A 144,179-nucleotide genomic window follows, 5' to 3' on the forward strand; every position below is an offset into this window, starting at 1 on the left:
CTATGAGGAGTTGCTTTTCTGCAAAAATTGGAATACCAAAAAGTAGGCTTGAAAACAGAGACAAGCTCTTCATGGGATAAATCCATTAACACAGCAAAGATTTATTCTAGATGCAGACTGCGAGGCAGGGTGTGTTGGTTAAACGGCCTTTACAAGCCAAAGTCACCACATGGGAAGGGTATTATAGTGATCAGTACAAATTTTATTAATAATAATTGTCAAATTTATTGTGTTTCCTATGTATGTGCCAATCACTGTACTTTGCTCTGATAGGTCGGACATAGTTCCTGTCCCTCATCAAACTCACAGTCTGAATAGGAGAGAGAACAGATATTTAATCCCCATTTTACAGATGAAGAGACTATACGTATCCCAGCAAAGGGTTTCACATTTTAAATCAATTTCCTCTTGTATGGGGCTGGGAAAACAACTGGCCTATGCTTTTTTCCTGGTCACTCTGCTAGATTTTTCAGGTCCTGGAGGGCAGGGATTAAGTCTACTTGCTCTTTGGTACTCTTCCAAGTGCTTAATATTAAGTGCTCTAGACACAGTAAGTGTTCAATAAATATCACTGATTGATTGCTGTGAAGCTGCCTTCCGTAAAAAGAGAAGTGATAAGAAAGGAAGCCAACAGAAATTACGTCGAAACATACTCCAAACTGCGCTCTAAGAACAGCAGAAAAAACAAACTGGAAACCAAGGACAAAGATTAATGAGATGAAAAGGTGACATTGAAGCAGAACAATAAACTGAACCATACCAAAAGAAGGAAGGCGGGTTTTTTTTGGGAGACACTGTTTTGAGATTCAAATGGATCCCACAAAGAGAAGCAAAACAAGGGTAATTTAAAGGACATCCATGATTGTGTAATTACTTCTGGAGCTGTTGAAATGTAAATACATGATGTTTACAAAGCAATTACAAGGCAATTATAAAGAGAAAGGCGGTTTATAGTTTGCTCTTAATTCAGGTACTATGGAAAGACTCTGGTTTGTCAGGCTACAAATTTAGATGAGTTAATGGCCCTGTGAAAGACTAAGAAATGCTGGCTCTTTAGCATTGGCCTCCAGTTCTTCACTATTTTCTTGGGTACGGAAGTTGCTGGTAACTCATGGAAATGTTTTGTTTTTAATTTTCCCCTCGTTTGGTGGGAAACAACACGGGCCTGTGAGGTAGAAGTCCTGGGTTCTCATCCTGACTCTGCCTCTTGCCTGAGCTCGGGCAAATCACTTAACATCTCTGTGCCTCAGTTTCCCTACCTATATAAGGAGGAGTCAATACTTGCTCTCTCTCCTACTTGGACTGTGAACCCGATGCGGGACAAGGATTGTCTCCCTGTTTATCTTGAATGTATCTCAGTGCTTAGCACATAGTAAACTCTTAAATACCACAATTATTTTGGGTGGTCCTATTAACCTCAATGTTCTTGACCAGGGCAGCTGAAAGCTAAGTAAAGGAAGGGAAAGCATGCTGCTTTGCTCAAACAAGTGGTGATAATTCATTCAATCGTATTTATTGAGTGCTTACTGTGTGCAGAGCACTGTACTAAGCGCTTGGGATGTACAAGTTGGCAACATATAGAGACGGTGCCTACCCAACAGTGGGCAATCAGGGTGGACTCCTGGTAGTCTGTAGCCACACTGCCCACTTCCTTAAATCAATTAAACAATGGTATTCATTAAGTGCTTACTGTATGTGGAGCCCTGTAGTAAACACCCAGGAGAGTACAGTATAATAGAATTGAAAATCTTGGTCCTGGCACTCAAGAAGTTTACAATTTAGTGGAAAATGATCAGGTTGGACACCATCCCTGTCCCACCTGGGGCTCCCAAACTAAATAGGAGGGACCATCTTTTACAGATTCATTCATTCAACAAATTTATTGAGCACTTTCTGTGTGCAAAGTCCCATACAAAGCACTTGGGAGGTTACAATATAACAATAAACAGATGCATTCCATGCCCACAACAAGCTTACACTCTAGAAGGGGAGACAGACATTAGTAGAAATGAGGAAATGGCATGGAGAAGTTAAGCGCTTAGTACAGCGCTCTGCACACAGTAAGCGCTCAATAATTACGACTGAATGAATTGAATGAAAGTGACTTCTCCAAGGTCTCAGAGCAGGCAAGTGGCGAAGTCAAGATTAGAACTCAGGTCCTCCATCTCCCAGGCTCTTTCTCTTTCACGCTGCTTAAAGGCTTCCTCTTCCCCTAGCTCCTTCACCAAACATGTTCACGCTCTCTAGAGTTGTTAACACAGTATTTTTAGAATGAGAAACAGCTGGAAGGTCAACTGATCAGGGGTTGACACCCTTCAGAATGATTTTTTCTCCACCAAAATGGTTTCACACAGGAATGTTTTAGACCATGATTCTTTAGCAAGACTCCTCTGCCCCAAATCATGGGAAATTTTTTTACAGAGCAGAACACTTCCATCTTGGGAACACTACATAAACATGATTTGTTGGGCAGCAAACCCAAAAGTATTCCCGATGACAGATTTAAGATGCTGGCCTTTATGTTTTTGTGTTTGCTTCCATATTTTCAGATATGGAAAGGGGACTTGTTATTCATTTATACTCTGCCCTCTGTGAATCTTACTTCAAGTGAAATTCAGATCAATTATTCTTTAACTGTTTAGAAGTAAATTTGAACTCCAGCCATTTAGAACCTCAACATTCACTGTGTAAAAGGGTTCTCTAAAATCCTATCATTTATATCTGAATTCTTATGGGGGTTTTTGTTCAAGATTATATTACACAAAGTCTCACTACCAATGATCAATAGATGTTTCTTCTCTAGAACTTTCTCTAATAATGTGCTTATCACCAGAGAGTGAAAAAGCATGTTTTTAATTTTTTGCTGTTTCAAGATAAACATCCCTCATTCAACATCTTCCGAGGTTTATTGATTAGAAATTTTTAAACTGGTAAAAATCCTTTCCACTAGTGCATCAGTGGAATTTTCTTGGAAGAATGTGAAATTGAATGTTTTCTTCATGCTTGGAAGATTTCTGGTGCTGATGACCTAGGCCAGACTAGATCTTGGCTGTTAAACATTGTGCTTTCTGTTCCCAAAGAAAGTGGTAGAAAACTACCACCTGATTGTGTTTGCCACTATAAACTGCAAAATAATGATTCCTCATTGATTCATGAAACCAAAAGGGAGGAGGTGGGCAGTCAATTATATTTGAGTGCTTCCCGAAAAATTAAGTGAACTATACTAAGCACTTGGGAGAGTAAAATATAACAGACACTCATTGACAACCTAAGGCAGAAAGAGATTCAAAGTGGAGTTGAGAGTGGGTTACGGAGATACTTAAGTTGTTCCCTGGACTGCTAAGTTACCCCATTTCCACTCCCAGTGGAATGAGCTGCTACTCATAACTACTAACATTAATGTGTCCAATGGAGATGACCATCGATTAATAAGGATGATGATAGTGATGATAAGAATGACAGTGAAGGCAACGATGGTGATGCTAAAAGTGAAACACTACCTGAATGAGCAACTAAAACCAATGAACTCCAACAATGTCTCAAGCACCTTCCTGTCCTTTTAAGAACCTAGAACCTTTAGAGTAAATACCTCAAAGTATAATAAGATGCTACAATCAAAACTCATTCCAAAACTGACGAGAAGGAGGGGCCAAGTGAAATTAGACAACCTCTTCAGAACCCCAGTAGTCTTTCTTGCCTGATTACCTTTTAAAAGCCTGATTCCCAAGTTCCCTTTGTTAGCTGAGTAAGCAACTCAGACCCTCTTTTTTCGTACACATTTCATAAATTTCAACTCACCTTCTAGATCCTTGTCATTAGGAATTTTCTCTTCCTTATTGCTCCAGCCAAGAGCATTGCCTCCATGTTCTGTTGTTTCATCATTACCTTCCCATCACTTTCACTACTACCATCCCCTCATCCCTCCCCAAAAGATGATTCAGCCGGCGGATCTCCAAGAATTTCTTCCTTCATCGTTAGGAAACTGTTCAGGTTGCTGTGCTTCCCACTGCAGATCTATCTGCTTGAAAATGTGTCCTGTGCTACATTCTACAGTGATATGACATCCCCAGTAAGCAACCACTTAAAAAAAAAATCAAGAGATAAAATGGATATCTGGGATAATATGTCAGTACATGGCTTAACGGACAGAGCATGGGCCTAACAGTCAGATGTCCTGGGTTCTAATCCTGACTCCACCACATGCCTGCTGTGTGACACTGGCAAATCGCTTACCTCATCTACCTCAGTTACCTCATCTGCAAAATGGGGATTAAGACTGTGAGCCCCCTGGGGCACAGGGATTGTGTCTAACCTGATTACCTTGTATCTACTCCAGTGCTTAGAACAGTGCTTGGTACATAGTAAGAACTTACTAAGTACCATTATTATTGCTATCATTATTAACAAAGATCATTCTTTTTAAGACCATATTTGCTTCACCAAATACAATTCCAATCTGGAGAAAATGTTTTTCAAGGCTTGCATCTCTTTCTTCCCCTTATTTCATGTTAATATAAAACACATGGGTTTGGTCCCATTGTTATCATGTTGCAATTAAGCTCCCTCAATGCCAAACTATTTGCCCACATTAATGGCCAGTTCATTATATGTGCCACCCACACATTCCAAAGTGGATGTGCTTTTATCTGCTGCATGAGTTTTAGAGAATCCCTAGCTGTGATAAGAGGCAAGTGAAATTTACTCTTCTAGACTGAACTGTTTGCACAAGTCCAGAGAAAACTTTCTCCCATTTCCAAATTAGCCACCCTGCTAATTACCCACTAATCCTGAATTGGGTGTTTATGGCTGAGAGGCAGCTAAGCAACACAGGTGGGAAATGTTTAGACAGACCAGACAACTGTTCTACATGCCAGAACAAACAGGTGCAGATTTTATTGATGCAACAAAAGTGAAATAAACAAAGCAAAATATAGTTCAGTTCGCTAAACACAGCTTTCCCAAGTGAAAACAACAATTCCTGTTCTGCTTGCACAAACCCAAAAAAAAAGCTGTATCATTCCCAAATTATTCTTGGTAAAAATTCCTAAGATGTTCCAGGAGAGGTGCCCCATGGTTCTACTCAAATTCCTGACATTGGGTCCTCCTGTTTAATTTCTATCCTCGTTAACTATTTCTAACTGAAGAACCAAGTATTGCAGGAGTATTCAATTATATTTATTGAGTGCTTGTGGTATGCAGAGCACTGTAATAATAATAATAATTATGATATTTGTTAAGCACCTACTATATGCCAGGCACTGTACAAACGCTGGGGTGGATACAATCAAATTGAACTGGGGCTTACAGTCTCAATTCCTATTTTACAGATGAGGTAACTGAGGAACAGAGAAGCAAAGTGACTTGCCCAAGGCCACACAACAGATAAGTGTGCAGAAGAGTCGGGATTAGAACCCATGACCTTCTGATTCCCAGGCCTGTGTTCTATCCATTATGCCTTGCTACTTGGAAGAGTAAAAAATAACAGTAAACAGACACATTCTCTGCCCACAATGAGCTTACAGTCATCAGCTGCTAAAGACATAATGCTTTGGACCAAGAAGTCAGAAGCCCCTTACGGGAATCTCCAGGTTCATTTCCACTGGGACGAATAGCATGTATCTTTGCTATCATTATTTCTATTGTATGGAAAGAGAGACATTAATAATGATAATAATAATAATGGCATTTATTAAGCACTTACTATGTGCAAAGCACTGTTCTAAGTGCTGGGGAGGTTACAAGGTGATCAGGTTGTCCCACAGGGGGCTCACAGTCTTAATCCCCATTTTACAGATGAGGTAACTGAGGCCCAGAGAAGTTAAGTGACTTGCCCAAAGTCACACAGCTGACAATTGGCAGAGCTGGGATTTGAACCCATGACCTCTGACTCCAAAGCCTGTGCTCTTTCCATGGAGCCATGCTGCTTCTCCAGGACACATAACTTTTTTTTTTTAATGCTTTTCCATTTAGGACACATAATTTGTTCACCCACACAACTAAGGGACTAAGGAATGTTCAAGCTTCTGACCTCTGGTATCCCGCGGTTGGGTAGGGACTGTCTCTATATGTTGCCAACTTGTACTTCCCAAGCGCTTAGTACAGTGCTTTGCACACAGTAAGCTCTCAATAAATATGATTGATTGATTGATTGATATTTGGTTAAGCAATACACTAGAGGTCAAAAGCCACACATTGGGCCACCTTGCCCTTGCTGAGACTAGGAGATAAAGCTTGTCTAGCCTTGAGAGGTTGGAGATAGTGTAATTGTTCAAAAGTTAACTTAATGACATGACAAATGCCATTACTGAGCCAAGCCAATGGTCCTTCCAGCCCATAATTCTGTTTCCACTAACAATAGCATACTTGAAAGAACAGTATTTCAGTTACCCTCCTTCTGCAATCTCTCATCTCCTCCTGCCTGCAGGATATCTCTATTCATTCATTCAATCATATTTATTGAGTGCTTACTGTATGCAGAGCATTATACTAAGTGAATGGAAAGTACAATTTGGCAACAGATAGAGACAATCCCTTCCCAACAATGGACTCGACTCACAGTCTAGAAGGGGGAGACAGACAACAAAACAAAACAAGTAGGCAACCAATACATCAAAATAGATAAAATAGAATTATAGATACATACACATCATTAATAAAACAAAGTAATAAATATGTACAAATATACACAAGTGCTGTGGGGTGGGGAGGGGGGTAGAGCAGAGGGAGGAAGTAGGGACGGTGGAGAGGGGAGAAAAAGCGGAGGAAAAGGGGGGCCCAGTCCGGGAATACAGACATCTATGTGGATGCCTTGCCGGCACTTCAGGCTCAACTTGTCCAAGACTGAACTCCTCATCTTCCTTTCCAAGTTCTCTCCTCCACCTATCTTTCCCGTCACAGATGGCAACACCATCATCCTACTCATCTCTGAAGCCCGTAGTCTTGTCATTTTCCTTGGCTCCTCTCTCTCTTTTAATCTCCACATACAACTGGTCACCAAACACTGTTGGTTCCTCCTCACAATATTTCCAGAATCTGCCTCTTCCTCTTCATCCGAACTGTCACTCTGCTCTTCCAGGTATTTGTCATAACCCCAACTGGATTGCTGATATGGCCTCATAGCAGACCTCTCTACCTCCAGTCTCTTCCGTTTCCAGCCAATACTTCACTTGTTCTCTGAATCATTTGCCTAAAACATTGGGCTGTGCGTGCCTCCCCACTCCTCAGAAACCTTCGATAGCTGTCCATTCTTCTCCATATCAAGCGCAAACTCCTGACCATTTCTTTTATGACACTCAATCACTTCTCTCCCTCCTACTTATCCTTGCTTAATTACCACGGCACTCCAGCTGCCATGCTTCTTTCCTTCATGTCAACCTACTCACTGGGCCTCCTCTTTGTCTTTCTCACCACCAATCTGTTGCTTTCACCTTTCTTCACTTCACATCCAGCAACCTATTGCTCTTTCCCCGCTTCAAGGTCCTTCTGCGGTCACATGTCCTCCAGGAGACCATGTCTAGTATCATCTTTATGTGTCATCTTAACATTCTAGCTATACTGAAGTATAGCTTCAGTCTATACTTCACTCTGCTGTCCGGATTATCTTTGTACAGAAACTCTCTGAGCATTTCACTCCCCTCCTCAAAGATCTCCAGTGGTTGCCTATCAACCTTCGAATCAAGGAAAAACTCCTCACTCTCGGCTTCAAGGCTCTCCATCACCTCGCCCCCTCCTACCTCACTTCCCTTCTCTCCTTCTCCAGCCCAGCCCGCACCCTCCGTTCCTCTGCCACCACTAACCTCCTCACTGTGCCTCATTCTCACCTGTCCTGCTGTCGACCCCTGGCCCACATCCTCCCCCTGACCTGGAATGCCCTCCCTCCGCACATCCACCAAGCAAGCTCTCTTCCTCCCTTCAAAGCCCTACTGAGAGCTCACCTCCTCCAGGAGGCCTTCCCGGACTGAACCCCCCTTTTCCTCTCCTCCTCCTCCTCCCCTCCCTATTGCCCCCCTCCCTCTGCCCTTACCCTCTTCCCCTCTCCACATCACCTGTGTATATTTGTACATATGCATTACTCTATTTTATTAATGACATGTATATAGCTATAATCCTATTTATTTTGATGGTATTGACACCTGTCTACTTGTTTTGTTTAGTTGTCTGTCTCCCCCTTCTAGACTGTGAGGCCCCCCCTTTTAGACTCCCCCCCGCCTTTAGATTGTGAGCCCACTGTTCGGTAGGGACTGTCTCTATATGTTGCCAACTTGTACTTCCCAAGCGCTTAGTACAGTGCTCTGCACACAGTAAGTGCTCAATAAATACGATTGATTGATTGATTGATTGATGATTTGTACTTCCCAAGTGCTTAGTACAGTACTCTGCACACAGTAAGCACCCAATAAATACGACTGAATGAATGAATGAATTCCATTCCTTCCCTCAACTGAGAAATGAGAAGCAGCATGGCCTAGTGGAAAAAACACGGGTCTAAGAGTCAGAGCACCTGAGTTCTAATCCTGGTTCAACCATTTGTCTACTGTGTGATCTTGAGGAAATCACTTAACTTGTCTGTGCCTTAGTTTTCTCATCTGTAAAATGGGGATTAAATCCTACTCCCTCCCACCTAGACTGTGAGCCCCATGTGGGATAGGGACTGTGCCCAACCTGATAAACTTGAATCTAACCCAGCAGATAGAACAGCGTTTGGCACATAGTAAGTGCCAATAATAATAATGATGATGATAAAAAAAACTGCCCCTTAAGCACTTCTCCATCATGCACATCCTTCCATTCCAGTTGAATTTATGTACATATACATTTTCACTGTATTACTTCCTTCTACCCAATATTTATTTTAGTATCTGTTTCCCATGCTAGATTGTAAACTTCCTGAAGCAGAGATTATGTCTACTAACCAAGTATTTAATTTAGCATGCTCTGCAAAGTGTGAGAGCTCTATAAATAATGTTAATCCTAGCCTGTAAACTTACTGTATGCAGGGAACGTGTCTACCAACTCTGTTGTATCGTACTCACAAGAGCTTAGTACAGTGCTCTGTGCAGAGCAAGTGCTCAATAAATACCACTGATTGAGCGGTATTGAATTGCATTGAGTGGTTTTGGCATGGTTAGAAATGTACTTTCCAGTATTCTTTCTTCCCTAGCAATTCTTCTAGATTCCAAATTGAATATTTCTTTTTCTCTATCCAACCCCCTCTTCAACCTACTGATATTTTCTGTCTGAAATAGTGTCCTCTGAGAACACATTACATATACTCACCACCTACAATGTGAAGTCATGTTTCCTTACGTTTGTTTTGAACCTTCCATGCTTGTTTTAATGGATGTTTCCTCATCTCGGAACTGTGAGATTTGGTGGACAACAATCACTTCTCTGCTTTTCCTGCTCACACCTTTCAGGAGTCTTTAAACATCAATTATACCCACTTGGCAATTTCCTCTTTTCTGTTGTGCCTCACACAAAACCTCTGTTATCCCACTGTTAATGTTGGTGTACTTTCTCCGTATCTTCTCCAGCTCTATGGTGCCTTCTTAAGATATGGTCAATAAAACACCATGCAGCATTCCAGGTGCAGATGTGGACAGAGCCCGGGACTGGGAATCAGAGAGTCTTGGGTTTTAATCCTAGATCTACCACTTGTCTGCTGTGTGACCTTAGGCAAGTCACTTCACTTCTCTGTACCTCAGTTTTCTCATCTGCAAAATGGGGATTAAGACTGTGAACTCCATATGGGACAGAGACCGTGTCCAAATCAATTTGCTTGTATCCACCCCAGCACTTAATAAAGTGCCTGGCACATAATAAGCACTTAACAAATACCATTATTATTTTTATTTAATAGCTGTATTCTGCCTTTTGTTTCATTTTCTATTTCCCTCTTAGATTTATATGGGGGCAACCAGAAACTTCTATAGTTGAAATAAGGACTTAGGTCTTTTCTTCTACTCTTAACAGGACGTCTTTTCTTCTACTCTTAACTGGAGTGCCCTAATCATCCCTGACATCTCTGAAGCCTCTGATATTGTGGACCACCATGAACTTCTCCTCCAAAGACTATCAGGCCTCAGTTTTACCATCCCATAGTAATTTAGTCTCCTCCTTCCTCTCTGACTGCACCTAGTCAATTTGGTTTACTGGCTCTCTTCATTTTCTCACCTTCAACCTGTGGGTGTCCAGCAAAATTATGCCCAAGGTCCCCTTCTCTTCTTTCTCTTTACCCACTCTTTCAGGGAGCTCCTATGACTCCAGCTACCACCTTTCTTCAGATAATTCCTTAATCTGCAACCCCACCCCCTTAATTTCTCATCTAACCTACAATCCCTCATCTTCTATTGCTTCCAGGATAAAGCACTTAGTACAGTGAAGTGTACCCAGTAAGCACTCAGTAAATATGATTGAAAGAATGCAGAGCATTAAAGCATTAACGTTTCCAAAGTTCAAAATGTTTTGGAAGGCTGCCAGTGGCAAAACTAGGGCTAGAGCTCTGTCCTCAGACTCCCAAACCCATACCGATTCCATTAGACCACAATAGCTTTCCTTGAAGAAGAAAATATCAGGATGCAAAATCAAGTGGCTACCCATTCCAAAGATACTCCTGGAGAATAAATGTTATCAGTCAGCGATAACTGGAATATTTGTGCTCTTCAATATTTATGATTTTGACATTGAAATAAACATTTTCATTTTAAAAAATTCAGTTCCATGTCTTACAAAGAACTAATAATGATAATAACTGTGGTATTCGTTAAGTGCTTACTACATGCCAAGCAGTGTACTAAACCCTGGAGTAGATCCAAAGGGAAGCAGTATGGTACAGTGAATAAAGCACAGGCCTCGGAGTCAGAAGGTCATGGATTTTAATCCCTGCTCCTCCGCCTGTCTGCTGTGTCACCTTGGGAAAGTCACTTCACTTCTCTGTGCCTCAGTTACCTCATCTGTAAAATGGGAATTGAGACTGTGAGCCCCATGTGGGACAAGGACTGTGTCCAACCCAATTTGCTTCTATATACCCCAGTACTTAGTACAGTGCCAGGCACATAGTAAGTGCTTAACAAATACCACAATTATTATTATTACAAGTTGAACAGGCCAGGCAGAGTCTCTATCCCACATGGGGCTCACAGCCGAGGAGGGAGAACAGGTATTTAAACTGAAAAACATGTAATTTTAGTTATATATGTCATTCATTATACTATTCTTTTTTACTTAAATCTTATTGTGATCATTAGCATTACTATCACTAGCACTGATTAAGTACTTTAACAGCACAGGGCTAAATCGATCAGTGGTACTTACTGAGCACTTACTCTGTGCAGAGCACTGTACTAAGCACTTGGGAGAGTACAAAACAACAGAGCTGGTAGGGAAGCAGTGTGGCATAGTGTACAGAGCACCAACCTGTGAGTAAGAAGGACCTGGGTTCTAATTCTGGCTCTGCCATTCATTAGCTGTGTGATGTTGGGCAAGTCACTTAACTTCTCTGTGACTCAGTTGTCTCATCTGTAAAATGGGGATTGTGACTGGGAGCCTCAAGTGGAACATAGACTGCATCCAAATATTAACTTGTATCTACCCCAGCACTCAGTACAGTGCCTGACACATAGTAGGTGCCTAACAAATATGATTAAAAAACCCAAAACAAAACAAAACAACAAAAAAGTTCCTTGCCCACAAGTAGATTACAGTTTAAACACCTCCATAATTGAAAGATCAAATTAAGACACAGTTCCTGTTCCCCATAAGGTTCCCAATCCAAGTGAAATAAGAAAAAGAGAAGAATAAGTAGGAGAAGGAGGAGAAGCAGGATGGGCTAGTGGTTAGAGTACAGACCTGGAGTCAGAAGGACCTTGTACTTCCCAAGCACTTAGTACAGTGCTCTGCACACAGTAAGCGCTCAATAAATACGATTGAATGAATGAATGAATGAATGACCTGGTTTCTAATCCCTGCTCTGCCGTTTGTCTGCTGTGTGACCTTAGCAAGTCACCTAACTTCTCTGTGCCTCAGTTGCTTCATCTATAAACGGTGAATTAAGACTGTGAGCCCCATGTGGGACTTGGACTATGCCCAGTCTGATTAGTTTGTATCTAACCCAGCACTTAGTACAGTGCCTGGCACATAGTAAGCACTTAAAAAATCCAATCAAAAAACAAACATGAAAACAGTCCTTCTTATTCACTGGGTAAGTTCCTTTTTGTAACTACAAACTATTAGGGGTTAAGGGCTGCATATTCTTTGTTTCAGCATGACCCTGTGTTTAATGCAATCTGCTCTGCATAGTATAGACTTAATGGCTGACCACACACACAGTCATGTGCTCTAAGCTTTGAGTTCATTTACAATTCTCCTTTTCTGCCCTCAATTACCTTCTCCACAATGCAGAAGTCTTAAGGCTCTTTGTCTATCAATTGCAATAGCCAGACTAACCTTTTTGACATACCAAGTGTCAAAGCTTGAAGATCATTTGATAATTCAGTATTTTACCTCAGACGATACTCACACAGGAAACCAGTAACTTTAAAATCACCTCCTGCAAATTTCTGTTTGCATAATTGAAGTGATAGAAGGCACTCATCTGTGCAGTTTGTTTTCCCATGGTGGGTAGTTACCATGACAATAGTTGTTATTTAGCAATGATCAGGATATTAGCATGACTCTCCTATTCAAGGCTAGAATTATCAGCAAATGATTCTTTTCGATAATAGACACTTCCAGAATATAATAATTTTGAAGAGTTCCTCAACATTACTTTTAAAATTGATTCTGGGAAAGATGAGAATGACTTTTTCCCCCAAAAGCACAGGGTGACTAATTATGTCAATTATTAAGAAATTCCTTCTTGAGATACATTCCCTTTATGAATAAATGGAACAATGGCTTGCTTTCGTAGTCATCCCTTGATAGTGTGTCCACTGAGAAGCAGCGTGGCCTAGTGCTTAGGGCGTGACCCTGGGAATTAGAAGGACCTGGGTTCTAATCCCGGCTCCACCACTTGTCTGCTGTTTGACCTTGGTCAAGTCACTTCATTTCTCTGTGCTTCAGTTACCTCATCTGTAAAATGGGGATTAAGACTGTGAGCCCCATGTGGAACAGGAACTGTGTCCAGCCGGATTACCTTGTATCCACCCCAGCGCTTAGTACTTAGTACTAAGAAGGTGCCTGGAACATAGTACATACATAACAAATACCATTACAAAAAAGTGATGTGTATTTTGCTGGAACTGTAGAGTTGCAACTAAGATGCTCTCCCTAGATGATAGTACGTACTTAACAAATACCATTAAAAAAAAAATGATGTGTATTTTGCTAGAACTGTAGGGCTACAATTAAGATGCTCTACTTAGTTCGGCCAGGGCTGGAGGAGAGACGTCTGAGGAGGAGTAGGGGCTGGATGAAGAGGCTGAGGCCTCTCTGGATTTTCAGGTTCCTGAAGCTGCGCTACTTCCATGCCCATACCATCCCAGAGGACCTCCAGCCCAGGTCCTAACACTCGTGGGGATCCAGGGAGGTACGTAACAAAGGTAGAAACCCAGTTTTGGGGTCTGAGTGGGTCTGTGGAGAAGATGGAGACACTGTAGCTCTTCCAGCCCCAGGACAGCGCTTTCTCCCGACTCTCAACCTCCTTATCCCCCACCCACTGCTCCAGAGTTTCTGTCCCTGCAAAGCGACACCATCACAGCTGTGACATCGTGGCTTCCTGATAACACCAACCCACCCGGGTTTGAGAAGCAGCGTGGCTCAGTGGAAAGAGCCCGAGCTTGGGCTATTATTATTATTATTATTATTATTATTATTATTATTATTATTATTATTATTACTGGGGTCAGGCCAGGTCTGAATGGGGCTTATTTTTAATAATAAAAATAATAATGATGGCATTTGTTAAGCACTTATTATGTGCAAAACACTGTTCTAAGTGCTGGGGAGGTTACAAGGTGATCAGGTTGCCCCACAGAGGGCTTACAGTCTTTATCCCCATTTACAGATGAGGTAACTGAGGCACAGAGAAGTTAAGTGACTTGCCCAAAGTCACACTTCTGATAGTTGGCGGAGCCAGGATTTGAACCCATGACCTCTGACTCCAAAGCCCATGCTCTTTCCACTGAACCAGGCTGCTTCTGTATTTTAAGAATACATCTTCTTGTATGTAAATACTGACACTGATCAGGGATAATGCACTGTGACCTCTAGGAGTTCTGGGGATATCTAGTAACAGAAAATGTATTAAGAATTAGAAATTCTGGATTTCTGATCCCTGCTGTGACACTGACCCTCTTTGTGACACGGGGTATGTCATTTGACCTCTCTTCTTCAATTTCCTCATCTGTAAACTGGAGAGAAAATACTTCCCTTCTTCACAAGGTTTTATGAGGATTTGTATGACGCTGCCAGCCATAAGTTTTCAAAGCAAATTTTGGTGAATGCATTCTGGTGCACTTATCTGACCTAATTTAGTATGCCTCCATCCCATTCCAAAGCATCCATATGGGTTGAAGAAACTAGCAGAGAAGAAAAAAATCTAATAATAAAATATTCTTGATCAATTACCTGATTGTGGGCTCCAGCAACAGTATCCTGCAGGCCATCATTAAATAATAAAAAGCCCTAGTTAAAAAATTAAAACAGGTGTCTGTCAGAGTTCAATCTATACTTAATGAATCTGGAAGTCATGTTGCAATGGAAGCGAAATATCAGCTTCATGTAGATCAGTCTTTATTAGTATTGGAAGATTTGGGATTTGGAGAGGAGTAGGGGGAAGAAAGGGTGAGAAGATGATTATTACGTTCTTCTCCCTGGGAAAGGATCACTTTTAGGTTAATAAGTCCCCAGGAGACAGGCATTAGTTAAATGCAAAATAATCAATGCAATGATAAGTCACAGAGATAGAGTACACTGGTAATGGAATTACTGGATAGTAAATTCCCTGAGAAAATTGGGTCTATTTTTCCATTCCCTTGATGTATTATTCTTATTATTAGTAATAATTTATTAAGCAGTTATTACGTGTCAAGCTCTGTTCTGAGCAGTGGGAAAAATACAAATTAATCAGGTCGGATACAGTCCCTGTCCCACATAGCGCTCAGTCTAACTAGGAGGGAGAACAGGTTCTGAATCCCCATTTTACAGTTGAGGAAACTGAGTCACAGAGGAGTTAAAGATGAGGAAACATTAGGGGTTCTTACCATGAAAACCCTCCATCTTGGAGTGTTTTCCATCCTCCTGAAAAATCAGTGATCGAGGGTTACAATGTACATAGGCCTGTCCTAGGGGGTACATTGCAGGGTTTAAACTAGTGGGATAGTGAGCCCACCGTAATTTCAGGGTTGCCCATCCTTCCAGTTTTCCTGTACCATAATGGTTACTCTGGATAAAAGTCAGTACCAAAGACCATTAGTAATAAAAATAATAATAATAACAATAATGGTATTTGTTAAGCACTTACTATGTGCCAGGCACTGTAATGAATGCTGGGGTGAAGACAAGCAAATTGGGAAGGATAGAGTCCCTGTCCCACGCGGGGCTCATAGTCTCAATCCCCATTTTACAGATGAGGTAATTGAGGCACAGAGAAGTGAAATGACTTGCCCGAAGTCACACAGCAGACACGTGGCAGAGCCGGGATTAGAACCCATGGCCTCCTGACTGCCAAGTCTGTGCTCTATCCATTACACCATGCTGCTCCTCCGTGCTTAGCCATGTCATTCCTAGGTCAGACTAACCACCCATCAGAGAAGCACTGTGGCTCAGTGGAAAGAGCCTGGGCTTGGGAGTCAGAGATCACGGGTTCGAATCCCGGCTCTGCCACTTGTCAGCTGTGTGACTTTGGGCAAGTCACTTCACTACTCTGGGCCTCAGTTCCCTCATCGGTAAAATGGGGATTAAGATCGTGAGCCCCACATGGGACAACTTGATCACTTTGTACCCCCCCAGCACTTAGAACAGTGCTTTGCACATAGTAAGCATTTAACAAATACCGTCATTATTATTATTATTATTATCAGCCTCTTATCAGAATTCTGCCACCAAGGATACTTGGAGAAGCCCTCTGAATATCAAACATGTGCCATTCAACATCAATACCTGTAACCTTGCCATTATCCTTGACTCATCTGTCTCATGCAACCCACATATTCAATCTGTCACCAAATCCTGGCAGTTCAACCTTCACAACATTGCTCAAATTCACATTTTCCTCTTCTTCCAAACTAGGTACCACGACAATCCAGGCACTTATCCTATCCCTTCTTGATTATTGGCCTCCTTGCTGACCTCCCAGCCTCCTGTTTCTCCTCACTCCAGTCCTTACTTCACTCTATTGCCCAAATCATTTTTCTACAAAAACATTCAGTCCGTGTTTTCCCACAGCTCAAGAATCTCTCTCGTGGTTGCCCATCCACCTCTTCATCAAATAGAACCTCCCTACTTTAAAGCACTTGATCTCCTTGTCCCCTCCTACCCTACCTTAATGATTTCCTGCTATAATCCAGCCCGCACACTCTGTTCCTCTACTATCAACCTATTCTTGTCCTGTCTTATGCCCTCGAGTTGGGTCTGACCCACAGCGAAGCCATGGACACATCTCTCCCAGAACGCCCTTCTCTCCATCTGCAATTGTTCCGGTACTCTATTTATAGAGTTTTCTTGGTAAAAATACGGAAGTGGTTTAGCATTGCCTTCTTCCGCACAGTAAGTTTGAGTCTCCACCCTCGACTCTCTCCTGTGCCGCTGCTGCCCAGCACAGGGGAGTTTTGACCTGTAGCAGATTGTCTTCCACTCACTAGCAACTGCCCAAGCTAGGAATCGAATGGATATGCCTCTGCTTGACTCTCTGTCCGGGAGTTGAGACTGGTAGAGGACTGGAAACTCTCCAGGTGCGACCCTGAGAAAGGCACCAACCTACTCACTGTACCTCAATCTCATCTATCTCACCACTGACCTCTCATCCACATCCTTCCTCTGGCCTGGATCTCCCTCCTTCTTCATACAAAACAGACAATCACTCTCCCGACCTTCAAAGCCTTATTACAAGCACATCTCTGAGCAGCCTTCCTCTACTAAGCCCTCATTTCCTCTTCTCCCACTCCCTTCTATGTTGCCTTTGGTTTTGTACCCTTTATTCTCCCCTCCCTGTTATTTTCCCAGCCTCCTGTTTCTCCTCAGTCCAGTCCTTACTTCACTCTGTTGCCCAAATCATTTTTCTACAAAAACATTCAGTCTGTGTTTTCCCACGGCTGCAGAACTTATGTACATATGTGCACTTTATTTATTTATATTACTGTTTGTCTCCCCCTCTAGACTGTAAGCTTGCTGTGTACCAAGTGCTTAGCAAAGTGCTCTGCACACAGTAAACACTCCATGCCTAGAGCTCGGGCCTGGGAGTCGGAAGGTTATGGGTTCTAATCCCGGCCCTGCCACTTTTCAACTGTGTGACTTTGGTCAAGTCACTTCACTTCTCTGTGCCTCGGTTCCATCATCTGTAAAATGGGGATTAAGATTGTGAGCCCCCCGTGAGACAACCTGATCACCTTGTATCAGCCCCCAGCACTTAGAACAATGCTTGGCACATAGTAAGCACTTAACAAATACCATTATTATTATTATTATGAATGATTGATACTGGTACCAAAGTTCCTGAGATAGGCTAAGAAATTATTAGGAATACCGAGATGGTTAGACCCTAGGAACACTAAACTCATTATTCTTGTCGAGATGCAAGGACAACATACCTTCTCCTACCTCTCAGCAACCATGAGAGTAGGCTGTAGGGAAAATATTGGATAAAGAACCTTCCAGCTTTCTGAAACATTTGTACTACAAGTCCCATAATCCGTATGGCATAAACTGAGCATGTTCCATCCTACATGTAGGAGTTCAAGTATTTAATATGGACAGGCTGGGGAGCAGTGCAAGATAATCTAACTCCTTAACTACGGCCAATTCTGAGACATTTGTACATTTTGCTTAACTTACTTTGGTTAACTATAAAAATCTGTTTTTTCCCCAGATACACAGGGATGTACGGCCAGACTTGTCATACATTTTTTTTTTTGTCCACCTGACTTTAGATTTTGTCATTTACAGTTTTCACACCATTTAGAAACATGACTCAAGCAATATTTTTGAGGAAAACTCATGTACCCACAGCCAACTTTGCTCACGCAGAGACGTTAAGCATTCCTGGATTCCTTATCAATTACAACTATATTTGACTGGAAATTCCATTAAAAGAAGAATAGCAATTCCTGCTTCCATTTTTTGGCCAATACTGCAAAAGCGAACTTTTAGCATTCGTGATAGCTGATTTTAAAATCCCATGGAAATTTGAATGGAAAAAAAGAATATCGGGATTGACAATTAGATTCTTCTGGCTCTCTTCGTTTTCTTGACCAAGGTACAGTTCTAAAAACGGGGGAACTCGGAAGTGTACTTTGTTTTCTTGATGACTTCAGCTCTCTCTCTACTAGGGTTCATGTAATATACATATGCATCAAGGCAAATATCTAAATCTGTTTGATGCCAATTTAATAAATTGAAGTTAGAAATATCATTTCAAGCACTGCCACCTATTGGAATGGTAGTCGCTTGTGCTGCAACTCTGCCTGCACAACATCTGGGTTTGTAGTAGAGTTAACCTTTCATTCCAAAATGAAACTTCTTATACTGGAGATGGCATCCAGGTTTGTGAGTTGAAGGTACACATGAGCTGTTTTTTTTTAATTTCCTAACCCAAAAGATGGAGGGAAACTCTGTGTTTTAAATCATTGATCTGGGAAGTGTTGCCCACTGAGAGTTTACGGAAGGAGGAAGTTATCTTTGCTATAAGGGGATCAGGGACCTCCCTGTTTTTATTTTGCGTAAAGCCAAATGTTCTGCCTGCTTAGCCCAAAGTGGTGCTGATTTGAAATGGTCCCTCTGTTTATGCACAAAATACACTCAAGTCTGCCAGCTTTCACTATGCATTATGGCTGGAACATCTTAGAGTATTCATTAACATCTACCCCCAAACTGAGGCCTCTTTAAATATGTCTCACTGTGATGTCAGAAGAAACAGTTGGGCTCATGCACACGATGTCTTAGCAAGTGAATATTGCAGCCCAAGTTGTCCTTATGCAGGGTTTTGCAAGAATGCACCTTCCATGTTATGTGAGAATCAGTGGTATGTTTCTTCATGATTTCTCTGCTTGTTTTCCTCATACTTTTTACCTTTGGATATCACATTACCAATATTTCAAATGATTCATTCTGTCTTTACCTGTTAATGTCCTGATTAGAGTGAGGATGTCTTGGAATGTGATTTTGCATGTAGCATTTCCTATCTTCCACTGCCTCCCCAGAAAGGAAAGGGCTGGCAGAGGCAGATTCTTTTAAGAACATTCCTTTGCAAAATCCAGTTATGAGGGCTTAGGTATGACTTATCCTTCAATTAGTCGATCAATCGATGGCAGTAATTGAGCACAATGTATGCCGAGCACTGTACATAATGCTTTAAAGAGTGTAATAGAGTAGAGAAGACATGATCCCTGCTCTCAAGGAGTTTACCAGGGGAGATAAGACACTAAAATAAATTTGAGGCCGAGAAGGCAACCAAGAATAGGGATATGAGAGTTCCCAGAGGGGTGTGGGAGTGAGTAATAATAATAACGACGGTATTTGTTAAGTGCTTACTATGTGCAAAGCACGATTCTAAGCACTGGAGCACTGTTCTAAGCTCTGGCCTAAGTAATTAAGGGGTATAGACGTTAGTGCATTGCCGACCCAGAAGACAGGGAAAAATAGGGAGGGAAAATGAGAAAACAGTCAGGGAAGTCTTCTTTCCAAGTTCCAGTTAACCTGCCCCATCAAGAAAGGGTTTTTCCTTGTTTTAAAAATGTGAGTGTTTGCTTTCCGACATTCCACCACATCTTGGTGAAAATGGATCTACAGCACATGATGCTATTGATGCCTATTTGCTTTGTTTTCTGTCTCCCCCTTCTAGACTGTAAGCCCGTTGTTGGATAGGGATTGTCTCTATCTGTTGCCCAGTTGTAGTTTCCAAGCGCTTAGTACAGTGGTCTGCACGCAGTAAGTGCTCAATAAATACAATTGAATGAATGAATGAATCCAACAAAAATTCCATAAAATTCAACATCTATGTCTCACTTCTAGTTTAGTTTTGCATGGGTACAGTTATGTTGGTTGTGCTCTGTAGTTTGTACCTTTGAGGGTTTTTTTTGGTTGCAAGTTACATTTTATAGAGTTCCATATCAAGGTTTTATAGAAAGTAGAGACAGAGATATAAAAAGAAAAAGCTCAAGTGAAAAAGTACAGCCTGTATCCAATCCCTGTGACCCTATTTATAGGAATGAGGGTTTCTTGAGAATCTCTGGGTGACAAGTGACTCATCATCCACGTATTCCAATATTCAGCAAGCCTTTTGAGAGATTCTATTGGATAATTAGAACCTGGCATTAAGAAAGTCATTGCAGTTAATAAAATATTTAACAGAATTTCATATGATTAGGAAATTAGTTACTAAAATACAGAGCAAAGAAAAAATCACAAAATTACTTCATGAGTCACTCAAACAGAAAGTCCAAGATTTTCGTGGTAAATGATTCTGTATCACAGATTACAAGTTTTGATTGAGTTGGATGAATAAGAAATGTGTAGTCAAACAGCTGACAGTGAAAGGAAAATGACTCTGGGACATCTCAGTGCATGGTTGAAAGCATAGACATGCAGTCTTCATCTGAATGTAGCAAAATGAGAGGTGTGGTCTATGGAAGAGAGTTACCTAGGATACAGTTTTACTACAATTTTTACAATACAAGTTCTGGATAATACTATGGAGTAGAGTTTCATACTTGCCTTCGTTTTTCTCTTCCTCATGATTTCTCTCCAGACCTCACTTTTCATAGTACACCAGCCTTTTATAATAAAAACTGAACCAGTAAAACGGATGCTTTTCCTGGCAATTTAAGCCCCAAACCCTTCAAGTAAACTCTAATAATCTCAAAATTTGATTCCCACACTCTTGGTTAAAGAACTACTGATCCTTTTTATTCCCTGCTTCCTTGCAAATGCAATCTTGACATTATTTTTTTCCATCTAAATATATTCTATACTCTGGCTAGCCCCTGAAAAAAAGGAGAAAATTGATGGAAGGTTAATATTTTCCTACTGTTTTTCTTTCCCAGTGAATTAATTTGTGAGAACACTATCATTTTCTTTAGAAACTTTCTAGTACAGCAATGCTGTATTTTGATTGCACATCACTTCTTGTTTAAATAAAAACTCATATTAAAATCCCGCTTTCAGGATCAGTGCGGGGTGGCTACATTTGAAGTCTAAAATTGCCAGATGACACCAAAGAATCGTATTTATTCCTAGATCTGCATCTCTGTCAACGTCAAAGCTACACAAAAGTACTTTAAAAGACTTGAGACTCTAAAATCCATGTCCCCTATGCCACCTCCAAAAGCATTATGCCTCTCAGAAATCTAAAATATATTCACCCTAAATTTTCCTCACACGTAGGAGGAGAGTGTTGTCAGGCATCCCCCAGGGATGTCTCTGTGGATATACTCTGTACTATGTATGTCTTGTGTGCATGGTGGAGGGGTAGGAAGGTGCCTGAAGCAGTTTGAAAGCAATTCTGTCATCAGAGAGACAGTCCCAGTTCTGCTTCCATCCAACTTCTTCTCATCAGGTCTCCACGAACTGTACTGGGTTGGTGTCACACAAGGAACAGTGTTTAAAGGGTAGCAATTCTGGGCTTGACACCAAATTTGGAGGAAGGCAGGGGGGCCATGCTCTCTGTCTTCATGGCCCCCAAGGATACAGTGTTAAACCTTCAGGAGACATGCACAAGAGGGCTGAGATCAACGTTGCATGCAAGTGGGTACAACGTGAAAAGACTAAGTCACTTGTCTTTTCAGTTCCTGATTCAGACTGGAGATGGTTGATTTAGACAACATGGAGGGTTGGGAACGAATGGGGGAAGGCTTGTTAGAGGAGGTGGGATTTTGGTAAGGTATTGAAAATGGAGAGCACTGTGGGCTGATGGTTTGGAGAGGGTAGGGGTTCCAGGTTAGGGGAACAATGTGAGCAAAGGAGACCAAGGCAAGCAAGATAAGAGCAGTTATAGAAGATCAGCTGAGAGAAGGAAAGAGAACAAGCCAGCTCATGGAGAAAGCATTCCCTCCCACTCCCATGCCCGCAGATCTCCATGTCCACATGTCTCCCCGGCACCCAGATTTTTTCCTCCTGCCTTACCACGATCAGACACCAAGATCTGGGATCTCAATAATGTTTAATGGTTTCTTAATTTTATAACAGTGAAAACAATCCTGGTTCAAACCACCTCTCTCTAGTTCTTATACCTCCCCCCAACTCAGGACCCTGTGGACTTAATAATAATAATAATAGCACTTGTTAAGCACTTACTATGTGCCAATCACTGTTCTAAGCACTAGGGTAGAGACAAGGTAATCATGTTGTCCCATGTGGGGCTCACAGTCGTAATCCCCATTTTACAGATGAGGTCAATGAGGCACAGAGAAATTAAGTGACTTGCCCAAAGTCACACAGCTAAGTGGTGGAGCGGGGATTAGAACCCATGACCTCTGAATTTGACTCTATAATAATAATAATGGCATTTATTAAGCACTTACTATGTGCAAAGCACTGTTCTAAGCACTGGGGAGGTTACAAGGTGATCAGGTTGTCCCACTGGGGGCTCACATTTAATCCCCATTTTCCAGATGAGGTAACTGAGGCACAGAGAAGTTAAGTGACTTGCCCGAAGTCACACAGCTAACAAGTGGCGGAGCCGGGATTTGAACCCATGACCTCTGACTCCAAAGCCCGGGCTCTTTCCACTGAGCTACGCTGCACTTCCCTATAGTTGTCCCATGATTTGCGGTCCTCTGGTCCTTCCTCCTCCTCTCTCAGAGCACCCCAGATTCCAATCTCACCCTCTCTAAGTCATTCAGAAGCAGGGTTTTTCAGTGTCCTTTCTCCCTCTCAGGGTCAGGAGTCTTGTTCCTCCAAGTCAGACTCTGAACCTCCAGGGCATCATACCTCTAACTCAGGTCACCTTTGATCCTTCCCAGCGACTTGGGTCCTCTCAGGGTTACATCATGAGCATATTGCTATATTGTACCCTCCCAAGGGCTTAGTATAGTTCTCTGCACACAGTAGTGCTCAATAAATATGATTGACCATCTGACTTTCCTGGGTCTTGCTCTCCAGATATATGGTTAACGACGCCTTGCCTCCAAAATGGTCAACAGACTTTTTCTCTAACTACCTGCCCCCTACTTCTTCCCCATCCTTCTCTCTGACTGACTCCATTATTTATCCTTCCATAAAGGAGGGCAATACCAGAGTGATTCTTCTGGTTTCCCTCTCCCTCTCCTAAGTGTGGGGACCAGTGGAACAAAGCCATTAGAGAGACCAATTAGGGGGCCAATATAATTGCCCAGTCGTGATTATGACGACTGCTGGAACTAGGGCTGTGGCTATTGTATATGGTGGGGAAATGGCAGATACACAAAATGTTTGGGAGGAAGAATTGGCAGGTTTTGGTAATAGATTAGATTTGAGGATAGAATAACAGTGAGAAGACAAGGATGACAACAAGATCGTGGGCTTCAAGATCATGCTGAGTTTGTAGACCATTCATTTGGAGGCCAGCAGAGATATGGGCTTGGATAGTGAGGGAGAGGTCAGTGCAAGAGGGGAAGATTTCTGAATCATCCACGTAGAGATAGCTGGTAGCTGAAGCCATGTGAGTGGGAGAGTGCAGTCTCAGTGCAGCATGCAAAAATCTGATTGTAGTCAGTCAGGAAAAGAGTTGGGGGAAGTGATGTCAGCAGCATTGCTGCTTAGTAGTTAGAGCATGGGCCTGGGAATCAAAAGGCCATGGGTTCTAATCCCAGCTCTGCCACATAATAATAATAACAATAATAATGATGGCATTTATTAAGGACTTACTGTGTGCAAAGTACTGTTCTAAGCGCTGGAACATGTTTGTACATATTTACTATTCATTTTGTTAATGATATTAATCTAGCTTTATTTCTATTTATTCCCATGACTTGACACCTGTCCACATGTTTTGTTTTGTTGTCCATCTCCCCCTTCTAGACTGTGAGCCCATTGTTGGGTAGGGACCATCTCTGTATGTTGTCAACTTGTACTTCCCAAGCACTTAGTACAGTGCTCTGCACACAGTAAGTGCTTAATAAATATGATTGAATGAGTGAATGAATGTTTGCTGGGTGACCTTGGACAAATCACTTAACTTCTCTGGGCCTCAGTTCCCTCATCTGTAAAATGGGGATGAAGAGCCTGAGTCCCACGTGGGATAGGGACTCTGTCCAACCTGATCAACTTGTATCTACCCCAGTGCTTAGAACAATGCTTGGCACTTAGTAAGCACTTAACAAGTACCAAATTATTATTATTAGAATTATTACTAAGTGAAGACAGTGGGTACATACAACCCTTTCAAGAAGTTTGGATGGGAAAGGGAGGAAGAAGATGGGGGTAATAGCTGGACAGGACTGGAGGGCATAATTTTATTCAACAAAGCCTTCTTTCCAAATGCAATGTCTCTTTGGCTGTGTGGAACTGCTCTCTCCAGCTCTCGGTTCTTTTACTTCTCCATTTCAAATGTCAGATGACTTCTATCTTCGAAGTCAGAGCAATCAATCAATCAACGAGTGGTGTTTATTCACCACTTACCATATGCAGAACACTGAGCTAAGCATTTGAGAGAATACAACACAACAGAGTGGGTAGAAATGTTCCTTGCCTACAGATCAGATGGAAATATTATACCATTTTCTTAATGTGACCATCAAAAGTATTCATTCACTCATTCATTCATTTATTGAGCGCTTACTGTGTGCAGAACACTGTATTAAGCACTTGGGAGAGTATAATAAATGACACTTTCCCTACCCACAATGAGCTTACAGTCTAGAGGGGGAGACAGACATTATTATGAATAAATCACAGATATGTACGTAAGTGCTGTGGGGCTGGGAAAACCAAGTCAAGAATGAATGGATGGTGGACATATTTTTTGCCTCAAGTCTCATAACAAGATTGCTGCCTTATGATGATTGCCTGCCCAGAGGAAGCCACTTCACAGCTTCCCTTGGAATTCCAGTGTTCTGCAGCTTTCTCCATCAGGAAATCCTTCCCTATAGCTAAACTATTTCCCTCCAAAAGCCCTTTAAACCTATTTCCCCTTGATCTGTCCTCAGTGGAGATGGAGAACAGCTGATCACTGAGCTCTGTAAAATATTTTGGAAAGAATCATAATTATTAAGCCGCCCTTAGCATCTTTTCCATCCATTCCAAACCTGCCTGTTCAATCAGGACTGAATAATAATAATAATGATAATAATAATAATAATGGCATTTGTTAAGCGCTTACTACGTGCAAAGCACTGTTCTAGTCAATCAATCAATCAATCAGTCGTATTTATTGAGTGCTTACTGTGTGCAGAGCACTGCACTAAGTGCTTGGGAAGTACAAGTTGGCAACATATAGAGACAGTCCCTACCCAATAGTGGGCTCACAGTCTAAAAGGGGGAGACAGACAACAAAACCAAACATACTAACAAAATAAAATAAATAGAATAGGTATGTACAAGTAAAATAAATAAATAAATAAATAGAGTAATAAATATGAACAAGCATGTGTGCATATATACAGGTGCTGTGGGGAAGGAAAGGAGGTAAGATGGGGGGATGGAGGGGGGGACGAGGGCTGGGGGGGATACAAGGTGATCAGGTTGTACCACGTGGGGCTCACAGTCTTAATCCCCATTTTACAGATGAGGTAACTGAGGCTCAGAGAAGTTAAGTGGCTTGCCCAAGGTCATACAGCAGACATGTGGCAGAGCAGGGATTTGAACCCATGACCTCTGACTCCAAAGCCCGTGCTCATTCCACTAAGCCATGCTGCTTCTCCTGAACACTTTGACTGCACACTCTGGTGCATGGCTCACTCTATAGTGTCTGGCACATAGCAGGCCCAGCATGGCTCAGTGAAAAGAGCCCGGGCTTTGGAGTCAGAGGTCATGGGTTCAAATCCCAGCTTCACCATTTGTCAGCTGTGTGACTTTGGGCAAGTCACTTCACTTCTCTGGGCCTCAGTTCCCTCATCTGGAAAATGGGGATGAAGACTGTGAGCCCCCCATGGGACAACCTGATCACCTTGTAACCTCCCCAGCGCTTAGAACAGTGCTTTGCACATAGTAAGCGCTTACTAAATGCCATAATCATTATTAGTAGTAGTAGTATGCACTTAACCAATACCATAATTATCATTATTATCATTATAACCTGACTCAGATCAATTCATTCGCTTTCATCATCAATCCCTTTAATCACAAAACCCCATGACACTGGTGGAAGTTGTTCAAGCCCTATTGATGGAATCAGGATAATAATAACGGTAATGATAATAATTCTGGTACTTGTTAAGCACTTACTATGTGCCAAGCACTGTTCTAAGCACTTGGATAGATACAAGTCAATCCAGTTGGACACAGTCCACGTGGGGCTCACACTCTTAATCCTCATTTTACAGATGAAGGAACTGAGTTCCAGAGAAGGTAAGTGACCTCCCCAGGGTCACACAGCAGATATGGGGCCAAGCCAAGATTAGAACCCAGGTCCTTCTGACTCGCAGGCCCATGCTCTATCCACTAAGCCACACTATTTTTGCAAATTCGACACCACTCACAACACACATCTTGTGGCTATGTTTACAGTTGACTATGGCTTAGCTGCTCATGGCAAACAAATGCATTCTTCATCAGAAAATACATTCAGCTCCAGAACCTTTGTCAGTGTGTAATGAAGCTAGTCCTCTTAGGTATCTAATCTAATCAAAGCCCACCAACTTGGCCTCTCTTGTCATTTTGCTCAGTGAGATATCATGCACTATCTGGGTATGAAAAGTAACTAGTTGCTGACAAGCCAGAGGTACATTTCAGTTGCCTAATTTCCATTTTTCTGATACCCAGATTACTAGAACTATATGTTTAAATCGGCACTTTATTCCCAAGATGGGGCCACCCATATTGCTGAGTCTTTTGCCTGAGAGTCTTGGCCAAATCTAGGTGAAAATGTTAAAAAAAAAAAAGCCTTGCAAATAAGACCAGAATGTATGAGTCAATCAGCCAGTAAAATGAATTTAATCATTCTCCTGGCATGTAATTTTCATTCATTCATTCAGTGGTATTTATTGAGACTTACTGTGTGCAAAGCTAAGAGCTTGGGAGAGTACAATGCAGTAACATTAAGTTTACATTGGATAAGTAGGGAAATGACTGAACAGGCAACAAAACTCCTTTCCATGAGATTTGCTCAGTGCAGCCTCACTCAATGCTTGTGATTCCACACCCACCATCTTTGAGCTTCAGTCTGGTGGTGTCAGATTAAGTAAACAAAATTCCATATTGGCCCTGTCCGTTCATGTCATAATCCTGAATACTTCAATCACGTCCCCTCATGTCCCCTCTCAGCCTTCATCTTTCAATGCTGTCTTAAACCTTCCCCCCAAATCTTAATCCTTTCAGTCTTTACTTAAACAGAACTGTTCCCTCTCCCCGATGATTCTAGTTGCCCGTCTATGCACCTTTTTAAATTCCATTGTCATTCCCAAAATGCAGCTGCTAGAACTGTATATAATATTTCAAGTGTGTAGATTCTGTGTTTTTCTAATAAGGATGTAAATACATAGTGGTACCTCAAGGAAATGCAGACTCACCTCGCTTTCAACAGGTGTGATTCCTTTATCAAAAACTCTATTGCTAATGAGCTCATTGTGGGAAAGGACCGTGTCTACCAACTCTGTTATATCGTACTCTCCCAGGTGCTTAGTAGAGTGCGTGGGACATCGTAAGCATTCAATAAGAACGATTGACTGATGATGGACTAAGCTCGTGGACAGGGAATGTGTCTGTTTATTGTTAAATCATACTCTCCCAAGTCCTTAGTACAGTGCTTTGCACACAGAACGCGCTCGATAAATACGATTGAATGAATGATGATGATGATTGATGATTATCATATTTGTTAAGTGCTTACCATTGCCAAGCACTGTTCTTAGCGCTGGTGTAGATATAAGGTAATCAGGTGGTCCCATCTGGGGCTCACATCTTCATCCCCATTTTCCAGATGAGGTAACTGAGGCACTGAGACGTTAAGTGGATTGCCCAAGGTCACACAGCAGACAAGTGGCGGAGTTGGGATTAGAACCCACGTCCTCTGACTCCAAAGCCCAAGTTCTTGCCACAGAACCATGCTGCTTCTTACGGTTGCTTTCAACAGTTGGAGAGCAAATACCCAAAGACTGGGGAAAGGGAAATGGAGGGAGAAAAGTTTTCACTGAGGTTCTCCACCCCTACCATCACCAGCTCTGGCCTGACGGACCAGTACTGTTGAGAACTTTAGCCCTTCTTCTGGGACTCACACCTGAGCCAGGTACAGAAATTCACAGATTCAGAATTTTATATTAGATTGACTCACCTGTAGGGATCAGAGGATGAGCCTCAGCCCTGAGACTTTGTGACCAAGAACAGGCACAGCAGAATTGATTTCCTCATCCCCACTTGTGCTTTCTGCTTCGAAAGTCATGTTTCTGCTGGGGCACAGTATGCAATGCCATTTTGATTCATATAACTTCCCTGATCTTATTAAATATCAAACCAGTAGATCCAATCAACCTTTTTAAGTCTCTCCAACTCATAGAAATCCAATTCTTCTAGCTTAGAAAGAGCATTATTCAGTAGCTTGGGCTCTAGAGAAACCATTTCTTCTGAAGCAGGCTTGGAATTCACGGTTTCCAAAAATGATTATTAAAGGTGCCTAAACAGCAGCAGTGTGCCATATGCAGATTCATTAGTGATAGCATCCAGTATGAAAAATAATCCCAATGCACTGTTAGTTGTCTCTTTCAAGTCCTTTATAAGCCAGAAGAACAATAGTCTGTGTTGGCGGCTTAAGAAGTCCAGGGAACTGGACAAATGACAACAAAGTGGGTATAATAAAAACATTTCTCAGTATTTGCTTCCAGGGTAGTAAAAATTAAATTTATTTCTTATCATCAACTTTAACTTTTATTGCTTTTGGGTCTAAAAGCCATATTCCCAGTGCAGTTCCCTGTGCCATTTTTATATTTAATTGTGGTACGCATTAGCTGAAACCCTCTGCAGTGTTTGGAAGTTGATGTCATGCTAGTTAGTCATCTGAATACTTTTTCATGCCAATCTTAGGACCATTAAATTTTGCCAAGTGTCGGCATTATTGTCATGTGTTATGAAATCTAGGAATGAAGCAAAAAGCTCCATTTGTTTGGAGTCCAAAGCCAAATGCCATGACTGGTCTTACTGACAGAAAAGTGTTTTTTTGTTTTGTTTTTTTCATTATCCCATCTCAGAAATGCCATTTGCATACGATTCACTGCTGGAGTCCATTTCTCTCAAGAAGGATCTGTGGGATGGGGCAGTTCACTCTCAGGCCCCTACAGAGGTGCTCAGGTCTTTCACCACTAGGTCCCTAGTTCTTCCATGATTGTATTCTCTCAAGTGCGAAGTATAGTGCTCTGCACAAAGTAAGCACTCAATAAGTACCACTGATGACGGTGAGGTTCAACGAAGATGGGGAAGCTGTCTGAGGAGCTGCCACCACTAGGATGGCCAAACCTGGGTGGTCTGCTCCTAGTTTGGGACTTCCCAGGCCTTACCAGCATCAGAAAACACCAAATCCACACATTTGAAGGTCCTTTTAGTCAGGATACTTTAAAGGAACCACCTGACAGAGGCTGTGTCACTGAGGCTGACAGATCACCAATAATAGCTGTGGTCCTGCTTCCAATAGCTCTGCATTCTACTTTGAGTGATCGAGGCAAGCAGGGGCAGGGAGACAAGGACAGAATGATCTTTCTCCATTAAAATAAACGTATCAGCTTGGGCCTGGTGACTTATATAATAATAATGGTACTTGTTAGGTGCTTACTATGTTCATTCATTCATTCAATCATATTTATTGAGCGCCTACTGTGTGCAGAGCACTGTACTAAGCACTTGGGAAGTACAAGTTGGCAACATATAGAGACGGTCCCTACCCAACAATGGGCTCACAGTCTAGAAGAGGGAGACAGACAAGAAAACAAACAAAACATGTGGACAGGTGTCAAGTCATCAGAATAAATAGAAGTAAAGCTAGATGCACATCATTAACAAAAGAAATAGAATAGTAAATATGTACAAGTAAAATAAATAGAGTAATTAATCTGTACAAACATATATACAGGTGCTGTGGGGAGGATAAAGAGGTAGGGCAGAGGGGATGGGGAGGAGGAGAGAAAAAAGGAGGCTCAGTCCGGGAAGGCCTCCTGGAGGAGGTGAACTCTCAGTAGGGCTTTGAAGGGAGGAAGAGAGCTAGCTTGGCGGATATGAGGAGGGAGGGCATTCCAGGCCAGGGGGAGGATGTGGGTTGGGGTCTACAGCGGGACAGGTGAAAACGAGGCACAGTGAGGAGGTTAGTGGCAGAGGAGTGGAGGGTGCAGGCTGGGCTGTAGAAGAAGAGAAGGGAGATGAGGTAGGAGGGGGTGAGGTGATGGAGAACCTTGAAGCCAAGAGTGAGGAGTTTTTGCTTGATGCGTAGGTTGACTGGTAGCCACTGGAGAGTTTTGAGGAGGGGAGTAACATGCTCAGAGCATTTCTGCACAAAGATGATCCGGGCAGCAGCGTGAAGTATAGACTGAAGTGGGGAGAGACAGGAGAATGGGAGATCAGAGAGGAGGCTGATGCAGTAATCCAGTCAGGATAGGATCAGAGATTGAACCAGCAAGGTAGCAGTTTGGATGGAGAGGAATCTACCTCAGTATGTACCTCAGTGCTCAGTACAATGCCTGGCACTCAGTAAGTGCTTAACAAATACCATAATTAATATGACTATATGATTCTCTGCCCCCTCTGATATTATTAGTAGTAGTAGCAGTTGTATTGTGGTATTTGTTAAGCACTTAGTATGTGTCAGGCACTGTTCTAAGCACTGGGGTAGTTACAAGTTAATCAGGTTGGACACAGTTCCTATCCCACTTGGAGTTCACAGACTAAGGAGGAGGGAGGAAAAGTATTTAATCCCCATTTTAGTGTTGAGGAAACTGAGGCTCAGAGAAGTTAAGTCACTTGCCCAAAGTCACACAGCATGTTGTACATTAGCATGTTGTACATCTACTGTGGTAATTTGGGGAAGGTCAAGTTTGGGTGCCATTTTGGTCATATCCAAAGCAGTGGCTATGTTGGTGAATAGTAGTAGTAGAATTAGTTGAGCACCCACTTGGTGTGATTGTCCTTTTATCTAACTTGCTCCCTTTATTCATCCCCCTCCCAGACCCACGGCACTTAGGTACATATGTGTAGTTTATTTACTTACATTAATGTCTGTCTCCCCCTCTAGACTGTAAGCTTGTTGCAGGCAGGGAATGTGTCTGTTATATTGTGCTCTTATTTATTCATTCAGTCGCATTTACTGATTGCTTACTGTGAGCAGAGCACTGTACTAAGCGCTTGGGAGAGTGCAACAAGCTTGCAGTCTAGAGGGGGAGACAGACTTTAATATAAATAAATTACAGAAATGTACATAAGTGCTATGGGACTGGGAGGGGGGTGGAATAAAGGAAGCAAGTCAGGGTTATGCCAAAGGGAATGGGAGAAGAGGAAAGCTTAATCAGGGAAGGCCTCTTGAAGGAGATGTTCCTTCAAAAAAGCTTTGAAGGGGGAGAGTAACTGTCCGGATGCTAAATGTGATTGATTGTTTGAACAAGTTTACTGTATTGTATATTCTCCCAAGCACTTAGTATAGTGTTTAGTATATAGTGTTCAGTGTATAGTATAGAGCTCACCTCCTCCAAGAGGCCTTCCCAGACTGAGCCCCCTCTTTCCTCTCCTCCTCCCCATAGCCCCCCGCCCTACCTCCTTCACCTCCCCACAGTACTTATATATTTATATATATAAGTATATATATAAATATATATATATATTTGTACAGATTTATTACTCTATTTTACTTGTACATATTTACTATTCTATTTATTTTGTTAATGATGTGCATATAGCTTTAATTCTATTTGTTCTGACGACTTTTACACCTGTCTACATGTTTTGTTTTGTTGTCTGTCTCCCCCTTCTAGACTGTGAGCCCGTTGTTGGTTAGGGACCATCTCTATATGTTGCCTACTTGTACTTCCCAAGCACTTAGTACAGTGCTCTGCACACAGTAAGAGCTCAATAAATACGATTGGATGAATGAATGAATGTTTTGCACACCATAAGCACTCACTAAATAGCACTTACTGACTTACAGGTTCTGTCTCTATCCTCTCCCACCTTGACCCCCCAAACCTGCTCTCCTTCCCTAACCCCACTCCAGGCCAGGCGTAGGAGCTAGGGAGGTGAGAGCCAGAGATGTCTACCAACTCTGTTAAATTGTTCTCTCCCAAGCGCTTAATACAGTGCTCTGCACACAGTAAGCACTCAATAAATACAATTGACTGACTGACTGCCTGTCTGGTGCACCAAATTAGAAGTACAAAATGATACCACAAGAATCTTATACAGAGACACACAATTTGTTGTCTGAAACAGTGGTAACTCTCGTGGGTAACTGAGATTCCTCCCGCACCTGCCTTAAGCCAAGTTCCGAGGCCCCTAAAGCCTGCATTAATCCTGTGTCGCTTCATCAGAAATTTGCAGAGATGCCTCATGATTAGTGCCTTTACTGTAGCCATTTGACACAGATGGGGTTGTGAAAGCCCCAGAGGACAGTCTCTGCAACTTTAAGGTGTTCAGTTTTCCTCCCTTTGCAGGGGACGAGTGGGGCTTAATGTAAATTTCCCTGGCCAAAGCATTACGATGAGCAAGCTGCCTCCGCTGAGCAAGAATCATAATAAACGGAAATTCAAACAACTTCCTCTCTTTTCCCAGAGCATTTTCAGAACGTTTCTGTGAAATGCTTGTAGCTCTTCTTTTTCCCTGCTTCTGATCCCAGCTTAATAGGAAAATGCTCCTAATAAGCCTTTGACAGAATGACTGTCCTAGCTTCCTTCTCAACCATGGTGCTCAGTAGGTGGTAAAATGCAGCTCTGTTGTGCGAGGAAAGGGCAGCCGTCTTCCAAACAATGGCAATCTACATAGGTGTGAGGAGTAGAAAATGTTTTGGGCCATAAATCTACTAAGCAGGGAGTCATTTCAGGAGGGCTGGGTGACGTCAAAAACGGTCTTTTGAAGGTCAGGAATTCAGAGATCTACATTATTAGAAATTTTGAGGAACACGTCGATCCTTTGATCCAAATAATTTGTCATGTAAATTATTGTGTTGACCTTTATGACTAATTAATTTTAAAATACGGTCCAGGACCATATTATCCCCCATCTCCGGAAGTTCCTGAATGGAAGTTTTCAGAATCTGGGGACGGGAATGCCTTGGGGAGAAACTGGGCAATACAGCTTTGGTTATTTTGGGCCTTCCTCTCGCTCTCTCTCTCAGGTTACATAAGGGAGGCAGTGTGGCATAGTAGGAAGGGCATGGACAGGGGTGTCCAAGTACCTAAATTTTACTTCCAGGTCTTCCCCTGGCTTCCTGTGTTACCTGGGGAAAGTCACTTAACCTACCAGGGTTTCGGTTGCATTAATCCCTTTCAGTGCTCATTCCCATTTGGAGTCTTTCTCCTGTTCTCCCAGCCTTCCTGAAGCCCCCTTACAAGGAGAGCAACTTTCCTGATTGCTGCTTGTCAGTCTAGTCTGTAACCAGTGGGATTTTCCAGCCTTCTACCATTAAGCCTCCTGATCAAGATTGGACTTCACTCAATCTTTAGAATGCTTCTTCTGACCAATTTGCTTAGGCTTATTTAGCTTCCCAAAAAGCAACCAATCAATCAGTGGCATTTATTGCATGCTTACTGTGTACTAAGCGCTTGGGAAAATACAACAGAGTTGGTTGGCACTTTCATTCACTCAACTGCATTTATTGAGCACTTACTGTGTGCAGAGCACTGTACTACTAAGTGCTTGGGAGAGCACAATATAACAATAAACAGACACATTCCCTGTCCAAAATGAGCTCCACTTGTCTGCTTTGTGACCTTGGGCAAGTCATTTCACTTCTCTGTGCCTCAGTTAACTCATCTGTAAAATGGAAGTTGAAACTGTGAGCACCAACTTGGGAAAGGGACTGTGTCCAACCCGATTTTACTTGTATCCACCCCAGTACTTAGTATAGTGCCTGGCACATAGTTAGGGCTTAAACAAATACCACAATTATTATTCTTAGAGGATGAGCTTGCAGGTACCTTGCTTTCAAGGAGCTTACGGTCTAGAAGGGAACAGACATTAATATAAAAAAAAAATTACGGATATGTACATAAGTGCTGTGGGGCTGATGATGGGGTGAGTACCAAATGCCAAAAGAGTTTAGATCCAAGTGCACAGACAACACAAACAGCAAGCAGCTGCTTAGGTATCTTCTTACCATTCATTCGCCTTCTATGTCCCACTCAGAGAAGCTGTTATTCTGAGAATTTCTTCAGTGCTGTTGGGTTGGCTGTGCTCTAGACCTCAACTTTGATAATCCTGTCTCACCATCAAATGGTGAATATGGTTTGAAGGTGGCACTGATAAAACAACCCAAGAAGCCAGATATCTGTGGGAGGGCAAATCTCACAGAAGCTTGGACATTATAACAGAGCTCTGAGGTCTAAATCTAATGGGGAAGTAATGATTCTCTAGGGTGTGATATAGGAGGCACGAGGGGTTGAATCACTGGGGGCTGGGGAGGGGTAAAAGAGAAAATGCTTCCACCACCAACACTCCAAATATTGAATTAATTTTTTGATTATCATTTCACTTGACTTTCTCTAGGCCTGATCTTCCATCTCCTTTTTCACACAGGACAGTGGCATTGGGAGATAAGAGGTCAATGTAAAATCTGTTTTTCCCTAGCAATTATGATATAGGTAACAGGCCAAAATTGTAATGGGATTTGCTTTTGCAGACAACATAATGTTAATGAGACTCCCACGCTGGGTTGACAGAGTTTTTAGGCTTTGTGGTGAAGGGGAGAGTTGAAGAAATAGTCTCTGTCACTGTGCATTGGTGCTAACTAGACAGAAACATACAGCTATTGAGAAAGAAGTCCATTTTGCAAGCTAGAATGATCCAAATGTTACGTCTACACAACCCAAGTTCCCAGGAAAATTTCTGACCCACAATTCCCTTTGTATGTCCATCTTTATCAGAACAAACATATTAGTTTTCTTTAGAGATACTATATTACAGAAATTATTTCACTGTGATTATGGAAAAAAATGAGCATACTTATGGCAGGACTTTCAAATCACTATTAGCCCATTTAACTTCCATTAATGTCCAAAAAATAGAGTCTCATTAGACAGTCTTCTAGGGCATAACAATGCTTTACCAGTGAAAAGGACCAACGGCAGATGCAACTCTAGAAGGTTGGATGGAAAGTCACATAGCTGAAATAAGGGGTGTCAAGTCTTCACCGAATATCCTCAGGGTTCCTGGCCCTGGGCAGAGATCTGCTCTCCTTGAGGAGCAGTTTTTTGTGCGTATCTCAAGTGTCCTAATCTAAGCCTCATCCACAGGAGTGGGCAGGATGCACACACAACGATTCCAAAAGCGCCCTTCCAAAGTTTCCTTCCAAAGCTTCCTTTCAAAGCTCAGATGAAGGAGCAGGCTAATTGGTTAGCCTAGGATTGCCAGCTGGCGGGCCAACAGCTGGCAAGCAAGAGGAAGAAGAAGGAGGATGAATGTGTCAGCGCAGAAATGGTGAGCAGCTGACATGTGTGGCCCCACCTGACAGAGATGTGGCCCCAGAGCTCATGTGGATCAGCCAGCTGCCTGATAGTTGTGGTGGAATAACAACTGGGCAAGCTGATGATGGAGCCCTGGGGACCAGGCTACAAGGAAGATGCTAACACAATCCTCTGGAGGGTTTTTTTTTTTTCCTTTCTGGTAATTTTATCTGTACTGCTCGCTGAGATAACCTCATGAAGGGTGTGTCTTTGGGAATGGGAGTGGTCACATCAGCATCAGCGCTCTCCTAATTCTCCCTGGCTGTGGAGCGTGGTCATCGGAGGTCAGAGGTCATCAGTTCAAATCCCGGCTCTGCCACTTGTCAGCTGTGTGACTTTGGGCAAGTCACTTCACTTCTCTGGGCCTCAGTTACCTCCTCTGTAAAATCGGAATTAAGACTGTGAGCCCCACGTGGGACAACCTGATCACCGTGTAAATTCCCCAGCGCTTAGAACAGTGCTTTGCACATAGTAAGCACTTAATAAATGCCATTATTATTATTGTTATAAGAGGGAGGCCTGAAAACCATCAGCAGTAATCAGTCAGTCAGTTGTACTTATTGAGCACTTACTGTGCGCAGAGCACTGTACTTAGCACTTGGGAGAGCACAATATAACAATAAGCAGACACGTTCCCCACTCACAGTGAGTTTACTCTTGTATCCAATACCTTCCCAGTTCAATGAGGATTAAGAGTGTGAGCCCCATGTGGGACAGGGATTGTGTCCAGCCTAATTAATTTGTATCTACCCCAGCACTTAAAACAGTGCTTTGCACAGTCTAAGTGTTTAACAATCAATCAATCAATCATATTTATTGAGCACTTACTGTGTGCAGAGCACTGTACTAAGCACTTGGGAAGTACAAGTTGGCAACATATAGAGACAGTCCCTACCCAACAGTGGGCTCATTTTAATCAGTTGGAATGTGAATTTAATCTACCACAAAATGCACAGGGAAGAGAGATCCTGTTTAATAATAATAATGGCATTTGTTAAGGACTTACTGTCTGTCAAGAACTGTGTGCCGAGGAGCTAAGGAGCATGATCAGATCGGACACAGTCCCTGCCCTTCTTGGGGCTATCACTCTAACTAGGAGGAAGGACAGTATCGAACCCTGGTCTTACAGATGAGGAAACTGAGGCAACAGAGAAGAGTAGTGGCTTTCTCAAGGTCCCACAGCATGCAAGTGGCAGAGATGGGACTAGTACGTAGGCCCTCCAGCTCACAGACCCGTACTGTTGTCATTAGACCACACTGCTTCTCTAGAGCTGTGTCTCAGCCAGCAGCAGAGGTGATACCACAGTGGGTGATTGGATCACTAACATCAGGACAGTCCCGCTGTTGCGCCATTGTCATCACTAGCTAATCTGGTGCTGGTCCACGTTCTCATCCAGATCACAAAATATACAAGTGATGGGATGAGATACCTGAAGCAGAATTGAACAGGAACTGGGGAAAGAGAAATATAAAGCAGGAAGGAGAGAAAGGATGGGGGATTAAGTGTGCTGAAATCGGTCAAAGATTAAGGAATAATGAAGAGAAACCTTTAGGCAGCAGGAAGGAGAAAGAGACCCAGTGGAAGATTAGTTAGGTGGTTGGGTCACAGTCAGTCTTTGGGGGCAGGCTGTGAGTTTCTGAACGCTCCACTGAGAGGCCTTCTTGAAAGCCGACAAGGGAATTGCAGCAAAGGAAAGGAGAACACTACATAAACCAGGAAGCAAACCAGGATTGCCTACATTCGCCAGCAGCCATTGGGACTTTCTGGGAGGAGTTTGCCTTCAGTGCTGAAGGTAGACAGTGCCCCACATCTCTGGGGCAGATCTAAGCCTTTATAAGCACTTGTGAAAAATCCAAAACTCTTTTTTTCTTTTTTTACTCTTGACCCTATGTTTCTGCTAGAAAAAGAGTCACCCCTAATTTGGTGAGCTTTCTCTCATCCTAATTAATTGGCATTGTGGGAAAATAGGTTTGGACGATCAAGTTTGAGGTATTTCAGTTTTAAACTTTTCCCTATCCTTTTCCAAACATGAGCTTTGAAGTAAATGTTGCCCATGTGCTTTGGGGCCAGGCCTGACCACATGGTAAGGAGGCTGTCTTATCCTTGAATCAATAGTTTTTAATCTCAGTGAGTGAAATTCCACTTTTTCCAACTGCATTCTTTTCCACTGTATCTCTGAATGACACATTTATTTGTTAGCAAACATGTTTAATCAGAGCCGTGCAACTCTCCAAGATTAATGGGGTTTTCCCTTCGGTCTTAGACAGGCTCCATTCTCCGTCATTTCTTTTGAATGTTTTGTTCAGGAGGGAGAGAAGCAGTGTAGCTCAGTGGAAAGAGCCCGGGCTTGGGAGTCAGAGGTCATGGGTTCTAATCCCCTCTCTACCACTTGTCAGCTGTGTGACTTTGGGCAAGTCACTTAACTTCTCTGGGCCTCAGTTACCTCATCTGTAAAATGGGAATTAAGACTGTGAGCCCCACACGGGACAACCTGATCATCTTGTATCCCCCCAGCACTTACAACAGTATTTTGCACATAGCAAGCACTTAACAAATACCATTATTATTATTATTATTATTATTATTATTATTATTATTATTATTATTATCTTTATACTAATCCAGGGAGAACAGGCCATATCTTTCACCCCATCTCACAAAGATTAGACATTTCAACAGATTGAAAGGCAAAGAACATGACCTACTTGGGGAAGAAGGAGAAGCATTGTTTCATGTCCAAGAGGGGGACAGCAGATGGGAAACTGGATTTTAATTATCAGGAGCAGTATTTATTGAACACCTACAGCGTGCAAAACTCTGTATGAGATTGCAGAAAGTAGTCTAAAAGAGTAGAAGAGACGATCCCTGTCCTTGAGGATGAGACAGATAAACACAAATTGTGTGCATACAGTAAGAACAAAAACAGAAGATGTCTAAAGATGAATAAATGTCCTTTCCACCTTTGGCATTGGCTTTGACTTTCTCAGCTGCCCCAGGTATAAATTACCGGTTGAGTGGCATAGGATTTAAAGCTTAAAGATTAGACCAGTGGCCTAAGGATCAGAGTGTGCAGGCATTCATTCATTCATTCAAACATATGAAGTGCTTACTGTGTGCAGAGCGCAGTACTTGGGAAAGTATAATACAGCAATAAAGAGTGACAATTCCTCCCACAGTGAGCTCACAGTCTACAGGTGGGGAGACAGACATCAATACTATTCATTTAATAGACATAAATAAATAACATTACAGATACGTACATAAATTCTGTGGGGCTGAAAGGGGGGGAAGAGCAAAGGGAGCAAGTCAGGGGAATGTAGAAGGAAGGGGGAGATGAGGGAAAGTGGGGCTTAGTCTGGGAAGGCTTCTTGGATGAAATGTGCCTTCAGTAAGGCTTTGAAAGAGGAGAAAGTAATTGTCTGGAGATCTGAGGAGGGAGGGTATTCCTGGCCAGAGGTGGGACATGGGCCAGGGGTTAGAAGCCAGAAAAGCAAGATTGAGGCACAGTGAGGTTAGCACCAGAGAAGCCACAGGGGCTGGGTTGTAGAAGGAGAGAAGCAAGGTGATATAAGAGGGGCAAGCTGATGGTGTCAAATAGAGGCAGGTCTGATAGCTTTTCCAGGTAGACAATAATAATAATGTTGGCATTTGTTAAGCGCTTTGTTAAGCCAAGCAATAATAAGGTTGATTTCCCTGTGATTCACTGAGAAGGTGTAAAACCAAGCAATAGGATTTAGCCAGAATTTTGCACAATTGCATTTATTTTGAATAATCATTGGAATTGCATCCAGATTCATATCACTGTTAGAACCCCAAAAGACTGTATTCAGTAACAGGATTCTATCCCAGGTAGCTTCTGATCAGGCCCAGCCATTCTGAGAGGCATTCATTTCTGCAGAAATGAAGAGGGTTACTTTGGTGACTAACACTGACCTTTTGGTCAATTCAGAATCAAGTGCAACCTATTTATACCTTTCAAAGTATTTTGCAAACACGTTTCTGAACCTCACGGACCAGATTTCCAGCTAATTTAGACCCAAGGGCGGGGATGAGATGACAGCAGCCAGCACACTGGTATGTATCTTGTACTTTCAGTTCTGTGAAATGCCATTCTCTTTTGTCTTGCTGACTTTTCACACTTGTGATTAGTCTTCAGGTCAACTTTAAATGCCGTAAACCTTTTTTATGGTTTTCATATGCCTAAACCATATTACCAGTCCCGGGAACAATCCAGGTCAAGTCTGCACTGAACAGACATGCTTTTCCTCTGAAAATATTCTTGTTTTTTTTTAACTGAATTTGCAAGTAATAAATCTAAGCCATAGTACCTACATGTCATTTGTGGGCCTGGAGCCAGTCTTGGCTCCCCTTCTAGACTGTGAGCCCATTGTTGGGTAGGGACCATCTCTGTATGTTGCCAACTTGTACTTTCCAAGCACTTAGGACAGTGCTCTGCACACAGTAAGCACTCAATAAATACGATTGGATGAATGAATGAAAAAAGTTTTTGGTATCACAAACTATTAGACTTATATTGTTCAATGCCTGGCACCTAGTAAGTGCTTAACAAATACTGCAGTTATTCTTTGACACCAACAAAGGTTTTCGTTGGGAGATCAAAGTTGGGGCCACTAACTATGTACCCTCAAACAGTTCCCCTAAGGATTACCATTATTATGAACTATGACTTGTCTGGCAAAGTCCTCTGAAATAAACTGCTGCAATATCTTGCCATCTCAATCCTTGCCTAAATGGTTTAAACTGTGTTAATCACTGGCCTAGTGACAAGGGGGCAGAGGTGGAGAAGACGGAGGTGGGCCATTCTGTTGAGCCCGGCTTCTACCCCTCTCACCTGTCTCCCACCTGCTTCTCTGTCCCCCTTCTCCCAACACTTTCTTGCGCCCCATTTCACCTCCACTCCATTTCCCATGGGGGTGATGACCACAGGGCCTGGGGGTTATGGAGGAGAATGTCCGAAGTGGGCACGACCCTTCCCAAGGGAACAGGTGACAGCAGACACCACCCCTTGACCCCTCCACCTAAGTTATAACTAGGAAGGATAACTCAGAGGGGTGTGGTGATGCTCACAGGGGCTAGTTTACATTTATGTTTGAGGCTAATGAATTTCTCCAGAATTCTCAGGAGGAAAGTAGGTTGATGTTTCACAGCAAAGAAAAATTGTTCCTCTGAATTTTTTTTCCACTAGTTGAAATTTTTTTCTGTCCCCTGTTTCTTCTCTTTTAGATGTTTGCAAGCAGCAACAGCAAAGAGAAATTTTGTGAGTGGCTGATGTTCCAATAAATCACATATCTACAAGGACCCATCAGAAATCACAGTTTATGAGCGTGCCATAAATCAAACCCAGCATCTAGATGGAGGGTGATCAGATACAGGTACACAGGATGTCCATAATCCAATCAGAGCACATTCATATCACATACCCCAAACAAACCAGATTCAATACCAATCATCGGTATATGGAACACCTACAGGAAAATTTGGGATTTTTAATTCCCTCTTGCATGCAACTGAGAATTCTTTGGAACCATTTCCTCCTGTTCCTCTTCTCTTCCCCTCCATTTCTTCCTCCTCTGTCCCCTCAAAGCCCTGTCTCCCATGCCCATTCACCTCACAGCTCCACGACCACGTTCACAAGCCATGCCCCAAATGAAAAGCTGGGGTCACTGGTGGACACTGTCAAAGCCCCCCGATCATCTCCCTGCTCCCTGCCAAAAGAGGTGTATGATTATTACAACTACTATTGCTGTCGCTCCATCAACCGCGCTTTGTACAGTGCTCTGCACATAGTAAGCGCTCAATAAATATGATTGATGATGATTTAAACAGGTTTTATTAAGCATTCACTCTGTGGAAAGCATTGAACTAAGCACAGGAAAAGAAATACGCGGTTGATACACACACATGGTTTCTGGCCCCCAAGAAGTTCACAATCTAAGAATAATCTGAGGGAGGAGGTTGGCAACGGACACGAAAGGGAAAAGTGAACAAAAATATTTAAAAATAGGGACAATAAACGTGAAGAGAGCAGCAAGGTTTCAGACGCCTCACTGCTCAGTTTGACAGTCACAGAAGTCACAGGAGCAGCCATGATGCAGACCATCTCAAGGTTTTAAAAGTTAAGGAAGCCTCAGGGGGCTGCTGTTTGAGTCCTTCTCAGGCCAGAGAGTGGGTTGAGGGGAGGCCAGGTGGACAGAGGGTGGGTAAGCCTTGTCTGGGAATTTATAGGGCTCCCAATCTCAGTGTAAAACACTCCCACTATCCCTGCCATTTCTGGAAAGTGGGGATTTAACCTTTAACAGAGGTTTGCAAATAATAAGAATGGCTTTTGGTCTTGTTTTTGTATGGTCTTTACGCCTAAACATGCAACTGATCAGTTTGGTCAATCAGACATACTAGTGGCTGAAGAGAAGAGGCTCTGCTCTGCCCTGGTGGAGGCCTCAAGTCGTTGGTGGTGGATTCATTCAATTGTATTTATTGAGCACTTACTGTGTGCTGAGCATAAAGCAGGTTATCATCACCCACTACTACTCATCTACTCTCCAATTTGTAGGGCTCTGTACCACTTCATTCCTACCCGGTACTGGAAATGAACCTACACCATTTGGGAACTATAACTCAGGCATCTCCTGAGTTCTTTGAAGGGTTGGCCTTCTGGAATGCTATTACCTCTTCTCGTCCCTCCAGAAATAGCCTGGAAACTAGAAAATTGTACCACCCTTATTTCTGAGCCTTGGTTGGGCCATAGGAACTTTAAGGCTTCCATAAATTCATCCCAAGGCCAGAAATGGGACCCAGGGGCACAGAGAAGTTAAGTGACTTGCCCAAGACCACACAGCAGGTGACTGAGATGGGACTAATGACATAAGTACAACGTTAAACAAACAGAGGTTGAGCTGCATTCTTAATTCTTTTTCATAAGACACTTTATCTTGATGAATAGCTATAGTTCCACAAAAGAAACAAATCCTGCTTACCAGAAATAGTTTTTATACACAGAGACAATAAATTGAATAACCTGGGAAATTCTGTATAAATGAAATATAGCCCCAGCGCTGCGATGGCCGAGTGGTTAAGGCGTTGGACTTGAAATCCAATGGGGTCTCCCCTTGCAGGTTTGAACCCTGCTCGCAGCGATGAGGCAAAGAATTTTTCCCTTATAGACTGTGAGCCCATTGTTGGGTAGGGACCGTCTCTATATGATGCCATCTCGTACTTCCCAAACGCTTAGTACAGTGCACACAGTAAGTGCTCAATAAATATGATTGAATGAATGAATGAATGAATGAATAGGGGCTGTGTCCAACCTGATTGTCTTGTATTTACTCCAGTACTTAGCTTGGCACTAAGCACATGCTTAGTATAATTATAATTATTATTATTAATAATAATAACAATGGTATTTGTTAAGCACTTACTATGTGCCAAGCACCGTTCTAAGCGCTGGGGTAGATACAAGGTATTCAGGTTGTCCTATTTGGGGCTCACAGTCTTGATCCACATTTTACGGATGAGGTAACTGAGGCACAGAGAAGTTAAATGGCTTGCCCAAGTCCACACAGCAGACATGTGGTGGAGGTGGGCTTAGAACCCACATCCTCTGACTCCCAAGACTGGGCTCTTTCCATCGAGTCACACTGCTTCTATAATCAACATCATTATCATCTTAAATGGGTGATGTTTTACTGAATCCTTTTCTTTTATCAAAACGTTTTCCTCAGAATAGGATTGTTTTATGCCACAAGACAAATAATAATAAATGCTTTATATAAGCTTCAGAAACAGATAGGCATAAAATCTGCAATTTCCAGGTAAATTCATCCTATAAAAACTATAAAATGGGATAACATTTTTCTTCACACACAAAGGCTTTGGAATTCAAAATAATTTAATAAAGATTTCAGATGAAGTTGAAATGGCGGGTGACTCATAGGTCAGCAGTGCATAGCAGGTGACAGGCAGAAGGGGAGGGCTGAAGCAGTAATGAGACTCCTCATCCTCCTTTCCATTCCGAATGTTACAAAGTAGTCTTCTTTTTATTATGTTAACCTATAGCCAATGGGGAAAAAAAAATCATCTCTGGTCTAGACTCCCATTCACCTAAGGCAGTCTGTTCTGAGAAGCACTGCAAAGGGAACCTGGCAGGCCATAAAAGCCAGCAAAACAAAAGGAAAGGTTAAACAATTAAGAAAAGACTCCTAAGGTTAAGTCTAAAACTTGTGAGAACTTTTTTCCACTAAACTGTACCTGCAGTTTATTGAAATGTTGCATGCTTCCTAGAATGTAAATTCAGCGTTCTTATAATCTATGGACTCCTTTAATTGGAACTCCACATAATATAGAAAGGATTATGTCAGGAGAAGTCTGTATTTACTAAAATTGCAAGGTTTATTTCATTTTCCCAATATCTCAGTATAATAACAGAAACAAGTCCTGTATGCTGTACCTTCAACTCTGATTTTTTTTTTTTCACCTGAGGTTTCTGGCGCTTGATACATTTACTTCTTGTAGAACCTAATTCCTTTGGGCTGAATTTCAACCCTTCTTCTCCCTTGAGAGTCTGAGTTATAAACCTTTGTTTAAAAGACAGAAAATCATTTATTCAATTTAGATCTCTGAGTCATGTCCCCCATCCTGAAGAACTTAAGGCCCGGGAGGTGCAAAGGTAGCCACATCCTCCTATATTATTTGATTTCTTCTGGTGATCCTAAGGTCCATTGATCCCAAGACATTAAATGTTAAATTGACCGTGTGAAAACTAAGTTGTATTACAGCTCAACTACATAGGATTGTTTGTAACTCTCAATGGCAAATGGTTTTGCTGTTGCTTTGGTTATTACAGATGCTCAAACTGAGAGAAAAATCTTTATCGCTTCATAAAAACAGGCCTTGTCCATTCATTCTCCAGTTGTTGTGCCTGCCACTGACAGGGTATTACCTATTTTTATTGACTGGTCTGTAGTGGCTCAGTGGAAAGAGCGTGGGCTTTGGAGTCAGAGGTCATGGGTTCAAATCCCGGCTCTGCCAACTGTCAGCTGTGTGACTTTGGGCAGGTCACTTAACTTCTCTGTGCCTCAGTTAACTCATCTGTAAAATGGGGAATAAAACTGTGAGCCCCCCGTGGGACAACATGATTACCTTGTAACCTCCCCAACACTTAGAACAGTGTGTTGCACATAGTAAGCACCTAACAAATACCATTATTATTATTATTATTATTCTCTGTGCCTCAGTTACCTCATCTGTAGAATGGGAATGAAGACTGTGAGCCCCCCGTGGGGCATCCTGATCACCTTGTAACCTCCCCAGCACTTAGAACAGTGCTTTGCACATAGTAAGCACTTAATAAATGCCATTATTATTATTATTATTATTATTAAATAGTGCCCTTATACGGTGGAGTTGTTAAAGCCACCAAAAAATAATTGTGGTATTTGTTAAGCACTTACTAGATAGCAAATACTGTACTAAGTGCTGGGGTAGATATAAGAAAATCATATTAGATGTTGTCCCTGTCCCTCATTGGGCTCATAGTCTAAGAAGGAGGGAGAACAGGTATTTCATCTCCAATTTACAGATGAGGAAAATGAGACCTAGAGCATTTAAGTTACTTGTCCAAGGACACACAGAAGGCAAGTGACAAAGCTGGGATTAGAATCTGGGTCCATACTCTTTCAACTAGGCCATGCTGCTTCCCTCAGGCCCAATAACCTCTTTGCAGTACACTAATAAATGGTGTTCCAGAAACAAGTTGCTTTTCCACTAATTTCTTTAAGCCAACTCATAAAAGTAGTCGGTTTAGCTTCTTGTCATAGATCAGTATGACAAGGAATATGGGTGCAGCTTCGTATTAAAGAGAAGTAGCATGGCTTAGTGGAAACAGCACAGGCCTAGGTGTCAGAAGGACCTGGGTTCTAATCCCAGTTCTGTTAATTGCTTGCTGTGTGACCTTGGGCAAATCACTTAAGTTCTCTGTGCCGCCATTTTCTCAGCAGTGAAATGGGGTAACAGTTCTCCCTGCTACTTAGACTGTGAGCCGCAAGTGGGACAGTCTGACCTAATTAATTTGTACCTACCCCAGTTCTCAGAACAATGTTTGACATATAGTAAGTGCTTAACAAATACCATGAAATTAAAAAAAAGAGTTCACAGGCTACCCATTTCATAAAATTCTACATTGGGCAGCAGTAGGACATGGGGCTCTCTGAAGGGTCTGATGAGCTCAGGGAACAGTTTTGGGGGAACTGCTGATTCTAACCTCCTCTTGGGTCTTGACCCAGAAAAATCTAATTTTAGCTTTAATTCTGTTTGTTCTGTTGACACCTGTCCACATGCTTTGTTTTGTTGTCTGCCACTTGTAGGCTGTGAGTCTGTTGTTAACTTGTACTTCCCAAGTGCTTAGTACAGTGCTATGCACACAGTGAGCGCTCAATAAATATAATTGAATGAATGAATGAATGAATGAATGAGAGGCAGAGTCACTAGTGAGGAGAATTTGGAAGGAAGTTTTTGGTTGCGTCCAAGAGGAGGAGTTGATTGGAGCTGTTAGGTGCTTTTTTCCACTTCTCTCTCCCCTCTGCTGGGTCTCCCTACTCCAAGGCCCTGCTGGGGAAGTCTCCAAGCAAGCCATAGAATCCCAGGCAGATGGTTGTGATAGGGCAGCGGGAGCATTGACCGCCCAACATCCCTAAGTAGCAGTTATCAGTAGGGTAGACACCTAGGCCCACTCAAGGGAACGCAGCCAGATTTGCTCCCCAAATCATCTGCTTGAGATAGAGTTAATGCTTTTTGGTTGTAAGAAGCTAAATTGCAGACAGAACCCAATTTGCTTGCATCACATCCTCCTAATATCAATCAATCAATCGTATTTATTGAGCAGTTACGATGTGCAGAGCACTGTAGTAAGCACCTGGGAGAGTACAACAGAATTAACTGACGTTCCCTCCCCATAATTAACTTAGAGTCTAGAGTGGGAGACAGTTATTAGCTGGTTCATTCAGTTAGTCAATGCATTTATGAGCGCTTACTTTGTGCAGATCACTGTACTATTCATTCATTCAGTCATATTTATTGAGCTCTTACTGTGTGCAGAGCACTGTACTAAGCGCTTGGGAAGTACAAGTCGGTAACATATAGAGACGATCCCTACCCAACAACAGGCTCACAGTCTAGAAGGGGGAGAGTACAGTGAGCTTACAGTCTGGATGGGGAGACAGACATTAATATAAATAACATGCCTAATATGGGCAGTGCCCTGCACTACCTAAAGCTATCGCTTGCATTTGATGTTGGTATTACTGATGATGAGAAATTTTATTGGGCGAGGGGGGGGGTGTATGTGTGTGTGGGGGGGGTTTGTGGGGGTATGTGTGGCTGATATATGATATATATCATATATATCATATATATGATATATTATTATTATGATAACAATAATAATGGCATTAAGCGCTTACTATGTGCAAAGCACTGTTCTAAGCGCTGGATGTCCAAGGCACAACTGACAGTCCTTTCTGCAATGTGCACATGTGAAGATTAATCCTTGCTGAACTATTACACATCACCCATAGCTCTGATGCTGTCTATATTTCTCCTTACTCGTGTCAGTTTTCCTAGAGACTGCTCCATTATTATTTGTTGCATAACAGGCTGATCTGTGTTCTGTTTATGCATCCCGACTGATAACCTACTTTCTCCCTCATTTGAGGTATGCTCATAAGGTAGGAAACCTGTCCAGTACATAACACAGTGCCATTATCTTCAAATCCTGGCTCTGCCACTTGTCAGCTGTGTGACTTTGGGCAAGTCACTTAACTTCTCTGTGCCTCAGTTACCTCATCTGTAAAATGGGGATAAGACTGTGAGCCCTACGTGGGACAACCTGATCACCTTGTATCTCCCCAGTGCTTAGAACAGTACTTTGCACAGGGTAAGCACTTAATAAATGCCATTATTGTTATTACTATTATTATTAACTCTAACCCTGCAAGGAAGAGAAACTGTTAGAATAGCCCTTATTGCAGCTATCAGCAATCCTCAACATTTAGGAAGTCCTGAGTTACAGCAGATGGCCATTTCTAAATCCATAAAATGTTTAAGCTTTACAATATATTAATTTCAACTTTACATTAGTCTGACTTATGGCACTAACACTGTGGTGGGAAAGGTGAAAAAAATATATAGCCATGATGGGGTAAAGAAGGAGGAAAAGTTTAAAGTAAGCAGGATGGGGTCACCTGGTGATGAAAGGGAGTGGGTGTGACATATGCTGAATATAGAACAGGCTAGCCTATCGTGAAACCCCCAGACTCAATATAACCCCGTGAATGTACTTATTATCTATATTTGTTTGTGTACACAATTTTGGGTTTTTCTTGTAGAAAGCAGGTATTCTGGAACCAATCCCCGATTTACAATATTGTTCCTAGTATAAAAATGGTCCTACTTTACTGTGTTTCAATTTAAGACTTGTGTTTGAGGAATCAATTGTGTCAAATTCAAGAACAGTTGGAACTACAGTGTGCGTGTGATTGGTAGTTCATTCATTCAACCGTATTTATTGAGTTCTTACTGTGTGCAGAACACGGAACTAAGCACTTGGGAAGTACAGTTCTATTGTGAGTGGAAATCATGTTCTTCAAAAGTCTGTACCAAGTTAAGTGGTACAGAGGCAGTTGCCAGGGTCTTTAGGGTCAAAACTGCCTAAACTTTGCTATGAATGCATTAAGAATGGTATCCGTTAATAATCCTACTTCATGGATGCAATTATCCTATACCTAATGAAATTTTACAAGACTGATAAATTACAACTGAAATATCAGTTTTATTCCAGCACAAACCTGTCTTTGAAAAACAACCTAAGCATGGAGACCAGGAAATTCCTTTATTACTAAATTACTAAATAAGTAGCCATCTTTTGATCATTAATTTAAATACTACAAAGCTGTAATATTTTTAATTTCAAAATTTCCAAGTGCAAGATACCAAGAAAGCCTACTGCTAAACTGAGTCTTTCGTTTAACATTTCAGTGGTCTCATTTTATGTAATATCACCTAGCTTCAGTGGAGAATTTCTATATATAAACAGAGAAGGTTATTTTAGAAATTTAATTAGTAATGTCTCCCACACCACTGATTAGATTTGGCTTCAGTTCACTGCTTTTCCCAAACTCTCAAACTTTCGTAAGCTAAAAGAGCATTCATTTACTATCACACCTGTCTCCTTTAAAATCAAAGATAACCGTGTTTTAATGGAAATCACAACTTGCTCTTCATCCATTTGCAAATATGTGTTTCTAAAAATTCAGTGAGGGCAGTGCTTACAAAATAAACTTTACAAAATTTAGGAACTTCCCTCAATTTCTCTAAAATATTTGAGTTTGCAATTATTGGGGATTATTTGCATACAGTTCTATTGCTGTTCTGAGTCATGCCTATGGAAATGTGATATTATATTTAGAAAAACATACCAAAGTTCACATTATGAACATTTTACCTTTATTTTAGCATCAAAATATGAAGAAAAACCCCTTTCTGTTTTGCCCTTTTCTATGCAGGAGTAGAATTATCAACCTGCTCCTGGATTTCCTAAAGCTACAAAGCAGGAAAGAACCTTGAAAACTGATCTGTATCAGTCCCAAGCCCAGGGCAAATCTGACTAAACCTCCCAGGGTAGGTGATTGTCCAATTGTTTCTTAAAGGTTTCAAGAACTGTGCTTCTACAACTTTGTTTTTTTGTAGGCCATCCTCCTGTACAATCAGTTTGATGGCCAAAGAGTTCTTTCCTAGATCCAATTGAAATCTCTCCTTCTTTGATTTAAGCCCATATCCTCATCCATTCTTTTCAGTAGAATAGGGGAAGCTGTTCCCTTTACAAACCATCCATAGGTTTGAAAGGCATTATAAAGCCACCCTTTCTCCTCTCTTTCCCTAGCTTAGTAATCGTAACTTTTTAAACTTTGCCTCCTAAGATCTTTTTTCCAGTGTTGTCACTGTAGGAAATGCAGAGCTCCAATTTCCCCAAATTCCAGTTGATTCTCCAGGCTGCCTGAGAAGAATGGGTGTGGTGAGGGGCTTGGAGTTCTCCTCCTCACAGGGCTTCTAGGTAGGGGTGACAACCACTCCTTGGCGCTCTGTGAAGACCAAAAAAGCAGTGGCAAAGAAGGAAGAGAAGGAGGAACAACCTTTTCTCTTCCTCATCTACCTCCTTTCTCTCCTCTTCGTTTCTGCCTTTCCCCTCCTCTATTCACCTCTTCCTATTTCCCATCCTTCTCATCATCTCTTCTTCATCTTTTCCTCCCCGCCCTCCTCTTTTCCGTCCTTCCCCTCCCTTTCTACCGTATCCCTTCAAGACCCCACTCACTCAATACTCCACTCCCAGTGTCCCACTTTTCAGTGCTCCATGGCGAAATTCATCTCCACAATCAAAATGAAAAGCTGTCACTCCTGATACGGTCTCTGAAAATGGCAACAAGGAATCTTGGAAGAAATGTTGTCATGGTGGCCCTCCCTGATGTTCATCCTCATAGATAGATATGACCTCATTTTTTCTTTCTAATAATAATAGCAATTATGGCATTAAGACATTAAATGATAGAGTAGGTGCAATGTTCTGAGATGAGGGATGGCCTCTGTCCCACAGGCGCTCACATTCTATTTTATCCCTGTTTTATAAATAAATGAATGAGGTCCAGGGAGGTTAAATGATTATCCCAAGGTCACCCAGTAGGCCAGTGCAGAGCCAGTTCCCTCACTCACTGCTCATCCCTTAACTGTGAGCTCATTGTAGGCAGGGACTGTATCAGTTGTTGCACTCTCCCAAGCGCTTAGTGCAGTGCTTTGCACAAAGTGCTCAATAAATAGAATTGAATTAATGAATGAATGAATATTAGATTTGCAATCTTTCCACCAGATCATACTGAAAGCAGCATGGCACAGTGGATAGAGCATCTGCCTGGAATTCAGAAGGTCATGGGTTCTAATCCTGGTTTTGCCGCTTGTCTGCTGTGTGGCCTTGAGCAAGTCACTTCACTTCTCTGTGCCTCGGTTACCTAATCTGTAAAATGGGGATTAAGATTGTGAGCTCTATGTAGGACAGGGACTGTGTCCAACCCAATTGGTTTTTGTATCCACCCCAGCACTTAGTACACATAATAAGTGCTTAACAAATACCACAATTATTATTATTATTATTGTTACTTTATAAAAATGGTCATTCAGGTCATGAAAACTCAAGATTAAAAGAAAAAAATCCATGCACGTTATTTACAGAAAAGAGCAATTATGGTATTTGTTAAGTGCTGATTATGTGTCAAGCACTGTTCTAAGTGCTGGGATAGATACCTGTTCATTCATTCAATTGTATTTATTGAGCACTTACTGTGTGCAGAGCACTGTACTAAGCGCTTGGGAAGTACAAGTTGGCAACATATAGAGACGGTCCCTACCCAACAGCGGGCTCACAGTCTAATTAGGAGGAAGAACTGACAAAATATCTTGAAGCACTAGGAATGAATGGCACAACTCTACAGAGGTTGGATTTTGATAGATGTTTGACAAAGAAGAATTGATTTGGGAAAGAGGAATGAAGCAGACGGTCCATAGAGTGTGATTGGTCATGGCAGTGGCTAAGAGTTGAGAGAGTCAAGGACAGAAATGGAGAAAAGCTTTGTAGAACAGAAAACAGTAGCTGTGCAAAAGGAGCCATTTATCTGGATAGTTTGGATCCACTATCAGCTTTGGAGTAGAAAAATGCTTTCAGGCTGACATTGGAAAATACTACTCTTACTACTATATGAAAAGCTGTAGTGGAGGCAGGGAAATTTACAAGACTGGTGCAGTAATTCGGGTTCAAGACTGTTGAGCTAGTTGTTAAGACAAAGGAGCAGTATTAGAGAAAATAAAATCCCTAATCCTCTAAACCTTAAAATTCTCACATTTATTAAGCCTGACTAGAACCTGGGACTGAAACCCAGGTTTCTTGATTCTCAGAGCAGTTTGTTTTCCACTGGACCAACAGCGGGGTTAATGTGATCTAACTGGGAAACATCAAAGCTTTTACTGCATCTTTTCTCGGCAATTCACTATCTGAATTGTTCTAAGATAAAGAATGACCAGTTGTCTTTTATTATAAAACAAATCTGAATGAATGGCTGTGCCTCAAAGTGGAGAGGTGAGCAACTAACTAGTAAATCTCAACAGGGTAAGCAACCACTCTTAGGTCATTCAAGTCTTGTCCTCAGTAACTGCTTTCTTGCCTGAATTATCCAGGTAATTGCCCTAAATCATCACTTTAGCATGCACCTATGCATCTTCAAAGGCTAGCCAAACAGTTTAGGCCTTGTGACTTAATGGGGAATATTCTCCTTTTTTTTGCATCTCAAAAAAATGCATCCTCATCCTCAGCATTACAGGGAACCATCCCTCTGTTTGTTTTATCATTACCTACACTTCCCTTTCCTCCCCAGTGGGAGCCCTATACAAAATCTCAGGAAGCAATAAACCTGTCAAACATCATTCCAGGTTCCTTTCCCTTTTCTCCTTCACAGCCCTCTTTCCTCTGTTTCGATTTCTTATCCAGAAGTACTGTAGAATGGAAATTAGGAGATCCCAAGCCTTATTTTAAGGACTTTCAGCTGTTTATGTGTTGATGCATTAGTAACTTTCATCTGTACACTTCAGAATAGCAAGAACGTGGCCAATCCAATTATCTCCCTTTCTTACATCACAGTGCCTTCAGTTAAAGATGCCTCCCACCTACTCCCACTGACAATGTCACCCCCAGTATGACAGCTGACAGCTTTATTATTTCTTCAATAGCCCGTGGGCTAGACATATCCAGCAAACTCTCGACTTCAGCAATTTCGGTTTAGAAATCTAAGAGGATACAACCATTTTGAGAAAAGGAGCCAATCCAGGTTCTAAAAGTTTTAGAGAATCTAAAATCAAGGGAGAAGAAAAAGTGAAGAATTGTAACTTTGGAAATCAGAGATCTTTTTTCTATTTTTTTTCCTCAGAAGCAAGTGACTGTGCATTTACATATCCCCCCAAAAAATGTTTTAATGAGAATAGGCAGTTATTTTTATAGTCTACAGCCTGAAAGTGGATATCTAACCTTTTAAGAGAGAAAACTGAAAAGTAGTAGTAGTGATGGTATTTGCTGTACATAGTATATTGTATTAACTTTTCGGGAAGAACAGCAAAAGCCCAAGGTATATATGTTCCTTGCCCACAAGGAGCTTACACTCTAATAGAGCAGCAGACAGAAAAATATTGACAAGCATGAAGAAAGTCTTCGACTCCAATAGTAGCTCATTTAAGTAGGCTTTTGGTAGAACAATGTACAATGAAAGTATGAATATGTCCCAATTCCTGGCCCAGAGCAAATTTGATCTTTCCCAAAAAAGCTTCTCTTGTCTCTGAGACTAATACTAATTTCTTGCTTTTCATTCCCATATGTGGAGATGCCCTTCTTAAGTGAAAATGATTAAGGTTGAAAAGACATAGTTGTAAGCTCCTTATGGTCAGAGAAGGAGTCTACCAACTCTGTTGTATTTACTCTCCTAAGCACTTAATACAGTGCTCTAAACACAATAAGCAAACACCATTCATTGGTCAACTGATTGACTGGGCTGTCAAGAACTTCACACATTTAATTTTTCACCAATTTGCCCTTTTTTTTTTTTTTTTTACAAGTTTTTGATTGTAAAAACTCCATGGAAGCTGATCAGCCTCATTTTCTGCCAGTGTAACCACAGCCCTGAGTAACAGTTTAAATCACTCTAAATTTCAATTATGTTCAGTTGTTATCATGGACTCATCATTTGAAAAGCAATGGAGGCCTCCAGAACAATAATGACGATGTTTATTAAGGGCTTACTATGTGCCATATAATAGGGTAAATGCAACCAGCTCAGACACACTCTCTGTACCACCTGGGGTCTGTGGTTTAAGGGGGAAACAATTAATCAATCAATGGTATTTATTCAGTTTAGGAGAGTGCAAAATAACAGAGTTGGTAGATGAATTCCCTGCCTACAGTGAGCTTACAGTCGAAGGAGATAATGAACAGATAATTAAGTCCCATTTTTCAGATGAGAAAACAGAGGCAAAAAGGAGTTCAGTGACCTACCCAAGGACACAGAGCAATCATGTGGCAGAAACAGGATTAGAACGCTGGTTTTCTGATTCCCAGTCCTGTGCTCATTCTACTATATCAGGCTGCTTCTCAGGCAGACACCATGTGTTCTCACAAGAACTTGTAGCAAAATTAAATTGGTGAGGTAGTTTTTTTGCTTTTTTCTTCTCCTGAAATACTCTCAGATTACTCTCTACAACAGCATTAAAACTTTCATTTTAATGAGTTGAATGGCACTTACCAGCTTTCCCACAATCAATCAGTTGTATTTATTGAGCACTTACTGTGCACAGTTCATTATACTAAACACTTGGGAGGCAATATTGGGAGACATGATCCCTGCCCACAGTAAGCTTACAGTCTAGAGGAGGAGATAAATATTAATACAAGTGGATTATAGATATGTACATAAGTGGAACTGTGGGGCCAAGGGAGGGTTTTTTAGGATAGGGGAGACATGAACATGTTTGAAAACAGTCGGGGGGAAAAGCCATTGGGGAGCGAAAAGTTGAAGAAGGGGGTCAGGGAGAGAAGAAGGGAGGGGGCAAGTCCTTTAATAAGGTGGGAAGGGAAGGAGTTGGAGGGGGAGGGGGTGAATTTTGAGAGAAAGCAGGAGATCTCCTCTTGAGGTACTGCTGGGAAAGATGGGAAAATTGAAGAAGGGACAGGAGGACTGGAGAAAGGCAGGGGAGATTTTAGGGAAATCATGTCCGATAGTTTCAATTTTCTCCATAAAGGACATGGCCAGGTCATTAGGGGCAGGAAATCGGGACAGCTGAGCAGACAGGGGTTTTGAGGAAGGAGTTAAACATCTGAAGCAACTGGTGAGGGCATTGGGCATGGGAGTAAATAAGAATGGAGAAATAATGTTGCCAGGCAGAGTTAAAGCAGGTAAGAATGTGCCATTCTTTTTTTGTGAATTCTACTGTCACTAATCTGCTGTTGGTGGTTCATGACCATGTCAGCATGCCCCACAATGACAGTAGGTGACCGAGATTTGTGTTATTACAGATAGACAAGGTATCTGGATTAATTTCTAAGAAGGGAAGGGACAGGGGTATGCATGAAAGACCCAAGTAAGGTTCTCTTGCTCTTCTTCCTTCTTCTTACACAAAATTTGGGATTCTGAGAGACACATCATTTGTAATATTCGATTTCGAAAAGCTGTGCCTCTGTGTACGTGTGTGTGTGTGAGTGTGCATGTTGTGTTTCAACTAATATTTTCACATTTTAAGTGTTCAAGGACCTTGGGAAAATGAAAAAAAAGCAGTTACCTCAACATGTTAAAATTAAAGACCTATATTCTCCATGCTCAAAGTTGAACCACTTTTTCCCTCCAAGTTCAGCTTTGCATAAGCGAGGTCCCATCGTGCTGCTCTCCTAATTTGGCTTTTTAGTCACTGCCAGGGGACAATCAACAATTTAGCGCAAAGTGATCCTATTTTAAGTTATTTGAATAGTACGGTATTTTGTTTGAAAATTCCATTCTTAGGAGCAGTCAGAATACTTTTGCCTCCAATGTTAATTTAAGAAAAGTCTTAAAACAGTTGCAATGCCAAGAAAAAAATTCTAGTTGCAAAGCTACAAACTAAGCCTTCATCTTCAGCACAATTCTGACTCCCAGGGAACGCCCATACAAACCCCAATCAGTACCTGCTCAATTTAACCCAAAGCAGAGAGAGATAGGTTGTGTTATTTTAGTACACTGATCTCCAGAAATTTCTCCCTCACTTGCTATTATGTCACTATCTACAGATTCCCCCTTTTCTTCTAAAATCAACCCTTGCAGATTATGAGATTGTTTTATATCACCAATATAGTCTTTGCCGATGTACTTACATCTTCCAATTTTTTTTTTATCATTATGAACTGCCCTTCCCGAATTGGTGGATGCACTGATTTTTTGTGTGGTGGCAGAGGAACAGCAGAAAGAGTCTAAGGATTCTGCTGTCACTGACTTAAAATTCCATCCCTCTCTATTGTCTCCGTTTGAAACCTAAAATAAAGGACACAAGTACTATGCCAGTGTAGAAAACAAGTTCCCCAAATGAGAAAATAATAATAATAATTAAAGTATTTGTTAAATACTTACTATGTTCCAGGCACTGTTCTAAGTGCCAGGCTAGACACAAGCTAATCAGTTTGGACACAGTCCCTGTCCCACATAGGGCTACAGTCTTAGTCCTGTTTTATAGATGAAGGGACTGGGGCACAGAGAAGTGAAGTAGCTTGCCCAAGGTCACACAGCAGGCAAGTGGTAGATCTGGGATTAGAACCCAGGTCCTTCTGACTCCCAAGCCTGTGCACTATCCACTAGACTGTCCCCTCCCAACTCCAAATCCTAGATGGATACTATTAAATAAAATTGCATAAATGTTAGTGACTTCAAATTTACTACAAGGAAACACTTTATGTGACCTTAATAAATACCATTTTTCATGGCATTTGTTAAGTTCTTACTATGTGTCAGGCACTGTACTAAGCACTGGGATTGATACAAGCTAATTTGATTGGACACAATCCATGTCCCACAGGGAGGCTCTTGGTCTAAATCTCCATTTTACAGATGAGAGAACTGAGGCAAAGAGAAGTGAAGTGACTTGCCCAAGGTCACACAACAAAGTGACAATACCACTGATTGATTGAAAATACCATTGGCTGACCTGGAAACTGCTGCGCCATGTCTAGACACCATGGAGACTCAGAAAATTAAATTCATTCATTCATTCAATCATATTTATTGAGCACTTACTGTGTGCAGAGCACTGTACTAAGCGCTTAGGAAGTACAAATCGGCAACATATAGAGACGGTCCCTACCCAACAACAGGCTCAAGATGATGCTTTCACGCCCAGAACTGATGAAGCACAAGTGGTCTAGTTAGAAATGAAGTTAGTCAGGAGTGAAAGCATAGCACTTATAGTTTTTCAGGCAGAGAGTATTGTATCTTTAGTAAAATGAACTCTTAAGGTGCTCAAAGGGCACCCTAAGGCTAGCTATTTGGAAAACGCTCCCTATCCCTAAATCAATAAACACTAGGAACTAGCAGGAAGATTTAAGGATCTTTACAGAAGAAGAAAGGATCTAATTCAGACACTTGGTTATCTTCTCATTTCTGCTCATGAAAATGAAGAGAAGAAAAATGCAAAAGCAAACAAATCGAGCCTTTCCATTCTTAAAGGCCATTTTGGATTGGCAAAAAGGGCTGGTTTTATTTAACTCACCTTCCTTAACACTTTCAAGGAAGATTCAGAACTAACTTTAATTCTTAATTTACCAGACCCTTTAAAATTAACAAGAAATGCCATAAGGAGATGCATGTAATAGATGCTAATGTTTCTTGGAGGAGTCATGGGGCAAGAGAGAGGGAGAAACAGATAAAGATGCTGCAGACATTTGTTATTTGAATAGCAGCAGGGATGGCAGACACAGAGGGGTAACATTTCAAAGCTGTGTGTGGGAAGTACTTGCACAAAATATTTTGTCAACAGGATTTCTGCAAGCACCTCTCACACACAGCTTGGAAAATGCACCCTGGAATGGTGTTTCTCAGCCCTTTATTTCTTCTCACTAGCAAATTTCAAACCTGCAGTTCTCCAGGAATCCACTGTATTGGACATGTGACATTTGAGTCTCTCCCAGCACTGCATCAGGGGACGTAAGAAGGCTTAGGAGAGGACTTTTCATTTCCCCAGTAGGCAGTGGAAGAATCCTACCTCTTCTATGCCACTTTGTCATCTGGAGCAATCTCTCATTCTGGTTTCCCGCCGTTCTAAGCCTGCTTGGACCAAATGACATATTTCCTGATCTGCAGATGCCATCCAAGTTCTCTCCCTCTCAGCACCTTCCTTAGTCTCTCATCCATATGCCTGTGGCAGAATTAGAGTAGTGTTCTTTTTTCGGCTTTTTACAAACGACTCATTTCGCTTTCCACTTGACTTTTGCCTTTGAAAATATCTAGAGAATGTGAGAAGCTGCCTTTTGGAGCTCTGGCCATTACTTCTGTAAACTTTCATATCGACTAATCACAAACCAAATAAGCAATGGCAGGCAGTTTGATCTTTCTTTGACCCAACAGGCATTTAGCTGCAAAGTGACAGGCACAAAAAACATGTTTGTAAAACATTTCAGTGTTTAGAGCCTTGACTATAGGATTGGGACTAAGCACAGTGCACTGGAAAATACCCCATTACTCGACTGTTTCTTTTTCATGTCTTCTGTCCAAGTAGAGATTTTCTGTTTGGCTGTACAAAGAAAATGTTCATTTCCCTTCAGCTTCCAAATGGCAGCTTTAGGAGGAAAATACTGAAGGAAGTTTCACCAATATTCTCAAAGTCATGAATCATTTAAGTGAACGGTGATAAAGTGGACAAGAATACCAAAGGGACAACTTGATTCTCCAAGAAGCAGAGTGCTCTGACCCCAAAGACCATGGGGCATTAACCATTCAATGCCTTTCATTCCATTTCTTCCCCTTGGAGACCAGGTGAGATTCCCGAACAGTGTCTTCAATGTGTTCCTTTTGAGCTTTTCTCTGTCAAACTCAAGTCTCATTTCAGTCCCAGAGTCCATTTAACCTTTTGCCTCATAATGTTGCCAGTGAAATTATCAGGTTTAATAAAATAAGAACTGGCACCGACCTTGAAAAAAGGTGCTCTCTTAAGGACCTTGAAAGAAACTTAGTTGCCATCTGCTTAGGTTAATAGTTGCCCACTTTCCACGATTTCATACACAAACTGCACTAATATATGAGAATCAACTTGATAAATATGATTGAATGAATTTGAAAACCATTTTGTATCTTCCAAAATGTACACTATATGAATTGAGTTTAAGTGAACAAAACCCCTGGGGTGATATTCATTTTTCCATATTGTGTAGGATGTGCACAATAATACCTTGCATTTGGTCTACTGCAGTTTCTGCAAGAGAGTCAAAAATGTAAGTTAAATGTTACTTCATAGATGATGCAATGATTTTAAAGGCAAAAGTCTGAATTGCTATTCAGTCCTAGACTGTGAACCTTATTTTCAGGCTAACCAGCTTCATTAAGTCTTTGACCTATTGGAAAGGGAGGTTGAGAGGGTGAGAAAAAAGTGAACAGACTCACCCACAGACTGGCTGCCTTGAGAAAGTCATTTCACAGCCCTAGAACTCAGCTTATCCATCTGCTCATGTCTATATGTTCCTTTCTGTTTCCCATTTAGAGGGAATTATTGTGAGGTCAGTAAAGATTTAGCAGTCTTTAATCTTCCAAAGATGTTGGAGAAACCCAAGAGCCACCTGTTTTTTTTCCAGTTTGCCAAATCATGTATCTACTTGTGTTTTCCTTTCTTAGCCCATGTAAAATTCATATATTTTTGACAATGTAATGGTTACTCTTTGAAGTGAAATCTTCAAAATGGAAATTCAATACCTGTTAATAATAATAATAATAATAATAATGGCATTTATTAAGCACTTACTATGTGCAAAGCACTGTTCTAAGTGCTGGGGAGTTCTCCCTCCTACTCAAACTGTAAGCCCCATGTGGGACCTGATCTTCCATCTACCCCAGTGCTTAATACAATGCTTGGCATATAGTAAAGACTTTCATTCAATTGTATTTATTGAGCACTTACTGTGTGCAGAGCACTGTACTAAGCGCTTGGGAAGTACAAGTTGGCAACATATACAGATGGTCCTTACCCAACAGTGGGCTCACAGTCTAGACTTAACAAATAACACAACTATTTTTTAAAAGTAGCATTGCCTAGTGGAAAGAGCATGGGTCTGGGTGTAGTCGGAAGACCTGGACTTTAATCCTGACTTCTCCGCATACTAACTGTGTGACCATGGGCAAGTCACTTAACTTCTCTGCCTCAGTTTCCTCAACTGCAAAATGGGGATTCAATACCGATGCTCCCTCCCATTTAGACTATGAGCCCCATGTGAGACCTGATCAGCTTGTATCTACCCCCCCAATGCTTAGTACAGAGTTTGATATGCCACAATTATTATCATTATTATCATCACTCTGTAGGAAATGAATATGAAAAAGATGGGTAAATGATCTAGCCCATTCAATTTTTTTTTAACTTGTGGTAATTAACTGGTTCTAGAATATTCACTCCAGAAACACCTACTAAAAGATAGAATCATATTTAAGGGTATGGTGGAGAGTCGTTACACTGCCTCTCAAAAGCATCATATGGACAGAGAGAAAAGCAGCCTAGTTGCAGTGTTCACATCAAAGACCAGAAGTAACTGCCTAAACCACAGCATCTGATCCTCCTACAATGAGTTATTTTTACCCCTCTTAATTATGCTGAGGCAGGTGTTTATAGCTATATTGCATGTCCACCTAAAATGTGAATTTGGTAGAGATTTAAAAAAGTCTGTGTTTGATACACTCGAGAAAGTCACAGCGTATACTGTAATTAAATTGAAATTACTTATCAAATACCATATTGATAAGGAGCTAAACGTGCTGTGACTTTCGGTTTATGGAAAGCTGAAAATTATTGTGATCGTTGGAACATTTGTAGTTTGCTAAATCCCTATAATTTTCCTCAAATATCTTTTTTTCCTTTGAAATCTAATGTTAAGAGTTTACTGTTGAATTTCTGAAGCCGGGGGAATTTCTGCAACTTGTCACTTAATTTGGCACTTAAAGCATTTCCAAGTATTATGTTTTAATCCAAAACAAATTGTCAATCACTGTATCTGCCCACTCATCTCCACCTCCAACTTCTAGCCCCTAGAGATTCCTTCCTCCATAACAGAATGTGCCCTAAGACTGCAGTATTTAAATGATTTCATCAATAAATGTGTGGACCTCTCTAATGAAACAGACTAATCTTGTAGTAATAGATTTTATTAAGTGTTTACTGTGTGTAGCGCATTGAACTAAGTGTTGGGAGAAAATACATACGTAGGAATTAAACATGGCCCCTGTCCTTCAAGGGGCTCACATTCTAACAGAGATCAAACTGGCACATTAAGATCAGTAAAATAAAAACAACAAAACCCAAAACCATCTTCCCCACTATTTACTCTCCTCCAGTACAACCTCCTTAATCTGTTACCTTGCCCACGTGTAGCGTGGGTGGATTGAGCAGGGGCCTCGGAGTGAGAAGGTCATGAGTTCTAATCCCTGCTCCGCCACTTGTCTGCAGTGTGACCTTGGGCAAGCCACTTCACTTCTCTGTGCCTCAGTTATCTCATCTGTAAAATAGCGATTGAGACTGAGAGCCCCATGTGAGACAGGGACTGTGTCCAACCCGAGTTGTTCATAATAATAATAATAATGATGGCATTTATTAAGTGCTTACTATGTGCAAAGCACTGATCTAAGCGCTGGGGAGGTTACAAGGTGATCAGGTTGTCCCAGAGGGGGCTCAAAGTCTTAATCCCCATTTTACAGATGAGGCAACTGAGGCCCAGAGAAGTTAAGTGACTTGCCCAAAGTCACAAAGCTGTCATTCCTATCCCAGTGCTTAGTACAATACTTGGCACATAGTAAGCGTTTAATAAATGGCATTGTTATTAATATTATTATTATTCTCCTTTCAGTGCATGGGCGTGGGAGTCAGAGGTCGTGGGTTCTAATCCCGGCTCCACCAGTTGTCTGCTCTATGACCTTGGGCAAGTCACTTAACTTCTCTGTGCCTCGGATCCCTCATCTGTAAAATGGGGATTAAGACTGTGAGCCCCATGTGGGACAAGGACCGTATCCAACCTTACTACCTTGCATTTACTCCTGTGCTTAGAACAGTGCTTCGCACATAGTAAATGCTTAACAAATACCATTGTTATTATTCCCTGTACCTGCCTATGCCTTTCTGTGTCACTTCACATGGACTGCTTCCCATCCCATCCCTACATGCAATAGTGCACACTATCAACTTCACCCTCTCCACTGACCTTTGTCCCCTTTTGTCCCCCTAGCCCTCTACTACTCACAGCCCTACCCCAGAGCCTTGGATTCCTGCCTCTTGTCTCGCACCCATGCTGCTGAGGGGAAATCAATCGTATTTATTGAGCACTTACTGTGTGCAGAGCACTGTACTAAGCACTTGGGAAGTACAAATTGGCAACATATAGAGGCAGTCCCTACCCAACAGTGGGCTCACAGTCTAAAAGAGAAATCCAGGCTCCAGGCCTATTACTCCCTCTACAATTTAACTCTCATACTTTAATTCAGCTCTGCTATCTGCTGGATAACTACTACCACTCTCTCCATGGCTCACATACCTCAAACCCCCTTCAGAACCCTCAACTCCCAACTGAAGTCCCCACTCCTCATCCACCCCCATCAACCCTTGATGACCTCACCAGTTACTCTGTGGAAAAAAACAAAGCTATCAGGCATGAAATTCTTTAAGTCTCCCCATTCCCCACCCCATCTCCCGAATCTACTCCTGCTTCTTCATCTTTCTCCCAGCAGATTCCCATCTGCTCTACAAATCCATCCCTTCGCCCACCTCTCACCTCTCTATAGTCATTTCTTCATATTCCTCCGCTCCTATTCTACACAGTTTGTAGTCTGGAGTTTTGCAACTATAAACATTCCTTTCGGTGTATGAATTTCAGAACTGCGACTAGCACTTTTGGTTTCTTTTGTGCAAAAACCAATCCCCGTTGCTTAAGCTTCTAAGCAGATGGCTGAGAGCGTGCTTTTACAAGAACGGTATGCTCTCCCACATAAACCCAGCCATCCCAAAATCCATTCCTAGATAGCACTCCCAGATCTGGACCTCCGCACACCTCAGCCTTACTGGAATATGTACTTAGAAAAGGCATGACCAGAACTGCAGGGCAAGTATTAAGAGTAATGGGCGCTTAGCTTAATGGAACAGGTAGAAAGTCATTTACGTTCCTTTTGTGGGATTAGCTAAAATATTTTCCAGTAAAACCTTGATCAAGGGAATCAACCCGACAACTGCAGAATCGGCACAGGGCAGGATCCCATGGAAACAGCAAACGTTATTATCATTTGTGATTTATTCCACGAGGATGGGGAGTTAGGAACTGTATAGGTCATTGAAAAATGACATTAACTTAAGTAAATTTGATCATATTAATAAAGAAAAGCTGAAGGATATCTAAGGACTTATGGATTCTCTTTAATATCAAGTAATAGTGCTATTACAACAATCCAGAGGTGCTGAGAAGAGCGCTTGAGCCCTAGGGGATTTTATACAGTGATATGGGGAATGTGCTTCCTCTGAGTACCAAGACTGTAAGCTATCAATCAATGGTATTTATTTAGTGCTTAATGGGCAGAGCACCATGAAAAGCAGTTGGGAGAGTACAATACAACAGGGTCAGTAGACACATTTCCTTCCCACAACAAGCTTATGGTCTAGAGGGGGATCCCTCTTTGTTCTCCATGCCACTCACCACCACAGGTAGCAGGCAAGGTATAATAATAATGATGGCACTTGTTAAGCACTTACTTTGTGCAAAGCACTGTTCTAAGGGCTAGGTGATCAGGTTGCCCCACGTGGGGCTCACAGTCCTAATCCCCATTTTACAGATGAGGTAACTGAGGCACAGAGAAGTTAAGTGACTTGCCCAAAGTCACACAGCTGACAATTGATGGAGCCAGGATGATATGGTATGCAGCCTTCATGTGGACCTAGGAGGAGATTCTGTTAGCACCAAAGAGTGTAGCACATTGCTCTGATGAATTGATGTAATCTTAGTACAAATCATCATTTGGAAGTCCTACCATAAGTCCCATATATGTTGCCGATTTGTACTTCCCAAGCGCTTAGTACAGTGCTCCGCACACAGTAAGCGCTCAATAAATATGAATGAATGAATGAATGTCCCATACATTCATTCATTCAATCGTATTTATGCATTCATTCATTCAATTGTATTTATTGAGCGCTTACTAAGTGCAGAGCACTGTACTAAGCGCTTGGGAAGTATAAGTTGGCAACATATAGAGACGGTCCCTGCCCAACAGCGGGCTCACAGTCTAGTAGGGGGAGACAGACAACAAAACAAAACATATTAACAAAATAAAATAGAATAGTAAATATGTACAAGTAAAATAAATAGAGTAATAAATTTGTACAAACATATACACAGGTGCTGTGGGGAAGGGAAGGAGGTAGGATGGTGATGTAGGACATCACATCTGCTAGGTATTGAGGCCATATTGTTCCATTCCTCCCAGAGTAGACTGCAGGGCTGGATATAGAAGGGGGAAAACAGCTTTCTGCCTTTCACCACCCCAGTTTTGGAGAAGATCCAATGCCCTATCCATAACTCAGAAAAACATTGGGTCAACAAGTGTAATATTGAACGTGAAATGATTCTGAAATCTTTAAAAATGTTTGCTACAGAAACCCAAGGAAGTTCAATGTCGGGTTACTGTTGTTATGATTTTTCCCGTTAGGCTACTGACTCGTCCGAGAAATTGGACAAAACATTCTAGGATTCAGTTTGCCAACTGACCTAATGGGAACTGTGGTATTTCCGCCACCTCCTGTACCAGAATATTAAGGGAATAAATGAAATAATGTCTGCACAGAGCTTGCATGTTCTTAGGAGAAGGGCTACACCCTCTTAAATCACATTTCAAGAAACTTGGAAAATCAAATTGATTTAAAGAGGAATTTTCTCCCCAAGAGAATCTATTTATGCAGCATCTCCTTCGCTATCTCTTACTCACTGTGAGTCATCAGGAAGTAACACAAAGTCACAGAAGAACACTGAGACCTCTTGAGAATCTGTTACAAATGGATTCGAAACTGCACAGTTGATCAAATCCAGAGAATTGTGTGTACGGAAATTCAAGGGGAGAGTGCAATTAAACCTCAACCGTGCACCTGTAGCATTATGATGTGGAGATGTTTGTTAGTTACTGTGCTGGGATACGTTTTACTGGAAAGACAATGCATTATTCTAATTTACTTTCTGTACCTAGTGTGTTGATGGTATCTGTAAAAACAAACCACTCTGTGCTCCTCCGGAATCATCCAGTGGGTTCTATAAAGGTCGTCAAATATAACCGAGAATTCAGACTTCACTGGTAAATGTTGCAGTAGAAGGATCTGGACTCTTGTGTTCATTCATTCATTCATTCAATCGTATTTATTGAGCGCTTACTGTGTGCAAAGCACTGTACTAAGCACTTGTTCATCTTTAGTCATGCTGAAAAGCAGCATCATATCCTAATGGATACATCCCAGGCTTAGGAGTCAGAAGGACCTGGGTTCTAATCCCAATGCTGTCACTTGTCTGCTGTATGGCCTTGGGCAAGTCACTTAACTTCTCTCCGCCTCAGTTTCCACATCTATAAAATGGGGGTTAAGACTGTGAGCCCCATTAGGGACAGGAGCTATATCTAACCCGATTTGCTTGTATTCACCCCAGCATTTAGTAGTCTGACATACAGTAAGCACTTGAATACTACAATTATTTTTCTTATCAGACAGCAAATGGGGAGCCTTAGGGGTGAAGTGAGACTGTGACAGGGACTATGTCTAAGTCAATTTGCTTGCATTCACCCCAGTGCTTACTACAGAAGCACTGTGGCTCAGTAGAAAGAGCACAGGCTTTGGAGTCAGAGGTCATGGGTTCAAATGCCGGCCTTGCCAATTGTCAGCTGTGTGACTTGGGGCAAGTCACTTAACTTCTCTGTGCCTCAGTTACCTCATCTGTAAAATGGGGATGAAGACTACGAGCCCCCTGTGGGACAACCTGATCGCTTCGTAACTTCCCCAGTGCTTAGAACAGTGCTTTGCGCACAGCAAGCGCTTAATAAATGCCATCATCATTATTATTATTATTGTTATTATTCCAGTGCCTGGCGAATTTTAAGTGATTAACAAATACAGATGCAGCAATTATTATCAAGTCAGACAGCAAATAGGGAGGCTCAGGGGTGGAACCATTTGAGGGCAATCTGAGGTCTCTGTGCCTTGGTCTCAAAGACATGAAGTCTTGACTCTCCCAGAAGCCAATGGAACTGGCCCTAGCTCACTCAGGTTGCCCCGGCTCTGGCCCTGTCTGGGCCCGGACCCTGCTCAAGACCACTAGAACTTGTCCCATCCGGGTCTGGGAATGAGGAGCCAGGAAACATCAGAAGTAACCCTAACAGCAGCACCAGAGAGCCCTCCACCACGGTTTCTCTGCCCCTGCCACCAGATTGGAAAGAGTACCCATCGCCACAGCTGCCCTCTGGGGAATTTATTCATTCATTCATTCAGTAGTATTTATTGAGCACTTACTATGTGCAGAGCACTGTATTAAGCACTTGAGAAAAGTACAATAAACAGACACATTCCCTGCCAACAATGAGCTTACAGTCTAGAGGCAGACACCAATACAAATAGCAATAAATAACGGAATAACAAAGAGAGTAAGTTGGGGTGATGCAGGAGGTGGTGGAAGAAGAGGAAAGGAGGGGCCTAGTGTGGGAAGGCCTCTTGGAGGAGATGTGCCTTCAATAAGACTTTGAGGCTGGGAAGAGTAATTTGTTGGATTTGAGCTTCTGAAGCTTGGGCTGGGCTTGGGCTGATCAAATGGTCCCCCCACCACACATTCAAGCCCCTCCCTTCCTGGGCCGGCCACTCTCCAGGGTTGGACAGAGGTGACTTGGGAGGTTTTGGCAGGATCAGAGATCAGCAGGATGTAGTTTCTACTCAGTTAAGCCCCTAAATGGGGCTTGACCACTCCTCCTCGGGGTGTTTCTAGAGATGTGGATGGAAGAGAAGTGAGAGGAGTGTCCTTCTGGTTCACCGCTAGCTCCAAAACTTGGGGGAGAATCCCTGACCCCAGCTCCATATAAAGCTTCTGGCCACCTAGGGCTGCTGCTGCTGGGTCTCTGCAGAGGTGTTGGCTGCAATATTGGGGGTGCTTAGGGGGGGAATATGTGAGGCTGAAAGCTGGAATCACACAGGCTGCATTCATTCAATCGTATTTATTGAGCGCTTACTGTGTGCAGGGCACTGTCACTCAAGCATTGTCTCCCTGGCCGTGGCATAGGCTATGCATGTGGCATCCTCCTCTGCCCTTTTTGTTTCTCTTTTTTTGGCAACCTTGGGACAGTGATGGGGTACTGAACCCTCTAGACTCTAAGCTCACTGTGAGCAGCGAACGTGTCCACCAACTTTGTTATATTGTGCTTTCCCAAGCACTTAGTACAGTGCACTGCACCCAGTAAGCACTCAATAAATACAACTGATTGATTGAGTAATTAAGCAGGGCAATTTAGGGAGAATTGGAAGACAGGTATCTCTTGCATCTCCTTCTCTCTGGTGCCCAGATCAGCTGCCCGACTTCCCTATCCTTGTTCCACCATTGACTGCAATCATGGACCCTGCCCTCTAAATTGATAATTGAGGAGGAGGCTTGATTGGAGGACCAAGTAAGTGTTCTTTCATTTAGGCCTGTCCGTGTGACAAAATGCTGTCATAAGGAGAACTGTGAAGTAAGCAGCAAAGTGGCTTTCACACTTCTCGTTGCCTGATTATCACTACTAATCAATCAGTCAATGATATTCATTGAAGCACTATGTGCAGAGCACTGTACTAAGCACTTGGGAGAGTACAATGCAACAGAATTAACAAATACATTCCCTGCCCATAAGGAGCTTACAGCCTAGTGGGGGAGGCAGACATTATAATAATTTATAATATGTAATCTAAAAATATGTACATATCATCCTCATCACCACCACTGGCATTTACGGTGCATCTGCTAGTTGAGAAGCATTGAAGAAATCATTCAAGCATATTTATTTAAAATACCATTAATTGAGCATTTACTATGTGCAGTTCACTGTACTAAGTCATTGAGAGAGTACAATATAGACAAGTTAAGTTCTCGGGAGAGTACAAAGGAGGAAGACACAAGATCCTTGCTCTCCAAAAGCTTACAATGTAATAAGATAGAAAGACAGAGAAGACTTCTTTAAAGATAGAGGAAGCAGAGAAAGAACAAAGATAATCTCAGGAACACTGCGGCCTCACAGAAAGAGTGTGAGCCTGGTGGTTAGAGGACCCAAGTTATTATTTCAACCCTTCCAGTTACCTGTTGTGTAACCCTGGGCAACACTCTTAATTTCTCTGGACCTCAGTTTCCTCATCTGTAAAATGGGGATTCATGCCTGTTCTTCCCCCTACTTAGATTGTGAGCCTCACGTGGCACCCGAACTGTGTCCAACCTAATTAACATGTCTACCCCAATGCTTAGAATAGTGCTTGACACATAGTAAGTGATTGACAAATATAATGATAATAACAATGATAATAGTGTAAATGTATCAGAATGAAATAGCTGAATAGTCTGAGTAAAATAAAATAATAATAGACATAAGTTCTTAAGTGCTGAGCATAGGAATGCACTCTATAAGTGCTGAGAGTGGCTCTGCCTTGGTAAATTTATCATTACTTTCACACCTTCATGGGAACAGAGTGAGAAATGTTTTCCTTGCTTATCAATCAGTGGTATTTATTGAGACTTTACCTTGCCAGAGCACAGGACTAAGAACTCAGGAGAGTTTTGTAGAGTAGGTAAGCATGATCCTTGCCCTCAAGGAGTTTTCAATCTAGGTTATGCTTATCATTTCCATTGTGGGGAGGAGACACTTTGGTGGGGCAGGGACTGTGTCCAGCTATATCTACCTCAGTGCTTAGAGCAGTGCTTGGCACATAGTAAGCACTTATATACCATAATTATTTGGTGAAGGCCTGGATCACCTTCCCCAGCAATTACAATTCCTGCTTCACGGGATATCGTGAGGGTAAAAATCAGTAAGTAATGTTAAAGTTCTACGGGAAATTAAAGCTTGACACACCCAAGGTAATTGTACAATGTACTGTGTCTCCACAGGCCAAGCAAAATCTTATTCAGTTCCCTCAGGCCCCAAAGCACACTTTTGCCTAAATGAGTTGGACAAATGTCACAACTCCCCACTTAACTGAGGAGATGTTACCCAGTGCTGAAGGAAGAAGCTCGAAAAGGAGATCCGAGAGGTAAGACTCGGACCTGGGTTTTTGATCATTAGGAAAAGAGCTATCTCTCCGGAGATGTTATACAATTCAGAGTTCCTTCCAAATCCACATTAGTGCCTGTGTGGGATTCGGCCAGTGGACATTTTAATATTAATTTTATTTCTTAAATGGGCTATGGATTTTTCATGAGGAAACAGCAAAGTGTTAATGTGCTAGCTTCATTTGACATATTTTCCTGAGACAGTAAATAGCTGACCCGAACTGCTTGCGTTTCTGAGAAGTGAGAGGGGTGCCCCATGTGATCTATCTTGACTCTGGAAGTTTGATGACCCACTTTCAATCTGTGCGTTGCCTTTTGGTTTCACTTGGGGTCTTTCATGCATCCTAGGGAGTCAGATATTCATTCATTCATTCAATCGTATTTATTGAGCTCTTACTGTGTGCAGTGCACTGTACTAAGCGCTTGGGAAGTACAAGTTAATACAAAGAAAATACAAGTACAAGTACAAGTTAATAATAATAATATAATAATAAGGTTGGTATTTGTTAAGTGCTTACTATGTGCCAAGCACTGTTCTAAGCGCTGAAGTAAATACAAGTTAGTACAAAGATATCTTCTTTGGAGAACTGATGGAGTGGAGTCAAGCCAGTGGGAAAAATCCAGTTTGGACCATAACATAGAAAAGGCAATGAGTTGGGATCCCTGATTCTCTGATCTTGCAGAATTTATTTAAACTTCTTGAGATTCAATTTTGCCCCGGGTAAAATGAGAATTGTAATAGCTGTGAACTTCCTTGACATATTAAGAGATTGCATCAATCTGCATAAGCCTCTCCCAAAACTTCCAAAGGATACCCACTCATCTTTGCAGCAAGCCGAAACTACTTACCATCAGCCTAAAACACTCAGTCAACTCTCTTCCGCCTACCAATCCTCACTCCTCTCCACCTACAATCCAGCCCACACAGGTATTGTGAGGAAAGAATTGGCAGGATTTGGTGACTGACTGATTATGGGGGTGGAAAGACAGAGAGAGGAATCAAGGAAAATGCCAACGTTACTGGACTTGAGATACAAGTAGGATGGTGGCGTTTTCAACTGTGACGGAAAAGTTTGGAGAAGGACAACCCTACGTGGATGTTCTGCCAACTTGTCAAAACTAGCAAGTCTAAAACAGAATTCCTATAGCTATAGTTCTATTTGTTCTGATGATTTTGACACCTGTCTACATGTTTAGTTTTGTTGTCTGTCTCCCCCTTCTAGACCGTGAGCCCATTAAGTAGGGACCGTCTCTATATGATGCCGACTTGTACTTTCCAAGCCCTTAGTACAGTGCTCTGCACACAGTAAGCACTCAATAAATACGATTGAATGAATGAATGAATGATAGTTTGGGGAAGAAATATGAGGAGTTCAATTTTGGACATGTTGCACTTGAGGCATTGATGAAATACCCATGCAGAGGCAGGAGGAGATATGAGATTGCAAAGAAGGAAAGATTTCAAGGTTAGTGTGGTTGATTTGGGAAGGAAGATAAGGCTTTCAAGAAGCAGAGGCCAAAGGGTCCTATCTGCAGGAAGCAGAAATTTGAAAGCCCTTTCTCTGGCTCCCGCCTCACCCCTCCAGCTCTGTTCTTGCAATCAATCAATCAATCAGTCGTATTTATTGAGCGCTTACTGTGTGCAGAGCACTGTACTAAGGGCTTGGGAAGTACAAGTTGGCAACATATAGAGACAGTCCCTACCCAACAGTGGGCTCACAGTCTAAAAGGATAATAATGATATCATTTATTAAGCACTTACTATGTGCAAAGCACTGTTCTAAGCGCTGGAGAGGTTACAAGATGATCAGGTTGTCCCTCGCAGGGCTCACAGTCTTAATCCCCATTTTACAGATGAGGTAACTGAGGCACAGAGAAGTTAAGTGACTTGCCCAAAGTCACACAGCTGACAATTGGCGGAGCTGGGATTTGAACCCATAACCTCTGATTCCAAAGCCCGTGCTCTTTTCACTGAACCACGCTGCTTGTAACTGGTTGCTGACTGAGGTGGCTGTGGCTTCGAGACAATTTAGGGGTGGCAACATATCCAGGAGAATTTTCCATGGACTTCTACCAGCCCCTCCCCTTGCAGTCAGTGGGAAGCTTGGGGGAGTTGAGTTAAATGCACTAATTAGAGAAGCAGCATGAACTAGGCCTGGGAGTCTTAAGGGCCCGGGTTCTAATGCAGCCTCCGCTACTTCAATCAATCAGTCGCATTTATTGAGCGCTTACTGTGTGCAGAGCACTGTACTAAGCGCTTGGGAACTACAAGTTGGCAACATATAGAGACAGTCCCTACCCAACAGTGGACTCACAGTCTAAATGGGGGAGACGGAGAACAAAACCAGGCATACTAACAAAATAAAATAGAATAGATATGTACAAGTAAAATAAATAGAGTAATAAATATGTACAAACGTATATACATATATACAGGTGCCGTGGGGAAGGGAAGGAGGTAAGATGGGGGGAATGGAGAGGGGGACGAGGGGGAGAGGAAGGAAGGGGCTCAGTCTGGGAAGGCCTCTTGGAGGAGGTGAGCTCTCAGTAGGGCCTTTAAGGGAGGAAGAGACCTAGCTTGGTGGATGGGCAGAGGGAGGGCATTCCAGGCCCGGGGGAGGACGTGGGCCGGGGATCGATGGCGGGACAGGCGAGAACGAGGTACGGTGAGGAGATTAGCGGCGGAGAAGCGGAGGGTGCGGGCTGGGCTGTAGAAGGAGAGGAGGGAGGTGAGGTAGGAGGGGGCGAGGTGATGGAGAGCCTTGAAGCCCAGGGTGAGGAGTTTCTGCCTGATGCGCAGATTGGTAGCCACTGGAGATTTTTGAGGAGGGGAGTAATATGCCCAGAGCGTTTCTGGACAAAGACAATCCGGGCAGCAGGATGAAGTATGGATTGAAGTGGGGAGAGACACGAGGATGGGAGATCAGAGAGAAGGCTGATGCAGTAGTCCAGACGGGATAGGATGAGAGCTTGAATGAGCAGGGTAGCGGTATGGATGGAGAGGAAAGGGCAGATCTCGGCAATGTTGCAGAGCTGAGACCGGCAGGTTTTGGTGATGGCTTGGATGTGAGGGGTGAATGAGAGAGCGGAGTCGAGGATGACACCAAGGTTGCGGGCTTGTGAGACGGGAAGGATGGTAGTGCTGTCAACAGAGATGGGAAAGTCAGGGAGAGAGCAGGGTTTGGGAGGGAAGACAAGGAGTTCAGTCTTGGACATGCTACTTGTCTTCTGTGTGACTTTGGGCAAGTCACTTAACTTCTCTGTGCCTCAGTTACCTCGTCTATGAAATGGGATAAGATTGTGAGCCCCATATGTGACAAGGTCTGTATCCAACCTGACTATTTTGTATCTACTCCAGCTCTTTGTTAAGTGCTTCCTATTTGTCAGGAACTGTACTAATACCCCAACTATTATTTCCCCTTCTGTTCTCCATCTTCACCTGCTCCCTTAGAGAACTCATTCACTCCCATGGCTTCAACTACCACCTCTAAGTGGATGCTACCCAAATCTACCTCTCCAGCCCCGATCTCTGCCTTCAAGACATTTCTACTTCGATGTCCTCTCTTCACTTCAGACTTAATATGTCCAAAACAGAATTTATCTTTCCACCCAAACCCTGTCTTTCCCCTGACTTTTCTGTCACTGTAGACAACACCACCATCCTTGCTGTCTCACAAGCTTGTGACCTTGGTGCTATCCTTGACTCTTCCCTTTCATTCGACTCACATATTCAATCCGTCACTAAATCCCATTGGTTTCACCTTCACGACATCGCTAAAATCCAACCCTTCCTCTCCATCCAAACTGCTACCTAGCCCACCTTTTTTTCTGTAACAGCCTCCTTGCTTACTTCCCTGCCTCCTGTCTCTCCGCAATCCAGTCCATACTTCACTCTGCTGCCTAGATCATTTTCCTACAAAAACATTCACACCATGTTTCCCCACTCCTCAAGAAACTCCAGTGGTTGTCCATCCACCTCCTCCTCAAACAAAGCCTCCTCACCATCGGCTTTAGAGAACTCAATCACCTTGTTCCCTCCTACCTCACCAGTCTTCTACAAGCCAGCCCTCACACTTCACTCTTCTAATGCTAACCTCCTCACTGTACCTCGATCTCATCTATCTCACCAACAATTTCTCCCCGACATCCTGCCTCTGGCCTGGAATGCCCTCCCTCCTCATACCCAACATACATTACTCTCCCCCACTTCAAAGCCTTATTGAATGCACATCTCGTCCAAGAGGCCTTTGCTGACTAAACCCTCCTTTCCTCTTCTCTCAATTCCTTCTGTGTCTCTTGACTTACCCTCTTTATTCATCCCCCCCAATCCCATAGCACTTATGTATATATCTGTAATTTATTTATATTAATATCTGTCTCCCCCTCTAGACTGTAAGCTCATTGTGAGCAGGGAATATGCCTGCTTATTGTTACATTGTACTCTCCCAAGAGCTTAGTACAGTGCATAAGTAGTAAATGCTCAATATGATTGAATTGATTCAAAATTAATCAATGAGGATTCTTCTTTTGGACTTTTCCTTCAGTTTCCATTACCAGTCCTGGGAATGTCAACTTCTCTTCCTGAGGAGGGTGTTAAATGCTGGAGCAACTGAGCAGGGGAGAGTCCAGACTCGGCTCTTGGAGTATCTTTAAAACCAGGATGGAGTCTCATCCTCTGGCATGAGCTAGATGTGGTCCTAGAAAGCAGGGAGTGGACTTGATGCCCTTTCAGGTTCTCTCCCACCCCTATGATTTTATTTTGGAGACTGGTTCCATTATGGCTTTGGAACCGCTTGAGGAGGTCTGAGTAAGTGAGTCACAGTTCAATAACAAGTAACCTATTTACTTTTCTGACACTGCTGCATTAAGGTGGGTTATTTCAACACCCTCAGGCCAGGCATTGATGTTACTGGTCTCTTTGAAAATAATTCTACTGGCTTGAGGTTCTGGACTTCATCCCCTAATGATATTTCTCCATCACCCACTTCTATTTCTTTAACTGCAAATGGGCATGCATTGCAGAATAATTGTATCATCTGTTCAAGGGAAGTAAAAGAAGGGGTATCTTTTTTCTTTTCTGGAAATTTCACAGTTAAAAGCAATGGCATTAACTGCTGACAGAAGATTATTTAATCTTACTCTGGCAGGAGTTATCCTTGCACATAAAGCATTATTATGATGACAATGTAACAGATGCAGCTATGGTAATATTCTCTAAGTCTAGATGACGTTTTCTACCCTAGTTACTGTATTTAGACTCGAAAGGGAAAATATTATTTAAGCTGAAAATAGCCCGCCATCCTGGAAAAGAAATCACTCTTGAGAGACAATTTGCATTGGTTGTGAAGGTAATGCAATTATTCAAGTTCATATACTAGGGAGAAGACATATTTTTTAAATGTGCTTTCAATTCAGAGAAAATATCTCATTGCTTCTTTTCAGTAACCTAATGCAGGCATGTTTAATATCCTTACTCAAGGTTTACCAATTTGATGATACCTCAGTTTGTCACCACTTGGGCAAGATTAATGTCATTACATTCTTACTTTACAAAAGAATTGAACAATAGCTTTCGTTATAGCTCAGTAAAGATATGTAAAAGGACCAACAGAAATGAAGAATAGATAATAGAACTGCTACCAGCTAAAGAATATACACACGCACACATTACATGGTGTCATTGTCAATGGTATTTCACAATCAGTGCCATTTATTAAGTGCTTACTGGGTGCAGAGCATTGTACTAAGTGCTTACATGGTGTATGGGAGCATACATAATAATAATGATGGCATTTGTTAAGTGCTTATTATGTGGGAAATCACTGTTCTAAGCACTGGGGGGATACAAGGTGATCAGGTTATCCCACGTGGGGCTCACAGTCTTAATCCCCATTTTACAGATGAGGTAACTGAGGCTCAGAGAAGTTAAGTCACTTGCCCAAGGTCACACAGCAGACAAGTGGCAGAGCTGGGATTAGAATCCATGATTTCTGACTTCCACTGAGCTACGCTGCGTATGTATCTCACTCGGGCATCACTTCCGGCTCCTTGACCAATTCCATCTTCTTCTAGAAGCTTTCCCCAACTAAATCCTTTCTTCCCCGGCACGCTCTCCCCTCTCCATCTCTATGCACATGGATCAGTGACCTTTGGACATTTGATATTCACCCCACTCCCAACCCCACAGGACTTGCGCCCATATCTTTAAATTATATACTATAAATTACTTATTAGTATCAGTGTCTTTCTCCCCCTCTGGACTGTAAGCTCATTATGAGCAGGGAGTACATCTGCTAATTTTGTTGTATTGAACTCTTCCAAGCACTTTGGTACAGTACTCTGCACATAGTAAGCACTCAATAGATACCACTGATTGATTGATTGATTCCATCAACATAACTTGGAGGCCATATTCAATATCAAATAAGATCACAAACAAGGAAGTTCTGGAATGTAATCAATATACTAGCCTCAGAACTCTGTCATCTCAACATAGCTATGCTGGGGTAGGACACGTAAGAGGAATGAATGGCAGCAGGATAACCCAAACCGCTGCTGAAGGAGACCTGAAATTGGGAAACCAAAAGCAAGGAAGGCAGAGTAAATCATTTAAGGGCACAATCCCTAGAGCCTGACTTAATGATTCCACACAACCGAAAACTGGGGGTCAATTTCTGAGGGCAGACATGCATGGCACATTTTCATTGGGAATTGAGTTATTCCCTTCAAGCAAAAGTTCAATAAGAAGGGGGAGACAAGGAGGCAAAAAAAAAAAAAACAGTGCCAGGCACTGCAACCATCAAACATAATAACACAGTAAAGGTGGCCTTTTTGTGGCAACACTATATATAGTTCTGTGAGTCCTGCATTGACCTATTCAACCATACATACACACTCATAGATTTCATTGTTAATAACGTTTTCGTCTATATTATATACATATTTATCGAGAGAGAGAGAGAGAGAGAGAAAGCGAGAAAGTCCTCCGTATTATAAGACATTATTACCAAAGAAATCCATCTAAAAGTGTGTGAGTGGCTTATATATATGAGAGAGAGAGAGAGAGAAAGAGGGACATAAATGCGCGTACAAATATGAGAGAGTCCTATATATTGTGTGCATATATGTATAATATACAAAATCACACAGTCTCAGTTGCATATATAACTAGCATCTCTCTGGCCATTATATCATCTATGAAAATGAAAGGCATCTTTATATGTATATTTATAGCTATGTGTTAAAATAGCACATTATCCATTTAGGTGTGCAAAGAACTTTACTATATTATAAATATATATTAACTATATAAAGTATGTAACTATAGACACATACACACACGCAGAAATGTGTGTGTGGTTGTGTAACTTAAGGAGTTGTGCATAGTAAATTGCTGTGAGCTCAATAAGGACTAGTGAGAGATGGGGCTGAAGAATGCCATATAGAATGGACTCATCCTAACCTCCAACACACATTCCTTCCAAGCCCAGAGTTTTCCACTAGATGGAAAATTCCAGTTGGGAACCATCTAAGAGAAGCAGCATGGCCTAGTGGTTTAGAGCAAGGGCTTGAGAAGGACCTGGGTTCTAATTCTGATTCCTCCATTCTGCCGTGTGATCTGGAGCAGTGCACTTCACTTCTTTGGGCCTCGGTTGCCTCATCTGTAAAATGGGGATTAAGACTGTGAGCCCCATGTGGGAAAGAGACTGTGTCCAACTTGATTAGCTTGATAAGCTCAGGGCTTAGAACAATCATTCACTCAATTCATTCAATTTTATTTATTGAGCATTTACTGTGTGCAGAGCACTTTACTAAGTACTTGGGAGAGTACAATATAGCAATAAACAGACATATTCCCTGCCCACCACAAGCTTACAGTCTAGAGGATGAGCTTGACTCATAGTGAGCACTTAAATACTATTATTATTATTATTATTATATTTTTATTGTTATTATATTTAAACCCAAGTCTTAAGAGGTGAAAAGCTAACAAGTGCATTAAATTTCTGCGCCTCTTAACTGATGCCCTCCAGCTTGGAAGCCCTGTATTTTAAAATAGTGTTTAGAAATATATTTAAACCAAAATAAATAAAACATACTTTCCTGCAAAGGATGCCAAATCTTGCCAATTAAGCACAGATCTATTAAAAAAAAATCTTTAGCTCTCAACAACTCCTGGCTGCTTTTCCCCACTAAAAGCAATTCTGAGCATCCACGCTCTTCCCCTTTTCCCGATTCAACTAGCTGGGCTTTCCTTGTGTTAAAGTTTAGAGTGACTACAGTTGTTTTCCTCCAACTCTTTTGGACTTCTACACAAACTTGACCCAAGAGACAGAGCCTTCACTAATTCTGACTTATATGAAGCCATCAGAAAGGAAATTACCTGAGGAAATAGACTGACACAGCACTCTATCATTCCAAATTTCCTTCCATCCACTTTTCTTCCTCGGTGCTCTTTGAGCACTTTGACAGAAGAGACATTTCAGAGGGAAGGTGGTAAGAGGGAGCGGCAGGAATGGGTCTTCCATATATATGTCATGAGAAACATTAACTCCAGACTTAGGATAATTAGTGTGAAATCATGGTATTTTGGTAGCTGTTTCTCTAAATTGGAAGATGATGTATTCACTCTGAGAAACCCTCAAGGCCCATTTTCTCTGTAACTGAGTTAACCTGAAGAAAAACATATCACATTCTACATTTAACCGACAAATCAACTCTCGCTAAGGGGATGGGCAATGGCCCTTACCTTCAGCTCAGGATTTGGCATTTGAGTGGTGACCACTACTTAGTTCACCATCACTCAAGTTTTGGAGTCCATATATATATAAAGTTGAGAAAGGGAAATTTATATGTTACATACGAGAGAGCTCCCCTTTTTAATCTTGTTGAAAATATGACCCATTTGTAGAATCAGTTTTCTTTTTCATTCAGTTTTAATGCTTTTTTACAATGCTCTGCTGTTCTCAGTTGGTGCATCTGACTTTCCGGAACTATTTTGCTCTACCACCCTATCTATCTTTCCATCTACCCAGCTCTATATAGAGTGAGGTAGCTTTCAAATTTTAAGACGCTGCCTCTGATCAAGAGATCTATCTGTTTGCATGTTTTTGATTCAAAACATCAATTCTTGACTAATTCTCCATCCCACCCTTGGTCTCAATTAATAATAATAATAATGGTGGCATTTATTAAGTGCTTACTATGTGCAAAGCACTGTTCTAAGCGCTGGGGAGGTTACAAGGTGATCAGGTTGTCCCATGGGGGGCTCACAGTCTCAGTCCCCATTTTACAGAAGAGGTAACTGTGGCCCAGAGAAGTTAAGTGACTTGCCCAAAGTCACACAGCTGACAATTGGCAGAGTCAGGATTTGAACCCATGACCTCTGACTCCAAAGCCCGGGCTCTTTCCATTGAGCCATTCCATTGTTCACCTCACTATTACTGAAAAATTCAAGATGGTGAGCATTTAGATGGTGATGTCAAGCTACAAAGCATTAATATTTTAAGATGGAAAAGTTAAACAAACCCTAGAATTGCTTCAATTTTTTAAGTGAAAATGACCCAAATGACTTGGGGAAGCAGGGTGTCCTAATGTAAAACGCCCAGGCCTCGGAGCCAGAGATTCTAGTTTCTAATCCCAGTGCTGCCACTTGTTTGCTTTGTGATCTTGGGCAAGTCACTTAATGTCTCTGGACCACAGTTTCCTCAACTGTAAAATGGGGGCGCAAAACCTGTTCTCCCTCATACTTTGATGCTGAGCCCCGTGTGGGACAGGGACTCTGTCTGACCTCATTAATTTGTACTACTCCAGCAGTTAGAACAGTGCATGACACAGAGTAAGTGCTTAATAATGTTATTATTATTCTTATTATTATCTATTGTATGATACTCCCAAGCACTTAGTACGAAGCTCTGCACATAGTAAGCATTCAGTAAATGCCACTGATTGATTGACTATAATTCTTGACATTATTCTTGTTATTTAACCAAATTGATTGTTTTGATACCACTAACTCCAAAGGAATGAGCAGGTTATAATAATAATAATAATGGCATTTATTAAGCGCTTACTACATGCAAAGCACTGTTCTAAGCGCTGGGGAGGTTACAAGGTGATCAGGTTGTCCCACAAGGGGCTCACAGTCTTAATCCCCATTTGACAGATGAGAGAACTGAGGCCCAGAGAAGTGAAGTGGCCTGCCCAAAGTCACACAGCGGACAGTTGGCGGAGCCGGGATTTGAACCCATGACCTCTGACTCCAAAGCCCGGGCTCTTTCCACTGAGCCACGTTGTTTCTCTAGGTTATATCAGAACTATCCATTGACTCTTCCTCAAATTGAAACTGAATTATCAGCACAGGGTGTCCTAGAATCAGCATGGCCTAGTGGAAAGAATATGGGCCTGGAACTCAGAAGGATCTGGGCTCTAATTTCAGCTCCACCACTTGTCTGTTGTGTAACCCTGGGCAAGTCACTTCACTTTCCCGTGCCTCAGTTACCTCACCTGTAAAATGGAGTTTAAGACTGTGAGCCCCAGGTGGGACATGGACTGTGTCCAACCTGATTAGCCTGTGCCTCCCGCAGCACTTAGTACAGTTCCTGGCACATAGTAAGTGCTTAACAAATACCATAAATAAATAAAAAATAAATAAATGACTTTTCTTGCTCCCCTCAAAACCGCCAATGCCCACTCCCTCCCCTTAAAGATAGATATTCTTTACATGTCTTTAATCCTTAGGCAGAAGCCCTCTCCAGCATCTCAGGTGTCTTGAGAGCAACTATGGTCTTGATTTCCTGGAATAAACTAAAAGGGATCTTTAACCTCTCTATTGGAAAGTGGTGTGGACTAGTGGAAAGAGCCCGGGCCTGGGAATCAGAGGACCTGAGTTCTAATCCTACCTCCACCACTTGTGTGACCTTGACCACATCACAACTTCTCCGTGCCTCAGTTCTCTCATCTGCAAAATGGGGATTTGATACCTGTGCTCCCCCCAGATTAGACTGAGGGCCCCATTTGGGATAGGGACTGTGTCCAACTTGATTATCTCTTATCTAATCCAGCACTTAGTACAGTACTTGGCACAGAGGAAATGCTTAACAAATACCACAATTAACGTTATTATCTATTCCCAAAGCTAAGCAGTGAAAAGAGTCCTTTGCATTCCAAGATGATCCCCTGAAAGCAAGGCTCTATTCCAGTGTAGTTTTGGTTGAATAATAATAATAATAATAATAACGATGGCACTTATTAAGTGCTTACTATGTCCACTGTTCTAAGCACTGGGGAGGTTACAAGGTGATCAGGTTGTCCCACAGTGGGGGGCTCACAGTCTTAATCCCAATTTTACAGATGAGGTAACAGGCACAGAGAAGTTAAGTGACTTGCCTCGGAAAGACCTATATAATTCTAGAATTTTTTAAGTGTTTACTAGGTACCAAGCACTATGGCTTAGTGGAAAGAGCATGGGTTTGGGAGCTAGAGGTCATGGGTTTTAATCCTGACTCCACCATTTGTCAGCTGAAGCAGCATGGCTTAGTTCATTCATTCATTCAATCATATTTATTGAGCACTTACTGTGTGCAGAGCACTGTACTAAGCGCTTGGGAAGTACAAGTTGGCAACATATAGAGACGGTTCCTACCCAACAGTGGGCTCACAGTCTAGAAAGAAGCTTAGTGGAAAGAACACGGGCTTGGGAGTCAGAGGTCATGGGTTCTAATCCTGACCACCACTTGTCAGCTGTGTGACTTTGGACAAGTCACTTAACTTCTCTAACTTCTCTGTGCCTCAGTTACCTCATCTGTAAAATGGGGATTAAGACTGTGATCCCCATGTGGGACAACCTGATCATCCTGTATCCATCTCAGTGCTTAGAACTGTGCTTGGCACATAGTAAGTGCTTAACAAATACCATCATTATTATTATACTAAATACTGGGGTAGATAAAATATAAGTGAATCAGACACAGTGTCTATCGACATAGGGCTCCCAGTATAAAGAGGAGAGAGAACAGGTATTTTAATTCCATTTGTGTCAGTGAGAAAACTGAGGCAACAGAGAAGAGACTTGCCAAATGTCACAGAATAGGTAAGAGGAAGATTTGGAATTAGAACCCAATTCTTCTGACTCCTGATAATCTGCTGTTGCCACTAGACCACAATGGGTATATATTGGAAAGAGCCTCAAGCATGGGAGTCAGAGGAGCTTTTGCCACTAGACCACAATGGGTATATATTGGAAAGAGCCTCTAGCATGGGAGTCAGAGGATTTAGATTCTAATCCTGACTCCGCCACTTGTCTGCTTTGTAACCTTGGGCAAATCACTTCACTTCTCAGTGCCTCAGTTTCCTCATCTGTACCACAGGAACTATACCTGTTTTCCCTCTTAATTAAGACTTGTGAGGCCAGTAGGGACTGGAACTGTGACAGACCTAATTATCTTGTATTTACCCCTATGCTTAGTACAGTGTTTGGCCCATAGTAAGTGCTTAAGAAATGCCACATTATCAGCATTATCATTATCATCATTATTATCATTATTATTACCCCTTCTAGACTGTGAGCCCATTGTTGGGTAGGGACCGTCTCTATATGTTGCCGACTTGTAGTACCCAAGTGCTTAGTACAGTGCTCTGCACACAGTAAGCGCTCAATAAATACGATTTAATTGAATTACCACTGATTATTATCATTATTTAGAGCCTGTCCATCCCTGCTCGAAGATGTTGCTGAAGAAGCTGCTCGAAAAGCCACGTTGTGCTTTATGTGAGGGGTCCAGATCTCTCAGTCATACACATAAAAAGTAGAACATCTCCACTGCTTTTAGACTTTGAATTGGTGTGAAGCTTGCAATTTCTTAAATGGATGGTGTACACCTAGTGATTCAACTGGGCTTGTCAAAAGAAGGCACTTCTGAGTGGATAAAATATAGATGTGCCCCATGTGGGGATGCTGCTTTTCTTTTCAGTCTTAGCCATTCTCATCTCATCCTGGAACTTTGCCTACTGATTTCAGAGTCTGAAGGTGCCACTTGTCGAATCCTTTTTTGGTTTTAGAAGGGATTTTCATTTTTCCAGTAACACTTCGACCAATATGATCTCATAGTCAATACCGAAAGCCTTGTAATCTGTATTTGAGAACAACAAATTTCAAAATGCCAGTCGGCTGTTTCCCAAGATCCTGAAAGAATGGTCTTAGGCGCACAGGGAGTGCCTGGAAAAAGGGGACGGTCTGTTCTTTTTGTGCACATCTTCCTCTAATTGATAAATAGGACTGATGACCTCTAGGAGAAGGTGTCGTCAGTCAATCTAGACTGTAACCTCTGAGTGAGTATGGATCATATCTACCAACTTATTGCAGTGAATTCCTCCAAGTGCTTAGTCCAGTGCTTGTACATGTTAAGTGCTCAATAATTACCACTGATTGACTGATTGAGCACCGATTGTGTGGAGAGCCCTATACTAAGTGCTTGGAAATTGCATAAAAATAAAAGACAAGGTCTCTTCCCTCAAGGATGTTATAATCTATTGGAAAAGACAGAAACATACCAATTTTTTTTTACCAAGAGAGGAAGTAGGTGAAAGAATAATGTTGCAGTTGTTGGTAGCAAGGATACGGCTGAATATATATCAAGGTATATGTGTAATTTCTGTTGACTTGTATATAAACATAAATGTTAAAGACAGGTGTTGGATTGATACAACCTGGGAAGGGGGAGATGAATCAGGAAATGTCTCCAGGAGCAGATTGGCTATTAAGGTGGAGAGAGCTGCAATCTGGTGGATTTGAAGAGAGAGAAAGTTTTGAGCAGCAGGAAAGGTGTGAGCAAATGAGGAAATGGGCAAGGAGGCAGGAGAATCTAGAGCAAGACACTCTAAGGAGGTTAGGTTGGAAAGAGTGAAGGAGGCAGGGTAATAATGATAATAATGATGGCATTTATTAAGCGCTTACTATGTGCAAAGCACTGTTCTAAGCACTGGGGAGGTTACAAGGGGATCAGGTTGTCCCACGGGGGGCTCACAGTCTTCATCCCCACTTTACAGATGAGGTAACTGAGGCCCAGAGAGTGACGTGACTCGCCCAAAGTCACACAGCTGACAAGTGACGGAGCCGGGATGTGAACCCATGACCCTCTGACTCCCAAACCCGGGCTCTTTCCACTGAGCCACACTGTAGCTGGAGGTGAAAGTTAATAAATAACAGAGAGAGAGTTGGTAGAGAAGCAAATAAAGAGATCTAATTAGACCACCCAAGAAATCTAGGAATTGAAAGAGGAGATTGACAAGCAAAGCCAAGATTTTTAAATGTTTCTAAAAAAATACCCTAAACTTAAAAGTCAATTGCAGTACTTAGCAGTTAGAGAAGATCTTGAGGCATTTTCAAGGCCTGAAGGTGCAAAGAAAACCACTGGGATATAGTGTGGCTGAGCTAATAATTTTAAAATGAAAACTAGGGAAGGATGGATAGGTGAACATGTGACACTTCATGAGAAAAGTCATAATGGAGTCTCAATCCATAAGTGGTATTTATGGAGAGTTTACTATGAGCAGAGCATTGTACTAAGCACTTGACAGAGAAGCAGCGTGGCTCAGTGGAAAGAGCATGGGCTTGGAAGTCAGAGGTCATGGATTCAAATCCCAGCTTCACATATCTTGTCAGCTGTGTGACTCTGGGCAAGTCACTTAACTTCTCTGCCCCTCAGTTACCTCATCTGTAAAATGGGGATTATGATTGTGAGCCCCACATGGGACAACCTGATCACCTTGTATCCTCCCCAGAGCTTAGAACAGTGCTTTGCCCATAGTAAGTGCTTAACAAATACCAAAATTATTATTATTATTATAATACAACTGAGTTTGTAGACACAATCTTTTTCAGACGAGCTTCAGTCCCAAGACTTCAAGAAGGACTTATAAGTCCTATATGAAGGACTTATAATATTTGTGGTTTTCATGGCTCCACTCATTCATTCATTCAATCATATTTATTGAGCGCTTACTGTGTGCAGAGCACTGTACTAAGCGCTTGGGAAGTACAAGTTGGCAACGTAGAAAGATGGTCCCTACCCAATAACGGGCTCACAGTCTAGAAGGGGGAGACAGACAACAAAACAGAACATGTGGACAGGTGTCAAGTCATCAGAATAAATAGAAATAAAGCTAGATGCACATCATTAACAAAATAAATAGAATAGTAAATATGTACAAGTAAAATAAATAGAGTAATAAATCTGTACAAACATATATACAGGTGCTGTGGGGAGGGGGGAAGAAGACAGGAAAAATTCCAGTTCCATTCCAACTCACAATCCAATTCCTATCAGTCAAGCTTCTACTGAGGAACAGAATGCACTAAGTAGGCAGGAAGAGGTGCAGCACATTGTGAAGTGCACTTGTGATCTTCCCCCAAGTTAGTCACTGGAAGGTAATAATAATAATAATAATAATAATAATAATAATAATAATAATAGTTGTGGTATTTGCTAAGTGCTTTCTTAATATGTGTCAGGCTCTATACTAAGCGTTGTGGTAGATATGAGGTAATCGGGTTAGACACAGTCCCTGTCCCACATATGGCTTAATCCCCATTTTACAGATGAGTGAACTGAGACACACCAAGTTAAGTGACTTGCCCAAGGTCACTCAAAAATGCCAGAAAAATGACAAGATATCACTGATTAAACTTGGCATACCTCCCATCAATAATATGTCTTACATATTAACATGAAAACATGGAAGATGGAAGACGGACAGATCGTCTTGATAGACTGCTCTGAAAAAAATATATTACTGAATAACTTAGCCAGAACTCACACAAACATATGCTTGATTTCTAAAGAACCCTGAAGACAAAGGAAATCATTTTACTGTTTTGCTATTCTTTCTGCGATTTTATTTTGACATGCCGCAGAATTTTATTGCCTTGTTCAATATTTCAGCAAGTGTTTTGTGTGGGCCATGCTAATTAACTGAATATTTATCTGTTCAAAGGAGACAACCTAGACATTTTCAAACTGAGAAATTAAGATTTGAAAGAAAATTAGTTAATTCGCTTAGACTTGTAAAGACAGAGTGCAGTGAAAGCAAAATAGAGTATGTTATGAGAGTCCAATTTAATTTTAAATTAATGATGATATTCAGGTTTAGAATGTTATCTTGCCACTTCTTATTTCTTCACAGTATCATCAAAAAAGGTCAAATACATTATTAAATAGTTACGTGATAGTTTTTGAGAAATTAAGACATTGATCGTGTGCTCAACTTTCTGTAATTTATACACATACTTTAGAGGTTTAGGTACATACTATTGTTGTGCATCCATTACTAAATTAAGTCAATATGTACACCCAACACATAAATATGTTAATAACTCTGTACCCTCATGAACTACTAGTTGATGATAAGCCCCATAAAACAAAGCACTTTAAAATATTCACATAATATCCAAGCACCATAAATTAATAGAAGATGAGCACAAAATTATTTAGCTTAGTTATTTCTAAGATATAGATATATTTGTGCTCTCAAACTAAATTTAGTCCACAGGGGTTGGCCACACATTTCTGAGTAACTCACAATCTGGTGGCAATTTCTTCTAGGCCATCCAGGCTTTCTAAGTACATCTACCTATATTTTATTGTTTCAGTATGTATGGGTTACTTAAAAAAAAAACAGGAGAAAAGGGACGGATTTAGGACCATTATTTCCTCATTTTAAAAATGAAAGTAATACATACAATTGTTCTAAATGAAAGTCATAAAAATCACTAGACTTTGAAACAAATCCTCCAAAAATAATTCTCAAAGTAAACACAGAAAGAAGATAAACATAATTTAGCAGTAAATCACGTGAATGGGTTTGAAAAGAGGTGTGAGAGAATTTAGTCACTCCAAGCACTTTCTAAAGTGAATTCGCGGATTGCATGCAAGTAATGGGTAAAGAAGGAATTGTGGGGACAAATGGTATCCTCCAACTTAGTGGAGGACTCACGTTTGACATTGATGATGCTGAGGTTGGCATCTCAAATGATCAATCAATAGTATTTATTAAGCATTGGCTTTGTAAATCAATCCATTAATCCTATTTTATTGAGTGCTTCCCATGTGCAGAGCATTTTACTAAGTTCTTGGGCGAGTACAATAAGAGTTGTTAGAAATGTTCTCTGCCCACAAGGAACTCGCAGTCTACAGTGATGAGTACCATAAAAAACAGTGGGAGAGTATAATGGAGCTTTTTTTCGCGGGGGGCGGTGGTTTATGGTATTTGTTAAGCACTTACTATGTATGAAGCACTGTTCTTAGCACTGGGGTTGATATAATCATACTGGACTAGACTAGACAGTCTGTGAGCCCTTCTAGACTGTGAGCCCACTGTTGGGTAGGGACCGTCTCTATATGTTGCCAACTTGTACTTCCCGAGCACTTAGTACAGTGCTCTGCACACAGTAAGCACTCAATAAATACGATTGAATGAATTGGACACAATACCTGTCCCACATAGGGACTCACAGACTAGATTGGAGGAAGGAGGATTTAATTCCCATTTAACCATCACCACCATCATCAGTGGTATTTATTGAGTGCTTTCTGTTTATAAGGCACTGAACTAAGCACTTGGGAAAGTACAACAGAGTTGGTAAGACATATTCATCATACAGAAGAGGTAACTGAGGCACAGAGAAGTTAAGTGACAAACGCAAGGTCACACAACGGGGAATTCAATCGTATTTATTGAGCACTTACTGTGTGCAGAGCACTGTACTAAGCGCTTGGGAAGTACAAGTTGGCAACATATAGAGACAGTCCCTACCCAACAGTGGGCTCACAGTCTAGAAGTGGAGTCAATATTCAAACCCTGGTCCTTTAACTCCCGGGACGATGCTCTTTCCACTAGGACACTCTGCTTCTCATCATTATCAACGTTCACATTGGGACAACAGTCAAGCCCCTTGATCCTGTGACTTCAGGTTGGCATAGAACCACCCTTCTCACAATCATGTTCTTCCTTGGATATGGAGTACAGTGAGCAGGTAGGTGGGCACAGATGCTCCCACATTGCAAAACATATGCAAATATTTTATGTACAGAACTCATTCATGGCACAAACAATAATAATTTACTAATAATAAACATCTCTGTCCCTGCTCTCTCTCACTCTCTTCAGGCTCACGTCTCCTTCCGCCTTCAGGGCATCTCCATCTGGATGTCTGCCCGACATCTAAAACTCAATATGTCCAAGACTGAACTCCTTATCTTCCCTCCCAAACCCTGCCCTCTCCCTGACTTTCCTGTCACTGGAGACGGCACTACCATCCTTCCCGTCTCACAAGCCCGCAACCTTGGTGTCATCCTCGACTCCGCTCTTTCGTTCACCCCCCACATCCAATCCGTCACCAAAACCTGCCGGTCTCACCTCCGCAACATCGCCAAGATCCGCCCTTTCCTCTCCAACCAAACCGTTACCTTGCTGGTTCAATCTCTCATCTTATCCCGACTGGATGACTGCAACAGCCTCCTCTCTGATCTCCCATAGTCTTGTCTCTCCCCACTTCAGTCTATACTTCACACTGCTGGCCGGATCATCTTTGTGCAGAAACACTCTGGGCATGTTACTCCCCTCCTCAAAAATCTCCAGTGGCTACCGGTCCAACTACTCATTAAGCAAAAACTCCTCACTCTCGGCTTCAAGTCTGTCTATCCGAACTCTGCCGCTTGTCTGCTGTGTGCCCTTAGGCAAGTCACTTAACCTCTCTGATCTTCCTCATCTGTACAAAAAGGGAAAAGAGAGATTGTGAGCTTTGTGTAGAAGCTGATAATCTTATATTGGCCCCAGCACTTGGCACCTAGAAATAAACTTTAAAAAATTCCATAATTAACACTCAAGATGGTTTGCCAGTCATAAACTTTCACCCTTGATGGCGTGATCCTTGGAGGAAACTCCCCACTTGCAAAACCAGGATAGAACACAGGACTCCTGATTTCCAGAGTTTGCTCTACTCACTGACAAATAGCAAAGCTATTGCCTAAGTCTATGCAATAAACAGATAACTGAGACCTCAAGAGTCCCCAGATTATATTGCTATAATAGAACAAAACCTCCCAATAAAGGAAGGCAGACCCCTACCTATACCCCAAAAGCCTACGATTTGCAAGCCTAACCTTAGTCCTGTTTATAGTAGCAGGTACACGTAACTCATGATTAAGGAGAAATTTCACAGCAAGCCTGCCATTTTTGAACAAAACAATACAATTCTAATTAGTACTTCAGATTGTATAGTGATAATAATGATAATATTATCATAATGATAATGATAGTATTATCATAATGACAATAATGATAATATTATCATAATAATGATGATAATGTTATTGTATAATAGTAATAATTATAATGCTGGTATTTGTTAAGCACTTACTATGTATCATTAACTGTTCTAAGAGCGGCAGTAGATTCATGAAAATAAGGTTGGACAAAGTCCCTATCCCACATGGACCTCAGAGTCGAATTAAGAGGAAGACCAGGTATTAAATCCCCATTTTACAGTTGACGAAATTGAGGTACAGAGGAAGTGAAATGACTTACCTAAGGTCACACAGCAAGCAGGAGGCAGAGTCAGGGTTAGAACCCAGGTCCTCGGACACCCAGGCCTGTGCTTTTCCCACTAGGCCACACGGCTTCCCTATTGTGGCCAGTTCAGATTTGTACCTTAGATTAGCAGGTCTAGAAATAGAGTTCCATTTATATAAATGGAGAAAGCCATTCATTTTGCAGGGGAGAGTATTGATTTAATGCATGTTTTCTTTACAATGGTAAAACTGTCTTGTTTCCATGTCAGGTTTTTTTTTTATGGCTGATAAATCTCAGGGAATTACTGCCAGTTAAAGATTTTTCTTTTCTCTGGGGTTGTTATGAATTTCCTGCTACATAAAGGAATATCGCCTGATCACACTACATAATAACTCAAATATTTAGACAAGTTGAAGCATAACATTTACAACTCAGTAGTCAAAGTTGTTCAGCATTGTCAGCCCTGGTGTTGTTCTTTCAATTTCCTCTGGGCCAATGTCGATATCTACAGTAGACTAAGTTCTCATCCTTTTTGTTCTCATGGGGAAATAATTGACAGACACGAGCCAACTGAAAACACAACTAAAACATGAGAAATCATCCTGAAAAGCAACCTTGCCTGGAATCAAAGTCAATAGGTGAACAAAAACTCTCCAACATTAAATTTGTTTAGTCAGTCATATTTACTGAGTGCTTACTGTGTGCAGAGCACTGTACTAAGCGCTTGGGAAGTACAAGTTGGCAACATATATCATCAGTAATAATATTATAATAGTTTTTCATCAGTAATAATATTAATTATGGTATTCGATAAGCGCTTACTCTGTGCCAGGCACTATACTAAGAGCTGGGGTGGATATGAGCAAATTGAGTTGGATAAAGTTCCTGTCCCACGTGGGGCTCACAGTCTCAATCCCCATTTCACAGAGAGGCACAGTGAAGTGAAGTGACTTGTCCAAGGTCGCACAGCAGACATGTGGCAGAAGCAGAATTAGAACCCATAACCTCCTGACTCCTAGGCCTGTGCTCTATTCACTACATAATCAATAGTATTTATTGAGTGCTTACTGTGTGCAGGGCACTGTACTAAGCACTTGGGAGAGTACAATACGACAATATAACATTAAGTACCTATCCATGTGAGGAACTGTGATACATAGTGCCCCTCACCCTCTAGAACCTTACATTCTTCCTCTGGGAGACTTGAATAATAATAATAATGATGATATTTTTTAAGTCCTTACTATGTGCCAAGCTCTGTTCTAAGTGCTGGGTTAGATACAAGGTAATGAGATTGTCCCATGTGGGGCTCACAATCTTAATCCCCATTTTACAGATGAGGTAACAGGCACAGAGAAGTTAAGCAGCTTGCCCAAAGTCACACAACTGGTAAATGGCAGAGCCAGGATTATTCATTCATTCATTCATTCATTCAATTGTATTTATTGAGCACTTACTGTGTGCAGAGCACTGTACTAAGCGCTTGGGAAGTACAAGTTGGCAACATATAGAGACGGTCCCTAAGCAACAGCGGACTCACAGTCTAGAATGGGGAGACAGACAACAAAACAAAACATATTAACAAAATAAAATAAATAAAATAAGTATGTACAAATAAAATAGAGTAATAAATACGTACAAACATATATACACATATTAGAACCCATGACCTCTGACTCCCAAGCCCGGGCTCTTTCCACTAAGCCATGCTGCTCCTACAAGAACACTGGAAGAGTGGTTTGGATTTTACCCCAAAGGAGGCCCTCAATAACCATTTAAAATGCAATTTAAAACATCCACTGAACCTGCTAAAGCTTTCCCAAACTCACCTCAAACCCCTTCCAACTGTCCTACCTTCTTCATGTCTCTAAGCTCTGAGCCCAGCCACCTTATCACCCCAAACTTTCCTTAGAAATTCAATGTATGCTCACTGTATAACTCTACTATACTGTACTCTCTCAAATGCTTAGAACAGTGCTCTGAACACAGTGCTCAATAAATACAATTGTTTGATTGGTCAGTTTAATGTCAGGGGTGGAAAGGTCTAGAAACAGGTGTTGGATAATTACTCTCTTTTATTTGGTCACAAAAAGCCAGATATTGCATGAAAAACCAGATAATTGCATGTTTCAGTTTATTAGGGAGTTATTGTGGTTGGAAAGTCTTGGATGAAATGCAAAAGACAAATCCATCCTTAATTTAGGATATAAATGAATCTTATTTAATTGTAATCTGTAAGCAAATGTAGATAGAACAATTCTCTTAGGACAGGCTTGGGCAGAGACAAAGAGTGTTACAATGTAAATATGTCTTTATATTATTAATCTGCAAATTGAGTCAAAATGCTCTAGGAATATGAATCAGTGCCTAGTCTGCTGCATAACTGGATGGTTTCTGAAACCATTTTGAATTTGAGTTTCACAAATTCTTTTTTGTTCATAGGAAAGATAGGTTTTCTAATAAGGTACAGAATCAAATCCTCATCAATGTAGTTATGCAGTTTGAACAGTATGTGTCTTGTGGGATCTCAAAGTGATTTTAAAGCTTTAGGTGTACGAGGCAGAGAAAATGAATCAGCCTATTCTTCCAAAAGGTAAGCTGCAGTGGAAGGGAGTTCACAAAGCTGGCAGGTATAAATCAGAAACTCCCACCCAAGGAGTTGAAAAATAAAGACATTTTTTTGAATTCAGTTTTGTTTTGTTCCTCTTCCAAATAATTCCCCCCCAAATTTTGTTTTGTTTTACTGCTCAATGAGCAAAATAAAATCTCCCACACTCAGACAACTACCAAGTCCAGGTATTTCTTTCTTCTTAGTAAGTCTAACCTTCCCCTTTCTTTCCATTCTGCTTCCACTCAACAAGAACCTCCTTTACACTGATAGCAATGATAATAATAATACTTGCCCAAAGCTATAATAAGTATTGACTATCAACATAATCAGCTGAGACACAGTCCCTGTCCCACATGGGGCTCACAGTCTAAGGGGGAAGGAGATCAGCTATTTAAGCCCCCTGTTACTGCTGAGGAAACTGATGCACAGAGATGTAAATTGTTTTTCCCAAGATCACAGAGCAGGTCAGTGGCACATTTGGGATTAGAACCCAGGCCTGGAAATCAGGGGTCCTGAGCTTTTTTCCACTAGGCCATGTTGTTAAGGTACATAGATCCTGCCCCTTTGGCTTCTGGCCTTCCTCATCCCTGCATCTCTTTGTCTCACTGTCTACAGTCTCCACTGCTCCCCATTCTCACATCCAGAACATGGCCCCGACACCCCACCTCCTCAATCACCACTACCGGCTATCCCTCCTACATTCCATGCATATGAAGTTGGGAATATAAGGCCAGTTTAGGGTGGGATATGGGGAGGCAGGAGGCGGATGTAGTGGGAAGCATGACCTGGCAGGGGGCTACTACCCCACTTCCATCCCACCTCAGTCCATCCCTTCCCTTTCACACCCTGACTTTGCTCGCCTGTCAGAAGCACTGACTGCAAATCGGGTAAGAAAGTTACAGCTGAAGAGGAGCCCATGCTAATGGCTGTGGTGAGTCCCGGCCCTAACTTTAACTTTAAAAAGGCTTAAAGAAAAAAATAATAGTATTTATTAATCACCTACTGTATATGGAGCACTAAATAAATGCTGAGCAAACACAATAGTGCCTTCAAGGAGCAAAGGAGGAATAACAGGAGGGAAGAGATTCTACTGTACAACTGTACAATTCTACAATTGTAGATTCTACAATTCTACTGTACTGTAGAAGCAGCATGGCTCAGTGGAAAGAGCATGGGCTTTGGAGTCAGAGGTCATGTGTTCGAATTCCAGATCCCCCACATGTCTACTGGGTGACCTGGGCAAGTCACTTAACTTCTCAGAGCCTCAGTTACCTCATCTGTAAAATGGGGATTAAGACTGTGAGCCCCAAGTGGGACAAACTGATCACCTTGTATCCCCCCCAGTGCTTAGAACAGTGCTTTGCACATAGTAAGTGCTTAACAAATGCCATCATTATTATTATTTTTATTAAAGAGAGACAGATGGTTGAGATCTGGTTTTAAGAGGTCATGGAACAAGGGGAGGTGGGGTGAGGATGAGTTCTCCTACCTTTTGGCAGGAAACTTCAATTAAACGGAACACTGGGCGAGATAAACTTCAACCAAAAATGAAGTTTAGCAGATAGTCCAGGAACGCCCATCTTTGTATCATTCCCCCACACTCCCCCACTGACCCCTCAGCCCCACCACACATAACACAAACACACACACCTTTCTGGCCCATTATTTTCATCCATTTCCACCAAGCTTGCCAGTGGTTCCCTCCTTGTCCTCTGAATCAAGCATGAACTCCCACCCGCACAGATGTAGACTGCCTGAGCCGGCCTTGCTCACCTCTCCATCACTTGTCTGCTGTGTGACCCTGGGTATGTCACTTAACTTCTCCGGGCCTCAGTTACTGCATCTGTAAAATGAGGATTAAGTTTGTGTTCCCTATGTGGGACAGGGACTGTGTTTAATTTGATTATCTTACATCTACCACCAGCACTTAGTACAGTGGCTGACATATAGTAAGCACTGAAATACCACTACTATATTATTATTACATATATCCAGCTCACCCCCAATTCTGTCCAAGGCATATGGCCATTTCAACCCTGCTATGTATGGGCCCAGTGGACACAGTACTTCTCTGGGAAAGAGAAAACCTGGGTTTTCATTCCAGTTCTGCCTGTGGCTGCTTAACATGGGCAAAGACTGCAAATGCCCTGCATGCCTGCTTGCTCTCTTCCCTCCATGCCCCAACAGGGACCATAACAGGTAAGGATGAGAGAGTGTGAGTAGTGCTATGAAATGAACGCCAATTCACCTGTGCAAGTGCCTGGTCCTGAATCCTCAGTACCAATCTTCTCCTTCCTCCTGACCAGAGATTCCATCCATGGCTTTTCTTCCCTAGCCCATATCCCATATCCCTCTCCATCCCCCCCATCTTACCTCCTTCCCTTCCCCACAGCACCTGTATATATGTATATATGTTTGTACATATTTATTACTCTATTTATTTATTTATTTTACTTGTATATATCTATTCTATTTTATTTTGTTAATATGTTTGGTTTTGTTCTCTGTCTCCCCCTTCTAGACTGTGAGCCCACTGTTGGGTAGGGACTGTCTCTATATATTGCCAACTTGTACTTCCCAAGCGCTTAGTACAGTGCTCTGCACACAGTAAGTGCTCAATAAATACGATTGATTGATTGATTGATTGCTTTCTCTCAGCCTGTTTCCCATGGCTAGGACAGACACCGGGGTTTGTGATTAATCAATCATATTTATTGAGTACTTACTGTATGCAGAACACTGTATTAAGTGCTTGGAAGAGTACAACATAAGACGGAATGCGGCCTAGTAGAAAGAGCTTGGGCCTGAGAGTCAGAGGATCTGGGTTCTATTCCTTGTTCCTCCAGTTACCCGCTATGTAACCTTGGGCAAGTTTCTTAATTTCTCTTTTACCAAGTTCCCTCATCTACATAATGGTGATTCAATACCTGCTCTCCATCTTTCATAGACCAAAAGCTCTGATTATCTTCTATCTACCCCACAGCTTAGTACAGTGCCTGGTACATAGAAAGAACTTAACAAATATCACAATTCTTATTATTATTATATTATCATTATTCATATAACAGAGTTGGTAGACATGTTCCCAGCCCACAAGGAGCTTATATTCATTCATTCATTCAATCATATTTATTGAGCACTTGCTGTGTGCAGAGCACTGTACTAAGCGCTTGGGAAGCACGTTGGCAACATATAGAGACAGTCCCTACCCAACAGCGGGCTCACAATCTAGAAGACTTTGATGAGACTTGGTGCAAGCCCTCAAGGGTCATTAGGATTCATCCCCAAACCAAAAAACAGCCTTTACACTTCCTTTTTATGGCTTTGGTTACTCCCAACTTTCAGGAGTGGTATGAGGCAAAGGGTGATCCATTTAGCGTGAGTGATGAGTGCCCACTTCCCTGTTATTTACTTTATGTCTATTTCCCTTGTAGACTGCAAGCTCCTTATGGCCAGGGCTCACATCTTCCAACTCTATTTTATTGTCCTTTCCCAAGGGAAAGCAGCGTGGCTCAGTGGAAAGAGCACGGGCTTTGGAGTCAAAGGTCACGTGTTCAAATCCCGCCTCTGCCACTTGTCAGCTGTGTGATTTTGGGCAAGCCACTTTACTTCTCTGTGCCTCAGTTACCTCATCTGTAAAATGGGGGTTGGGACTGTGAGCTCCATGTGGGATAACCTGATGACCTTGTATCTACCTCAGAGCTTAGAACAGTGCTTTGCATATAGTAAGCGCTTAATAAATGCCATTATTATCATCAAGGGTGTAGTAGAGTGCTACGCACATAGTAAGTGCACAATAAATACCACTGATTGATTGAACTCCCAAAGCAGGATTAGAGAAGCAGCTTGGCCTAGTGGAAAAAACACAGGCCTAGGAGTCAGAACACCTGGCTCTGGTCCCAGATCTTCCATTTGTCTACTGTGTGACCTTGGGCAGGTCACTTCACTTGTTTGGGTCTCGGTTTCCTCGTCTGTATATTGGGGATTACGACTGTGAGCCCCATATGGGACAGGGACTGTGTCTAACCCGATTCACTTGTATCCACCCCAGCACTTAGTACAATGCCTGGTGCTTGGTAAGTGCTCAACAAATACCACAATTATTAGATCTCGAAATGTCTCTTGGCTCCCTCCTGACTCTGCCAGGCCAGGACATCTGGGTTCACATGATGCCATGGAAAGATCCGCCAGTCTCTTCTGATGTAGCCGGCTCTCTCTGAAGAGCCATACTAAAGCTACAGGCAGGTCTTCCTGATGTTGGGGTAGCCAAGATAGGGAAGCCAATTCCCCTATTAGCAGTAACTGCACTTCTAAAACAACTCACAGGGAATGTGTCTGTTATTTTGTTCTATTATAATCACCCAAGTGCTTAGCACAGTGCTGTGCACTCAGTAAGCCCTCAATAAATATGACTGACTGATTGCATGCAGTCAGCACTCAATAAATATCATGGAGTAATCGTTTATGTTAACTTCTATGTATCAGAAGTTTTTAGCACAGAACAAAGGGTGAAATTCCAAAGGCCGATCATCCTCTACCCAGACTAGTCCGGAAACCTAGTCAGTACAAAAAAATTGTGTCATTAAGCATTTCTTTCTATTGCTCAAGACGACACTGTCATAACAACTTGTACTTCCCAAGCTCTTAGTATAGTGCTCTACACATAGTAAGCGCTCAATAAATATGATTGAATGAATGAATGAATGAATAACATTCCCCCCTTCTAGACTGTGAGCCTGTTGTTGGGCAGGGATTGTCTCTATATATTGCTGAATTGTACTCTCCAAGCACTTAGTTCAGTGCTCTGCCTACAGTAAGCCCTCAATAAATACGATTGAATGAATGAATAACACTGGACAGTTTGTGTTGGGTTATGGCCACAGTAGGATGCCTGATTCTCTTATAGTTCTCAAAGCATCCTTTCAAGTGTTTGTTTCCCTGAGAAGTTTTGCAGGAAATGATCTGGCCAGAAACATTTTGTCCAGTTCCTGCATATCACCTCCCACCCACGCTTGCTAACGTCATTTGCCCATAAATATCCCGAACGCTGTAAGTTATAGCTACGTTTCTATCCATCGCCGCAAATGAAAACTGTATCAGGTCTGAACGCTTGACTCTAACCAACTGTCCATATTCACTAAATCTGCACCAAATGGAGATCTCTGAACGCTCTAAACCTTGTATTTTGTGGTAACAAAGCACAGTTTTGTGACAGCAGAATATATGAGCATCTCCTTCACTATGCTTCTGACCATTGTACTGCTACAGGCATTTTGGTGGTAATGAAACCCTTAGTCTCTATTTGACAGAAGAAGCATCTATAAATGACAATTTTGAGCACATTGTAAATTATAATGCAGCTAAAATAGCAAATTCTGTCCAGGAGAATTTTCTGAGCTGATTATGGACCTCAGTGGAAGCTTAAAAAAAATCCTCAGTAAGTATTTTGCCTAGCCCCACCAGTGCATTAAATTTTGTTTTCAAGCAAGGGTGGTTGGTTCAGGGGACAACACAATATCACCAGACAATTACTTCTTTCTTTGAGTAGGTTTGGACACCTAGTCCTGGCAACTGTTGCACTTCAAAACCGATTCTGACAGTGATTGTACCACTGAGGCAACAGTTTGCAAAATAACATGTATTTAATACCCTTCCTTCTCTGTGAGCCATTCTTCATCAGTACAACCATCATCTGTGCACCCCAAATCCAGCCTTATGCTACTGGCACAGTGACTGTGTCCAATCTGTTCATATTATTTCTAACCCAGAGCTATGTAGATACTAACACATACCACAGTTATCATTATTACTTACTCATCTGCATTTTTCTTCTATCCTTTTCTTTCTGAAAATTAGTTTGTGTTTGTCTCACGTTCTAGACTTTAGTGTCTCCTTCTCTGTGGCTGGGAGACCAGTCCCATAGGCTCCATATCTGACCCTTTGAGAAGTTCCATCAGCTTCACTTATGGACTACACTCAACTTCAAATAGCAATCACAAACAAATGAGTCCTAAAAAAAAGCTGGTTTCCTAGAACTGAAGCCCTGCTCAGCACCACACAGCTTCATTGGGATATGTGATGGCAATAGAAGACAGCAGGACATTCAAACAATGGTTTGAAGGTAAGCTGAAATTAGGAAACAAAAAGCCAGGAGGTCATGGGAAGCATTTTAAGGATAAAAGGAAAGAAAATCTAAGACAACGTCTGATTCCAGCTAAAAATGGCAGATTAATTTCCTTATAGGCCTGTGTTCCTTTCCAAGTTTCAGTTAGGTCTATTGGAGGAGATGTGCTTTTAATAAGCTTTGAAGGTGCAGAGGGTGAAATCTGGGAGATATGAAGAAGGAGGGCATTCCAGAGGCAAGATGCGGGTGAGAGGTCAGTGGTGAGATAGCCGAGATCGAGGTACAATGAGTAGGTTGGCATTAGAGGAGTGAAGTGTGTGGGCTGAATTGTAATAGGAAAGCAGGGAGGTAATGTAGGAGGGGGCAAGGTGCCTGAGAGCTTTAAAGCCTATGGTCGGGAATTTCTGGTTGACACAGAGATGGATGGGCAATCACTGGAGGTTCTTGAGTAGGGAAATATGGACTGAACAGTTTTGTAGAAAAATGATCCAGGCAGCAGAATGAAGTGTGGACTGGAGTGGGGAGAGGTAGGAGACAGGGACATATTGCCAAAGTATTTAGACTGTGAGCTCCATGTGGGACAGGGACTGAGTCCAACCTGATAGACTTGCATCTACATCAGCGCTTAACAGGGCTGGACACCAAGTAAGCACTTAAAAACTACCATGAAAAAAAAGGATAAGCCAAAAGAGCCCCTCACCAATACAGGCATGCAGAAGGAATAATGGATGGGTGAAATCTGGTCAGAATTCAATAAGGAACTCTCCATGAGACCTTTTAATAATTGTAGAACTCTGATTACATATATCTGCAAACAAATGATATTTTAATTGCAGGTACACTTGAAAAGAATGTAAAAAAATATGAAAATTTAAAATTGCAACCTTAAGATTTATGTCAGAAAACCCCAGAATGGATCATTAACCACCACCTCCCTGGCCTACTTTCCCCATCAGCCTAATTGGGGTTTAGGGACTTAAGGATGTGAAGCTTGTTTCCAAGAACTGAAGACCATGTTTCCCCACTCCTCAAGAAACTCCAGTGGTTGCCCATCCACCTCCGCATCAAAAAAAACTCCTCACCATTGGCTTTAAAGCACTTAATCACCTTGCCCCCTCCTACGTCACCTTGCTATTGTCCTATTACAACCCAGCCCACACACTTCATTCTTCTAATGCTAACCTTCTCACTGTACCTTGATCTCGTCTGTCTCACCACTGACCACCTGCCCACATCCTACCTCTGACCTGGAACATCCTCTCTCCTCATATCAGACAGATAATTGCTCTCCCCCACTTCAAAACCTCATTGAAGGCGCATCTCCTCCCAGAAGCCTTCCCTAAGCCCTCCTCTTCTCTTCTCCCACTCCCTTCTGTGCTGCTCTTACTTGGTCCTTCATTCATTCATTTGTTCAATCATATTTATTGAGTGCTTATTGTGTGCAGAGCACTGTACTAAGCACTTGGGAAGTACAAGAGAAGCAGAGAAGAGAAGCAGCATGGCTCAGTGGAAAGAGCACGGGCTTTGGAGTCAGAGGTCACGGGTTCAAATCCCAACTCGGCCACTTGTCAGCCGTGTGACTTTGAGCAAGTCACTTAACTTCTCTCTGCCTCAGTTCCCTCATCTGTAAAATGGGGATTAAGACTGTGAGCCCCATGTGGGACAACCTGATTACCTCGTATCCCCCCAGCACTTAGAAAATTGCTTTGCACATAGTAAGTGCTTAACAAATGCCATCATTATTATTATTATTACTAGTTGGCAACAACCAACAATGGGCTCACATTCATCCTCCCTCTTATCCCCACAACACATATGTATATATCTGTAATTTATTTATTTATTTGTTTATATTAATATCTGTCTCCTCTTCTAGACTGTAAGCTCACTGTGGGCAGGAATGTGTCTGTTATATTTTACTCTCCCAAGTGCTTAGTACAGTACTTTGCACACAGTAGGCACTGAATAAATACGATTGAATGAATGAAGGAAGGAAAAAGGTCTTCTCTCCACCAGCACCAGTTGAAAAGAGAGAAATTTTCCCTCCAGCCCCACCACTGCCTGAGAACTCCAGGCTTTGGCGAGCCCTTAAAGACAAGCAAGAAGTTGCTTCTGCATCATCTGTGAACTTTGATCTGAGACCTTTGGACATTTGATATTCACCCCACCCCAACCCCACAACACTTATGTACTTATCTTTGTATACTACAAATTACTTAATTATTCATATTAATGTCTGTCTCCCCCAACTCGTTATGGGTAGAGAACATGTCTGCTAATTCCATTGTATTGTACTCCCCCAAGTGCTTAGTACAGTGCTCTGCACATAGTAAGTGCTCAATAAGTATGATTGGTGGATTGCTTTGTCAGCTGCTTTGTTTCCTGGGCGAAGGCAGCTTCTCCTTTCCTTCTCTCATTAACCTTGCCAACATTCAGGACCTAAGGATGCTTTGAAAACACACACAGGTCTCACCCAAAATGGAGTGTGCAGTACAATGAGTATGTAGTCCCTTCGTTTCCCTACTTTAATTGATAATTTATCCTCATTAAAGGGGCAGTCTGACTCCCTCCCTCCCCTACTCATTTACAAGTACAGCTGGGTTCTTCCTTTTCCCCGACTCTGACTTTGTTTCCCCTCTCTGCCCACCTTCTTGAGGTTTGAGCACCCCAAGCCCCAAACCCCCTCCAGTCCAGTGCCCTACCTCTCTCAATGGAGACAAGGGAACAGACAAACGACATGCTGATTCAAGTTGAAGAAATGACCTCAAATACATAAGCCCATTAAGAGTCTGCTTAATGCGTAAACACAGTGTTTTACTAGTGTGGTTATCAACTCTGTGCCCACCCTCTAGCTCTGGGTAAGGGAAAGCAACAACAATAAAGACTATCTCTTCCTGTCTTCTTTCTCTCCCTCCCTTGCTTTCTTTCTATTCTCTCCTCTCTCTCTCGTTCCTCAGTTTCTCTATTTTTCCTCTGCATCATTCACCCAAGTAAGCCAATCCTACAAACCCACTTTTGTTTTAAAAAAAAAGTGGAAAATTTATGTTTTAGATCATTTGTAGGTGGACATAATGCCTATGTATTCCATTTCTTTATGTAATTAGTTTTTAATTGTGTGATTTTAAGTTACTATGACTGCTTTTTATTCATTCAATCATTCATTCAATCATATTGAATCATATTCAATCATATTTTTACAATGTACAATAGGCATACTCTAGCAATATTACCTTGATCTCTGATCTCCCATCCTCGTGTCTCTCTCCACTTCAATCCATACTTCATGCTGCTGCCCGCATTATCTTTGTCCAGAAACGCTCTGGACATATCACTCCCCTCCTCAAAAACCTCCAATGGCTACCGATCAATCTGCGCATCAGGCAGAAACTCCTCATCCTGGGCTTCAAGGCTCTCCATCACCTCGCCCCCTCCTACCTCACCTCCCTTCTCTCCTTCTACTGCCCAGCCCGCACCCTCCGCTCCTCCACCACTAATCTCCTCACTGTACCTCGCTCTCGCCTGTCCCGCCATCGACCCCCAGCCCACGTCATCCCCCGGGCCTGGAATGCCCTCCCTCTGCCCATCCGCCAAGCTAGCTCTCTTCCTCCCTTCAAGGCCCTGCTGAGAGCTCACCTCCTCCAGGAGGCCTTCCCAGACTGAGCCCCTTCTTTCCTCTCCCCCTCGTCCCCCTCTCCGTCCCCGTCTTACCTCCTTCCCTTCCCCACAGCACCTGTATATATGTATATATGGTTGTACATATTTATTACTCTATTTATTTATTTATTTATTTTACTTGTACATTTCTATCCTACTTATTTTATTTTGTTGGTATGTTTGGTTCTGTTCTCTGTCTCCCCCTTTTAGACCGTGAGCCCACTATCGGGTAGGGACTGTCTCTATGTGATGCCAATTTGTACTTCCCAAGCGCTTAGTACAGTGCTCTGCACATAGTAAGCGCTCAATAAATACGATTGATTGATTGATTGAATTGATTGAGTAAACAATTCTGGATAACTTTGGTAAAAATAGGGTAAGCAGCCTTGGTTCAGTAACCAATTCCTCATTTATAACCAGGTTTTCTCAGCAGCTCAGAGAGGCCAGAGCCCCTTCCAGAGATTGAAGCTCTAAGTCATAATTATCTAAAAACTTATCACATATAAGAAAAAAAATCTACCAATCAATAGTATTTGTTGAGTGCTTACTTTGTGCGGAGCACTGTACTAGGCACTTGGGAAAGTGCAATTCAACAGAGTTGGTAGATATGATCCCTGCTCACAAGGAGCTGAGTTCATGCCTAATGGTCCTCCTGACCCCATCTCTGACTGGCCTTGCTTATAACATTATCCTTTATGGGAAAAATGGTACTGACACAATTTACAGGAACCAATGTGTTGTAACTTCAAAGTTGCCCCGGCTGGTAAGCCTAAAAGAATATTCCTCTATCCACTCAGAAACAAATTAAACCAGTCAGGTTAAGGAAGAAAACTATGAGCCACTTAGGCTAAACTCTTGGGCTGATGCAAGAGCTACAAAAAATAAAAGTTAGTTAATTTAATGGAAGTCAAAGAAATACCAATATTCTCTGGGGACATGATTAGAAAAGCAAAAAAAAAGAGAGGCAACTAGTTAAAAAACACTTAGGTAACAAAAAAGGTTTCTCTCGAAGGAAACAATTGCCCTCCTGGTACCCAGAAAGGGAAAACTGACAATAGATAGTTGTGAAAGGGCAGAGTGGTTTCACGCCTTTGTCTTTATTGCTGCTTTTATCAAAAAAATGATAAAAAATGATGAGCTGACAAGGGCAAACCCACTTTGGATAAAAGTCTGGGAAACAAACTAGAATAGAGATACGAAAATTACAGGAAAATGCAGGATTAAAAAAATAATTCAGTAAAGTCATTTTCTGTCCTCATTGTTCACAACTCTTCATGAATGTGACTGCACCCAGACAGCAGAGAATAAACTCTGGCCTTGGTAACATACAACCTGCTTGCCCAGTGAGCAAACCTCCTTCTTTATTTTTTTTATGATATTTGTTAAGTGCCTTACTATGTGCCAGGCACTGTACTTGGGCAAGTCACAACTTCTCTGGGTCTCAGTTACCTCATCTGTAAAATGGGGATTAAAACTGGGACAACCTGATCACCTTGTAACCTCCCCAGTGCTTAGAACAGTGCTTTGCACATAGTAAGCGCTTGACAAATACCATCATTATTGTATAAGTTACGAAATTATGACTGTGGTTATTATGATGATGATGATGATTAATAATGGTACTTGCTTAGTGCTTACTATGTGCTAAGCACTAGAGTGGTGATGTTAGGTAGGACACAGTCCCTGTTCCACAGGGGGCTTCCGGTTTAAGCCGAAGGAAAGCAGCATAACCTAGTGAATAGAGTACAAGCCTGGGAGTCAAAGGCCCTGGGTTCTAATTCCAGTTCCATCACGTATCTGCTGTATGCCCTTGGGCAAGTCACTTCACTTTTCTGTGTCTCAATTATCTCATCAGTAAAATGGGGACTAAGACTGTGAGTCTCTGTGGGACGTGGACTGTGTCCAATCTGACCAGCTTGTATCTATCCCAGGGCTTAGTACAATGCTTGGCACATCGTAAGTGCTTAAAAAATTCCAAGAAAAAGGAGGGAGAATTGATACTGAATCCCCATTTTACAGATGAGGAAACTGAGGCACAAAAGTGAAATGACTGTCCCAAGATCACACAGCAAGCAAGTTGCAGAGCTGTGATTAAAACCTACATCCTCTGATTCCCAGAATTATGCTCATTCCACTAGGCCACACTGCAGATAAGTGCAAGGTATTCACCTTGGGGATGAAAAACAAACACAAACCTCAAAAACATAAGATTGATGAAAACGCTGGCTAGGTCAAAGAACAGTTAGCCGGATCCCCTGTGTTTGAGATCCAAATGGCATGGGAAACAGCATGGTTCAGTGGAAAGAGCCCGGGCTTTGGAGTCAGAGGTCATGGGTTTGAGTCCCGGCTCCACCCATTGTCAGCTGTGTGACTTTGGGCAAGTCACTTCACTTCTCTGGGCCTCAGTTCCCTCATCTGTAAAATGGGGATTAAGACTGTGAGCCCCCCGTGGGACAACCTGATCACCTTGTAACCTCCCAAGCACTTAGAACAGTGCTTTGCACATAGTAAGCGCTTAATAAATGCCATCATTATTATTAAATGGCAGGCTTAAACCTCATGACAGCCTCATCTTGTCCTCTCCCTCAGTAGCCTCTCTTCCCTAAAGACTGGGAAGAACGGATGTATGAACCCCTGCTGGAATCAGCAGACTAAACTAGAATCAGTTATCAGTCAGTCAATTAGTTTTATTTATTGAGGGCCCACTGTGTGCAGGCCATTATGCTAAGTGCTTAGGAGAGTAGGGCAGAGTTAGTAAACACAATCCCTGCCCTCAGTCAATCAATGGAATCTATTCATTCAATTGTATTTATTGAGCGCTTACTGTGTGCAGAGCACTGTACTAAGCGCTTGGGAAGTACAAGTTGGCAACATATAGAGACGGTTCCTACCCAACAGCAGGCTCACAGTCTAGAAGAATCTATTAAGAGCTTACTGTGTGTAGAGCACTGTACTAAGTGCTACCAATCTTGACGGGGTAGGGAGGGACAGACTCTAAATTTCAGGAAGGAGAAAGAAGGTGAAGGAGGTTATATACGTACATTTATGCTTAATTATGAAGTATACAAGGAATATATATAATTCCTTTGGGATGTTGAGTACTTTTTTACGGTACTTGTTAGTGCCTTTGTGCCAAGCACAGTACTAGGGTCAATATGAGATAATCAGATTGGTCAGTCGCTGCTCCATATGATGCTTACAGTCGAAGTAGGAGGAAGTAGGGTTGACTTCCCATTTTACAGATGAGGAAACTGAGGTAAAGGGAAGTGAAGTGACTTGACCAAGGTCACACAACAGAGAAATGGCAGAATCATAAGCTCTTTATGGTCAAGGAATGTGCCTGCTAATTTCTCTGGTAGTATACTCTCCCCAAGTGCTTAGAACAATGCTCTACACATAGTAAGCCCCCAATAAATGCCACTGATTGACTGATTGACGGATTTGAATCCAGGTTTTCTGACTCCCAGTCCTGTGTTCTTTCCACTTGACTATGCTGCTTCCCTTAAGTGGTAGGTGGTGAGAAATTGATGAAGTAGCAGTTGGGGGAATCTAAAATGGTGAGCAAGTGTAAAAATTAATCTCCTGTAGGAGATATAATTTCAGAAGGGCATAAAGTGTTAACCATGTCCCCTACCCTTTTGTAGCTTGCTGTCACCTTCCTTGCTAATTTCCTTCCCCATTTTCTTTCATCCTGGTTTCCCCTAGGTGCTAAAAATTGGGCAGAATTAGCCTAAATGCTCCTCACTTGGGACTCCTTGTCCTGTTGTCTCATTGGTTTGTGTTCTTTACCTCTTTCTCTCTCTCATAGCTGGAGCCTTTCATGTTCTTGGAGTTCCCAATCTTTTCTCAAGCCCAGGCCTTCAGAAAGAAAAGTGGAAATAATTCTGAGGTGTTTTCCTCAGCTCCCCCGTCCTCCAAGTCGCCCTGGCTCGCTCCCTTTGCTCTACTCCCCCATCCCTGCCCCACATCACTTGTGTATATATGTACATATCTATAATTCTATTTATATATATTGATGCCTTTTTACTTGTTTTGATGTGTTTAAATCTATAATTCTATTTATACTGATGCCTGTTTACCTGTCTTGATGTCTGTTTCCCCCCTTCTAGACTGTAAGCCAGGTGTGGGCAGGGATTGTCTCTATTGCTGAATTGTACTTTCCAAGCACTTAGTACAGTGCTCTGCATACAGTAAACTCTTAATAAACACAATCAAATGAATGAATGAATCAGAGACAGAAGGACGGTCTAGCTCCCTTTTTTTCCTAAACTTTGGCTGAATTTGTGGTCACTGGGGTTCTTTTCTGTTCATGGAAATACCTTCCTCCCTCAGTTGCCCCAAACTGCACCTACTGGGAAGAAATTAACAAAGAAAAACATCTAAAGCACAGGACATTCTACTGTCTTTCAGGATCAGGACATAATCAGGCAATGTGTTAAGTACAAACCCAATGGTAAGTTCCATTTATCAGGGTGGTATTGATTAAGTTGTTTCTTTGTGATGAGGCCTGCTCTAGTTACAAGATAGAACATTTAAGCACTTGCCAGAGTTACTTTTTTTGTCACTCCATCTCAACAGTTGCTTTAAGAGGAGTCAGAATTTCTATGTTTCAGAAAAAGTCTTCTGCAGTAAGCTGAAGTAGGGAAAGTGTAAATGGATCTCAGATCCGCCCCCCCACACCCCCTTTTTTTATTATGATGACTGGTTGTGAGCCTGGATCTGGGAGAAAAATTTCCCCTGGAGAATGAAACATCAACAGCAATTTCTGGTCCAGGAAATTAGCAGTTTCTGCCAACTTCTTCAGCGTCCTGGTATCTGCAAAAATGAAGAACTGAAATGTGTATAAAACACACTGAACATTCAAGAATTTAGTACAGTGCTCTGCACACTAAGTACTCAACAAATACCATTGGTTTGTTGGAGTATATTCTCAGTAGAGGTAATGTAGGCTGATGAACAAGATTGAGAAGTGGCATGGCTTAGTGAATAGGGCACGGATCCGGAAGTTAGAAGGACCTGGGTTCTAATTTCTGCTCTGCCACATCTCTGTTGTGTGACCTTGGGCAAGTCACCTAACTTCTTTGGGCCTTAGTTACCTCATCTATAAAATGGAGATTAAGAGTATGACCCCATGTGGGAAAGGGATTGTGTCCAACCTGATTAACTTATATTTACCCGTGGGTTTAGAACAGTGCTTGGCACATAGTAGGCATTTAACAAGTACCATTATTACTAAGAGTGTAGTTAGGAAATAAAGACGATAAATAGGTGTCCTTATGTGGGACTGTTGATCGGCTCAAGATGACGTCAGTCTGATTGGCAGCTATTGCCTGGGCAGGCAGATTCTCTGTTCCCTTCAGATTATTTTAAATTGCTGTCTCTCCCACTTGATTGTGAACTCCTTAACAGCAGGGATCATAATAATAATGATGATGGTATTTGTTAAGCGCTTACTGTATGCCAAGCACTGTTCTGAGTGCTGGGGTGGATACAGGGTAATCAGGTTGTCCCACACCGGGCTCACACTTTTAATCCCCATTTTACAGATGAGGGAACTAAGGCACAGAGAAGTTAAGTGACTTGCCTGAAGTCACACAGCAGACAAGAGGCAGAGCGGGGATTAGAACCCATGTCCTCTGACTCCCAAACCCAGGCTCTTTCCACTAAACCACGCTGCTTCTCTAACATGATTGCTGGATCATGTTACCAACTCCAGTGTAGTGTACTCTCCTATGCCCTTAGTACAGTGCTTGGCACCTAGAAAGTCTCAATAAATATCACTGATTGATTAATCGATTGCCCTAACAAGAATTCAGAACATTGTTCTGAATGGAGCAGCGGTGTAGTTTAGTGGATAGACCATGGGCTTGGGAGTCAGAACGACATAGGTTCTAATCCCGGCACCGCCAAAGGCCTGCTGTGGGACATTGAACAAGTCACTTTGCTTCTCTGTGCCTCTGTTCCCTCATCTGTAAAATGTGAAAGTGCTTAACAAGTACCATAATTATCTTAATTAAAATTATCTGAAGCCCTTCCCAGGAATTGGCAGGGTGTAGGGATTGTGCCTGGGGCTGGAATTAGCCATCTTCCACTCTGTCAGTCAAGTAAATGGGCTGACAACTGGGTTTCCAAGGTAGGCTGAGTGGGGAGATTAGTTCTTAATCCTGCCTGCATGGTGCAAGCACTGCGCACAATACATTAGGGTTTAACCTCAAAGTTTCCCTACAGTTTTAGACCTACAATCTTTTTACATGGGAAAATTTCTTTCCAATAGTTACACCTGCTCCGGGCACAAAGCCATGGATCTGAGATCTCTGTTAATGGACTGTAATTTTTGGCAAGGTTTTCCTCCTCTAAGGAACAGAAGGTAAAAGAGCAAGATGTCTTGTGAACATCAGCCTAAATGTAGAATTCTTCTTCTGGAATTTATAAGGCTCTGTAATTTTATCATTCACCCTTTGGGTCCATGAACAGAATGTCATTTTTCTGCCTCCTAATTCACACCGAGCAATCCACTGTGTATTCCACAACAGTCTGAAGATAATGGCACAAGCAGTCCAAATATTTACATTTTTTTGGTGAACTATTTCATAGAAAAATTAACGAGCATAAGTAAGTTATGATGAGAATGTTCCCTTATCTTAAGAAAAATACTCTGAGGTTCTCTTGGCATCAGAAAGAGAGATACCATAGTGACGTCTTCTCTCAGAGAATGTGATGATGTAATCAAATGGTTGTGCTCTTCCTCTCAGAGGAAGGTTAGTCAGATAGGGAATTATTTTCACTGAGGTCCAAATCTGACGTTCATTGTCACCAACCTTAATAAGCTAAACAGCGGTTAGCTTTTCCTCAAAAAATGATAGGAAGTTATGTAAAATCAGCCATATTTAGAGATGGTTAGATGGTTAGATGGTTAAAGAAATGATTAGATCAGAAATGGAAAAGTGTTGTATCTCTAGGTTGGATTTTAATAGTCCCACTGGAGAAAAAACTGAGAAGCAGCGTGGCCTAGTGAAAAGAATTAGAGATCCTGGGTTCTATTCCTGGCTTTGACATTAGGCAGGTCTGTGACCTTGGACATCATTCAACTTCTCTGTGCCTCAGTGACCTCATCTGTAAAATGGGGATTAAAGCTGAAAGCACCATGTGGGACATGACTGGGTCCAATATGATATCTTGCACATACCCCAGCACTAGGGACAGTGTCTGGCACATAGTGAAGCACTTAAATACCTTATTTTTTTAAAGCTAGTTATTTTTCAGGGAATCTATTCTGAATTTTGAGAAAGTCTTTTATTCCTTGGGAAAGCAACTTCAATAGGAGGACTTATAACATGTCCTACTCTTGTTTGTTTAGTTTGCAAGTCTAAAACAAGACCCAACAGAGAGGAGGTTGCCAAACTGTCATGAACAGATCACTACCTGCTGGAACTAAGGTTGTGATTTACCTCCATATACTACAATCCCAATCCCACTGACTCCCCAGACCACTGAAGGAGCTACTGCTCTGCATCACGGGGAAGAAGTTGAATGATGGATAGTGAACAGAGATCAGCTTCTGTTGCCTTCTGTGCCTTTGGAGGTGAAACAAGGGGCTAGCGACAGGCTGAGAGGCAAATAGCATGCCTCCTATCAAAACAACCTAACGTGACTTCAGCCTCTCAAGGATTTGGTCACCAGAGTCCTTTGGGGTCATCTGAATGATTGCTTTCTGAGTTGATTTAGTTCCCACCCACTCACCAGTATCTTTTTTTCTCCACCCCGGGCCTGGCTGTTGGGTTGAAACTTTCTCCACATTTGAAATAAAGTGCTTACCTTTGCCAAGAAAGCTCAACTTAATGTTGACATTTGTTAAGCACTTACTATGTGCAAAGCACTGTTCTAAGCACTGGGGTGGACACAAGGTGATAAGGTTGTCCCACATGGGGCTCACAGCCTTAATCCCCATTTTACAGATGAGGTAACTGAGACACAGAAAAGCGATTTGCCCAAAGTCACACAGCTGACAATTGGCGGAGCCGGGATTTGAACCCATGACCTCTGACTCCCCAGACCGTGTTCTTTCCACTGAGCCATGCTGCTCCTCTAAACTTCTTCCCATCCCTTCTCTTTATTTTTCACAAAATGTACTATCTTCTAAAGGCTAAACAGTACAAGAATACAGACTCAGGGTGTTTATGTAGATATCTATGTCTAGGATTCAGAGAAAAATCATTAAAATATCTAATCTCCTTCCTTATTTCCTCTGTGTTCCCTAAATGATCCAAGAATCAATATTATCTGCATATGACATTTCCCCATGCAAAAGTGTTCAAACAACCTTAAACCCTCATGGTGTATACACAGGGTACCTACATATTAATGCTCATAAAAATAGATTTGATTTTATTTTTTTGCAATTGTCACTCTGGTCTGGTTCCAGGGCTTTCTAAAACCTCCCGGTTGGCTGTTAGCGTTATGAAAGAAGCGTGTGCTGCAAACACACAATGTATTCATGTACTGTCTACATGGGGTACAAAGGTCAAAGAAAATTGATTACAAACAAATGAGATCTATGACAAAAGCAGAGTAGGAAGATGACTGATCCTGAAAATTAATCAGCATATAAATTGATCTGGCTTCCAAACAAAATGTAGGACAGGAAGTATTACCATCACAGTGCTGTGCTCCCAGAGATTTGGCAGAAGTAATACGAATACACATAGACAAATAGAAGCTCTTACACATTTGGCTATGCAAATTCCAGGAAGATATAGAAGGAAATCTATGATTGTTTTCACTTGTATGAACCATGAATCACAACATCGTCACCATCTCTGACTGTTGATATAGTTTGAATCTTCAAATCTATTAGAGGGAACCATGTTTGAGTTTATTCTTTTTAAACAGCTTTATGAGGTGATAGCCACTTTTGGATTGTGAAAGGTTCAATAAAAAATATTTGGGAGTCTCATTTTTCTCTTCAGGCAGGAGTGGAGGGAACAGAAATAAGCTCCCCATAGAGAAGAACAGAGCACAGTCTTGCTGCATCTAACTCGCACCTTCAGTGAATGAAACAGGCAGAGCTTTTCACTTGGTCCCTGAATAATAGTAGTAATAATAGTAATAATTTATTAAACATTTACTATGTTTAATAAAGTGCTGGTGGGGATAAAATACAATCAGGTCAGTCCCAACCCCTATCCCCATATGGGACTCACAGTCTAAGGAGATGGAGAATAGGTATTTAATCCCCATTTTACAGGTGAGGAACAAACTCACGAGAATTTAAGTGACTTCCTTGGCCTAGTGGATAGAGCACACTGGAAGTCAGAAGGACCTAGGTTCTAATTCTTGTTCCACTTCTCTGCTGTGTGAACTTGGGCAAGTCACTTCACTTCTCTGCACCTCAGTTCCCTCGTTTGTAAAACAGTGATTAAGACTGGGAGCCCCATGTGGGACATGGGCTGTTGTCCAACCTGATTAAGGTCGTATCTACCCCAGAGTTTAGTACAGTGTCTGGCACATAGTAAACAGTTGACAAACCATTAACAGCAACAATAATCATACCTTGCCCAAGGTCACATAGCGGGCAAATTTGGGATTAGAAAAACAGGTTTTCTGAATCCCATTCCTGGGCTTTTCCCCACTATTCCAGGCTGCTTCACTGTTAAATGGGGATGAAGACAAATAATTTGTTACTTGGCTCTCTGGGTAGCCCAGAGTACACCAGGCCTGGCTGGACCTTGTGGTGAACAGCAAGAGAATCGTATCACATAATAACATAGATATTAATATAATATCTATAATATAGATATTAGACATAATAATATAGATATTTGTTAAGTGCTTACTATTTCAAAGCACTGTCCTAAGCACTGGAACACTGTTCTAAGCACAGGAGCACTTCTAAATGTTGGAGCAAGGATCCATCCTCCTATTTTTCCCTGATTTGCAGCTCCCAGCCCCAGAGGCTCACACTCGCCAGGCCTGCTTACCGTTGCCAATGCACGTCAAAGGAGCATGTTAACACTGACTCCCAGAGGAAGCACCTTGGCCTAGTGGATAGAGCACAGGCCTGGGGGTCAGAAGGACTCGGTTTCTAATCCCGACTCTGCCATGTGTCTGCTGTGTGACCTTGGGTGAGTCACTGAACTTCTCTGTGCCTCAGGTTCCTCATTGGTAAATTGGAGATTAAGACTGTGAGCCCCATGTGGGACAGGGACTGTGTCTAACCTGATTAACTTTTTTTTGGCATTTATGAAGCGCTTACTATATGCAAAGCACTGTTCTAAGCGCTGGGGAGTTTGCAGGGTGATCACAGTCTTAATCCCCATTTTACAGATGAGGGAACTGAGACCCAGAGAAGTGAAGTGACTTGCCCAAAGTCACACAGCTGACAAGTGGCAGAGCCGGTATTTGAACCGATGACCCCTGACTCCAAAGCCCGGGCTCTTTCCACTGAGCCACGCTGCTTCCCCAGTGTCTACCCCAGTACTTAAAACAGTGCTTGACACATAGTAAGCACTCAAATATCAGCTTTACTTTTATCATTATTATTATAATTTGATTACTCTGCACTAACAATAATAATCATTTTTGTTAAGCGCTTACTATTGCCAAACACTGTTCTAAGTGCTGGTGTTGATTCAAGGTAAACAGGTTGTCCCACGTGGGGCTCACAGTCTTCATCCCCATTTTACAGATGAGGTAACTGAGGCACAGAGAAATTGTGACGTGCCCAACGTCACACAGCTGACAAGGGGCGGAGTTGGGATTAGAACCCATGACCTCTGACTCCTCCCAAGCCCATGCTCTTTCCACTAAGCCACTCTGCTTCTTGAGTGCCGGGATGCTCTAGGCTAAGTCCATCCTGGCCCTGACATAATAATAATAATGATGGCATTTGTTAAGCGCTTACTATGTGCAAGGCACTGTTCTAAGCGCTGGGCATCTCAGGTCATCTTCCACTCTGCACAAGCAGGGAAAGCTGGGTCAGACACTGTCTACCCTCTGAAGTCCCAGATAAGTAGTTGACATTTGGAAGATGTTCGATGTATATATGTATATATGGTTGTACATATTTATTACTCTATTTATTTATTTATTTATTTATTTTACTTGTACATATCTATCCTATTTATTTTATTTTGTTGGTATGTTTGGTTTTGTTCTCTGTCTCCCCCTTTTAGACTGTGAGCCCACTGTTGGGTAGGGACTGTCTCTATGTGTTGCCAATTTGTACTTCCCAAGCGCTTAGTACAGTGCTCTGCACATAGTAAGCGCTCAATAAATATGATTGATGATGATGTCTCAAGGTAGGCAAGTAAACCCATTCCCCAACCTTTAACTGAAACATGAGATGAGGTTTCTAAAATCTATCAAGACGATCTGTCCATCTTCCATGTTTTCATGTTAATATCAATCAATCAATCAATCGTCTTTATTGAGCGCTTACTGTGTGCAGAGCACTGTACTAAGCGCTTGGGAAGGACAAGTTGGCAACATTTAGAGACAGTCCCTACCCAACAATGGGCTCACAGTCTAGAAGTGGGCTCACAGTCTAGAATATGTAAGATATATTATTGATGGGAGGTATACCAATTTTAATCAATGATATCTTGTCATTTTTCTGGCATTTTTGTGTGACCTTGGGCAAGTCACTTAACTTGGTGTGTCTCAGTTCACTCATCTGTAAAATGGGGATTAAGCCATATGTGGGACAGGGACTGTGTCTAACCCAATTACCTCATATCTACCCCAGCGCTTAGCGCCTGACACATATTAAGGATACCTGTATATATGTATATATGTTTGTACATATTTATTACTCTATTTATTTATTTGACTTGTACATTTCTATTCTATTTATTTTATTTTGTTAGTATGTTTGGTTTTGTTCTCTGTCTCCCCCTTTTAAACTGTGAGCCCACTGTCGGGTAGGGACTGTCTCTAGATGTTGCCAACTTGTACTTCCCAAGCGCTTAGTACAGTGCTCTGCACACAGTAAGTGCTCAGTAAATACGATTGATGATGATGATGATTAAGGAAGGATTTAGCAAATACCACAACTATTATTATTATTATTATTACCTTCCAGTGACTAACTTGGGGGAAGATCACAAGTGCACTTCACAGTGTGCTGCACCTCTTCCTGCCTACTAACTTAGTGCATTCTGTTCCTCAGTAGAAGCTTGACTGATAGGAATTGGAATGGAATTGGAATTTTTCCTCTCCTCTTCCCCCCCCCCCCCCCGCCACAGCACTTGTATATATGTTTGTACAGATTTATTACTCTATTTATTTTACTTGTATATATTTACTATTCTATTTATTTTGTTAATGATGTGCATCTAGCTTTATTTCTATTTATTCTGATGACTTGACACCTGTCCCACATGTTTTGTTTTGTTGTCTGTCTCCCCCTTCTAGACTGTGAGCCCGTTGTTGGGTAGGGACTGTCTCTCTAGGTTGCCAACTTGTACTTCCCAAGCGCTTAGTACAGTGCTCTGCACACACTAAGTGCTCAATAAATACGATTGAATGAATGAATGAATGAGCAGAAATTTGAACTGCGCTTAGTGGCAAAGAGCAGCATGATCAGTTACCAAGACTACAGGAGAGACTGACATTCCACAGGAGATCCTATATGGATGTGATCATTTACAAAGTCAGGATGGTGTTATCCTCACCAAAAATATTTAAGTACTTACAATGGGTGTCAGACTGTCCTAGAGGCCTGGTAATAGAAAAGAATTGAGACAGAAGACAGTTGCTTCCCACCATGAACTTACAACCTGGAAGGAAAGGAAAGGAAGAAGTGGTAGAGTTGAAGTAGTAGCCGTAGTAGAAATAGCACTTATTGAGTGTCCACTTGATGCAATATATTCATTCATTCAATCGTATTTATTGAGCACTTACTGTGTGCAGAGCACTGTATTAAGCTCTCTTCCTCCCTTCAAGGCCCTACTGAGAGCTCACCTCCTCCAGGAGGCCTTCCCAGACTGAGCCCCTTCCTTCCTCTCCCCCTCGTCCTCCTCTCCATCCCCCCGTCTTACCTCCTTCCCTTCCCCACAGCACCTGTATATTTGTATATATGTTTGTACATATTTATTACTCTATTTATTTATTTATTTTACTTGTACATATCTATTGTATTTATTTTATTTTGTTAGTATGTTTGGTTTTGTTCTCTGTCTCCCCCTTTTAGACTGTGAGCCCACTGTTGGGTAGGGACTGTCTCTATATGTTGCCAACTTGTACTTCCCAAGCGCTTAGTACAGTTCTCTGCACACAGTAAGTGCTCAATAAATACGATTGATTGATTGATTGATTGATTTATGGGGAAGTACAAATTGGGAACATATAGAGATGGTCCCTACCCAACAGCGGGCTCACAGTCTAGAAAGGTACTTGGAAAGTACAGAATAATAGCAAAATGACACATTTCTTGCCTATAAGGACCTTGCACTCAACTGGGGAAAGACATGAAGATACAATGTACCATTTATGTGAAATAAAATACTAGGCAACAAGTAGCTAAGTGAACACCCTCCTGCTTCCCTTCCCCCCTTGCTGAGTCCAATAATCTACCAGTCATATATACTTACTGTGCACAGAGCATTGTACTAAACCCTTGGGAGGGTATAGTATGACAGAGTCGGTAGAGATGTTCCCTGCCCAACAATTATTCTAAATTTGATGAAGTTTCACTTTTCAATCTCTTGGTTCTCACTTCTGTGGAGGAATAGGATTTAATCTCCATTCAGTCTCATTATAGTGGATGAGGTCTCGGACTGTCATTTTCCTTTACCTTCAGTAGGCTGATGGCATTGTGTTTCCAACTGACTAGAAAAATAGTTGCAAATCGGTTTCCCACAAATATAGGGTTGGAGCTGATAGTTGGATTTTCCCCAATGCAGAGTGAACTAAATTATGGTTATTTTTAGTGAAAAATTCCAACCAAAAATGCATTTGTCCCCTGAAGTCTCAACTTTTGAGAGAAACACACGTTTCTATCCATAGGGGAGCTATCAAATAACAGAAGCATAAATCAACTTGTGTGTTTTCTGTGGGAAAGAGTTCTAGAATATTGCAGTGGGATTCATGAGGAAGTGGGGAAAAGTAGAAGAAGATGAAGTCCAACTGGATTGTGTTAAAATGAGACCGACAGGACTCAACTGTTATTATTTGGATAGAATCCAGTAGCAGATGATTGAAAGTTACTAGTTGTACTCTGTAGTGTTTGTAGTTCATTCACTGCTGGGGCAAATGGTGTCCATTTAAACTCCCCAACAATAATGAAGTGAAGAAAATAAGATTTTATAAGGATCTGAATAGATGCATTACAGTGGCACAAAAACCTGACAAGCTGATCATCGTAGGGTATTCCACTGTTAATAATGAAAGGAGGAAAAGCAGTCATTGGAAAGTATGAGAATGGGAAGCTAAATGGCAGTGTCTGTTGTGGTGAGCATGTCAATCATGGATACCCTCGAGGTCTAAAATTGAATGGTGATATCATCTAATGGCTGTGTGACTTCCGTCAACTAAGGTGCAGAGGGCTTTACTGACTATATTCACATCCCAAATCTATGGATTTGGGAACAGAATTCAAAATGTTAAAATGGAGCAAAATCAAATTAAAGAGCATACACAACCAGTGAGTGAGATACCAGCCTGGCTCAGTGGAAAGAGCACGGGCTCGGGAGTCAGAGGTCATGGGTTCTAATCCCGGCTCTGCCACTTATCAGCTGTGTGACTTTGGGCAAGTCACTTTACTCCTCTGGGCCTCAGTTACCTCATCTGTAAAATGGGGAGTAAGACTGCGAGCCTCTTATGGGACAACCTGATTACCTTGTATCTCCCCCAGTGCTTAGAACAGTGCTTGGCACATAGTAAGTGCTTAAATACCAAAATTATTATTATTATTATACCTCAGCTAAAGAGATACAGGGCTGATTTTCCAATAGCTCTATTCTAGAGCTGTTTTAAAACACCATGACAGCAGCAGGCTTTTTTCCTCATCACCCAAGGAAGGCATTTCTGAAGAAAGGAGAATGTGCTAACTGTGGATTCTATCAGAGTATTTCATTGTTCTCTTTGCTAGAAATGGTCCTAGCTTAGGTAATGAAAAATTGCTAACCCTGCTTTCCCTGAATTGCAATGAAGCTTCAAACCAAACTACAGCACAGCAGGCATGATCTTTGCAAAAAGGTAGTAGAAGAAATGTGCAGGGAACAACTTAAGACCTTCATATTTTATCAGTTAACCTCATAAAATCATTTGACACTATCAGTAGACGTTGCCTGTACTTTTAGCTAAACAAAGTTGATTAATCAGAGAAGTGCACAAGTTGTACAAAAGCACACATGGCCATTCCATGACATTAGGGCCGGAGAGGGAAAAATTTAGAGCATAAAGATATGTACAAAAGTGCTGTGGGTCGAATGGTGGGGTAAATATTGAATACTTAAGGACGAAACACTGGGGACCCTTTCCTTCAGTGGAATCCCCAAAGCATCCTGAAACTTTAAAGAGGAGGTAGAATTCCAAAAGAAAGGAAAAAATGAGTCAGGCTGTAAATTGCAGAACTGGAAGCAGTTTCTCCTTTTTGTTTTGGTTTTTGCATGAGGGAGGTAAGACACAGGATGGATTCTAGGTGGGAAGAGGCTTTGGTTTAAAAGAATAAACAGAGTTACTTTAATCATCCATTCTTTCCCTTTATTCAATGCCAAGGACAGACACCACTCCAAAAATCTTTTTCACTTCCTTTTCTACTCCAAATACACTGGTGAAATTGTTGTGAAACATCAAGGCTTTAAGAAATATTATGTAAAAGAGGAAAGGTGGGGAAAGAAATGATGCCCTGTTCATTATTTAACTAAAACTCACAATCTATCTCTCTTTTTAAAAGAAAACAGTAGGTGGGTGGATGAAAGTAAATGGCAGCTGGACAAACAAACAGCTGTTCCAATAGCGCATTTGGGTTATTCAATCTTGTTCCCTTCCTTTCTTGTGCCCTTAATTCTTTATGTAGTTTAAGCAAAGTACACATGACCACTTTTAGTTATATCCTAGTATCAGAGAGTAGTAATAGACCCCCAGAGACTAGTACACCGTCCTGTCTCCCATAGGATAATCCCTTGTGGTATTTCAACAAGATACAAGTCTCTCCTATTCTTCAAAAACAGCTCCAGTGATGAAGACTTCTCTAGATATCATAATCTAGTGCCACGCAAAACTTAGAGTGAGGAAGTTCTTTCCAGTGTCAAACCTAACTCCCTGCTAGTGATCATTAATACTGTTCCCTCTAGGCTGTAAACTCCTTTTTTGTTTTAATGGTATTTGTAAAGTACTTACTAAATGTGTCATGCACTGTTCAAAGCACTGAGTTGGATAGAAGTTAACTAGGCCAGATAAGGCCTGTCCTACATGAGGCTCACAGTCAAGTGACAGGTATTGAATCCCTATTTTCAGGCAGGGAAATTGAGGCACAGAGAAGTTAAGAGACATGACCAAGGTCACATTGCAGGCAGGTGGCAGAGCTGGGATTAGAATCCAGTTCCTCCAGCTCCCAGGCCCAAGTTTTAGCCACTGTTTTGTGTATAGTTTGGTAGAATGGAAGGCAACGTCTTATGCTCATGTTCTCAGTTTGCTATCATGATCATCTGCAGGACTGTCCAAAAAGACAAGGAGCCACTGTTCCACTTAAAGGAACACCAATATTCACAGAGATCGAGCCACACTGAGCTAACGAGTCAAACCAGGTTTTGAAGAAAGTCCCTTATCTGTTCTTTCCGCTTTAACATTTGTTGATTTAATCCACCCCCTTTCTGGTCATGATATCTAATTAGTATTCTCAGCTTCCTTGGATTTATCCATTTATTTTTTATGGGTTTATTCATTCATTTGTAGTGTGGAGATATGTATGCATGTATTGTATTTTTATGTTACATCATTCAGTATATTGAAAAAAAATATTAAACCATTGTTGGATGTTATATCTAACTGTGACTATGCTCTTCATTAGAGGGCAAGGTTGCATTTGTACTTCTTTCCTATGTTTTCCATGTCCTTAATAGTTTGCCCTGCACATAGAAGATATTAGGTCAGTGCTCTTGCTAGCTTTAGTGATGGTGCCTATCTCATATCTCAGCAGAAACAGAACTGCTCCCATGATATCCTATCTAATGACCCCAAATTATTATCATTCTGCCCCTTTTTATGCCCAAACCCATCAATTTCTCCATCTTAATAAGGTCTATTTTCCTGAGATTATTTTCTTTTCCTGTCTTCTGAACCCTCTCCAAAATCTACCCATCTAACACTCCAGGAGAGAGGAAGCGAGGGTGAAGAAGAGAGTGTGTGGGCAAGGGGGTGATCATTCGAAACCTTTAATTATAGTATGTCCAAGTTTTAAAGAGTTTAAAAGAGCCTTATCCAATGCCCCAGGCACGAATGTCTTATATTAAAAATAAAAGTTCTCACCACCATCAAATACTGTTGATGTTGCTATGTTTAACACAGCTCTTCCATGTTGAGAGGAAAGGTCAGAAGCCAGACCAACGGCAGTATTCTATTGTAGATAAATGCAGGGGCCACAGGATCATCTTGTGAATTGAAGTGGACTATTATCCAACACAACAGGAGTCAGAAACCTAGTGCCCCTTTTAGATAAAGAAATGCAGCCTGGTGTCCACAGCGTACAAAGCTCTGTAGGCTGTAGATAAACCTCAGAGGTTATAAAGATCATCAGAGTAATTTCATCTTACCAAAATAATAGTCAAGCATCAACTTTGACTGGATGTCAGGATGAGAACAAAGATGGTTGGTGAAACAGTACTTCTCCCTGGCCCTGTGTGCCTCTTTTGGCAGCTTAACTTGAGTGGTGTTGAAGCATTTTATGAGTCTGTTAAGATTTACAAAGATATTTACTCTTTGCTATCTTTTAAAATAAAAGCTCTTTTCAACCTTTCTCTCTATTTGCCTGACATTTTCGCCCAATAAATCTCCTATGTGCTAGTCACGAACAAATGTCGATTTAACATTTTCCATTATCGATCTTCATGAATACTATAGATGTTTGACAGCATGTAACAGACATTTCACAGGAAACTTTTCGATTTCCCAAGCAGTTACACGTTGCATCAAAAATGAAGTGACCTATGTTTTAAGCAATTAATCCTTACAGAAGGATTCAGTTTCTTTCTAAAGGCTGGGCTTGATAAGAAACAAGCTTCTGGCCACAGGTATACCAAATTGGTCTATCGGAGTTTTCCACAAATGAATGAATAACTCAGTTTAGTTTAGCTTGATATTATCCATCACTTGGTTACTCACACCGGCCTTTGTGATAAGTAATAAGGGGAGTCAAAGAGGATTCTACCCATTTTTGACTGTTGAACTGAAGTGAAATAACGTAAAATAAAAAACAAGTTGTAATGGGACACAAATAAGGGGTAACTATATAAAAAATAAACTGATCCTATATAAAGGATCCACACAAACAGGAGGATGAATTATCTGAAGAAGACAGTAATGCTAGGAAAAGTCCAGGGAAAATATGGAAGAGGCAGACCAGCAGCTAGATGGATAGAGACCATCACAGTGATAACGGCAAAACTATTAGAAAGGTTGTGAATTATGGCAGAGGACAGGACATTCTGGAGAAAGTATATCCTTGGAGTCGCTATGAATCAGAAATGACTTGATGGCACTTAAAAATAATATAAAGGATCATGTCTAGCTTGTCTGTCGTATCACATTCATTCTCCCGAGCACTTAATATAATGCTCTGCATATAGTAAGTGTTCAATAAATATCTACCCACAGGACTTTGAAATGGTACATCTCCATTAATGACTGAAAGTGTGGACAGCCAATCAGAACGTTCAGAGGTAGGTGATTGTCTAGTTACAAATAATTTTCAGAGAAGAAGTGTCATAATACCCCTTGGTATCCCATTCAGAGTCTATGACACAATCTGCCTTCCTCACAAATTAAAGTTCTTCCTTGTGTTCTTTGAGGTTATCTCCTATTCAAGGAGCAGCGTGGCTCAGTGGAAGGAGCACGGGCTTGGGAGTCAGAGGTCATGGGTTCAAAACCCAGCTCCGCCAATTGTCAGCAGTGTGACTTTGGGCAAGTCACTTAACTTCTCTGTGCCTCAGTTACCTCATCTGTAAAATGGAGATGAAGACTTTGAGCCCTCTGTGGGACACCTTGATCACCTTGTAACCTCCCCAGCGCATAGAACAGTGCTTTGCACATAATAAGCACTTAAAAAATGCCATCATTATTATTCACAGTAGATTTGGGAGAATGACCAGTGCCCAACTTTAAACAGTCCTCCTGTATTTGAAAAATGTTTTCATCTCTCAATTCTCTTTTCTCCAAATTAAACAAATACAGTAACTTGAATGTTTCCTCTTATGACTTCTATCTCCCAACATTTGTAGTCTTCTCAGTACTTTCCTGGAGACATTCTCCTAAACTTCTGACCCCCTAAAGCCTCAAATTGGATGCAGATGAACATGTCCAGTTCTGAGTGAAGGCTGTCAGGACTTATTCCTATATCTCACACTCACATGATTAAACTGCTATGCCTGCCCACTCTTTAAATAATGTTAATACATGCTGAACCTCTGGTCCACTAGGACCCACAGATCATTTTCTGTGGTGCTCAAGCCTTCCCCATTTTTCATTTTTATGAGTGATGTTCTTACCTAAAACTAGCCCCTACTGTGTTTTATCCTGTTTACATTTTTTCAGACAATTTCTTCAGGGTATCCCCTAATTCTTCAAAACCAGGTGGAAGCATGAGGATTGTCCCGTTCTTTAACCAAGGGGATTATACAAAATTTACCCACATTTGCCTGAGTGTTTAACACTATTATCTGAGTTCCCAGGTTAGAAACAAAGCCTGACAACAGATCGTTTTCATCTGGTTTCAAGTTTCCCAGGGAACAATTCACATGATCCTATTTCTTATTCATGTATAAGTAGGAGTCACGTTTCAGCCACAGATCGGTACGGACACAGACTGGATGGGCTCTGTGCTTGGATTCCCCCTGAAATTTTGATTTCCCAGGGAAATATTCACATTTATCACTGCTGCAAGCATCCTGCAATTGTCGAGAGAGAGCACAATGAAGGTTCTGGCTTGTAGCCAGAGAAAACAAACCTGTACAGCCTTACCATAAACAACAGGTGCACCTTGTCTTCCTACCTAACAGGGGTGTAAGTCACCACATAGCATCACACTGCCCTGCAGTTCAGGGAAAATGAACACAGCGTTTCAGAATAATGGGAGATGATGAAAATGGAAGCAAGATGGGGACTTAATATGTGTTTTAAAGAGGCACTTATGTATTAAGAGACTTTCAAACTTTCAGGGCTGCGGAAAGTAATGCGGTAATATGTTTGATTAGGAAGTGCATTGGGCTGTATTAATGTGACCACTTAGTAGCTTCCAGATAACAAGGCGTTCTCTTATAGATTTTTTTTAAGCGCATCACTTTCCACTTTGATTGTTCTACTGCTTATTGCCATAGAAAGAGGGAAATGGGTCTTTTCTGTGATTCTGAATTCTCTTTCCACAGTTCCCTTTGGTTTTGATCTTTTCAATGAGAAATCCATGCATAAAAGGTGAATTTCTGCAATTAAATTTTCTCCCAAGGTTCATATGTTCTCTTTGGCCAAAACATACCCTCACTACCATCTGCTTTGTGCCCTTACAAAAACAGACACTTAACACTGAGTGCATTTAATGGGGCTTCTTTTGGGATTCCTCACAGAGAAAGCTTTAAATTGGAAAGGGTAAAACTTTCAATCAGCAAAGAAATCAATATTTAACCTAGAAAGGTTTGCGTTTAGGAGGTCATCCTAGCCGATGTTAGCTGTCAGGTATCAAGACGTAACACCCAACATTTGAGAACAAGGTGGAAAAGGGCAGTGCTTCTATGAGCTTTTGCCAATTAAGAGGAAAAGGGGGGAAAAAAAGGAGGTAGGAAGATTTCCGGCTTGGCTTTAAGAGCACGCAAGGGAGGAAAACCTGAGCTGTTCCATCAAGAAGACAAGTCCAGTTTTACAAATGAGCTTGAGAAAGCGCAAATGAAGGTGATGGGGAAATAACTCATGTTTTTTTACAATTGCGAAACTAAACTCGTGGCTATCTTCAGTGGGAGGGGCCAGGCCAGCAAATAAATGAACTGGAACAACTGCAAGTGACATCAGATTCTACTGCTGGGGGACTTGAAGTGCTTAGTACACTAATCTGCATACAGTAAGCACTCAGTAAATACCAGTGAGTGGTAAAAATCCATATTGAGATAAGAAGCTATAGCTGTGCAGAATGCTGAGCCACTAATTTTCTACGGACAGTATCAGTGTCACTCATTCAGTCATTCAATCGTATTTATTGAGTGCTTACTGTGTGCAGAGCACTGTACTAAGCGCTTGGGAAGCACAAGTCGGCAACATATAGAGGCGGTCCCTACCCAATTGCGGGCTCACATTCTAGAAGGGGGAGACAGACAACAAAACAAAACATGTAGACAGGTTTTCAAAATCGTCAGAGCAAATAGAATTAAGGCTATATGCACATCATTAAAAAAGTAAATAGAATAGTAAATATGTACAAGTAAAATAGAGTAATAAATCTGTACAAACATATACCTGACCTCTAACACACTCCAGAAGTGTGGAAACTTACAATCAAGATGAGCGGCAGCTCCACCTCACTTCAATAAAGTTATGAGGCCCAAAACTGAAATTATGGGAAAAAAATTGCTTATTCTATTTTTCATACTCTGAATTGCATGCAGTCCACAGGCAGGGGTAGATCCAAGAAGAGACTGTGAAGGAGAGTTTAATACTGTTTCTGAAAATGAAATAAATCCATGGGACCAGGGAAAGATAATAACAACAATAATAATAGTAATAATAAATAATGGTGCTTGCTAAGTGCTTAATATGTGCCAAGCGCTGTACTAAGTGCTGGGGTAGATAAGAGATAATCAGAACCAACAAGGGCCTCACATTTTAAGTTGGAGGAAGAACAGGCAATGAATCCTCATTTTGCAGATGAGGGAATTGAGACACAGAGAAGTTAAGTGACTTGTCCAAGGTCACCAGCAGGTAAGTGGTAGAGTCAGAATTCAGTTGGTGCAGCTTCAAAGTTTATCTATAGTTACAGTGAGCTACTATTCATTCATTCAGTCATATTTATTAAGCACTTACTGTGTGCAGAGCACTGTACTAAGCACTTATGAAACCATGGGGCAGATATCAGAGAAGCAGCGTGGCAGAGTGGAAAGAGCCCGGACTTGGGAGTCAGAGGTCATGGATTCTAATCCTGGCTCTGCCACATGTCTGCTGTGTGACCTTGGGCAACAGTGCTTTGCACATAGTAAGCACTTAATAAATGCCATCAAAAAGAGTCACAACTTCTCTGCGCCTCAGTTACCCCATCTGTAAAATGGGGATTAAGACTGTGAGCCCCACGGGGGACAATCTGATCACCTTGTATCCCCCCCCAGCCCTTGAACAGTGCTTTGCACATAGTGCTTAACAAATGCCATCATTATTATAATTATTATAGAAAAGCTTGATGGTATTAGAAAGCTGACTCTCCGTGGATGTCAATGCCATATGTAGAACTGCATTGGTTGTTTCATCCTCATTCAAAAAGAATTAGGTAGAGAAATACCCTTTGTAATGGAGAACTCTAGACCATGGGTACATTCACCTCCATACAGTGCTTTGCACATAGTAAGCTCTTAACATATGCCATCATTATTATAATTATTATAGAAAAGCTTGATGGTATTAGAAAGCTGATTCTCCTTGGATGTCAATGCCATATGTAGAACTGCATTGGTTGTTTCATCCTCATTCAAAAAGAATTAGGTAGAGAAATACCCTTTGTAATGGGGAACTCTAGACCATGGATACATTCACCTCCATCAGCCCAGATAATCCATTTAACTGTGTTTTTAAAATGAGTCACTAAGGATTCCTAGCATATCCACAAAAGACTTAAAACTTTTTCTAGAATAGCCCACTAAATTGCAATCTCCTTGAGGTCAGGGGCTGTGTTTTACACTGAGTCTGTGTATTCATGAAGGGCCTAGTATAGTGCCCTGGATGCTGTAGGAAATAAATCATTTTTTATGGAATTTATTAAGCACTTACTATGTGCAAAGCACTGTTCTAAGTGCTGGGAAGGTTACAAGGTGATCAGGTTGTCCCACGGAGGGCTCACAGTCTTAATCCCCATTTTACAGATGAGGTAACTGAGGCACAGAGAAGTAAAGTGACTTGCCCAAAGTCACACAGCTGACAATTGGCGGAGCCGGGATTTGAACCCATGAACTCTGACTCCAAAGCCCGGGTTCTTTCCACTGAGCCATGCTGCTTCTCTGAATAAATTTATTCTCAGAATTCTCCTCCACAGATAGAAAGTAACATAATATTTTTGATTATCCACTAATGATCGGGTACTGCATACAAGCTCTCTTTCCCCAGGACGTCCTCCATTCCACTGTAATTATATGCCATGTGCGAACAATATGGAAAGGCATGTGTCAGTCACACATCAGTTTTTTCAGTTACATTTGCACACACGGATAGAATTTCACTGTCAGTAGCATCACCTGAACAGATAGCGATATAATTGAATGCTGTACAATTCCAATAACTCTAATGTTATATCAACTAGAAAAATATTCTGTTCTTCACCTTGAAAAATAATCTCCCTCTCTAAATACACACACACACCTGAAGTAGCAAACATAGATGTCTGCACAAACCCAGACTTTCAGATTGCCCACCTCCAATGGGCCCCACTAACATCCAAATTCCATTCATTAGGACTTGTCTTAAATGTACCAACAAGAGTCTCCACCCATTATGCATGTGAACTTTAGAAGCAGCATCATCTGTTGGATAAAACACAGGCCTGGGAGTCTGAAACACCTGGATTCTAATCCCTGCTCTGCCACTTGTCTGCTGTGTGACCTTGGGCAAGTCATTTCTAGACTGTGAGCCCGCTGTTGGGTAGGGACCGTCTCTATATGTTGCCAACTTGTACTTCCCAAGCGCTTAGTACAGTGGTCCGCACACAGTAAGCACTCAATAAATATGATTGAATGAATTTAACTTCTCTGTGCCTTAGTTACCTCATTTGGAAAATGGGGATTAAGACTGTGAGCCCCATGTGAGACACAGATTTTGTCCAACCTGATTACCTTGTATCTACCACAGTGTTTGACACATAGTCAGTGCTTAACAAATACGATCATTATTATTTTGGGTGGGGTCACCTAAATTGTATCTACCCAGGCAAAGTGATCATTCAGGCAAAATATTGTTCCGGAGAAGTGTTTCTACCACGAATAATGTAGTTTGGCTATTCACAATGAACCCAATTTTTCCAGGGCCTAAAGTTAAAGGTAATGTCAGGGCTTTTGGGAAGACCATTAACTATTTCAGGCCCCATTGAAGGCAGCAGTACATTAAAAGTCACTGTAGTATGTGGTGCGAAACGAGGGGAGGGTGTTATAAGAGACATTGCCTCTCACTTTGGGCTCTTGGCTAATTGTGGTCTTTATTTAATTTCATCATATATTTTTTCCACCTTCACTTCATTTGACCTCTGAAGATGGGGGAAATATTGGCTTAAAAGTATATTAATGTGAATTAAAGTCTTCCTTCAACCTTCTTCCCTGAAAGTCTGTAGATCACATGCCTTCAGTGCTACTGCAGCAGGGAGGATACAGAACTGGGTCTCTGGCCCACAGGGTTGGAAAGACAAGTTTGATTAGATTGTCTGTCTTTGCCAGCCCCAAATGACCACCTGCTTTTTATGACGGGTGAACTCTATTACTCAATGGCATTCAATGAGTGCTTACTCTGTGCAGAGCACTCTACTAAGCACTTGGAAGGGTAAATACAACAGAGGTGGTAGACATGTTCCTGCCTAAAATGAACTTACAGTCTAGAGACCAAGACAGACATTAAAAATAAATTTATAAATATGTACATAAGTGTTGAGGTTGGGACAAATACCAAATGTCCAAAGGGCACAAATCCAAGTCGAGTGAAAATAATCAGCATTGATACAATAACTGTGAGAATGGAACAAAATGCAGCTCAAGTCTTTAATGGGGGTTGGCTTAGGAGTTCTTCAGCTGAGATTCTTCTGCCATGTCTTGCCAAGTTTTAGTTTTTTTTTTAAAAATGGTACTTTTTAAGTGCTTACTATGTGTCAAACACTGTTCTGAGCTCTGGGTAGGTACAAGTTATTGAGGTTGGGCACAATCCCTGTCCCACATAGGGCTCACAGTTCAACTATAAAGGGGCAAAGCTATTTAATGCCATTTTACAGTTGAGGAAACTAAGGCACAGAGAAGTTAAGTGACTTACCAAGGTCACAGAGCAAGCAATTGACAGAGAGGAAATTAGAACCCTGTTCCTCTGGCCTCTGCTCTTTCCACTAGGCCATGCTGTTTCAGAGACAGTTGGAATGACTAGAATACTTCAGTGGCTGGTAATTGATGAAAAAAGTTTTGAAGGCATTCTACTCTTTCCCTAACTAGGCTACTCTCAGAAGAAAGGAAAAATGTCAAGCAACTCCAGGAGAAATTTGCTGGAGAATTGGGAACTCCAGAAACATAGCAGGAACGAGTACATCATCATAGAACATTCTAGTGGTTTACAAGAAGTCATATAGCCTAGGGCTGGTCCATTGGGCAGAAGAGTAGGGTATGAATTTAGACTTCAAAACATTGTTTTTCATCATCACCATCAATCATATTTATTGAGCGCTTACTATGTGCAGAGCACTGTACTAAGTGCTTGGGAAGTACAAATTGGCAACATATAGAGACAGTCCGTACCCAACAGTTGGCTCACAGTCTTATCAGGGATCAGGGATCAGGGATAAGGGTGGGGAGGGGGTAGGTGTTTAGGAGGGATTCCCTTGAGGGAATGGCTAGGATGAAAGCCCCTCAGTTGTGGGACTTTTATAACATGATTTTAGGATGGGATGGGAAAGAGGAAAAGGAAAAAGGAGAGGAGGAGAAGAAAGGAAAGGATATTAGAATGATGCTAGGAGGGATATGATCAAAGTTGATAACATCTGAAAGGGAGTTTGATTAGTGAGGAATATATAATGGAAAGCAAATGGAAGTGGATCTTCAGCAGGAAATAATAATAGTAAAAATATTTGTTAAGCACTTAGTATGTGCCAGGCACTGTTCTAAGCACTGGGGTGGACACAAGCAAGTCGGACTGTGTCCCACGTGGGACTCACAGTCTCAATCCCCATTTTACAGATGAGGTCACTGGGGCCCAGAGAAGTGAAGTGACTTACCCAAGGTCACACAGTGGACAAGTGGTGGAGCGGGGATTTGAACCCATGACCTCTGACTCCAAAGCCCGTGCTCTATCCACTATGCCATGCTGCGTAAAGATTCCAAGGCCTTCAGATTAGGTTGTAAGCATCTTGGAAGCGATTCTGCAACAGAGCCTCTGGTAAAGATCATAGCAGTGGAAATCAGGAGACTCAGTTTCTAATCTCACTTACATCCCTTTTGCATGCTGCCTGACTTCAGGAAAGTCACTTAACTCCTCTGTCCCTCAATTTCTTCATCAATTAAATATCCATCCTCTTTCTCTTAGACCGTGAGCCCCATGTTTCTAGATTTCATTAGTTTCTATCATCCCCAGCCCTTGACACATAGTAAGCACATAAGTAATACCACTATTATTGCTATGCTCTCCCAAGCACTTATTACAGTGCTATAATTATTACCTATTATCGATAGCTTGGTTGATTAAAAGAATACACTTCTTAATGTTTATATCCTGAGTTGAATTAGCCCTTTCATCTGCTTTGGACTTGCCTTGTTTTATTTGAAATAATGAATTGTTGTTTGATAGAAACTCGTTGCAGAAAAAGTTAATGGCTTTCAGGGCATGCTCAATACTGCACCATCTTTAAGCTGCACTTCCAAAGGCATTACTGGAATCTTATGAATGAAATGAAAATGTTTTGAAACCTAAGGCTCTTTAATAGCTCAAGCAAGCATCCATAAATTGAAGGCGGTACAGGTGTAATTTTCAGGAAGGGTCAGGAAAATTCATTCATTAGAATTACGGGAGATAAAAATTTAAATGTTCCTGTAATATTTATAGGAAATACGTCCTCAGTGTAAAATGGACTTAAATCATATCCATTATTTATTAAGCATTTCTCTCCCATTTCTGAGTGAAGTTTTTAATGGAATGAAATCTCCCCAACTGCAGTCACGTCATTGCTGTCTATTTATAGCAAAATTGTCTTCAGTTAGAGAACTACCTTTTATGCCGGTATCAAAGCAGGCTTTCCCTTTGTAGAGAGACCTCTAATCTTAAATGAAAAATTACTTGGTGAACGGAAGATACAGAATTTAGAACACCTACCGAATATAATCGCCCACCATGCAAGTACATGCAATCCTATTGTTAAACCAGTCAAGAGTTGTATTTTTTCAATAAGGATAATGGGCCTTTTTTATTTACACATTTAAGATCTCATTGAGATCAAGAGGAGTAATGCCAAAAAAGGAAAGGGATTACTATTTTCTTTGCCTTAATTCCCTCCAACTAAAATACCAGTAACTCTTCGTCTCTTGAGATCACAAGCCATAGATCAGCTGCTATTTTGCCTGATGTTAATTTCTTCTTCAAATGTTCCTATGATTTATACTTGAATGATAGGGTCCTCCAACATAACAATAATATAAGGAGAACATATTCTTTAAACACTCAGTGGGGTGGGTGTATCTACAGTTCCTCGTCAGAAGAGATAACACCTATCCCTTTATTTATTGTTCATTTGGTAAAATTGGCCACTCATGAAATAGGCTCAGATACAACAAAATAATTAATTACATTACATAGGGCATTTCAAGAAAATGGCAGAAATATTGATACCTATGAAACCTAACCTGCAGTGTTAGAATTCATTGACAACAGAAAACAGTGTGCTTCCAGCAAGTGGACACAGTAACAGCAACCCAGATAATTCAGGGAAGAACAAGGGTAATTCAATCTGGGTCCATACAGGTCAATTATCCAGGAATTCAGTCCCTAAATAAACTCTGGCCATCCCAGTAATCAGGATATAATCAAGTGAATCTTTAAGACATTAAGGGTAGTATGTCTAAGAAGGTTTCATCTCAAATTACTAAATGGGGCCAACAGGTATGTTTTAGGGCCTGAATTAGCTGGAAAATTTCTTAGTCCATCATTTACTGGACTTTGAGTATGTTGAATTTTTGTTGATTTTTTGTATAGTATTTGTTGAGCGCTTTGCTACTTGCCAGGCACCGTACTAAGTGATGGGGTAGATACAGTCTACGTCCAACATGGGGGCTCAAGATCTTAATCCCCATTTTACAGATGAGATAACTAAGGCACAGAGAAGTTAAGTGAATTTCCCAAGGTCACACAGCAAACAAGCAGCAGATCCAGGATTAATTCCCAGATCCTCCTGATGCCCGGGCCCGTGCTCTATCCATTAGGCCATGCTACGTCCCAGCTGGGAAGAGGCTGGGACAACCCCAACAATGTTTCCCAACAGTGCTCTTTCCTCCTCTTCCACATGGCCTCCAAAAGCTCTACCTATAGGTTTTGTCAAGGGAAACGGTTAGTGTTTGAGAATGGAAGACACAGAAGAAGGGGGCTAAACTTGTCTGAATCAAGAGAGTAATTCATGTTAGAAAGTAAGTTTAGAGGATGCTGAAGTCAATGACTACTTAGAATATCTATGGAGGATGAGGGATTGCTGAGGAAATGAATGAAACAGGATGACACAAGAGAAAGCTGATTTTACCAATAGGTTCTTGGACTATGATTCTAGAATTACACTGGAAAACCTTTTTAGTCTGACTCAAGAGGCAATCATTACCAGTGGAAATGAAGAAGGAAAAATGGGTAATTCTACATAGTTTCTGAAGTGTTTTAAGTTTGGGTCTGGCTAGTGGCAGGCTGTGGTGACTAGATCAGTATTGGGGCATTTTCTAGGCCTGTGATAACTTTTGGAAGAACTTAACAATTTCAACTGGTCAGTTCCTTTCTCTCTGAAACCCACTTCTGCCCTGATCAAAATGCCAAATCACATTCTTCCCTCCTTTCAAGTTTGTTTAAAAAAGGAAGCTCTTCCTTCTGGAAGCATTCCCTACTTAATCCCACTTTTCTGGTTATGCCAACCTATCAATTTCCTCAGCAGTTAAATATGTGCATGGGTTTCATATATGTGCCCTTCCCTTTTGTGGGCTAAAGAAATGGCTGAAGAGATAGTGTGGAGGTAGCCATTAAACACCTTCCCCCGGTCATTCCTTCCCCAGGGCAAAATGGGACATCATCCTGGCCACTCTATGTCTTTCCCACAATTCTTAATCAAATTGTAGCCCAGGATCCAGAATTGGGGTTACCAGTTGCCATGGCAGCATTTTTGGGAGATGTATGACTGCATTTCCAGGTAAATAATGGAAAGGTCTAAGCCGAAGCATCAAAGTTGATTTAAGCACTTAGTACAGTGCTCTGCACACAGTAAGTGCTCAATAAATATGATTGAAAGAATTCACCTTAGCTGGGCATCAGTGGCATGGGAAAGATTCATAATCAAGTGATCAAAATGTTAATCAAAGACAATGACATTCATTCATTCATTCAATCGTATTTATTGAGCACTTACAGTGTGCAGAGCAATGTACTAAGCACTTGGGAAGTACAAGTCGGCAACATATAGAGACAGTCCCTACCCAACAGTGGGCTTACAGTCTAGAAGGGGGAGACAAAAAACAAAACAAAACAGATTAACAAAATAAAATAAATAGAATAAATATGTACAAATAAAATGAATAGAGTAATAAATACATACAAACATATATACATATATGCAGGTGCTGTGGGGAGGGGAAGGAGGTAAGGTGGGGGGGATGGGGAGGGGGAGGTGGGTAGGGAAGGGGAGGATGAGACTCAAGTTTTTTACTACGCTGAAGAGGCAGTGGTAAACCACTTTGGTATCTTTACCAGAAAAACTCTATGGATACATATACCAGAATGACTTTATGGCCGAAGATGGCACATTCTGGAGAGGGTGTATCTATGGAGTCACTATGGATCGGAAACAACTGAAGAGGAATAGAAAGAGTTCACAACAGTAGAATAAAAAAAAATGTACAGTAAGGTTCCCATTTCCTACATTTGTTCTCTCCATGAAATTCATTAAATCCCTAATCCCAGAGTGTTAGGAAGTTTAGTTCTGTCATGTCTGCTTTTCTCATGCCTTTACTATTTCTACCGAAATTTTTGAAATAAAACTATAGGGATATTTCTTCCACGTCTTAGTCTCTTCTAGGACATATAAACTTCTGAACTTTTAAAATTGGTCTAACTCACTTTGGGGAAAAATTAGGGCTCAAAAGATTGATGTTTATTCAATGTAAATGTAGATATGTGACTTTGATATTCATACTTATTTTGTAGATTTGGGTGTGCTTACAAATGTTGTGCCCTGGTGAAAAGAGCATGGGGGTTTGGGAGTCAGGGGAACTGGTTTGTAATCCAATCTCTGCTATTTGCTGGCAGTGTAAATTTGGACAAGTCACTTAGCTTCTCTGTGCCTCAGTTTTCTCATCTGTAAAATGGATTCAATACCCATTCTCCTTCCTACTTAGACTGTGAGGCCCATGTGGGACCGGGACTGTATCGTTCATCTACCCAAGAGCTTGGCATATAGTAAGTATTTAACAAATACCAGTTATTACAGTGATTATTATCACTATCATGAAAGACAAGAACACTGTGTCATTGTAAGGATCAGCTATTAAAGTTGGCACCAAAACAAGACCAGAACATATGCATTGAATAAATTCCAGCGCTTAGAACAGTGCTTTGCACATAGTAAGCGCTTAACAAATGCCATCATCATTATTATTCAAATGGATTTCCAGAAGAGTAATATAAACCAGATAGAGGCCAATTTAACAATGACATTTGAGTGGGTATTGATTATGTATCTATTTTCTAAGATGAACATAAATAACCATGAGAAAGTCCATCAATACTTTGCACCAAAGATGTACTTACTCTCCCCATAATGAATTGAGGCTATAATGAATTTGGTCCATAAACTCTACAGGTCATGAATTGAAACATTTAGCTTTACTGTCACTGGATGAAAGGCCAAAGTATTTCTAAGTGTTTTCTGCCAGTCACAAATCTCCTGTTAACAGATCTCCTGGTGAAGGCCATTTTTTAACCGGAAAGCAGCCGCGTCTTTTACCACAAAAGTAGCAGTTTCCTCATCACAAGAATGGTTAATGTAACTAATGGCACTGTCTCAGGTAGTCCTTCGTGACTTTAAAAAGCAGCGTAGCTCAGTGGAAAGAGCCCAGGCTGGGGATCCAGAGGTTATGGGTTCTAATCTCGGCTCTGCCACTTGTCTGCTGTGTGATCTTGGGCAGGTAACAACTTCTCTGGGCCTCAGTTCCCTCATCTGTAAAATGGGGATGAAGACTGTGAGCCCCACGTGAGATAACCTGATTACCCAGTGCTTAGAACAGTGCTCGGCACACAGTAAGAGCTTAACAAATACCAACATGATTATTATTAAAAACTGATCACTCGGTTCCATCTGCAGTAAATGGCTTTAGGCATCTTTGATATATATTCTTATTGAAGTCACACAGCTTCAGTATGAGCTGTGCACGATCTATCAGAACCTATTCATCCTCACCTTGTTATTCTTTTTTTAATGGCTTTGCTGAATCAGACCATGAAAGGACATCTTTCCTAGAACAGAAACCTTCAAAGGGAAGCCCTTCTGAGCTAGAGACTCAGCTGATGAGAGCAAAATGGTTCTGGTGCCCAAATGCTTCCATTCATCCGCGGCGAAGCCTGCCTCTGAGACAAAACAGGAGTTCACCAGCAGAGGGAAGGCACACTGCACAAAACCATCCGGAGTTAGCTTCCCGTATCTTCATGTCAACGTGCCCACAATTTCAGAAGTACATGCTTAAGCCTGTGAACAAAACACAATGGTTCCTCCAGTCGCATTCAGCTGGTATAACGCTGGCAGTAATGCATGACAGGAAACACGCAGCAGCGCTGTTACCAAACAGCCATTTCAAACCACATGAAAGACAAACAAAAAGAGAGCGGGTACGCCGCGTCATGAAAATAAAAGGGCTTTTCAAGCCAGCCTATGAACTGATATAAGCCTGTTTACTGGAAGCTGTACAACCCCCAGAAATTAATAAAACAGGTGGTGGTTAGAGTGTGGACTTCAAAGACCAAAGAGCTGAAACACTTACAGAAAGATTCAAAAAGATGTTTACTTTAAACGTTTTTTTGTTCATTCGTTTGGTATCTGTCAATGATGAGAGAATGCCTAAGAGTTTGGCCCTTATTGCAGATTTTTCTAAAAACCTTAGATGTTTGTCCAAAAACAATTAGAAATCATAATTTGTTTATTTCAAAGAAAAGCTAAATTTTCAAGGGAAATGCATCAGACTCCAGTAAAAACAAGAGTTAATATGTTAAAAGGTTACTTCATACACTATTTAATAGAAACATATATGAATATATTAGCCTTGGAGGCTTATTGGCTGGCAAGCTCTTTCATAATTGGTTTCCTTTGATGGATTTTATGGTTAATTTGACATTCTCTATTCTGCACCTCCCCTCATTTCTTCTGAGACCCATTCTCAAGAATTTGAGATGACATCAGTAATTCCAAGACTTCTTTAGAGAAAAGAATCTAGGAGATCTTATAGGAAATTTTTTCCCAGTAGTCACTCACTACTTAGCACAGAGCTACATATTTTTGGAGATTTATTTTTCTTTTTTTACTGGAAAAAATCTGGTTTCAACTCAAATCTCCCTTCACAGGGCAAAATGTATCCACCTGCAAAATGACCACATTTGCAGAGAAGCTAAGGCTAACTGTTTAGAAAGTATACAACACTTGTACTCTCCGGAGACCATGATGTCAGTGCATCCTCTTGATAAACAGAGTGTATTTAGGACAATTCTTCATCCCCCTCCCTCACCCCAGCCCTGTTCCCTCTGCCACTCTGAAGAGCCTCATTTATGGCTGTGTCAATCTATATTAATGTCTGTCTTCCACTCTAGACTGTAAACCATCAGTACTTCCCCAGCGCTTAGTACAGTGCTCTGCACCTGGTAAGGGCTCAATAAATACAATTGAATTGAACAAATGAATGGATAAACTCACTGTGGGCTGGTAGCATATCTACCAACTCTGCTGTATTTTACTCTCCCAAGCACTGAGTTCAGTGCTCTGCACATAGTAAGAGCTCAGTAAATACCTTTCATTGATGGATTTTTTTGTACTCCAGGGAACTATGGGAGTTCCCTCCAGTGAACTGGGATGCCTTCCCAGACTGAGCCCCCTTTTTTCCTCTCCTCCTCCCCATCCCCCCCACCCTACCTCCTTCCCCTCCCCATAGCACCTGCATATATGTTTGTACCGATTTATTGCTCTATTTATTTTACTTGTACATGTTTTCTGCTCTATTTTGTTAATGATGTGCATCTAGCTTTATTTCTATTCATTCTGATGACTTAACACCTGTCCACGTGTTTTGTTTTGTTGTCTGTCTCCCCCATCTAGACTGTGAGCCCGTTGTTGGGCAGGGACTGTCTCTATATGTTGCCAACTTGTACTTCCCAAGCGCATAGTACAGTGCTCTGCACACAGTAAGCGCTCCATAAATATGATTGAATGAATGAACGAACTTTGACCTTGTTCTTGTCACTTTTCATATGCCCATTTTTACATTCCTCAGTTTTAGTACAGCTTTAAATTTCCATGAATTCTTCATCAGCATTGATCATAATTATCATCAAGCACATTTATTGAGTGGCTTCCCTGTGGAAAGCACTAGACTAAATGCTAGTAAAACAAACAATAAAAGGGAAAGATAAGGTCTTGGCTCTTGGATCACTTACAATCTAATGGGGAAGCAGGTGCAGTCAAATAGCCAAATGTGCATTAAGTATAAAGGAGTAAGGGTATAGGCACAAATGATGAAAAAAAAATCACAAGGCATGAAGTGAACAGATACATACAAGAGGGCTAACATAATGATGACATAATCATGAAGATGAGTATTGTTAATGAATCTCCCTCAGCTCAATAAGCTTATGGTCTATCAACTCTGCTACAGTGTACTCTCCCAAGAGCTTAGTAGTAATAATAATAATAATAATAATAGCATTTATTAAGTGCTTACTATGTGAAAAGCACTGTTCTAAGCGCTGGGGAGGTTACAAGGTGATCAGGTTGTCCCACAGGGGGCTCAAAGTCTTCATCCCCATTTTACAGGTGAGGTAACAGGCACAGAGAAGTTAAGTGACTTGCCCAAAATCACACAGCTGACAACTGGAAGAGCCGGAATTTGAATCCGTGACCTCTGACTCCAAAGCCCGTGCTTTTTCCACTGAGGCACACTACTTCTCAATACAGTCCCCTGCACACAGTAAGCACTCAATAAATATAATTGATTGGAATTTGAGTACTTATTTTGTGCAGAGCACTCTAGTAAGCACTTGGAAAAGTACAATATTGTTGGTATACACGATCCCTGCTCTCAAGGAGCTTACAATTTAGAGAGGGAGATTGATATTGAAATGTTACAGATAGGGGAGGCAAGAGAGGATAAGGAAATGTACATGTGTTGTGGGGATTGGGGGGAGATGAGTATCAAAGTGTTTAGGGGAAGGATGAGAGTTAAAGTTCTTAGCAGGTAGAGACCGAAACACATAGACAATGCAGAAGGTAAGGAGAATATGGTGGAGAGATGAAAAACCTCTTAGGGGGAATTTGAAAGAAGGGAGGCAAATGGTTTGGGGAAAGCAAAGGGAGACCAGATTCCAGTCAGGGGCAGTATCTTAGAGCAATGGGTGAGAGAAGAAAGTCACAATCAAAGACAAGTTGAAAAAGTCCTAATCAGGGAGACTCTCTAAGTCCCCTCAAAACAACTTTTTTTTTGATCTTCTGTCTTTATACTTTTCACAATTAGTCGGAATAATTAGATATCCTTCAATAAGTCATTCTGCCAAACCTTGACATTTCATTAATGTCTTCTTTTTCTGTAAAACCTTACTAATTAAGGTACGGGTTCAATGATTTGATCACAAAGAAAATCTCAGCACTTTATTGATTATACTTCTTAGGATCTTATGGGCTGTGTCCCCATTGATCTAACCCAAGTACAGTTTTATCAGTAGAGTCAATTTTTACACTGCTTAAATAAAGTACATTTGGGGAAAGTATTTTCAGAGTATTTTTAAAGGCTTTTCCCCACATTAACAAGAAGTGTCCAGTACCTGAAATCACCCTACTATTGTTTGAAGCCATCATAACATTAGATAATTTGATAATATTATTGGCCTAGGGAAAATTTAAGAGGCCTGAAGCAAAATATTCACTGTCATAACACCTCCCTACTCCCCCATTCCCTTTCTCTTTTTCCTTCCTGCTTCTTCATCTTCTCTGTCTCCTCCTCTCCCCCGCCCCACCTCACCCACACACTGCTTTCTAACTCAATCATCTCATACATTTATGGGAAAATCTAGTGTCATTAAACTCAGAACAGAGCTTGATTCCTAGCACCGTGAATCCAGCATCTTCCGGTATTGCAATCTAATTTAGTTAAGTTGGTGTGGTTGCAGAAAGTGTGTAAGAACATCTGAACCATAGACAGGAAAGCTGCAATACAAGCACATCAGGGACACAGTCCATGTCCCTGTCCTTGTTTCTGTTTGCCCCAAGCACTCCATGATACAAGCACATGATCAAAGGAAGCAAACTCTGATGTGATCAAAGGCTGGGTATTGGAGGTATGAAATTGATGGAGGGATGGGGTGCAAAGGAGTTGAGTTTGGAGGAGAGACTGTGGAGGGCATGGATTTGTGCATGGAGAGCGGAGAGTTTGGGTAGTCCAAATGAGGTGTGATGGGCTGGGATAAGAGGAGCATTGATCATAACTGCGATGTGAATGAGTGCTAAAGACTGGAGTAGATTCAATATGATCGGATCCAATACCATCCCTAAATCCCTCATAGACTACACAGTCAAGAGTGTTTAATCCCCATTTTACAGATGAGGAAACCGAGGCACAGAGAAACTAAGTGACTTGCCCAAGGTCACACAGAAGCCTAGTGGAAGAGTCAGAATTAGAATCGAGGTCTTCAGACTTCTGGATGCACGTTCTTTCTATTAGGCCATGCTGATTGTCACTGATAAATCACATTGTTTAAAAACAAACTGTCCTTCATTATGCCTAAGTGATGGTTGAACTTGTGTGAGGGAAGTCATGCACACAACCCAAAACTCATACTGGTAAAATCTGTAACTGGATTCTGTTACCTAGGCTACATAAGGACCAGTGATAGACAAGGAAGTAAAAAAGCAAATCAAGACGACCAGCATATCCTTTTCAGTTGCTCATATGGCAGCTCCTTGGGCATTCTGCTGTCAGTCTTCTAACATGACATATCCATCAGAGATGTTGTTGTGAATGTCCCTTCAATGCAGGTGGGCTGACTGTTCCAGGTTCTCATCATTGATAATCTTGTTCTGCCAAATGGGAGGTTGGACACTACAACAGCCTTTAGACCTTGAATCTGGTGGCCCATTGTTGCCAAACTCTGTTTTGCCTCATTTGCCAAATGAATGCTCACCTATTTTATTTGGTTTTCCATCTCTGGTCCACCCATGCATCACGGGACAGTGGACTGCCTGGTAGCAGAATTTAGCGTCAAAGTGAAGTTCTGGTTGCTGATGAAAACTTTGAGGTGTGACTGCTTGCCAAATCCAATGGCTCCTACTCTGTCCTAATCCTCCTCGACCTCTCAGCTGCCTTTGACACTGTGGACCACCCCCTTCTTCCCAACACGCTATCTGACCTTGGCTTCACAGACTCCATCCTCTCCTGGTTCTCCTCTTACCTCTCCGGTCGTTCTGTCTCAGTCTCTTTTGCAGGCTCCTCCTCCCCCTCCCATTCTCTCACTGTGGGGGTTCCCCAAGGTTCAGTGCTTGGTCCCCTTCTGTTCTCGATCTACACGCACTCCCTTGGTGACCTCATTCGCTCCCACGGCTTCAACTATCATCTCTACGCTGATGACACCCAGATCTACATCTCTGCCCCTGCTCTCTCCCCCTCTCTCCTGGCTCGCATCTCCTCCTGCCTTCAGGACATCCCCATTTGGATGTCTGCCCGCCACCTAAAGCTCAACATGTCGAAGACTGAGCTCCTTGTCTTCCCTCCCAAACCTTGCCCTCTCCCTGACTTTCCCATCTCTGTTGACGGTACTACCATCCTTCCCGTCTCACAAGCCCGCAACCTTGGCGTCATCCTCGACTCCGCTCTCTCATTCACCCCTCACATCCAAGCCGTGACCAAAACCTGCCGGTCTGAGCTCCACAACATTGCCAAGATCCGCCCTTTCCTCTCCATCCCAACCGCTACCCTGCTCATTCAAGCTCTCATCCTATCCTGTCTGGACAACTGCATCAGCCTTCTCTCTGATCTCCCATCCTCGTGTCTCTCTCCACTTCAATCCATACTTCATGCTGCTGCCCGGATTATCTTTGTCCAGAAACGCTCTGGGCATATTACTCCCCTCCTCAAAAATCTCCAGTGGCTACCAATCAATCTGCGCATCAGGCAGAAACTCCTCACCCTGGGCTTCAAGGCTCTCCATCACCTCGCCCCCTCCTACCTCACCTCCCTTCTCTCCTTCTACAGCCCAGTCCGCACCCTCCGCTCCTCCACCGCTGATCTCCTTACCGTACCTCGCTCTCGCCTGTCCCGCCATCGACCCCCAGCCCACGTCATCCCCCGGGCCTGGAATGCCCTCCCTCTGCCCATCCGCCAAGCTAGCTCTCTTCCTCCCTTCAAGGCCCTGCTGAGAGCTCACCTCCTCCAGGAGGCCTTCCCAGACTGAGCCCCTTCCTTCCTCTCCCCCTCGTCCCCCTCTCCATCCTCCCCATCTTACCTCCTTCCCTTCCCCACAGCACCTTTATATACGTATATATGTTTGTACATATTTTTTACTCTATTTATTTATTTATTTATTTTATTTGTACATATCTATTCTATTTATTTTATTTTGTTAGTATGTTTGGTTTTGTTCTCTGTCTCCCCCTTTTAAACTGTGAGCCCACTGTTGGGTAGGGACTGTCTCTATATGTTGCCAATTTGTACTTCCCAAGCACTTAGTACAGTGCTCTGCACATAGTAAGTGCTCAATAAATACGATTGATGATGTTGATGATGATGATGCTGACTAGGATTTCCTGGGTATAGGCTGATAACTTGAATCTTCTTCAGGCCTTTCATCAACTGGTAACACGATGCAGACTCTGCATTGCAATCCAATGTCCATTTATATGCTTTCTTTGTGTGTGTCTCAAGAAAACGCTCATCTGCATTAAGCAATTCCTGAAACATTATCTCAAAGACTTTTGATGATCCTCAAAGCCACTTGCACTGGAAGTTTTCCTAGTGGCACAGAAGCACATCTGACCTCTCACCTTCCAGATTTCTTGTGGCTTCCATGAACATGGCAGCAGAGAATAAGTTAAACAGAAATGGACCTACCACACAGCCAGCCCTCCTTCATTCTGACAGTGATGGGGAAAAGATTACATAAATCCCCTCCAGTTTTGATTTTACCAACTATTCCATCATGGAATAGTCTATGGATCTTGGTGAATGAGGCAAGCCAGTCAAACTCCCAAACGGGTATATAAATACGAGAGAAAGATCCCTGCGGGAGAATTGATTTTTTTTTTTGGCGGGGGGGGGCTCAGAAAAAGCATGTACTAAAGCATGTACAAACCTGTAATCTCATGAACATGAAACCTTATCATAAAGACTCTGCTATTCACTCAAATTTATTCCTATCGAAATGTACAACCTCTCTTAATCATTTTATTCCACTTAGCTAGCATAATTGATTTTCACATCACCTTTCCATTTAGTATCATCAGTGAATTTTTGATGAAGTAGGTAGTATATTTTCCCAATGAAAATTTCAAATTATACTAAAGTCCAATATTCAAGCAACAACCACTGATTTGACCAAGGTACCTGAATGTGTGCACTGCACTCTTTATAAACATCCTTATCATTAATCCTCATGTCTTTAATCTATTATAGCATTCTGCACAACTGAAATCATTTTTTCAAGAATGATATTATGAAGCTATCAGTGTCCAAATATCTGACTTCTACTGAGTTCCCACATGTAATTCTATCCCCACCAACCAAACGTATGTTTGGTTATTTATAAACTCATCACGTTAATTGCTTGTGGTTGTGCTATCTCCTTGCTACTGAGAGTATTTATTTTCCCATCAGAATTTTATTCCATTATTTTAGGGGGAGGGGCTGAAATTAGATAATGCTTGTCATGACCCCATCTTTTGTCCCTTCTGAGCCATAAGTAGATTCTCCTCTTCTCCTCCCAGATGCCTGCTTCATTTCTGTACGGCTTTACAGAAAAAAAAGTGATTTTAACTAATTAACTAATCCCCCTAAAGCCCTGAGATGCATAACATCTGGACAGGTCAACCTTCCATGTATTTTCTTATCAACTTTCAAGTTTGCAGGGGTAGATGTTGCTCTTTGATACTAGTTGGCCCCCGTCACTGGCTCCCTTTGTTGCTCACCCCAGGAATCAGAGGGCAGACTTTCTGCTACCAGGTTTGCAGCCTTTTTTTTTTTCTAATCAAGACTAATTGGAAAATGAGGGAGAGCTGTTCAGCTGTTTTTCTGCCATCATTCTCCTTACTAAAGTCTCTCTTTTCCTAACACCTACCCTCTCTACTATTAATTTGTGATTTTTCCCAACCTTTTCAATTAAACCCTCTCGACATTTAGTCCCATGTATAGGAACACTTTGTAGTCCAGGAAATCATTGTAAGACATTAAGTTAAAATGAATGATATTTATGTTTCTATATGTGAGCCTAGTTTCAGCTTAATGACACTAACCTCCTTTCTGGTATTAGCTCCAGGAGTGCAGATATTGAGGGGAAAAAGAGTGCCTGGGAGCCACCAGAAAATGGGGAAACAATTTTAAAAGCCACAGTAAGGAGAGAGAAATGGGAAAGAAAACAGAGAGAGTCCAGAGAGTGAAGCGAAAGAGAGAGATACCTGGGTATACTTGGAGTCAACAGGGAGAGTTATCATGTCCGTTTTACTTTCTGATGGAGTAAAAGTCTGTTACCCTTTCAGGGAATCTGTCTTGCTTAATGTAAATACATTAATTTATTTACTCATTTTACTCACTACATCATTCATCTAAAATACATTCATTCATTCAGACTTGGTGGGAAGTGAGGGGACACAGGGGAGGCAAAGGAAGCTTAAAGAGTGGAATTGAATTGAGGCTATTGAACTATTGGTTCTGGGAAAGCCCCTCTGGTGAGGGAGCTGCTTAAGGATCAAAGCTGTTCCAGTGACAAGTCCACCACCACCCTATCCTGTGCCACAAAATTCAGGCTTCCCTGGGGCACCATAATGGCGGTGAAGGGGAAGGAAGTGGGACACGTGCTTGACTTGGGCATTCCTAGTCTTCCCCAAGACACCCACAGCTAGGCCACATCTAGTAATAATAATAATAATAATATTTATTAAGCGCTTACTATGTGCAAAGCACTGTTCTAAGCTCTGGGGAGGTTACAAGGTGATCAGGTTGTCCCACATGGGGCTCGCAGTCTTAATCCCCATTTTACAGATGAGGGAACTGAGGCTCAGAGAAGTGAAGTGACTTGCCCAAAGTCACACAGCTGACAATTGGCAGAGTCAGGATTCATTCATTCATTCAATCGTATTTATTGAGCGCTTACTGTGTGCAGAGCACTGTACTAAGCGCTTGGGAAGTACAAGTTGGCAACACATAGAGATGGTCCCTACCCAACAGTGGGCTCACAGTCTAGAAGGGGGAGGGATTCGAACCCATGGCCTCTGACTCCAAAGCCCAGGCTCTTTCCACTGAGCTACGCTGCTTCTCTAGTAATGCAACTTGGATAGTAAATGCTACCCAAGCTTCGGGCCAGTCTGTGAACTGCCTAATGCATTCCCAGGAAGAAACTGGGAGAATCTGCCTCAAACTCATTTGGCCTTCTTCAGTGAGTCTGCCCAGACTCAGAGGATGATTTTGAGAATGAAAGAAAGGCAATCAACTTGCCCCATCCCACCTCACCCATCTCCTAACTACAGCCTAGCCCACTTAATTTCTCTAACACGAGCTTAGTCACGATGCTTCAATCTCATCTATTTTGATGTCAACCTCTTTCCCACATCCTCCCCGTGTGCTGAAACTCCCTCCCTACCTACCTACACTAGACCACCAGACTCCTGGCCTTTATAGCATTATTAAAGTTGCATTTTCCCCAATTAAGCCCTATTTTCTCTAGCTCCCCATCCCTTCTGTGGTGTCCATGGACTTGGATCTGTGACCTTCGGACATTTAATATTCACCCCACCCTAAACCCCACCGCACTAATGTACATATCTTTAAAATATATATCATAAATTTTATGAACATCTATCTCCCCTCTAGAACAGTTAGCACAATGTGGGTGGGGAATCTGTCCTGTTGTAATAATAACAATAGTGGGATTTGTTAAGTACTTACTCTGTGCCAAGCACTGTCTTAAGTGCTGGGGTGGATACGAGCAAATTGGGATGGACTCAGTTTCTGTTCCATATGGTACTCACAGTCTCAATCCCCATTTTACAGATGAGGTAGCTGAGGCACAGAGAAGTTAAGTGATTTGCCCAAGGTCACACAGCAGACGATTGGCAGAGCTGGGATTACAACCCATGACCATTTGAGGCCCAGGCCTGTGCTCCATCCACTATGCCATGCTGCTTCTCTGTCAGTAGTATTAATGGACTCTCCTTAAAGTTCAGTACAGTGCTCTGCACAGAGTAAGCACTCAATAAATACCATTGATAGCTCTGTACACAATAAGTGCTCAATAAATAACAGTTTTAATAATTATTGTGGTATTTGTTAAGCACTTACTATGTGCCAGGCACAGTACTAAGTGCTGGGGTGCATACAAGCAAATCAGATTGGACACAGTCCCTCTGGGGGCTCACAGCCTTAATCCCCATTTTACAGTGAAGTACCTGAGGCATAGAGAAGTGAAATGACTTGCCCAAGATCATCTGGCTCAGTAAGATAAATTCATTCATTCAATTGTATTTATTGAGCGCTTACTGTGTGCAGAGCACTGTACTAAGCACTTAAATACAATTAAATGAATGAATGAATAAGATGAGAGACTTCCCGTGGGAAATTATGCAAGCTGTCAACAGCTCACACTTAAAAAGTTGCATGATCCATGTTCTGGAAATGGCCGGTTACTACACCAATCTATCAATGTCACTCTGCGTTTCCTATTTTCAGTCATAAAACCCCCCCATTTTTTAAATATTGGCTTCAAAGACAGTTAGAAAAGTGCAGGGAAATGATATGCAGATTTGTGTCTAGGGGTGAAATCAAAGATTCCCCTGCTAGCTTGCCAGATAAGAGCACCATAAATTATTGGGACTGGAATAGGAATTGTCTGCATTCTTTGAGATCTCATGGCTGGCTATTATTGATATCTGGACGATGGATCCTGTAAACTGTAAACTCCTTGAGGGCAAGTCTTGTATCTACCATTCAATCCACTTGTATCGTACTTAACCAGGCACTTAGTAAGCAGTCATTAAACTCCACTGATTAACCGATTGGATCATTTTGTCACGGTTTTTCATTACACATAAAAAGCTTTCTCAACATGACTCCAATATTTTCCCAGATTTGAGTCTTGTTCTTGCACTGAGATCTGTCTGTGGGGAACGAGCTGGGAAATAGGATGGGACTTGGAACTAGGGTAATAGGGTGGCCAGCATTAGCACCCTGAAATAGTGGACCCTCAAACACGTATGACTTCACCCACCCCGTGCCAGCAAGTAGCATGACCCAATGACATCAGCCAACTGGCACTTGGAGGAAGTCCAGGCGACTGGTCCCCTTATGGCTTCTCTCCCAGGTAACTCGGGCCTTCCAGTTGCTCCAAAGTATCTGTGTTCCCGC

At 41.7% G+C, this 144,179-nt stretch overlaps 1 non-coding gene across 1 annotated transcript; it reads left to right on the top strand.

Moving 5' to 3' along the window:
- The first annotated feature begins 42,979 nt into the window (after positions 1-42,979).
- Positions 42,980-43,061, top strand: TRNAS-UGA. Its single transcript has one exon. It is a non-coding gene; the product is annotated as a tRNA-Ser (tRNA).
- Positions 43,062-144,179: the final 101,118 nt, after the last annotated feature.

Source organism: Tachyglossus aculeatus, chromosome 22, assembly GCF_015852505.1.
Source record: "Tachyglossus aculeatus isolate mTacAcu1 chromosome 22, mTacAcu1.pri, whole genome shotgun sequence".
Classification (NCBI taxonomy): domain Eukaryota; kingdom Metazoa; phylum Chordata; class Mammalia; order Monotremata; family Tachyglossidae; genus Tachyglossus; species Tachyglossus aculeatus.